The sequence below is a fragment of the Polyergus mexicanus genome, unplaced genomic scaffold (genome assembly GCF_030449975.1).
Source record: "Polyergus mexicanus isolate NDT 795.1 unplaced genomic scaffold, iyPolMexi1.0 SCAF_22, whole genome shotgun sequence".
Lineage (NCBI taxonomy): Eukaryota > Metazoa > Arthropoda > Insecta > Hymenoptera > Formicidae > Polyergus > Polyergus mexicanus.
In genome coordinates, this window is record NW_027223342.1 from 2,756,338 (window position 1) to 2,900,516 (window position 144,179).

The 144,179-nt window shown below is 39.4% G+C and overlaps 8 protein-coding genes and 3 non-coding genes across 30 annotated transcripts in view; 4 read left to right on the top strand and 7 right to left on the bottom strand.

The window, feature by feature from the left end:
- Positions 1 to 1,292, bottom strand: part of LOC138942338 (alkaline phosphatase) — a 4,921-nt gene extending 3,629 nt beyond the window's left edge. Inside the window, exons 1-3 of one of the 2 annotated variants that reach the window (XM_070312500.1) lie at positions 931 to 1,292; positions 307 to 536; positions 28 to 220 (exon numbers count right to left, since the gene is read on the bottom strand). In XM_070312500.1, the coding sequence (XP_070168601.1) occupies positions 28 to 220; positions 307 to 536; positions 931 to 1,003 (496 nt within the window). In that variant the 5' untranslated portion in view covers positions 1,004 to 1,292. The remainder of the gene's footprint in view (positions 1 to 27; positions 221 to 306; positions 537 to 930) is intronic. The other variant, XM_070312501.1, reaches the window with a different exon arrangement.
- Positions 1,293 to 7,651: 6,359 nt separating this feature from the next.
- LOC138942343 (microtubule-associated protein 1B) lies at positions 7,652 to 32,193 on the bottom strand. 2 transcript variants are annotated; one of them, XM_070312512.1, is made up of 9 exons: positions 31,871 to 32,193; positions 27,665 to 27,917; positions 11,689 to 11,751; positions 9,785 to 9,852; positions 9,427 to 9,541; positions 8,643 to 8,811; positions 8,397 to 8,539; positions 8,137 to 8,255; positions 7,652 to 8,064 (listed from the first exon to the last, which is right to left on the bottom strand). In XM_070312512.1, the coding sequence occupies exons 2-9, from the start codon at positions 27,911 to 27,913 to the stop codon at positions 7,701 to 7,703; spliced, it is 1,290 nt and encodes a 429-aa protein (XP_070168613.1). In that variant the 5' UTR covers positions 27,914 to 27,917; positions 31,871 to 32,193; the 3' UTR covers positions 7,652 to 7,700. The 2 variants fall into 2 exon arrangements, with proteins under 2 accessions (XP_070168613.1, XP_070168612.1); XM_070312511.1 differs by lacking the exon at positions 31,871 to 32,193 and adding an exon at positions 31,363 to 31,543.
- On the top strand, positions 12,219 to 19,610 carry LOC138942344 (pancreatic lipase-related protein 2-like). Its single transcript, XM_070312513.1, has 6 exons — positions 12,219 to 12,273; positions 17,332 to 17,431; positions 17,738 to 17,886; positions 18,598 to 18,833; positions 19,027 to 19,270; positions 19,372 to 19,610. Exons 1-6 carry the CDS (start codon positions 12,219 to 12,221, stop codon positions 19,608 to 19,610), a joined length of 1,023 nt encoding a protein of 340 aa, XP_070168614.1.
- An 8,312-nt stretch (positions 32,194 to 40,505) lies between the features above and the next one.
- Positions 40,506 to 77,327, top strand: LOC138942341 (uncharacterized). The gene is made up of 3 exons (XM_070312503.1): positions 40,506 to 41,842; positions 70,499 to 70,701; positions 72,912 to 77,327. Exons 1-3 carry the CDS (start codon positions 41,737 to 41,739, stop codon positions 74,478 to 74,480), a joined length of 1,878 nt encoding a protein of 625 aa, XP_070168604.1. The 5' UTR covers positions 40,506 to 41,736; the 3' UTR covers positions 74,481 to 77,327.
- Positions 77,328 to 81,731: 4,404 nt separating this feature from the next.
- On the top strand, positions 81,732 to 104,374 carry LOC138942435 (NAD kinase). 11 transcript variants are annotated; one of them, XM_070312670.1, is made up of 9 exons: positions 81,732 to 81,965; positions 82,843 to 82,902; positions 98,006 to 98,089; positions 100,925 to 101,054; positions 101,552 to 101,677; positions 101,795 to 101,966; positions 102,038 to 102,390; positions 103,126 to 103,208; positions 104,036 to 104,374. In XM_070312670.1, the coding sequence occupies exons 1-9, from the start codon at positions 81,853 to 81,855 to the stop codon at positions 104,226 to 104,228; spliced, it is 1,314 nt and encodes a 437-aa protein (XP_070168771.1). In that variant the 5' UTR covers positions 81,732 to 81,852; the 3' UTR covers positions 104,229 to 104,374. The 11 variants fall into 11 exon arrangements, 10 of the variants coding, with proteins under 10 accessions (XP_070168771.1, XP_070168774.1, XP_070168775.1 ...); XM_070312673.1 differs by lacking the exon at positions 82,843 to 82,902; XM_070312674.1 differs by lacking the exons at positions 81,732 to 81,965; positions 82,843 to 82,902 and adding an exon at positions 84,176 to 84,701 and having other exon boundaries at positions 103,126 to 103,219; positions 104,036 to 104,124.
- On the bottom strand, positions 85,396 to 85,466 carry Trnag-ccc (transfer RNA glycine (anticodon CCC)). Its single transcript has one exon. It is a non-coding gene; the product is annotated as a tRNA-Gly (tRNA).
- Trnag-ucc (transfer RNA glycine (anticodon UCC)) lies at positions 85,816 to 85,887 on the bottom strand. The gene has a single exon. It is a non-coding gene; the product is annotated as a tRNA-Gly (tRNA).
- Trnag-ucc (transfer RNA glycine (anticodon UCC)) lies at positions 86,136 to 86,207 on the bottom strand. The gene has a single exon. It is a non-coding gene; the product is annotated as a tRNA-Gly (tRNA).
- A 765-nt stretch (positions 104,375 to 105,139) lies between the features above and the next one.
- Positions 105,140 to 115,250, bottom strand: LOC138942434 (uncharacterized). Of its 3 annotated transcripts, none has more exons than XM_070312665.1 (6): positions 112,701 to 115,250; positions 112,417 to 112,443; positions 107,748 to 107,872; positions 107,434 to 107,673; positions 107,111 to 107,346; positions 105,140 to 106,266 (listed from the first exon to the last, which is right to left on the bottom strand). In XM_070312665.1, exons 1-6 carry the CDS (start codon positions 114,221 to 114,223, stop codon positions 106,210 to 106,212), a joined length of 2,208 nt encoding a protein of 735 aa, XP_070168766.1. In that variant the 5' UTR covers positions 114,224 to 115,250; the 3' UTR covers positions 105,140 to 106,209. The 3 variants fall into 3 exon arrangements, with proteins under 3 accessions (XP_070168766.1, XP_070168764.1, XP_070168765.1); XM_070312663.1 differs by having other exon boundaries at positions 107,107 to 107,346; XM_070312664.1 differs by lacking the exon at positions 112,417 to 112,443 and having other exon boundaries at positions 107,107 to 107,346.
- Positions 115,251 to 124,143: 8,893 nt separating this feature from the next.
- On the top strand, positions 124,144 to 132,666 carry Cnt2 (Concentrative nucleoside transporter 2). 4 transcript variants are annotated; one of them, XM_070312494.1, is made up of 14 exons: positions 124,144 to 124,666; positions 126,495 to 126,595; positions 126,921 to 126,980; positions 127,989 to 128,157; positions 128,289 to 128,466; positions 128,545 to 128,710; positions 129,266 to 129,460; positions 129,861 to 130,022; positions 130,122 to 130,215; positions 130,298 to 130,457; positions 130,543 to 130,711; positions 130,796 to 131,135; positions 131,441 to 131,673; positions 131,767 to 132,666. In XM_070312494.1, the coding sequence occupies exons 2-13, from the start codon at positions 126,566 to 126,568 to the stop codon at positions 131,536 to 131,538; spliced, it is 1,821 nt and encodes a 606-aa protein (XP_070168595.1). In that variant the 5' UTR covers positions 124,144 to 124,666; positions 126,495 to 126,565; the 3' UTR covers positions 131,539 to 131,673; positions 131,767 to 132,666. The 4 variants fall into 4 exon arrangements, with proteins under 4 accessions (XP_070168595.1, XP_070168596.1, XP_070168597.1 ...); XM_070312495.1 differs by lacking the exon at positions 124,144 to 124,666 and adding an exon at positions 125,068 to 125,254; XM_070312492.1 differs by lacking the exon at positions 124,144 to 124,666 and adding an exon at positions 125,713 to 126,252 and having other exon boundaries at positions 126,360 to 126,595.
- Positions 131,718 to 133,776, bottom strand: LOC138942337 (ceramide-1-phosphate transfer protein). 3 transcript variants are annotated; one of them, XM_070312499.1, is made up of 5 exons: positions 133,698 to 133,776; positions 133,346 to 133,575; positions 132,646 to 132,854; positions 132,405 to 132,580; positions 131,718 to 132,320 (listed from the first exon to the last, which is right to left on the bottom strand). In XM_070312499.1, exons 2-5 carry the CDS (start codon positions 133,471 to 133,473, stop codon positions 132,198 to 132,200), a joined length of 636 nt encoding a protein of 211 aa, XP_070168600.1. In that variant the 5' UTR covers positions 133,474 to 133,575; positions 133,698 to 133,776; the 3' UTR covers positions 131,718 to 132,197. The 3 variants fall into 3 exon arrangements, with proteins under 3 accessions (XP_070168600.1, XP_070168599.1, XP_070168598.1); XM_070312498.1 differs by having other exon boundaries at positions 133,641 to 133,735; XM_070312497.1 differs by having other exon boundaries at positions 133,346 to 133,743.
- Positions 133,777 to 144,179: the final 10,403 nt, after the last annotated feature.

A 144,179-nucleotide genomic window follows, 5' to 3' on the forward strand; every position in this document is an offset into this window, starting at 1 on the left:
AGCACTAGAATTGCAATTGGATCCGACCTGTCGCTTTACCGGCAGCCTGAGCCCACGCTATGAACGAATCCACGTGATAATTTGTGTTCAAACTCGCCCGGCAATCCCCCAACTGCACGTTGGCGTCCACTCCAACCACCTCGTAATTCGTCTTGACTCCTCCAAAGAGAGCGGTGGCGGTAGATGCCGAGTCTGGGACTTGTCTGTTTGCGTTATAAGTCTGCATTACCAGCAAAAGATATATTTAAACACGAGGAGAAAGAAATCATTCGTATAAAACATGAGATTAATTTAGATACGAATCACGTCTAATGAAAACCTCATCGGGACGACCTTCAGTATCCCAATATGGGGAAAATGTTCCCACGCGAGTCGACTAGTCTCGCCACCACGATAAATTCTGCTAGCTGTTATGGTGTCCGGACTCATCCCATCACCAACGAAGAGAATCACATTTTTCGCTTTTTTCGTGTTCCAATGATACGAAAGGGATTCTTCTAGTTCTTTGTTAGCCAACCGTCGCCAATATCGATTGTCTGCATCAGAAACGGGACGTTTAGTCGTCTTCCTTATTTGAAATCGTTATCGTTCGTGCAAATACGATAACCAATTAAAAATATACGTTAACCCATCCGGAAATAAATTTCGTATTTCTACAAGTGTGAAGAAAAAAAGATTGGTTTATTAAAAACCTCTGTCTTCAACAAGGAAGAGAAGTATTCGTTTTTATTATTGATTTATCGCTTTAAAAATTTCCCATATATCATAGTTTGGAAGCGAGGTTCATCATATATGCTTAAAAATAGGCATTGCGATTGCATATCGTGAAGTTTTATGAACTATGTGGCTCTTGTAGTTTCTATGTAGTCTCGTGATGATTATGATAACACTTGATGTACAAGTTTCTATATATAATGATGATTAGAGTACCTTCTATTGCAGCGACATTCAGGATTTTCACAATATATATATACACGACAAAATAGATGATAAAGTACTTCATCTTTTCTATTATTCATAGACTTTTACACTCTTGCTGAGAAATATAGTAAAACTTAGAAAATGCACACACTTTGAGATGAAGAGATACGCGAATACGTCCTCTGCTGGGACATGATACGAATCCTGATGACAAAAATCATCTCGAATGGTAACGAAAGATCTCTCATATATAAATTGATCAATTATGTGAAACAACGGAGAAGCCAAGATCGAGGAGGAACGTCATCTCACGCGATTTAGATTGACGTATGGTAATTCAGCATTCACGAAACGAATGCGTTGTGTGTACTACAGAATCAGTTACGTTGCACTTTGAAAGAGGCAAAGGGATGAAAATGAGAAAAATAATTCTAATTCAGCTAACATTGATCGTAACGTTTTATTTGATTTGTTGTTTATATCTATTATCTTCTTTTTACAGATCGCAACATATCGCGTAATATAATCTCTTACAAGTTTCGTTTCTTTTCCCTTTGTCTGTTTAGTCTTTGAACAAAACTACTAAAAATAGACTCGATAAAATCCAACCGCTCGAGCCATTTTTTTCTTTTAAATATCTCTCGTCTTATTCGTCAAGCGCGAGTCGATGAGATCCGAGATGCAGTCGAAGATTATATTGTGTACATTCCAGAAAAGGAAAGAGGACACGTCGTCCTGTGACAATTTCTAAGAAGCTCGCAATAGATGAACCGAAAACGCTACTCGTCCTCTAGCCGTTGGCGCTTATATCCGCTACGATATATAAACATACCGTTACTAATATCAAGTATTCGCGTATTTCGACGCGCTTGGAATGTAACGAGTTGTCAATCGAACAACCGAGGAGCCGCGAGATCGCCATGAATTTATCTCTACGTTACTTCCGCGTTCAATGGTACGTTTGGCCGATAAACAAATTTTGATTTTCTACAACTACTGCTTCTTGTGATTTCGCTCGTGACAGTCTCTCAGATCGTACGATCTTGATCTCGAGAAAGAAAAAAAAAAGCATTGTTGCAAAGAGATTTAGGAAAGAGAAATGAAACGATACAGCTGGCCTTTCGAACAGAAGGCAAACATTTAGCTTCATCTATAGTTTTCTTCCGGCTAATACAAAGGATCTCGATGATTTCTGTAAAAGATAGAAATATGCACGGGACTTCATTCCACGTTGTTACGCGAGCATTGCGCTAAAATTCGAACGCGAAAATTGTGTCTTATCCTTTGTACAGGATAAGGATCGCCGCGTCGATATCGGTCTAATATAAACTTGTCTACAAATTCTGTCTTATATATAATAAAGTCGTTCTCGTTACGTCTAATCGTGATATACGCGTTTCGTATTATCGCACAGACGAGACGCAATCGTCCCTCTTTGTCCGCACTCTTTTGTCCTCTTTTTAGCTCGAATATTATGCCAACGATTACGCTATCTTCTTTGCCTCGCAATTTCTTTTTCGCCTCTCCATTGTTAATCCTCAACTATCATAATGATCCTTAACTATCGTGAAAAAAAGCGCGATTTTTCTTTCATAAATATTCGTTCCTAAATAAATGATCAGACTCTTGACATTTTGCTTTTGATTATATTGTATTAATATTCGCGACATGCATTGTAACGTTATTTATTTTTGCAGATTAAAAGCTAATCTCTCTCACACGATAGTTTTCCAGATTATGCTACAATAGTTAAAGATTGCAATTGCAAGGATTAAGAAACGCAAGTTTAAGAGATTCGTGCCATGCGCGAGGTCCGTCTGACAAAATCAACCCTCGCTTCCCGCGCTTTTGTCCGGATGCGATCTTGTCGCGAACGTAGGCATTTCCCGTTGGCTTTGAGAAATTGAATTTATTATCATTGCCACGAAGGTCATTATCGCCAGTATCGCGAGCTTAACGTCGTATGCACGATGTGCTCGATAAAATTGACTTGACGGTTGCAGGGGATGGCCTCGCGCTTTTTCGCTGCACTCCCGCTCGCTTAATTTACTCTCTCTCTCTTCGTTTTTGTCGGGATTCGAGAAAGTCTCTCGCACTCGCATATATATATATATATATATATATATATATATATATATGAGCCCGCAAGGAAAATTTCCTAAATCCTAGATGCTCAATGTGACGATGTGCTCATGGTGATTCTCGATTATATCCCGAAAGTTGCCGAAAATTTGTTCACAATCTTGAGAATTTTAATCAAAGGATGGCGATAATGCTCCAAATCGATCTCGAAATATCGATTTTTCTTAAATCCACGGAATTGATTTTCTTTCATATTTTAGTAAATATAAAAGATATGAAGTCTTAGGAAACAAAAATATTTTTAATACCATCTATTAAGAAATACACTCTGAACTTAGGTTTGACCGTCAAAAATCGTATTAAAATCATATTTTAAAAAAGCATATAGCACACAAAGATTTTTACACATAGTGTATGATTGCATAAGACAGAACATATGTAAAATTGATAATAGTACTGTGTAATTTCCGAATAGTAAAAAATAAATTTAAACAAAACTTATTTCGCACTCACAGCACTCAAGATACGATCTGTTTATTATTTATTTGTCATTATTTATTTGTTTTATTGATGTATCAACAATATTCCAATGCAGTCTTGTTTAAATATAGTTATTGAAGGACTAGAAAATGCCTAAATCATGTTTTTGTTGCTGTAAATAAAATAAATATTTCAATGCAACTTATACATTTATTAATGTTACAGATAATATTATCAATTTAGAACAAAAACAATTGGGGCCCTTATCGTCATCCATCTTTTATTTAAATATCATCTTTCTTTTTCAATCTTTGTATATGTATTTTCATATATATCTTGTTTTGTGCCTTCAAGATGCTTACAAACCAATCGAGAATCCACATCCATCGTATGTTTTCTTTTCTTTTTTTTTCTTTTTTTTGATTACTGAGTATACCGGGCTCGTCACAGTTGGGATCGATGCAACGGGTATATAATTGACGATTAACGTTACACGCTAATTAGTAGCATTGTCGAATTAACCTCATTGTGATTGTATCGTTTAATCACTTTATTATTCCGCTACTCACTGATGTAGAGAGAAAGAGAGAGTCGGAAATGTGACTCGTCTTAAAATGGAACAATGAAGTCCAAACGAGAACGCCGATTAAAATTTACTAATTACTACTGATATGTGCACGATCGCTTTTATACATATGGAGCCCAATTCTTTTCGAATGCTTCCGCATTCATTTGTTTTTCTTTTTTTTTCTTTTTTTTCTCAGCAACGCTGATTCCTACTTTCATTGTCTCTATTTGATTTCTAAATTATCGAACCATACCATGAGTTTCTAAGAATGGAATATCTTTTTTTAAATTTTTATCTTTGCCTCGTATATATTGTATATATGTACAGGGTGGCCCCGAACGTTCCAGAGATCTTATACTTGACTTTGAGATCTTATAGGAAATTTAATTCTGAACAAAAGATTTCCTATAAACATTGGTCGAAAAATGCTTCCTTAAGAAGTTATCGCTCAAAAACATCCGATGCAAGGGAAGAGGAAAAAATAAAAAGAAAATGAAACTTAATAAATTTCTTGAAAAAACGATAAAAATTAAAAATTAAAATCTTTTTCTTTTATGAAAACGAAATAAATTTTTTTTAACTTAAATAGGACGTAATAATAGAAAATGAATAAAGACGTGAAAAAACTAACTGTTCTCTAAGTGTCCTCTCCCTTGCTCCAATACACTTTCGGCATCGAGTAATGATCGATCTAGTAGCTTCACGGATTCCCTCTTGATTCAACTTTAATCGATCTAACAATAAGTAACGGAAGCACTTTTTGTACGTTTGAAACTGGTTGTATCAAAATCTATGAAACGTACAACAATCATTTTTCATCTCATTTAAAAGATAATTTAATTTTCTCCAACTTTTGTTTCGATACTTTTTGTTAAAAGACGTACATTTTCCATGATATTTAGAAAAATGTGTAAAATAATCACGATTTCAGAGGTTTTTGAGCGATAACTTCTTAAGAAAGCATTTTTCGATCCATGTTTATAGGAAATTTTTGGTTCAGAATTAATAAATTTCCAATAAGATCTCAAAGTCTGGCTGGAACGTTCGGGGTCATCCTGTACATGACAGAAGAGATTACGGGAATTCTTAAATAAACGTTACTTTCTCCTTCACTATTACATAATTTTAATTACACTTAATATCACAATATTAGGAACTGAAATTTGTACATTGGTATGGCTCGCGGCTTCTACGAGATTCTACATCGTATATTTTTATATCGTAGCTTCTCAAAACACACCGTCCGATATTTGATTATCTTTCATTTGTATTAAAACTGTGCATCGAGCACGATCCCACAGAGCGATTGAACAAAAGGACAAGAAATGGTATTTGAGACTTTCTCACCCGTCCCGCTATCATAACGCGAACAGCTCGTAACAGCTTATATGGCTGCCGAAAGATTTCACGCTCGCTTGCGCTTTCTTCCGGTTACAAAAGAAGTATTGTCATTATTATCAAACCGTCATCGCACGCTATTAAATGACATCGCTGAAAATAACATTGAATTTCCCATCGGCGAAATTGTCATCGTGTCATCTAGCTGATAGATTTTCGCCTCAAACTACTTTTCTATTCACTCATCTTTTTGATATCGAGACTCGCGCAAGTTAATCTTGACGCGTAGACTTTGTAAAAAAATTGCTTTTGATTTTTGGCTGCTTACGGTAGACTCGCGAGGCAATAGACAATCAAGATTAGGGACAATCAAAATTTAAGGTCAAAAGCTTTTGCGTGTCGTGTGTATGTATGTGTGTGTGTTTCCATTTATCTGTATACGTGTCGATGACACAGGGGTTTTCGTCGTTAAAGCTTTTCAGCGTATAAGTGTTATGTAACTTGTCTTCTTAAAATTCTGCACGAGGGATCTATTGAACGTCGTAGATCATAGCAATTTCATAATTAATTGCTTAATTCGTTCAGGTAATAGTTGCTCGCGAATTGTCGAGCGAGGAAAAAGGGTCGAACCGAGGCTGATCGTTAACAAGAATTCCTATGAGCCTACGAATTCACGAACAGTAACGAGACACGCGCTGCGTTTCAAAAATTTTTTCTGCTCTCTGTGTGTGTCTATTTTTATATATAATTATATATATATATATCTATATATATATATATATGTATAATATATATTTATAAATGTGTATATATTGTACTATATAAGACTATCCCGTTATTAGGTATATACCTTCTCGCACATTTTAACAAATCGATCTTATTTAGGCTAACCCTCGTACGATTTTGCTCGCGGCACGAAAGTTCTTCGCGTCTCTTCGCTTGTGAATGTCTGCAGGTGTATTTACAATATACGATAGATGATGGGGGAATATTTGATTGTGGGGTGCGAAGTGGAAAGCGAAGAAAAATGCTTGCGATTCCTTTCTCTTTTCATCCTTGTGGCGAATTTTCGGAAAGAAGACTGTAAATTTTCACGTTGCGTCTTCTTCTTTGGGAATTTCAAAAATCAAATTACTGCGCTTTTTAACGTATTATTTCAAAAGTATATCAGTTCACACGTAAATCCTTCTCATAGAGTTACTATTAAAAGAGAGAGAAAAATTTAATTTATAATATTTTGCAAACACCTTCGCCTTCCGCGCGATTCTCCAAACTGTTAAGATGAGATGTTGGAACATGCTGTAAATAAAAAAATCTAATGTTTTTTTTTTTCTTCTAATTTCGTAGTCGACGACTGGTCTAAATTGACTGGAGGAACGGGATTATCGATTATCTCGAATTGGCGGTAGGCGATTAAATGTCGCGGCGAAGATGCTCGTCGCGCAAGCGAATCAACTGGGAATTGAATGTACTTTGTAGGATGATTTTTATAATCGTAGAGATCGCGTCTGCGCGACGTCTTTATTAGCTCTAACAATAAGATTTTGTCGGGTATTGAGGGAACCGAATGAAAATCTCATGGCAGATTTTTGGCAGAATGTGATTCGAGTAAGTTTCAAAAAAGATGAGATACGATTTTGGAATAATTTGAAAAAACCGATTAGGAGTAATAAGACTGAAAACAATTCGTTTGGATTCTAAATTGTGACGCTATGTTCGAGTTTTTCCTATCGATAATATTATTAGTCCGCGATAACTCGATATGACAGATTACTAAGTTTGGCCGCTTCTAGATTTTTTTTTTTTTGGGGGGGGGGAGTATACTTCCTCTCACCGTCTTCTCGCGAATCTACGAGATGGCGAGTAATTGGGGACAAGTTACGGACTATTCGAGACAATTCCTTGCCGGCAGTTGTCGAGATCTCGCATTCAAACAACGTATAAGAATGAATATACCGGATGACCTACCTCGAATTTATTAACACCGACACGACTTATATTATCGTGCCGAGTACTCGAAGAATCGCTTTCGCGCTAGGTCATATTCATTATTTGATAGCTGGCTGCTGGAATTTTCAAGAGGTGACATCCTTTACGAAGAGCGCCGTTTAACATTTGCAATTGCATCGCGAACATCCGCGACCCATCCCGTATACGATATCGATCCTCCGCGGCAAATAGGGTACCCGGAAATATACCCGACCGTTTATTTCGTCGAGGACTCTTCAGGTATGCCCGTACGGCCCTACGGCAACGATCGACCTTTCATCTCGAGATTTCTGTGCGATCGCAATCGGAGAGGGTGATCGCTCTACTTTTCGTCCCTCAGGAGAGCCTCCTCGGCTTCCTTCCGTCGTGCCTTCGCTTCCTTCTTCGCCCTCTTCTTCTCCTCCTTCGCCAGCTTCTTCGCTTCCTTCTGCCTGGTCTTTTCCGCCTTCTCCTCCTCCTTTTGTCGCGCCTTCTCCGCTTTCTCTCGCTCCTTCTCCCGTTCCTTCTCCTTCTTCGATTTCTGCACCTCCTGGACCACCGACATCTTCGGCGTCGACGCCGGCCGCTTCGATGCGGCGCGGCCGCACGACGATGCCGACGAAGACGATGTCGACGTAGTGACACCGGACGTCGTGACCCTCGGGCTCGGTGACGTTTCCAGCTGCGTCACGATCTTTTGAGCACACCTGCAAACGCGGATCGAGTGCATTGCAAACCATGAGTCTTTCCCGGCCGATTGTGCTCGAATTGAGAATTACCTGATCCTAGTGGAGGCCTTGCCAGCGCGATAGTCCCTCTGGAACTCTTTGATTGGCGGCAATCGGCGCTCCCGGATCTCCTCCTCCTCGCTGATTTGTTGAATCGGATCCTGGTACTCCTATTAATTTTCATAGATTAATCGTGCATGTATTGCAAATATTCTTCTTTGATACTAAGGGAAAACCATCGGAAAAGAGTATGTTCTTAAATTGTACGTGAAATGTGTTTTATATCGGATATTACGCGAAGCATTGCTAACCTGAATTCGCATTTTCATCGATTGCGTCTGGGAACGTCTGAGAGTGGCGCCTATGGGTTGCCGTACCCTCGTAGGTTTGCCAAGAGCGGAACTTCCGGTGCTATGCGCGGATGAGGAAGTTGCCGATGAGACGGAAGACACTCCTACGCGAGTGAATTCAGAGGCGTCAGACTTATCTTTGTAATCGCTTCAACTATGACAATGTGAACTACGCATGCAATTTTCCCTGAACTTCGATCTACGAACCGGAAATGGAGGACGAACCGCTGGCCATCGAGTATAAAGAGGCAGAGGCTGGTACGCTTCCGGTTCCCCATCTGCCACCGGGACCGGATACACCGGCGGTTACACCTGTGCCCATGTTGTACTCCGATGCGCTTTGTGGCAGTACCCAGGATTTTCCCGACATCGAGTACTATAAGCGAAAACAATCTCAATGTATGATCGATACGCATTCCTCTCAACGAGATATATCCGTAGCGGTTACCATGATTAGCGTGTGAAATCACGATTATTGCGTCAAAAAAAAAATAAATAAATAAATAAACAACTGAAAATAGTGATATAAATTCAATTGATTTTTATATTTAACGAATAGTCAGCAAACGTGCGAATTTGATGAATTAATTGCTGCAATATATTTGGACCGAATTACGGCGTGACGTTTAAGGGAAAAATATTTTGAACAATTTCAGTCTCAGTCAGCAAAAGTTGTCTTTAAATATCATAGGGTACATCGCGTTACACGGTAACCAAATTGGCTGCAAAGGCACCAATGCTTTGTCCAATGCTTTGAGAATCCGCTCCAATTAGCAGGAATTTCGTTGCGATCACGTCAACGAACACATGAAATTTCTTGACGCGTCTGTCACGCCGAAACATGGATGTAAAAAAGGAACACGTTAAAACGAATTTCACACAGGAAGCTTCCTAAAGCGAGCGTAAAATGTTTAAACGAGTGGGCGGATATAATCGTTGTATATTCGCGAGAAGATCCCCGTTTAAGATCAAACGCGCAATCTGCACTTACGTCACGCGGAATGAGAGTCTGCTTCAGCCGTAGGATCTTGGTTCTGCATATAACACATCTTAGCGGCAGGAGCCTCTGAGACACCGCCGTTTGTATCGTCTTGACGAAGCAGCGTCTGCAGACGAAATGTTAAGTTAAAACGAGAACGCCCAGAGAAAGAGAGAAATCTTCTTAATTAGAGATACAGCTTGAAAAAGAACAGCTTCTCTTTAAGTATAAATGTTACTGAAATGATGGATGCGTGAAAAGTAATTAACTGCTGAAATTTTAACATAAGTCAAAGAAACGAAAAGAGCACACGGTACAATACAGATGGAGAAAGAGAGAGATATGCAAAACTGTAAACTTTTTCCTTCACCTGCACACCACTCGATGCCCACATGGCGCTGTTTGCATCGTCGCCCTCGCGTTCACGCATATGACGCACTGAAAAAGGAAAAATGACGAAAACATTCGTCAATATTACACTGAAAAAAAAAAAAAAAAAATGTATTCGATACAGAAAATTTTTATTTTTATTAAAAAAAAATTATTTGAACTTTTACTTAGACATTTGCAAAGAAATTAGTTATTTCAATCAAACGACAAATATATTTGAATTAGTGAAATATAAGATAAAAGCAAAGTATGCCTTTATTTGCAAATAAGAAGAAAGAATTTGTATTTTTATCTTTATTATATCAAAAATTACTTCCTTTCCAGCGAAACATTTTTAAAACTTTTGGCTGCTTGTTTCAAAAACACACAGATTTTCTTGATTTTAACACAAATAATTTTTTATCTTCAAATAAATATTTTTCGATATATCAAAATTTTTGATAATAATTTTAAATAATGTATTTTTAAAATTATAATTTTTATTACACGCAGCTAATAATATAACAAAACAAAGTATACATATCTGTTAACTAACAAAAATCAAAATTAACAAAATGTATTTATTTATTTGATTTAAAAAAAATTTTATTTATAGTGTATGAACTTAGACTTTGATTGACAACTGCATGGATATAAAATACTTGGAAAAGGAGAAAAAAATTGGCGAGAAATAAAGAGATGAGATTATGTTTAACCGCTTTTATTCGATCCTCGCCATGGAACGTGACTCTTGCTTTATTTGCATAGTTCTTATGCGCTTGCACGTGTAACGTTATTAAATCTCGGGATACAACGCGGATCGTTGTTTAGCGATCAGGACGGCCGCGATATTGGCTGCCGTAATCGACGTAACGTCATTAGACATCGCTTTAATCGAAATATTAATAGCTCGAGTCCGGAGAGAGTGGGCGAACACGTCAGGAGTCGAAGGGTTGCGACCGCCGCTTTGTCGTCGTCGTCGTCGTCGTCGTCGTCGTTAATCGACTTTTGCGACCGATTGGGCGGCCAATTCGTTCGGAAATTGCGACTCTTCCAAACGGCCCGGTCATATTTTGCGCGATACAGGTTGCTCTGTTATCGTCATTCTCTTTATCGTAGCAGCCTAACCGTTTCAATCCGGTGCAACGAAGCGAAAAGATACGCGGCGTCTCTAACAGAAAATTTACGTATTATGTATTTCACGCCAACGTTAAGGTATATACACTCTATCAGATTTAAAAGAGAAGAAAAAATTGGAGAAGAAAGAAATGTTCATTTTTTATTTTTTATGTAATTATACTTTTTTTTTTTTTATATATTGGCTATTTACAGATTGCAGGAAAATAATTATCATGAATGGAATCAATGAATAAAATCAGACCAGAGCACACATAGTTCGACGTACATACGCAAAAGTAATTTCCATTAAGCTTCTTTTATTGACTAATTCTTCGATTTGTATTTACGTTAAGAGCGGAGATTCTCCTGCTCGCAATTCGACGTAATCAGCAGAGAAATATGTGTTTTTTTTTTTTTACCTCAATTGCTTTTTTCGATTACGTCTATAGAAAAAAATTTTATTCACCAGTAATCGAGTTCGTTTGTCGACAAAATTATCCTCAATTATCCGTTGCCCGGGCAAAATAGATAAGAGGGCAAACAGTGAAGCGAACTTTAGGGAGTCTTAATAAAGAAAGCGTAGATCGTATAGAACGATGGCGATCCAAGCGAAAATACAATAGTTTCCTTTAACGATTAGATCCGCGACAGGCTCGAGTGATCATGGAGAAAGAAAATTTCGCTGCTTGATTTTATTCCATTTAGTCGATTTACACTTGTAAGTATCGTTCTGGGGAAAAAAAAAAAAAAAACGTCACTTCTCTTGCTGTCACTTTCGATTCTTACCTCATCTTCCTGGGAAGATGCCAGTTCCGGCTCGTTCTCCTCCAGTTTCGTCAGCAGCTTGTCCTGAAAACGAAAAATCACAGGCTCTTTTATCAAGCGTTTACCCTAGAGATACATTGAGTTTAATTTCTGTCTAACGGAACGGAACAGTTATCAAGATATATACTTGATAAGAGATTACTCGTCGCGTAATGAGCATAGTGTTCCTAGTAACGTCAAAAATAAAAGAAATAAAAGATACGGCGCGTAAAGTTGCTCCGCGAGCTCCGATTAGAATAATTTGGTATCGTATCCATTCTTGCCTGGCATGATTCTGTTGAACCCGTGCCCGATATTATAAAAAGAAAAAGACTGGAAAGTAGATCGTGACGCTTGCGTTATGCTCGCGCGAGATGAGAGTTCTACAAAATGATCAGCAAGCGCCGTTTCCCGCCAGTTTCCTCTCGAATCCTATGTAAGACAACACCGTAAGAGGGTCACTCCACGGTAGCGGAGAGGTAGCGTCATTCGAGATTTTCGGACACTCGACAATGGTCCCGTCCTTCCTCGTACCTATTCTCTGTCAGTTGTATATCTTCCGAAGAGGTAAATTCGCGCGACAGTGAGTGATGCACAATCGCTCGATAATTCCTCCGACTTTAACGCCAGTGACAATCATCGTTTTCACAAAGTGGATCATAAAACGCGAAACGTGCACGTATAAATTAACTTGGTGCGGCTTTAATATATTCGCGCTAATGCCTATTAGTTCGATGCATATAGGAGTCTAATTCTATCAGAGTAAAATATTAGTGATGTTGAATTTTGTATCGATGTCTTTTTTTTTTTTTTTTATTTCTAATGTTGTGGAGGAATAATACTAAGAGGGGAAATTGGCAAATAAGAGACAAAATGGAATTATTGGTGCGCAAACTTTTGTTGGTAAATTTCAATGACAAGTATGTATTAAAAATGTCATTTTTAATTTAACAAGAAAAAGTTTGCCTAACCAATAACCGCATCTTGGCTCTTGTTTGCCAGTTTCCTCATTCACAAACCTGTTAATCATGAATCAACGAACCAAAACTGGATCATGCAGTCACTCGAGCGAAATCTGCGACGAAGTCGACGCACGTGTTAAGTGTAATTCCGTTTCACTAACAGTAATCGCGTAAGTCGGCGGCCGTGATTCACGATGTCAACGTGAATAATATAAATAGGACGAATAATAAGAGTGTTGGAAAAGTTACTGCCAGTTGACGATGTGACGAAAAATGATTCATTAAACAAGAAACGAAACTTTGGTGCAACGCGTAACGAGGGCGCTTTATTTTCGCGACGATTAATTTCGGAAGCGAACAAAATGGATCGTATCGAACTTCTTTTACAAATTTCTTCCAACTTATTTTAATGCTGATCGCGTCATCATTTGATTTCTTGCATATTTTCGTACGTTTTATATATTGTGGATAGTTTTATGTATTTTATATCATAAAAAATTAGCGTTTTCTTTTTATTTTCTAGTTCATTTTCTGCAAGATAATTTTTATGTCGGACAAACGTCGCAAATTTACAATCCCCAGTCTTGAGAAAATATTATTGTTTATTGTAATTTAAATTATAATTCTCTTAAATCACATTTTATATTAAAAATTATAATTTATTTTGTAATATTTTTCCCATAAATTGTTTTACAATAATATATAAATTTTCAAAGTAATCGTGTTAATTGTATTAATTATATCAATATACGTAAAATAATAAGAAACATTTAAAAAATGTGTTTACTTACGTTTCAGAGAATGAATAACATTCGCATAGTAACGTAAATAAATATTATTAATATATAAAAGATAATTTTTAATAAAAAATATATTTTGATATTATATATGCAGAATATATAATATAATATGCACGTTACATATATTTTGCATAGAAAATGCATATGGTGTATGTTGCAGTGTAAATATGTTTGATGTTATAAATAACTTAAATCTCTTGGTTATTAAATGTTTTTTTTTTTTTTTAATACCAAATTTCTTCATAAAAAATCCGATGTCTAATTATCACAGATAGAATGCAAATGTGCATCATTTAAATTTCAAATAACGACATGCTTAACACATTCATTTCTCATTTAACGAATCATTCATTATCTTTAATTGCTATCGAAATCCGATTTCTCTAAAACTTCTCGATGTAGGCTCTCTTATCATTCAAAGAGAATGTAAACCGATCGAGACGAGCACCGATTCATAAAAAAAAAAAAAAAAAATAAGGTAATCAGAACGCGTAACGTATCCTGCGCAAAAGGCGCATTCACGTGTTTATATGGTACGATAAATTCCTAAAATGGCGTCGCACGTTACACGCCGTGATTTCTCGACGAGCCTTTTACGGCCCGTCTCGGAAATTCACAAGTGCGAGCCCTTTTTACATAATACGATCGACCATCCGTCCGGTGTAACCGGTACTGGAATGAGCGATTGTCCGGCAATCCGGATTAAATCTGGTAACAACAATCCGATGCAACGCATCGCGGAACTTCGATCGTGGAAAGGTTTATCGAACCTCAAACGCGGGAAAAAAAGGAATAAACGGCATCTGCCGTACCTTTCTCTCCGCAATCGTGTCACATTGTAAGAGATATATCCGTACACCGTTGGAAAATTTGACTTCAATTTAACATATATCTGCATGACCCAAACGATCCGTGCAGATTTTTGTGTTAAGTCGACATAATCATGAATGTGTTAAATTGTGACACTAATACTTTGTTAATATTTTAACGCAAAATGAGAATATGAAGTTCATAATAATTTGAAATAAATTTCGTATAAAATCAATATATTTTTAATGATAAAGCTAAAACTTGAAAAAATATTATTAATGATCTGTAGTCATTCTTACTCCTATGCGGAAGAATAAAATCAACATCTTTTTCTTGTAAATTTTAACAAATAAATCCTGTCGCTAATAATGTCGAAACATATCTATTGTGTGAAATAAAAAATATGTGTATATTGCGTTATTTTTACTTTTTTTTTTCAATTGTTTTAATAATTTAACATACGAGTTTAATTAACCCAACAGCAATGTGTTGAATATTTAAATTTTAATAGACATATTTTTTAAGAAAAAAAAAAACACAAATTTTTCAACTGTGTATATCTGTGTATTCTTTATTTTTAATACATAACACGGAACAGCTGTGGCCTCGATCGTGGTGGCAAAAAATCCCGTCCAACGATGCAGTGTCATCGAACCGACGCGAATCATGACATGAAAATTGCAATCATGTTGCTGCCTGCTAATGCCTGATTACGCTTAATAATGAAAAAAACGGACGATTTGCCATAACGGTTGCGCGTGATAATCATTCTTCGTACGACATCCCGTTCATGTTCGATAATCCTCTCACTTGCTAACGGTCTATGGATAAAGATAACATTTTCTAGATGCGTTGGACAAGCAGTTGGGGCAGAAAGAGAGAGAGAGAGAGATTCGATTGTATTGTTAATCCGTGTTATGTGACATAATCGTATAATTCTTCGCGGTGAAACGCTTCGAGCGAAAAAGCATCGCGATTATCGCGGTGAAAGTGTGATAAAGCGTGACCTATTTTTTGCTACTTGAAAAAGTAGTATAACTGTCCAATCCGGAAGCAAGTATCTGCTGGATTTATTTCGGTAACTCTCGTGCAAAGAATGGTAAAAATTTATTTCATCATTAATTTAAGTAATTTTCCGCTTAAACGCTCGACGTTTACCGATGCCGTAATAGCGTTTAAAGCTTCTCCCGTTTTCTAATATTTTCCTCGAAAATACTAGTAATAATTCAGAAACGTTTTGGACGCGAAACAATTAAAATTCACGCACGATACATTTATTTCTAATACAAAGGCCGTTCATTTTCGACGCGTCGCTGCTCTATAAGGTTTAAGGGGACGAGCTCGACAGCCACTTAACAACATGTCGTACGTATTCCGTGCGAGCTTAATTGCTACCGGGCACGGCATCGGGCGATTCGTTGTCGAAACGGCGGATTATTCCCGCAGATATTTTTTCTCTTCGATCGTACGATCGCGGATAAGCGTTTCTGGAAATTATCGTTTGTCGTTGCGTCTATCGTTGGACGATTAATTGATCGGGACGCGATTGTCCGACTTGTCAGAATCAGCGTTCTAGAAAGCGTTGAAACGCTAATCGTTTCAAGGAGACCATCGCGGAGAAAGAAAAGATAGCTCGTACAATGGGGAACGAAAATTAACGTAATTCGTTGAGGAATATTCTATACAAGCGCTCTCGCGTGTTTTGTGAAAAATCGAGCGGCGTTCCAAGGCAAGTAAAGGGGCATTCTTAGGTAGGATATCGCGCAACGTCGAGCTCTCCATCGGCGCTACAACACGCGACATAACGTGACCATCGTCAGGTTCAATGACGACGACCGCGGCGATTGGTCGAGGCCGGCCGTTATCGTTGCTGGTATTATGCACCACGTTTAATACAGCAGAGGGAACGCGAAAAGTGAGCCATTTTTGCCATTTGAAATATTGTACGTCACTCGCCGAGCATGGCATCTTTGAAATGAATTCTCTACCCGGTTCGATGGAAGGAAGAAATATATTAATTTTATCGCACTAAAAATAAATTTTTTTTTAATCAAATACATCTTGATAATTTTTATTTTATTTTATTTTATTTTATTTTATTTTTATTTTTATTTTTTTTTTATTTACATAAATATATACTTTGTTTAAAAAAAGATTTTGTAATAATAAATTATTACTTGCATGTGTAATAAAAATTATAATTTTTATAATGCGTTATTTAAAATTTTAATATAAAAAAATATTTATATATATATATATATATATATATATATATTTGAAAATAAAAAATTATTTATTAAAATAACGAAAACCAAGACCTGTTTAAAAAAAAAAGCAGCCGACAATTAAAAAATGATTTTCTTAAAGGAAATAATTTAGTATAATAAAGATAAAAACATTCCTTGCTTCCTTATAGAGGAAGCTCTCTGTTTTCATAACAAAATTTTTTTTCGAGTTTTTCACGCCAATACGTTCAAAATGTTCTAAAACGTCGAAAAATCATTTTCTTAAAAAATTTCTGTGCAACCGTTAACTTTCGCAATTTTTAAGATGTCTAGTTAAATTTTCTTTTACATAAATAGAGTATCATTTTAAAGGATGGTTGGTATTGAATTTAGTGACAATCGGTGATTGCTTCTTTATCTTTTTATTTCGCTCACAAAGCTTCCTCTAGGAAGTAAAAATTGAAAAATCCGCATGCTTAAAGCTTAAACTTTGCGAGATAGAATGACGAGGGAACAATGCGCAAGTTTCTAATTTGCACGATTCAGCTTGTTTTATTTTTGCAAATAAAAGCGCATACTTTGCTTTTATTTTATATTTTACTAATTTAAATATATTTGCTGCTTGATTGAAATAATTAATTCCTTTACAAGTATTTAAATAAATAATTCTTTAAATAATATTTTTTTTTTTTGTATTTGATACATTTTTTCAGTGTGAACTCAATATTTGTTTGTTATTCGCGTTTGTTCGTTTGTAAAAATTCGCAAGATTAAAACCGATGGAGATTTTGTCAAAATTATAATCAGTTTCTTTTTGTTTGTTATCAGAGGATTCCGTGCTGCATCTGACTCTACTTCCCACCGGTATATGTTTCTATTGCTGCCCGATCGACTTAAATCGGGACGTCCAGTTGCAACTGTATACCAGGTACACAGATTGTTCGTGTGTAGAGATCACCATCACACGCCGTACTTGAATCATATTTTTAACGTAATTTAATTTTCCCGCTTTAATATTATCTTATATATGATAAACTTAAGAGATTTAATTTAGCTCGTCAACGCGTGACTAATTAGATAAAGTTCTAGTTGATTGGAATCTCTGATTGATGGGAATCTGAAAATTAGCCTTTCAGCATCCCATAAGTCAACGAGTCCATCATCGACCGTATTAAATTCCACAAACTTTGCTCATAGCGACATTTTTCTTGCGTTTCGCATTAACCCACGGCAGGCGAAATCCAACGTATCCGTCCATACTGGATCCCACCGATGTCGCAACATTATGGAGGAGTAACTTCAACATTAAACATCCGACTATCGTTTACATTCACGGGTACAGCGACAGCAGTTCAGGGAAAGGGCCCATCACTGTACGAAACGGTATATATGTCTTTATAAGTAGCCGGTTAAAATTGACAAGCGTATCATGTCGCTGCAGAGCGATCGTAGGAGACAAGAAGTTCAACGATTTCCGGCAAGTTTTTTTTTTTTTTTCTATCGAAACAATCCATCTTTTTACCTTATCTCGCTCAAATTTCATGATAATAAATACGTCATAGATATTTTTAATGTTTCTAGTAGACGTATGCGTGATATTGCACGGTATATATCCGCTCTGAATATCGAAATAGCTTGTTACAGGTAACCGCGATACTTCGCGTTTTCCTTTCCGCTTGTAGATTTCGGTGAGCAAGTAGGCTGGATCCATTACTAACCGCGTGATCTATGAATACCCTGTCGAAGCCTCAAGAAATTCTACCGGGATGATGAAATGCGAATTTTTCCGCTCTTCACAATTCGACCAACGGGTTGGTCCAATTCAATTTTCCGCGGCCCCGAAGAAGGCGCCTTTGTTGTTTACTTGCTCGTTGTGAAATAAAAGTCTTGCTCTCCGCCTGATCTCTTTCAAATTCCCACGCATGCCATTCTGACATTACTTGACATTGTCGAGTGCAACAAACGGTTGAATGTTCATTACGTTTATATCGTGGAAACAAAAAATTTTAGAATATTTTCTACATTTTTAAAGTTAAATAATTTTGACTCGAAAACAATTGTACAGTTTTATATTCATCCTTATTTTTGTTTTAGCGTATCTTCATCGTGGACATTATAACGTGATATTGGTGAACTGGGCCAAATTGGCGGTGTTACCGTGGTACATAACGGCAGTGAAAAACTCCAGAATCACCGGCCGTTACTTGGCACACGTGATGAGGTGGCTCGAAGCGCAGAAAGCCGTTCCCTTATCCAAAATTCACGTGATAGGCTTCAGTCTGGGAGCGGAGGCTGCCGGTTTCATGGGGAAGGCTCTGGCGCCGCGGAAGGTAAGGTGCTGTTACATCGTAAGGTCCGCTAATAACTATCGTCAGAGCCACAACGCGTCGCACATTCCCCTGGCTAATCGAAGGCCGCATTATCGGAACCGCATTAGCGCCGGGAGGCGCGATATCGACGCGACCGATAGACCGTATATGTATATATCGGGGTAGCTGTACGTTGAGGGAAACGCGCTTTTAGATAGGCAGAATCACCGGATTGGACCCGGCTTATCCGTTGTACATGAACACCGGGGAGGAGGGTCACTTAACATGGGCCGACGCCGCATTCGTCGACGTCATTCATACTGACGGTGGCAATTTCGGATTCCCTCAGCCGCTCGGCCACGTCGATTTTTACCCAAACGGCGGCAGAAGACGACAACCCGGTTGCGATTTAAGGAGCATCTTTCGCATGAGCTTCCGGAGAGTCATAAATCAATACAGTGAGTTTCGACGACGTCAACATGTTCTCTCTATCTCTCTCTTTATCTCTTAAAACATCTCTCCTTTATTTTCATTAGTTTCACTTCCATTTTTTTATCAGTTACCTGCGGACACAATCGAGCCTGGCGTTACTACGCGGAATCGGTGAGCGATCCCTATGGGTTCCCTGCGAGTCGATGCCCAAGGTGGCGACCGGGGATTTGGGCGAACTGCGTGTGGAAGCCCGAAACTCACATGGGCTTCTTGGCCAATCCCAAGTGTGAAGGAAAGTTTTACTTGAGCACGAATGCGCAAGCACCGTACGCCAGGAATTCGACGGGCCATAAATTTCGCAAGTGACGATCGATGTGCGATAATCCTGGATTTGGATGAACCAAATTACTAACTTTGGAAGCAAAAAGCGATTCTTCGTAACGCTTCCGCCAAGATCATTCATTTTGGGAAAAGTTCGATAGGAGGAGGATAATAAAAGATCTTCTCGCGCGACAGCGTTTTATAGATAAGGTGTTTTGCGATAAAGATGTTTGTATTTCTACCGTTTTCATTGTAAACAATGAATGCACGGTTCTCGATTAATTTTGCTGCCTTCTTCGAGGGCTCGCTAAAATGGCGATAAAATGGTTTCTGTCCTCTCTCCAGAAAATAAACAAAGTTCGTGACAAAACGCGACGATGATATGGAAGAGCTCGAATCGAATTGTGACAAGTCAAGGAGGAAACAAGTCGTGCCGGTCGCTTTTAATGCCAGCCACTGCGATCTCATGCGAGATACAGGAGCGCATTGTTTACGACGTTTACCCTTCTACCGTTACCTTTAATAATTGTCAACGACTACGACACGACTATAAGTTATATGACACGTAACAGGAAAAATACGTGACTAATACCCGTATTCATAGTCCGTCCTTGAGGAATAAGGATTCCTTGTTCCTCGTTCCACGTTTCATAAACTTTCCTTGACCGAACAAGGAATCTTATTGGCTCGCTTATCTCAAGGAAGGTCACGAGCTTCCTTGAGGAGTGATGCGACCTTTTTAGCAGACGATACGCAGAATATAACCAAATATAATCTCCAAAAGTTAGTTTCGTTACATTTGGTGGTTTTGTGGTTATTTGTTGTCGCGCTCTCAAACTGAAAGTGTATAAAGGAAAAAGGGATAATGGACAATGAATTTTTAAATGATTCTGACGATGAATTTGAAGACGAAAATCCAGAGAATCGGATTCTGTGGCGGATTCCGAAAAGATACATTCGCGATTGGGAAAATCCCGTGGAATTTTTTGAAGATACGAAAAAGTTTTCATATGTATTATATGAAATTAGTTGCAGGCAGCATAAAACGGTGCTGCCTCCAGTCGGTCACTAAAAATCCCTAAAATATTCCTTCCTTCTGAAAGGGAGACTCGAGGTCCATCTATGAAACAAGGTGGCCTTGCAGATTCAAGGAATCCTTCATGGAGGCTTCCTCCGTCCTTAAAATAAGGAAGGACTATGAATACGGGTATAAAACTCTGTAATAATTAGATAGGTAACTTTGCATGAGTTTGAGAATACTTTTGCATGAAAAATGGTATGTTGATAACGAGCCCAGATTATAAAAACATGCAATATTTAAATGATACCATTAATCTTTTTTCACACGGTTTTAAGAAGAACATGGTTTGCGCGTGTAAAATTAAATGCGATCTCTAGTACATAGTGTCAATCGATTAAATAGATTAAATAGATTATCAAATGACTTGATATGAATGATAAACATTTCATGTTTCTTTTTCGTATTTTTAAAGAACGACGTGGATTTTTCATGATAGAAAAGAAATATATAAATACATAAAATAGAATGTAACATAGAATAAGAATGCTAATGATTGGGGAACCCGCAAGTCTCGTGCTGTTTCCGATGCCCCCCTCCTTCGGAATATAATAAATTTCAAGGCCGAGATACTTTATTGTTTTCCATTTTGGAGAATTAATGGATCTCAATCTCTGGAAGCTACGTGCTCATATTAAGAATTACAAGTGACAGCTTGGGGAAATACAAAGAGGAACTGCGTGTTGGAATTATTCGAGAAGGCCCGTCCTCGGATCATCTTCATCTTTTCGCGCTGCTCTTATTCCACGTCATTCTACAAAATGCGAATCGTGAAACGAGGCGTTCGAGTTTATCGTGAAATTGTCTCGAAAATTCCTCCCGTCTCTTAAAGACGAACGTAAGCCCCCCCGGTCGTTCTCTTCAGAAAGTTCGGCCTCGCGAAACTCGTTCGACACTTTGTGAAACTTGTCGGCCGAACTTGAGTATCGAGACCGCCAAATTGCACGGCCCCGAAGAAATTTCGCTCGCCGTTTTCAACGCTCGTTAAACTAAAACAACTTCTCCCGCTCCTTTCCCGGAGTAACTTCTGTCTCGAATGTCTCGCGGAGAACTTTTCGAACGAGCCAACAGGAATGATCCTTCTAACTATCGCGCGTTATTAAATTCGAAGGGCCCTTCGAAAGTTTACTCCCTTTGAAAAAGGGGATAGTGAGCGATAACGATTTTTCGAAAGCTTGCCATGTAAACGGCGGAAGGTGCCACGGTATTTGTGAACAAGCACAACAACAGCAAGTAAAAAAAACTGTAGACAGAACATATTCAGCGGTCGGAATGCAATTTCAGGATCGATGGAATGATTTATGCAGGCAGAAATATTCTCTGACTCATCTTGAAGATAGCACCGTGACCTTTCACGATCACTCACCGTTAAGCAGGTTCTTCGATTTCGGAATATACATTTCGCGTAGGAGAAGAGATGGGCGAAAATAAAATCAGGCGCGTGTGAAGCGAAGAAACTTTTCGTATTCTTCTTTAAACGAGCGACGACAATCCTTTCTCTCTTTCGGAAGAGATGCTTCAAGAAGGATTGACAGGATCGAAATTCGCGATACATCTCGGAATGACGAACGAGACATGTAGAAACTCCGTGGGATATCTTGCTAACGGTCAATCAACCTGGCGTGTATACTGAAAAATTCAGTACAACTGGCGAGTCGATAAGAATCCAATGGCCAGGGTTATAGATGACCCTAGTCTTGAAAGACCACGTTACACGCGAAAGGCCTAAGACGGCCCCCGCAGTCTACGCTTCAGCAAGTAATACCGTATTCGGTGTTGGCTCCTTCTCTCTCTCTCTCTCTCTCTCTCTCTCTCTCTCTCTCTCTCACTCTGTTCGTCGAGAAGAGAGACTCCCTCGAGTATCGTTACTAGCTATATTTCTCTCGCGGTTATAACATGTACATCGTGTCCCAGGTTTCCGCAGTATTTCCTTTCATCCGCTCCATCATCGTCCAAAATTCTCTCCCATTCACGAAGACGATCTTTTTGCAGGAAAATAAAAAAAAAAGTTCCGCTTTAAAAATTTATTTAATTTTGTATACATTTTTTACAAGTTTTTTTTTTTTAAATCTTTCAATTTAAATTTTCCCTTCGACACTCTTGCGAGTCACGTGAGAATTCGTAAGCTTTCACAAGATCGCGAATCTCGAAATTTATGCGGAATTCTCTCGGTTAAGGGTCGACGTTGCAGCTACGGTTATCGCTGTGAATCGATGAAACGAACCGACGTCGGTAGTTTCCGCGCTCTCTGCTAAAATCGCTGCCGCGATATCGACTATTTGATCCTTGCATCGTCGGGTGCATTGTCCTCCGCGGAAATGAGAAACGAAACACGAAACGTACCACCACCATCATCGCCGCCGTCGCGTCGTCAGCCCGTGGCGTCGTGGATATCGATCTCCCTTTGTTCTCGTTGCCGAGGGGGTTACAAACATGTTAGACTAGGGCCATTCGCGTGTTGCATCCCCATGACAGTTACGCGCATTTACGTGGGACTTTTCCGGAGAGAGCTTGTACGAAGGGATACGCTTACCCCTTGTAGGGGACTTGGAGACTTCACCGCTACTTTCTCTCTATTCCCTGAACTATCCATCTTCTCGAGCTGAAGTTTATCCATATACGGGGTGTCCCGGGGCGCGATAACTCTTATTTTTCTTCACCTATCTTCTAATAGCAACTGGCGAGATGATGGCTTCGACGGACCATCGACCAATGGATCCCTTATAGATTTACATTACAGTATCTCGAAGGGATTTCCAGTCAACAATAATATAAAAAAAATCTGTCTAGATGTCATGCAATTAGCGTATGCGCTTTCATCTGAGAGTGACGCTCGTGACATTAGCACCTCGTTAATCCTTCTTGGCGAAGGACACGGTGTCAACGCACTTGTTCTCTCAATTGCCGGCCATCGTGTCACTCTCGTGTCATATTGTCGCATACAAAGACCTTCGAAATTACACCCGATAAAAACTGAACGAAGTTGGGTGTCTTCATTCTTCCACCGGTCTTCCGTTTGATTTATCTCGTTCTGTTCTAATTTCGGGCTGTCCTATAATGGAGAACCTCGAGAGTAATCAAATTAAATCCCCTTTCCCAGAAACGGCGTCGCAGATAAATGCGAAGTCGCGCAGAAGGGGTGCTATTTGTGCAACCCCATCGAAATATTCGGGTAGAATCGTCGTGATAAATTGGACCTTGAATTTTCGAGAATATCAAATTTGCGAGGAAATGAATTTAGACCTCGTTCCATCTTTTGGACTAACTAAGGTACATCCCAGCACAATCCAAATTATTATCGCTGCCAAATGATCTCTCCGCGTATATTGATTTTTTTCACACATGTCCAAATTCAATTAAAGGAATCCTTCCTCGTTATTTAATTTAATATTGTTTGCGAAAATGTCATTATCATATTGAAACTATAATTTTCCTTAAATAGTAAATTTCTATCAATTATTTTTTTCCCACTCTAATTTATATTAATTCTGATGTTTATTAATAATCTATTATTAGTCTATAGGAGGTATATAGAGGGTCTCCTTCCCGTTAAAAATAGATTAAATAAAGAAATAATTTATAGAATCGAGAAAATACTCTTTTTAAAAAAATTCAACGTCTTTTTAACGATAGATTAATAAACCATCCCTGCCAATCTACTGTTGCCCTTAACTTTTAAAGTAGTACCTTACCACTCGTTGCTGTCTAATAAATCTGCTCTCGTAATCTTGAATCATTAACGCTGCATTAATCTATGCTCGTGTTAACAAATGTAGCGGGAGAAAAAACTCTTTACACGAGGTGCAACGGCAAAACAGAGAAAAGGTGATTGGAGAAACCTTTTCGAGAAATTGAATAACCCTCACGCAACCCTTCCGACGGAAGCGGAAGATTGCATCGGGTCGCGTTACTAGCGTGTATTATGGTGGTTCTCGATGACATTATCAACCCCTAACCCCGAACGCTCCAGGGGTCGACGACCAAGCACTTACGAGTTCACTATTTAACTTCGTGCAACGAGAACTTTTGATTTAAAAACTGATATATGCATATACCCTCTGAAATTACAAGCAATAATTCATATGTTGAGGATCAACTCGCGAAAAGTTCTTTTTGTAAAAGAATTCTATTATTGCAAATTTCTTTCGAATTTGCAAAAATAATAGCTTAATAAAATAATATTGATATATTTGAAGGTAGATTTTTATAATAAATAAAATACGCTCCAACACAATAAAATGAACATGTTTTACTCGAAAAGTATTAGAAACAACAGCTTGAATCGTTACATCTGGCACATAACCGTGGATCGAAAAGTTTTTTTTAGTTCGTCGAGTGACCGGGGACGCCAACGACTAATACATAGTTGAAGGGTGGCTGTGTAACGACGACTCGTCTGCTGGAATCGCGTGGACGTGCACTTACGTGACCCGCAAGGGCAAATAGATAGGAGCGTAAAACTTTAGTCCGCCGATGGCTCGGGCCGGCCGCCACGAGGTACAAGCCCGCCAGCTTGTTATTTTCTGCGAATCCAATTATGTTGCATCGAGGGAGAAAATTCGCTTCGTTTTTACGACTGCTGTGCGACTCGGCCGTTTCCAAATTGGTATAAGGAAAAATATCGTAATGAAACGACGGGCACGACGTAAAATCAAAGACGTATGACGTAAAAATTATTTTTATATAAAACATTTATATTTTTTTTTTTACAGGAAAATTATAAAAATCATGAAAACTTTGTTGCGGCATTTTAATGTCCCGTTCACGCGAGTGGAAATTCGAAACAGTGTCAAGAAAAGAAAAAGATATTGGAAGTAAAGAAGGGAGCGCGATATCTGACGCCGATAATCTCGAGTGACGAACAGTAAGCGTCGATTTTTCTTTTCCTTGCCTGTCGCCTCTATCGTTCCCCGTTCGTCAAGACGGCGTTAAACGAATATACGGCGGATAAAGTCCACGTGCCGTTGGGTTACGATCTTAACGTCGGGTTGGCGTGAGCCTTATCTGGCAGCACGCCACCGCCACATCGTCAAGTTCCATCGGTTTGTAAGAAACGCTCGATTTTTAAACGACGCCGACTTCTGCAGGTACTTCCTATGTTTCATACCGTCAAGGTTGAGGTTGATCGCTCCCGTTGCAGAGCCTCTTCAAGGCCCATCTTGCTCTAACACACGTTACGCGAACGCGCTAAACGATAAGTCGGCTTGAAATTCTTTCAATTTCTCTCATTCAGATTGTCCGGCAGCCTACTAATTTCAGTTTCCAATAACGAGACGATAAATTAGCTGGCTAGACGTGAACTGGCTTCGCGAAATTCCGGTTTCCTGCACGATACGGAGGCTGTACGAGGTATTCACGGTATCTCAGTAACGATCCGTGTACGCAGCTTCTTGGCAGGTCTCCCTAGAGCGGGGACACTTTTTTCTATCTCCATCGTGCTTGCCAAGCCCGGCACTGACCTAAGAAATTATCCTGGAACCGGGACGACCTTGAGAGAATAGACCCATCGTGTCATAAGTTTCGAACAATTTGTACACGTCGTATACCGGACAAGATTTAAACTCATTCGAGTGGAATAACGGAGGGAAAAAGAGACGAGCTTTCGCATAATCTCGATCCAATCGGAATCTCAAACAAAGATCATGCCCTGCGATATCTTTCACGACCGAGTCATTTGTTATCGCGAATCATTCTCGATACGCTGTTGTTTATATGACGAGTAAATCGTCGTGAGTCGCCTTTCCATCAGCGGATCAGCACCCGCCAAGTCGACCCGAATCACGATAGCCCGGGACGGACAGAAATCAATAGGCGTTCTCACAGTTTACAGAGTTTCCATGAAATGTGAATTCTGCGGCGTCAGCTATCTCCCAAGTGAATATCGACAAGGTCCAGTGGGCCGTTCAATGCAGCGATCGGTCGGCTTTCCACATCTTTGCGTGCACATCTAACGATATATAACGAGATAACGTGTCCCCCAAATCATGCAAACATAAACTCCGCAAAGTGAAAAGTTGAGGTGCCTCCCTTTATTAGCGAAAGAATCGATTGTGTACTCGATCAAAGAAAGCTAACGCTGATTCGGCGAATAAATTTTCAGAAATACGGGGCATCGTTACGCGGATACGGTCGCATTTTCTTTCATGAGACGATGCGAGCTACTGAGAGGATCCGGGGTAATAACGAAGACAAAACGCCGCTAAGGCGGCCACTTAATAAGGATCGCGACGTATAAAAGCAAGTGGTTATAGCCTTCGGAAGAAGATACAGCTTTCTCTCAAGCAACGAGGGATGATCACGTTTCTCCCTTCCCTCTAGATAATCGAACCCTTTCACCGCTTCATCACGCTCTCTCTCTCTCTCTCACGTGTCTCCCATCCCTTCCTTATTCTCTCGTTATCACCGTCCTAAGACGGTATAGAAACAAGCTATGCAACGTCATCATTTCGTTGACAAATCTCCGATAAACGACGCACGTCGCGAACCCTCTGATTAAAAAGGGTAAAATGATTTTTTTTCCTCAACCCATTGTCGTCGCTCACGTCAGAGATCAATATCGGCGGAAATGATATACTCTTTCGTCGCTTCAGCATTTCAGTCCTGTCGTTTGTTTTCGGAATATCAAAATATAACAAGGACAAAATCACGTGAGTACGTGAATATATGTGTATAATAAATCGCTCTCGGATGGCCGATAGTAATAAATCATATTTATTCTCAACCCACATTCCTTCTCTTTTACTTCGATCCGCGATTTCAACTTTCGTATTTTCGTCACCTCGACCTAAAAATAATACGACCGAATAGCGAAGTCAGCGTAAATAAATTGTTGGACAATTCGAGTTATTATCTCGGTCTGCGCTTCGCGGCTAAAGATAGACTCTCGGACCGATGACGTAACACAACAGGTTGGATGTTACGATCGCGAGAGACCCATCTCGTGCGCAAGTTCCTTGACCTACCGATAGGCAAATACTCGGGGCAGGTGTACACATGTACAGCTAGAGAAATTCGCGCTCACGATTTTATGATGAAGATGCTGTAGCTCCCTCTCGGTGACTCTTCTGCGAGAGAGCTCGCGCTGCTCCCGCCTGTACTGGCTGTACTTATAAAAGAGGTACATCCCGGGTAGAGCCAACACCACCAGGGGTTTCATCAGGCCGGTCCGTCCGCCGCCGCCGCGAGCACGTGGCTCCGGTGGCTCGTCCAGGTCCTCCAGCTGACCGGCTCCCTCGGCGACAGCCGGTACGGCCGCACCGGCCGCTGGCATCCTTCTGAAAGATAGTCAAGAAATCTTATTTCTATAAATGTGTCTTGTTTAAAATTGTACAAATTATGAATAAGAATTTTCGCGCGAGTGAAAGAGAAACATTCCGGAGAACCTCTTTCGAGAGATTTGACAATTTCTCACATTATCTCTCTTTAAATTACTAAACGAGGAATGACTTATACAACACACTCTACTGCGCCGAACAATACACTCGTTCCGGTGCATTGAGGAGGTGATTGAGGATATCGAACCGCTACGCCAGCTGTTCCGCTCGTTCGAGGAACATCCGGCAAATTGAAAGTGTCTGGTTTAATCGCTGTCAACTTTCTTCATCTCCTGCTTAATGTGCACGCGCGTTTCTTTTTTTGTTCATACCCTTTCCAGATAAAATTTCAAGTATCAATTCGTGCGACGATGAGTGGCGACGGATTTTAGTTTCAATTCGCCGCCTCCGAAGAAATGGAGAATTTTAGGTCGACGAAAAAATCAGCTATTGATTATTGGTTTTCCATCAAATCCGTTTTTTACCGTTTCGTTGCGCCGGGACAGAAGTCGCGCATCGGCTTTTAGTCATCTCGTATTCCAGACACGAACTCGCCTCTTGTCTCTTCTCCTCCTCATCATTTTTAGATATTTATAATCCTCCCTAATATCGGGTTTTACGATATCTGAGAAAGAATGGCTTCCAGGTCTACATTTATCCTCTAATCTGCCGACTTTAATCTCGCAACCGTCGAGATTGTGATTATTTCCGCGAGTTTTTTTATATTTGTATGATGTAGGTGCAACACACGAAAAGAATAGAAAGGACTGGACATTTTGCGGATATTTTTGACGTTTCCTTTGGTTTTTTGCAAAAGTCATTGGGAGATAAAACGCTCCCCTCTAAATCTAATTTCTAAGATTTCGATTAATAATCGCGGATGCAAATCTGTTCAAAGTTTCAAGATTACGAATGCGCATCGATCATACTGAACTGACTTGATGCGATTAGAACTGCAATTACCCTCGCGCAAAGCACCTAAAGTATCCTGTCAAGAATCAAAATCATGTCGACTTTCTCGCTGACGGATAAAGAACCCACGATTTACTCCATGTCACGAGGACATCCGCTTAACGATCTTAGGCATCGGTGATACCGAGATATCGCGTCTAAGGATCTTCGTGACTTCAATGAAATTTCATAATCTACTTGCCGGTCGTTCACCGTCTATATTTAGCCCAGTCGTCTACTTGTCGTTCTATTCTTAAACCGGCTACTCTAGAAATACACGCGCAGCTCGCTCTATATCACCGTCATGTCGCCCTGAGTCAGGTCGTACACCCTGCTTCGTTGCACTTTGTAGGGAGACATACGATGACTCGATGATACACGCGGCTCTCGACATTGCTTCTTCGCCGGTGATCTCTTCGCGTATCACGATGATAAGAGCGATGATAAGAGCGGCAAGCGAACCTCGCGAATGTTTGCGAATACGCATTATTTATACCGCGACAGATTAATCAATGATCCGCGAGACTGGACGCGAAAACATGCAGAATAAATAACGCATCGATCACATTCATTTATCCGCCTTTATCTTTCATCAACGTATGCAAATATTTCATCGCGACAGTTTTCAGTGATTGATCGGCGTCGAAGTTTAAGCGTTCGGATTCTGTTTATATTGTGGAATATTTACAATCTCGATAAACTACAAGTGCATCTACTCGGTCCTTATCTCCAGTCGAATGAACAAACAATGAGATACATTCGTACTTTCGGGGAAAAAAATTGCCTTTTCTTGGGAATCACAATAATAATTCAGATCATCACTTTTTCTCTTTCACATTCTTGCTCTCTCCTCATCTTTTCTGTCGAAAAGAATAGATTTACTGAAACTTTCTACACTCGTTGGAAATTCATCGAGAGCCTAGTAGAGCTCACGTTAAAATTGCGTTTCTGTTAAAAGTGATTGCAGTTATTTCTGGCGACAGGCGCGTGCAACGATCGATACGTCATCGTTGCCGAACGCGCGAGGACGTATTTCTTTTTTTCGCGTGTTCTCCAACACGCCATAACAATTCGCGCTAAGCTCGATATCCTCGCGATCAAGGGGATCAACGAGATATAAGTACGTATAACGCGCGTATATATGTGTTATCCTCATGGGAGGTATAATACATTATCGGAAATGAATCGATATATCGACTCATCGTTGTTTTACACTTCGCACTCGGCGCCGCGAAAACATACACGACCCGAGGGATTTCACGACGGTGTACAACATGAGTAATATCGCAAAGGACAAGGTCGATGCAGCAAGCTTTTTACACAGATTTCCTTTCACAGATAATCAACGAGCGAAATGTTTTCCCATCGGAAGAAAAAGAGAGAGAGAGAGAAAAAAAACGAGGGAAAAAGAGAGTTCCAAATGGCACGTGCAACTGATACTAAACTAATTTACAATAGTCGATGTAATTAAAGCTGTCGCACAAAAAGGTATTATAGTCGCTTACAGGATCAACATTATACGACTGTTAAAATATCATTAACGTGCTGTTACTTTTTTCAGGGAAATTAGCGAGCTCTCGGTTGAATTAGAGATATCGGAAGTCTATCTTTAATATCCGGAAATTCGATTGAATTATGTATCAGCCGCACCCCCATGAAACCGAGGGGAGTATTTATGAGGAGCGGTCAGATGATGTTCGAACAACCTATGTTGTTAGAGCGCGAATATTATCCGATCTGATGTCGCACGTATGTATGCAGTTTGCCTTGACACCAGCGGTCGCACGAGCAAGGACAACCCAATCAACATTGCGGGATAACATCGTTCACGATATTTCTACGGCCAAGTACACACGTCCTGCGTTCGCTATTTTTATGTTCTGTCAAGTCTCGGTTCGATTGTCTCGCCACGCTATTAGAATCGATCTGGGCGCTCTTTTGTTGTCTTCGTGCTGCTCGATGAAAAAGTATAACAACGCGGTAAACGTCAGCTTTAACTGCAGCAGCGGTACATCATCAGTTAACGTTTGATGAACGAGCGCGACACAAGTTCTAGTTGATCACCTGCGTAAAGTGAAGGCAATGCGGGGGTGAAATATAATATATCTATCTCGACGTATCTCGAATTAAAAAGTCAAATAAGTATCGATCGCTTTAAAGGAACTTACGCCAATGTTTTCTCACAACTAGCATGAATTGTAAAAACCATGTTTCATGAGAGCACACAAAAGCTCTTTTTGGACCGTATAGTACATGAGATTTGCTCGACGTATAATAATGATCGTCGAGTTTGCAGGAAAACGAGAAAGACTAAGTTCCGAGCGTTTAAGTGCAAAGTTGTCATACGTCGTACCGTCAGACGAGAAACATCAATCACAAACGCAACGGGGTACCCTCGTCGCGGATTATGCGATCAGTTTTTCCGCCAACTATGGCGAATCATCATTCTTCGTACCTTGCTACAAGTCTTGCATCGAGCTTCCGTTCATAAATTTCAATCGCGGATCTGTCTTTCATTGTCTCATTATCACGATATCGTTAGAAATACGCAGGTGACCCGTCGTTTGCGAGTCTCATTCATCCTCGCGGCACCTGGTACTATCGCCAATGTATTCGTATAACGCCGCGACAAGGCGCGAAGGAGAACTATATCTCTCTCGTCACCTGTCATCGTTCCCGCCAAGACGATGTCCAGTAACACGTCCCCGCGAATCGACCATCGCGCGTTGTCCGTGCGCCTTCATCGACCCCCAGCGTGGCGAGTACATCGGGAATGAAACGTCTTTCCCGCACGAGGAAAGAGCTTACCCCTCGCGGAGAGTAAATCCCGCCCCGTGCGATACGCGTGTCGTCTCCTCCGTGAATACGACAATCCGAGTATCTCGCACACTCTGGTGTCACGTGCGATTATCCGCCGCGTACTCGACGCTCCCGAAAAGCTTTAAACCACGTTCATCACTTACATCTTCCTGTCCTCCTCACCCTTCCGAGGCAAGTCGCCAACAGGATGAGCGTAGAAGAAGGAGCCCTCTCCTCCTCTCGCACGCGCTCACCACAGCTCAGCTCAGCACAACCAAACGCATCGCCGTACTATCCTCGCCTGGTGCTATACCGGCGGCTGCACTAGCGGCGTGCCTGGCAAGCCGAGGCAACCCTTGCGAGCACACTGCTCGCTCCGTGCAACCCCCGGCTCGCTTGCGCGCCCCCGTACGCCGCGATTCGTGCGCGCCCGGCCGGCGCGTCGGCCGCTTCCGGAGAAACGTATATTCTCCGCAAAGCAGCACCGAGAAAGAGAGACAGAGATAGAGAGAGAGAGAGAGAGAGAGAGAGGGACGAGTGTGCGATGCCAGGTTGCGTGACGCAATGCGTGGTGGAGGCGCCGCACGAGACCCGACCCGATCGAAACAGTTATGCCGGCGTGGTGGCCGGGCAGCCACTGAAAGGGATGATGGGCGATGCTGATTGATGCTACTGCTATCGTTGCTGGTGCTGCTGTTGCTGCTGGCGCTGCTACCGCTGCTACTCCTGCTTCTGTAACAGAAGCTCTGTTAGTTGGAGGAGGATCGATAAAAGGAGGAGAGAAAAGCTAGATGTGGATGGAAGAAAGGTCTGGGGAAGAAACGAGAGATGTGCGAGTATCTCTGTGAGAGATCTTCTCTCTTGCTGCTCCTGCTGCTTCTTCCGATCCGCCAAAGCAGCCGCTTTTTTTAATGTCGAGGTGGTCTTATACCTCTTCTCTTCTTTTTGTCTCTTTATCTCGTCTCATCCCCTATGGTCTTAACAATCTCACGTCGGTACGGTACTAGAGTTTAGTGAACTTTCAATGGAAGTTTCACGATAAATGTTCTGCTTTCTATTGGACGGGCCTGTTATTGAATTAGAATTATGATAATTGATTCCTATAATGGCGTAACATTTATCAAATCGTTACACTTTTATAATCGTTGCAGATTTACAATTAATAGATCAAAGAGATAATGTTATAGAGATAATTATCTTGATTAGAGTTTCATAATGCTATCTAAGAAAAAAAAATGTAATGTCTTTCTTTCTCAGATTGTTGTTAGCCGAAAATCAATTTGTCTCCGTCATTATTTGTATCGTACATTTGCATTTTTCGAACCATCATTCTTGGAATATCTACAAATCGGTTTAAATTGATCGCTCACTTCGCCGCATAATACTGTCATGCATAGGAAAAAGGAAGAGCCCGCCATTCTCTTGAATCACAGCCAGGAACTTCGAGCGAGACCATTTTTCGTGACGTTTGACCTGTTTCTATCGAACGGCGGTGACGTCATCGCGGAGAATGTCAGATCAATGGTCCCCGGGGAGTTGGTGACGGATGCTTTCCTACTCTCATGCATCTCCCTAACCTGGGCCACTTTCAGCCATGTGGTAGCGCGCGCGATTACGCTCTACCAACCTACACACCGGTTTTCGGTCTGATGGAAGTTGAGGAAGATTAAGAATAACGCAATATTACGGCAATCGGACGAGCTAGGATTCATGAGAATAAACTCGAAAAGAGAAGAATGAAAAGAAAACCGAGCTGCCACCAAAGAGATATTCTCGCAGACGACTCTTCTACTACTCTTCGTCCATTCGCATTTATCACGACCGATAATTTGTAATCCTAATTTGGATTTTAATCGGTCGCGGATGAGGGCTCTCATTAATATTGCGTTATCAGATACATATTGCCCGGATGACTCCTCGCGTATCGCCACTAGATCGCCCACGGTTTCCTCGGATGAGAGCCGCTGGTACGACGTCATACAGAGTTCAATGACGTCACAGGGCGTTCGATACGAGAGCGGGAAGCCCACGTAGTGGGGACGCTACGCCGATGAGATGAGAATAAAGAGGAGCACGAGTCCCGACTCGGCGGGAACGAGAGAACGAGACGAGCGCCGCGAACAGACGGCTAGAAACCGGCGTGGAAAGAGGAACTTTTCACTTTTCGTTCTCGTTTATCCGACTGTTATCACGCATTGCATCGCTACATTCGTCATGCGGATATCGAGGCGCATCGCTCGTATACCCGTGCAATCTTGCGTGACATTTAATCGGAGGCGTCGCTATCGCGCGAGATTCGATAACGCGCGTTAATTAACGATCTCTTTTAATCGCGCGACGTTTCATTAACTGCGGATAAGCTGCGGAGAATCGATCATATATACACAAATTCGTGGAACCCATGTACGCTGCTTCCCAAGATTTCTCTCGACCCGATGGTCTTTCCGCCCGCGTGCAGATGCGGCGCCGCATTGCGCCACCCCCACTATCAGCCGCCCCTTCCCTCCCCCCCCCGCTCATAAAGGCACCCCTTGTAATTCTCTTACTGTGGCAAGAAATGGCTTTTTCATGCACTTTGTGTTTCAAAGCCCTCGCTCCTATTTCATCGCGGAAGTTCACGGATGCCTGCGAGTTGAAAGTAACCTAACCTGACATCCTGACTTGCTTAATCGTCTTGGACTGGTTTAAAATATTATTTTCTCAATTACTTCAATCCGCGAGAGTGCCGCGTGAAATGTTCACGTTCATTCGATCGTTAATATAATCCATCCAGTTTAATCATCCATAAATCTCTCCGCGCTTTCTCCTCTTCACGATCGTGTCGTATGATCAAATTTAGACGCTTTGCGTTATATGTAAAAATTGTTATAAATGAAAATATCGTTCTCCTTATGCCCCCGTCGAGCAAAAGCTATAACAATGTTTCATTATCTTTGTCAGATAGAATGTATCCTATCGTGCTCGCTAGGTGTCGACTTCCCCTTTGAAGAAATTACAAGTGAGAGTAGCGCCATTCACGGATTAAGTGAAGCGGACAATAGAAGAATTCTCAGAATACGTCGGTGTTAATCAATCGGGGTATATTATCCTGTCGGCGAAACGCGTAATCGATGTAATTTATCCGGCTTCGACAAGGAACGAAATTGAAGTAAATTGAAATGGCCGGCGGAACGTAAAACGAGTTCTACGAAGAGAAAAACATGATGAGATTAAGCCCGCTATGTTCTCGTTAATTCTGACAGACGAGATTTAAAAAAAAAAAAATTTCCATTTCAAGTGGAAGAGAGAAAAATATTCGGTTAACATTAGGATGAAGAAAGCGAATGTCATTGTCTCTCATATCTGTTCATTTTCGGCTGTTTTGACTTTCTGTTTGGGCGTTTTTTTTTAGCTGTTCATCATTAATTAAATATAGAGTATCTGATAATGTTCCCTCCTCTTGAATATTTCTTTTATATAAAATGTATGTAAATTTTTATAAGACGTTTTACATTGGTGTCTTCTATCTAAATAATTAAACGACGAACGTTTGTAAAAATATATTTGCGCGATGCTATAATAGAGATTAAAAAAAAAAAAAAAAAAAAAAAATTCAAGGTCAAAATAAATGAAGCTTGAAATCCGAGACATATACCCGTATTCATAGTCCTTCCTTATTTTAAGGACGGAGGAAGCCTTCATGAAGGATTCCTTGAATCTGCAAGGCCACCTTGTTTCATAGATGGACCTCGAGTCTCCCTTTCAGAAGGAAGGAATATTTTAGGGATTTTTAGTGACCGACTGGAGGCAGCACCGTTTTATGCTGCCTGCAACTAATTTCATATAATACATATGAAAACTTTTTCATATTTCTTCAAAAAATTCCACGGGATTTTCCCAATCGCGAATGTATCTTTTCGGAATCCGCCACAGAATCCGATTCTCTGGATTTTCGTCTTCAAATCCATCGTCGGAATCATTTAAAAATTCATTGTCCATTATCCCTTTTTCCTTTATACACTTTCAGTTTGAGAGCGCGACAACAAATAACCACAAAACCACAAATGTAACGAAACTAACTTTTGGAGGTTATATTTGGTTATATTCTGCGTATCGTCTGCTAAAAAGATCGCATCCATTCCTCGAGGAAGCTCGTGACCTTCCTTGAGATAAGCGAGCCAATAAGATTCCTTGTTCGGTCAAGGAAAGTTTATGAAACGTGGAACGAGGAACAAGGAATCCTTATTCCTCAAGGACGGACTATGAATACGGGTAATAGTATATTTCCTCGTGACTGTATTTTCCTTTGAACAGAACAGTATCGCCATCGCTCCGGAGAAAGTCGACTTTGTTAAAGCCCCGTTGTTCTCTTACCGAGAAAATCCCAGCCGTTCGACTTGCCGGGTAATACCGTTCCTGGCTCCAGTGATAAAACCAGAGCGGCCATGACTGAACCATCGGTACACGACAAACTATTAGTCTCGTTAAATAGTGTGATAGACCCGTTTATAACCCGTGTCGTTACGATCGCGACCTGTTTTTACATTAATCTCGACTTTCTATCGTTATTACATGAAAGTCAATTTCTTATCGATTGAAGCCGCGTAGTCTTGTACGACCGGATAACCAACATGAATGATTGCGTCTTAAGCTATCGCGATAGAAAATGTTACTTTCAGGGTGGCAAAGGCGTAGCTTAATAGCCGCACGACTCGATGAATAATGGCACCAATTGCGCGCGCAAATTATGCGAATGATCCTCAAGGAAACTAGTACAGACGGAGATGGTGAATCGCGATAAACGAGCAGCCTAAACCATTTATCTCGTTGAGATGAATTCGGATTTCAAATCGGAAATGACCTCTCTCCTCGCGTTATCTCACCAGACCACGTCGACGCGTATCTTAAAAGTAATTCACGCGTGGCAATTTTGGCATCGACAAAAGCCATTCGCGCGTGGGTTCATCATCCGATCAAGAGAGATATATCGCGCCTTCAGCATCGGTCCCATCGAATCTCTTTCACATGAATTAAATGAAGATTTGTGGCCCGCTGATTAACGCTTCGTTAGTCACGCAGTTACGGGGTGTTCAGAGTTCAGCGACGCTATTGGGTTTATATCAGCAACCTCTGTCTAACGACAAATGTCACGAGATCTTCCTCTGACAGCTGATATATGATCTCGCGTGCGCAACTCGGACGATCTATTATTTCGTAGCGCGTCGAAACGAGCTTTCAAAACGCGTTTATGTACTTTCTAGTCAGTCTCTGGTGGCAAATTAATTACGCGCTAATATTTCCGAGGCATCGCAAACTGCTTCTATTCAGCTGATTTTATTTTAATAAAATTTAATTTTAATATTGTTTTAGATAAAATTTATTAATTTAAAAATAAAATTTATATGGGGAGGGAGAGAGAATAATTATTTGGTGTATATAATTTTGAAAGATGGGGTTCACGGGGAGTGTGGAATTAATAAATTTATTATTTTAATAAAATTCAATTTTAATATTGTTTTAGATAAAATTTATTAATTTAAAAATAAAATTTATATGGGGAGGGAGAGAGAATAATTATTTGGTGTATATAATTTTGAAAGATGGGGTTCACGGGGAGTGTGGAATTAATAAATTTATTATTTTAATAAAATTCAATTTTAATATTGTTTTAAATAAAATTTATTAATTTAAAAATAAAATTTATATGCGGAGGGAGAGAGAATAATTATTTGGTGTATATAATTTTGAAAGATGGGGTCCACGGGGAGTGGACCTAAAACTGATTCTATTCTCTTTCGACGCGCACATTATACATTGTTAGAAATGTCTTGTTAACTAACAATTGAGTAATTGATTCGTTTGAAATATTCACGAGTCTGATAAAACTTTGAGTGGGTTAGTCGAGTAAGTCGAGATCTTTATCGTTCGCCATCAGCGCTCTTTTCGGAATAACGTTAATCATCGATTAGTTTAAAATGTTATAAAATATGAATATAAATTCTATCAATAATCTCTTTTTCTTTTTTCTATAAAAATAATTTTTTTTAAAATAATCTCTCTTTGAACAAAATGATACGAGACAGGATGTGTACTTATTGTTAGCGTATATCAAAGTTTCTATAAATTGTATTTATCGTGTGTTTAATAATTTACGATATATTTCATGCTTCAAGATTTCAACACGAGTCAATATAAATAAAAATATATCTACCGACAGAAGCCGCCCTTGTCGGCGTCTCTTATCGATAGAATTTCCTCACTGTGTTTTTAGCGTTCGCCGATACGTTATCCCACAGGATGTTACAAAGTCCTGCGATAAAATCCTCGTGTACGATCCCTAAAATTTATCAACCCTATTTACCCGTTTGTATAATACAACAGAAGCGAATCATCGCTAATGTTTGACAATGGACTTGAGAGTATACTCGTGATTTGTTTTCCACGACTTTATTCATATAATTCGTTGAACACAATTTTCCGATGACAGTGTGTGTCTTGTACAAGCGTGACGCTATTCGTAGCATTTCATTTATCGTTTTTCGTGGGAAAAAAGCATTTTTTATTCACATCATTTTTTTTTTCCAGGCTCTATTCATATTCTGAATCGTGAAAAAGTACAAAATATTCATTCGCAACAACGTAGAAAAGTCGCAACAGCGGCTGAACGAGTGCGCAGACGAGGCGTCTAAATTTGGATCGTTTGGAACGGCTAGACGAGAGAGAACAAATGTAAATTCCACTTTTCACGATGAAAATTCTCTGTAAAACGCGTAAATTGGCCGCGTTTTCCCCCTCGTTGCTTTGTCTGTCGTGGAAAATTGATGAAAATGTGAATTAGAGAGAAGAGATAGATGGAAATAATTTTTCGTAATTTTTTCAAGTCAATACGATTCACGTCTCGCTCTGCGTCCGAGGTGATTTCGAAATAATTTTTACCAACGTGTTATAATTGACTTGTAAAATTGGCGTGCCGTAACGAATATACGGTTTCCTTAAAAGTGAAAGTAAGAGTTGCGCACATGATACAAAACATATATCGCATACCCGTTGTGCTAGTCTGAATCTATCCCTATCGTTATCTGTATCGGTCATCCGGAATACAATGTACAACTTTAAACGAAGGTATAAAAAATGAGAAAAAAATTATGAGAATAAAGGAAATATTATATTTTATATTCCATATCTATGGAGACCTAATTTTGCGTAACGAAGAACGTAATTTAATTACTAGACTGTAGAAGCGGCTCCATAAAAGGCCATAAAACGCGAGAATTAATTTACTTTCTTTACGTCTCGTCGTGTACGTGGCATGAATTTTCGATTCGCGCTGGCTGACGTTCAACGAGCAATTTTAATTAAGCGACTAACGTCGCGCGCGCGAGCGCATGCTCGTTAAACGATCCCGTGACTCAGAGATTCGATCCCTGTGAGTTTAAGACTAGCGTGGAGGAATTTACAAAATGGCACAGTGGGGAAAATTAATTATCTTTTACATCCGAAAAACAATTTCTCTCTCTCTCTCTCTCTCCCTCTTTCTTCAACTCCTTTCCTTTCTGTCGGACAAACACCGAAATAACTGGCAATTTACTTAGAGCCATCGTTGCTTAATCACGTCGCGATTCTGTAGATTCGACGTGGCTCGTAACTTCCTCGATCCCGCGGGATTGTAAAATCCCGCGTTTAAAGAGAAAGCCCGGGGACGTTAATCGCGTCTGTTCGGCTAAACTTCTCGACTTTACGATACGAAACGTATCGCTGTCGTGATATTTCGAAGCGGCCCGGGGACCGCTGCATCCGCGATGCAGCCGCGAGCGAATTTTATTTCAGGATGAAAAGAACGTCGTCTTATTGCCTTTGGGGAATCGGATATTTTTGGCCCTCCTCGTTTAGCTCCGCCGTCTCTTTCCTTCGATAGCTGGGTACCCTCAGAACGACCGCATTTTTCTGCGCATGACGAAGGCAAAAAAAATATTTTCGTAAAGCTTGCAAGTAAACGCGTTTTTAATTTATATTTTATCGTCATAGATCGGCGATCTTGGGACCTTCGCGCGTCATAGACCAAGATCGAGTTCCTGCATTCTGCGCCCAAGTAGCAAAAAGTTGAAAAAATCGATTTCCGTATCCTTTCCTCGTCGGTGGAAAGGCCACCTGGCAACGTATTACCTGGCGTAGATAATAATCGGAACGGAAAAAAGATTTTCGATATTAATAATGATATATTGTAAACTTTAATTATTACTACAACACAGCTGCTTTCTCCTTCAGACAGTGGTTATCAACGGCATACATAATTATTACGTCTCGAAGTGTAAAAAAGACTTTGTTTACGATTTTCATGGACAAATGTCATATTATCAAATATAATATTATATAAACAAAAAATATATTAAATACAAGATTGATTCAATTATAATTAGTATCAGCATAAAAGTAGATAAAATATTATTGTCCTACAACAATGTTTCAGAATGATAGGAAGTCTTTAGGAAGTTCGTCACGCGTTTATTCAACATTTCAGTATCTAAAATTCTACGATTTTAATATAGAATATTCATTGCAGCGATTCTATAAAAAACAATATTCATCGTCGTAGCGAGTTATAAAGAAACAGTATAAACATATTGCTTTATTATGCCGCTGAGAGATGGTTGCACGACGTAAACACGATTAAAGATCCGCGAGGGTTGCGCGTCTGCCTCTCCCACTCTCGTACGTTCGGAGAGAGAAAAAGAAAACAAACTCGCAGATGGCGAGTAGTGGGGCTGGTCTCGGGCAAGCGGGGTAGGGTATGCTGTACATTCTCTCGTTGGCCGCGTTCGCTTCAGTCGTTCGTTGCGCGCGCGCCAAGCTGTCACATTGCCGGCGCATTGTCGCCCGTTTCTTCAATTGCTGCCGACGCACGTGCAAGATTCCACCATCGGATTATAACGAGGAATCGCTCGTATCTCTTCGTGATAACGCTTCGGAAACGGGGACGGGGGTGGGGGGGGTGGGGAAATAAACTCGTTTCGATCGGGAAGAAACATGGCTATCGTCGATGTGCTGGATCTCGTAAAGGTTTGTTTGTTGTTGTCGTAAACAATGTGGGGCAAAGTTTGACGAAAGGAATTACAGTCGGGGCGCGGAGTGGAAGTGACGTTTCTTCGAGTGGCAGTGACATTTGGTCGGATGGTGACACGTCGTTGATTTCCGGAGTAATCGGTCGCGGCCGATTGCTATTACACGCCGGAAATTTGGGGAGTGATACCGGAAAGTTGATGACGTTCATCGCGATCGCATTCTTGCCAGGCTTGCGATATGGAAAGAGAACCGAGAATACGTCGTACGTAAAACAAGTAGTGCGACGTTCGTCTCGTTGAAGAGTCGCGTATAGGTCGGGTATAGGTGTCGTTGCTCCGATACGACTTATCTACGCGTGGCGATAAGCCCGCGGATTACGACGCCGCGTGCGTTGCGATCAATCCCGATCGACGGGCGCGTTTTTCTCCTCGCGTTGTTCCTCCATTTCGTTTCGTGCGGGGGCGAAGAAAACGATCTCTCGCGAAACAATGATAAGTCGAAGCAGCGATCGAATCGTCGATCCCATCGGATGTCCAGGAATCGTGGTCTCGATCGTCGACGAGATTGAACCTTGAACGGGACATCCCATCGGGTATTCGTCGGCGTGGGATTGCGCGTCGATTGAATTAAAAAATAAGAAAAAAATTGCGACGATCGACAAGAAGAACGAGTGACGGAGCGAACGATACGACACGCTGAAAGAACGTCGTCGGTGAAAAGGAGATCCCAGCCGGCACCTTCATCTTCGTCTCGACGAGCGAATAAATCGACGACGACCATCTCGGCAGCTGTTATTTAAACGAGATTCCGCGTGCGAGTTTCGATTTTCCGATTTCGGAGCCGAAACCGAGACAAACTAGGTTCCAACAAAATCCAGTTTCTCGATTCGTAAATACAATTGTGGAAGACAATGGGATACGCGCGCGCGAGAGAGATATGACGAATAACGCAAATTGATAGTGGGAAGAAGTAACTCGGAAAAGAAGCTAAGATGATGATGCCGCCGCCGCAGGTAGTGGGTGTCCTGTTGAAGAAACCGGGACAGCAAACGCATCCGCGATTACCTCCCTTGGATCCACAGGAGACCAAAATCAAAGGTAAGGATGCGATTTTTTTTTTTTATGCTCCCAAGTATTATGTACTTTTACACCAGACGACCAAAGAGCCTAGAAACATACAAAACCAGGATAAAACAATCATTAAAAAAGTATTAGATTAATGAGCACGCGTATAATCTTGAATTAATGTTTAAAGAAACGTATATAATTATACATATATGAAAAAGAAAAAAAAAATATATATATAAACACGAAAATCTCTTCAGAGACGTGACGAGCGTCAAATTAAAGAATCATCATGACACAGCAACAGCAGCGAACCATTATACGACGCCGATAGCGTATCAAATAGGTTAATTATTATAATAATTGAGCTCTCTACATAGGCCCCCCCCTGTAATCACAAATTTTCCCATTAATTTGGGATGTCGTCTTTAACGATTACAATAAATAGATACATAGATGTGTATGTGTGAGTTCATTTTGCAAAAATATATCTTTTCACTAAAGTTAACGCGGTGAAATTTTCTTCGGTCAACCAATTTCCTTTGTATATGTGTGACAATAGTTGATGATAATTAATTTCAAAAAAAGACATCGTCGATGAACTTTCTCCACTAGAGATTATACAGTTTTATTATTCCCTTCGAGAATGTAAGCAAATGATTGGAATCCCTTCAAAGCGTTCTCTCGCGAGATAAGCAGAAGGAGAGAGAAAGAGAGAGAGAGAGAGAGAGAGAGAGAGAGAGAGAATGCCGGATCGAAAAGAGAAATAATTTTCATTGTAAGTAGTTGGAAAATTTATGTTTTCTTGTTATAAAATATGCCGGTTAAAACTTTTGTGTTAAATATTTGACACATTTATGTTGTTATTTAATATATTGCTGCTGTATTAAGTTAAATTCAAATGTTAAATTATTAAAAGAACTTAAAAAAAAAAAAATTTAACACAATGTGCACATATTTTTAATTTGATACAATATGATATGTTCCGTATTATTAATGACAGGATTTATCTGTTAAAATTCACAGAAAAAAAAAATATTGATTTTATTCCATTTTAAGAGTGACAGCGATAATATTTTCCAAGTTATTTTTATCATTGAAAATATATGAATTTTACACATAATTTTTTTTCAAATTACTACGAAGTGCTTGCATTCGTTTCGTGTTAAAATATTAATATTATTTAATAGTATTAACAGTGGCTCGCGGCTTACGTCCTGTAAACCGGGAGAGACGTAAGCTCGCCGCCATTCACCTCTGTAGGGTCTCCGCGCCGGCGTTATGCTACATTATCGATATTATGATTCATTGGAGTATGTTGTTACAACACATCGTGCCGCCTTATCGAGGTCTACGAGCGAAAACTTTCAATTTCCCTGAAATCCGGGCTCCTGTTCTCTCTAATCAAACTCTACAATCGATCTTACCGGATATCATTACCGTCCAGGAATGCGCTCGCTCTTCTCATCGATTAATTGGTTTGTCGGGACTCGAAATTGATTCACCGGATGAGAAAAGCGCCTAATACCCGTATTCATAGTCCGTCCTTGAGGAATAAGGATTCCTTGTTCCTCGTTCCACGTTTCATAAACTTTCCTTGACCGAACAAGGAATCTTATTGGCTCCCTTATCTCAAGGAAGGTCACGAGCTTCCTTGAGGAGTGACGCGACCTTTTTAGCAGACGATACGCAGAATATAACCAAATATAACCTCCAAAAGTTAGTTTCGTTACATTTGTGGTTTTGTGGTTATTTGTTGTCGCGCTCTCAAACTGAAAGTGTATAAAGGAAAAAGTGATAATGGACAATGAATTTTTAAATGATTCCGACGATGGATTTGAAGACGAAAATCCAGAGAATCGGATTCTGTGGCGGATTCCGAAAAGATACATTCGCGATTGGGAAAATCCCGTGGAATTTTTTGAAGATACGAAAAAGTTTTCATATGTATTATATGAAATTAGTTGCAGGCAGCATAAAACGGTGCTGCCTCCAGTCGGTCACTAAAAATCCCTAAAATATTCCTTCCTTCTGAAAGGGAGACTCGAGGTCCATCTATGAAACAAGGTGGCCTTGCAGATTCAAGGAATCCTTCATGGAGGCTTCCTCCGTCCTTAAAATAAGGAAGGACTATGAATACGGGTATAAAGAATATCCAGTCGATTCTCCATTGTCGCGGCCGGACCGGCGTCAGTGAAAATCCTCTTAAAATGGAATGTAACCCGCGCAAATACGACAATTGAAGATATTAAATGGCTCCGCCGGCCTGTTTACTCTATTACGCCGATCAGCCGAGCCGACGCCTTTTATGGCTCCGTTAACAATTATGTTAATAGAACGGCGACGCGCTGCGATAACAGCGTGTGTTGATTTGATACGAGTAAGTGAGCATCTTGATGTAGAAGAAATCCGTAAAAATGTCTTTTCCGTTAAATATATCTTCAATCAGAGCTTTGTATAGCTTATTTGCATAAAATTATGGAGCTTTTATATTTTGATACGTAAAACTTTCATAATTTTGCTTCCTTATAGAGGAAGCTTTGTTTTCGTGACAAAACATTTTTTTTTCCATTTCTCTGTGCCAGTGTGTTTAGAATGTTCTGAAGCGTCGAAAAATCATATTCCTAAAAAATGTCTGCATGTATGTATGTATATATATATATGTGTATATGTATGTGTGCACGCAATATATTGTACTTACACTCCTCTAACTTCTGCAATTTTTGAAATATCGGGCAAAATTTTTTTTACATGGATAGAGTATCGTTAAAGGATGGTTGGTATTGAATTCGGCGAGAATCTATGTGAAGGTTTATTTTTTATAAAATTTTTAATTTTTTGAGAAATGTTTGTACGCGTTGTAACTTTCGCAAATTTTGAGATATCAGGTTAAATCTTTTTACACGGATAGAGCATTATTCAAGGATGATTGATACTGAATTTGGTTAGTGTCGATGGAAGGATTTATTTTTTATAAAATTTTGAATTTTTTTGAGAAATGTCAAATTTCAAGATATCGAGGTGAATCTTTTTATATGAATAGAGTATCATTAAAGAATAGTTGGTGTTGAATTTGCTTCCTCCATGAGGAAGGCAAAATGGAAAAACTCGTTTGCTTTCGAGGAACTTAAGCTTCGTGAGCGAAATAAAATTCCTCTATGAGGAAGCAATGCGTAAATTTCTAATTTGCACAATTTTCAGCTTATTTGAAATCGTAAAATAACATAAGAACGATTAAGTACGTGAAAATTGCGCTCCCCTTGAAAAACTCGATTCGCGACAGGCTACTAATATTTCTAGCAAATATCAAACGGTAAAGGCCTCTCATCGCTTTGAAAGGCCTTTTAAAAATCTCTCGTCTCGTTCGCACGCGATTGACAATTCGTGCCCCGTAATCCGGTATCTGGGCTACCGTGCTAACGGGATACTTTTACGTGGCCATCCATCCAATACGCGGGGAACCTGAAAATGGACTCTCGCAGAAAACGTGTTTCTAGGCAGAAATATATAAGATATATATATATACATACCGTGAAATACACGTGTCAAAGCTTGGAAAACCGAGAATGACAGATCTTTTGGAACGTAATTATCGGGATTAGTCGCGTCACGTGTTAAATGTCAAATGATTCCGATCGTATCTCGCACTATGTAAGGCTCTTACGGGGTGACGGCGTATTTAAGAGCGCATTAAAGTGACGCAGCGCCGAAAATGACGATGACGTTCCGTGCAAAAATAGATCATTGTCGAACGTCGAAAGTCGAATGTTCGCCGAGTACAGGCATACGAGTATCGATTAAGCTCGCGTCTCCAATCACGCGGATCCGTCTAAAATAAACGCATGGGCACGCTCCGTCCATCTGTTTCGTAAAAATAAACAAAATAATGGTGATTTGCGACGATCATCCGACACATACGGCCCGTTAATCTCTGCTTAACGTGAAAAGTGGTAAGACCTACCTAAATTCCTACGTTTACGGCGGGTCAAGAAACAGTAAAGCGTAGAAAGCGGGCGAACCTACTTGCGTTGCGGCGGTTTTAGCGCCGATTTTCTGTATATCGAACTGTACATCAAATCCATCTAGGTTTTCTTTTTTCTTCCTTCCCCCACAGTAAGAGAGCAACCCTTTCTCTCTTGTAACGGGAACACTTTATTAATCACCGTATTTTCCGTTTCATTGCGCATTCTATATAAACGGTTACGACATCGACGATCCCGATATTGCGAAACCCCGTCGAGATTTTAATGAAGCATACCTGCCGCTCGATAGCGGCTTTATATTATAATTTTGACCGCAACGCGTTCGCTCTTTAATTAACTCCCGCCCGTCAAGCGGCCTGCGAAATATCGTATACTTGCACGAAACGTAAAGCGCAATCTCTTATACAAATTTTAATTACTTCAAAAACTGATAATTCCTTCGTAACTCTTAAAAATATAATATCTGTATTGTATAAAAAGAGGAGATATATACTATAAAAAATTGTCTAAAAATTCAGACATTTTTGTCTGAATTTTCAGATCTAGAAAACATTTCAGAAAATCTGTTTTAAACAACCCGTCCGTAAATTTAGACAACGCTCTATCTGAAATTTCAATCATTTTTCTTTACAATTAACAAAAAAGTTTCACCGTCTCTCAATTAAAGCGCGGTTCTCGTTCATTTCCTTTTCTCCTCCTTTCGGCTCGCAATTTTCGCAAAAATAAGAATCGAGCTTCCCCGGTACGTAAAGGAGCTCTTTGTGACACGAAGGGACGCGCTGCGACTGTGTAAATAGCCAATAGAACCCGTGGAAAAAAAAAAAGAAAAAAAAAACCCCCGCAAGAGACAGCACGCACGAGGCTGTTGAGCCGCCGAAGCTGGCGACACGCGTTTCACATTTCTCGTTCTTCCAGCGTGTTCTGGACAGCGGGAAACTGGATTTCAAGGTGTTACGTGGTAGACGCTCCTCATTTCCGTTGGCGGGACTCATCGTTTTCGATTTGGCGGTTTCGGTAACATTCGCGAAAGAAACGAATCTGTATATGGTATACATACGTTTGATCCGCGCACGATTTCTTTTGCGCAATGAACATGTCTCTCATTTTCTCTCTCTCTCTCTCTCTCTCTTTCTTTCTCTCTACAGTCCGGGCGACTTAAATTAGGGTCACAGTGACGAATTAAGCACGGTCCACAAGTGCCATTCATGAGCAACTCGACGCGACCGGGGATTAAGATATACACATGTAGATAAAGTCGGACCCCATTCGAGTTTCTGCGATTCTCTAGGAATCCTTTTTATACTTGAGAATCCTCCTGAGAAATCCCTGTCCTGGCATTATACGTTTCGCGAAGTAATCCCCTAAGTATCACTATTCAGGGGACGAAATTGAGCTTGCGCTTCTCAACGTAAAGGCGCGGGTCTTTGCGGTTAAGAAGGTTCAATTGAGCCAAGGGAGGCGAAAGAGGATCATTTCTATCGTCATGCAAGAGAGATCGAATGAAAAGAGAGCGAGAAAGCGAGAGAGAGAGAGGAAAGTCTGCGAGTCGCGAGTCTAAACAAATTACATCGGCGGCGGCTGGCTTCTCGCACGAGCGCGAATAATAAATCGCGAATAATCGCTCGCGCATATACCGGGTGTGTCCCATTCGAACGGATCGACGCAACACCCGACTCGGATTAAGCGCTCATCATCATCATCGATCGGGAGACTCGAATCTCGGCCACGTGTAACGCGCGTTTACCTTTCACTAAACATCTCGGCTCCTCGGCTTTTCTGCACGCGTGTATTCCACGATCGACTCTCGTGCCGTTTACGGCTAAAATCACCGGACGCATGAACGAGAGACCAAATTCGATCGTTCCGGATGAGATCGATGACGGTTCTATTTTCACAAGAGGCGATATCGTTTCTCGAAATCGACACGTATCAGACGCTATTCCGTATCGGATGTTTCTGCGCGTCATTGTTTGCGACGCGCGTTCACACCCGGTATCTCGTTGCACCATACGCGTTATCACACCCAGCAGACGATAACACATCCGGAGTTGGACGACGTTCCTTAAGGCGAGCCCCGATCGTCGAGGAGAGTTATTTTTGCAATATATGTAGTCGCGAAAGAGAGAAAGAATAGTTTCACTATGATTTATTATAGCGTGAAAAAAATATCTGGTATGATATACGTTTTCTCGTTTGCTTCAATTATTTTTCATAATATTAACGCGAGTTATATCTCTATAAATGTCTCTCTCGCGTCACTTGGACGAGTCGTATTTGACATCGGCGTTTCTAATTATCGCCAATCTCGACTTTCTTCTGCGTCATCCTCGACCTCGGACGCTTCAACGAAATCGCGTCTCGAGCTGGATCTCCTCCTCGATGCCGCATCGTCTCTAATCGAGTTTCGAAGCAACCAGTTCTGTCGGAAAAAAGTGGTTGCGAAAATATTTTGCGGAGTCTGTCGTCGCGCGTTTCCTCACGATTCGTATCGGTTTTCATCTTCCATTAATACAACAATTCGTATTCCTTCAAAGAATAGCGAAATTCACAGTAGACGAAATGGATGATTCATCGTGTATCTAATACCCGTATTCATAGTCCGTCCTTGAGGAATAAGGATTCCTTGTTCCTCGTTCCACGTTTCATAAACTTTCCTTGACCGAACAAGGAATATTATTGGCTCCCTTATCTCAAGGAAGGTCACGAGCTTCCTTGAGGAGTGATGCGACCTTTTTAGCAGACGATACGCAGAATATAACCAAATATAACCTCCAAAAGTTAGTTTCGTTACATTTGTGGTTTTGTGGTTATTTGTTGTCGCGCTCTCAAACTGAAAGTGTATAAAGGAAAAAGGGATAATGGACAATGAATTTTTAAATGATTCCGACGATGGATTTGAAGACGAAAATCCAGAGAATCGGATTCTGTGGCGGATTCCGAAAAGATACATTCGCGATTGGGAAAATCCCGTGGAATTTTTTGAAGATACGAAAAAGTTTTCATATGTATTATATGAAATTAATTGCAGGCAGCATAAAACGGTGCTACCTCCAGTCGGTCGCTAAAAATCCCTAAAATATTCCTTTCTTCTGAAAGGGAGACTCGAGGTCCATCTATGAAACAAGGTAGCCTTGCAGATTCAAGGAATCCTTCATAGAGGCTTCCTCCGTCCTTAAAATAAGAAAGGACTATGAATACGGGTATAAGACCATAGCTTTGCGGCTCTTCGACGTCATCTTGACGATCTCTCTCGAGCCAACCGCGACGACAGAACCGAGAACGCTTTTTCTGGGCGCACGTGTCCCCTCGTCGGTTTCTCGCGCACACAAATTAATTAGCGCGACTTGACGAGGGGAATGTCCGTCTCTCAAGTGGGCGTAATTAGATGCCCTCGGCCTGTGTCGCATCGCGAAGAACGTGATGGAAGAAAGCGTCGTCTCGTCGACAGCGAGGCGGGGAAAAAAATTGTCTCGACAACGAGAAAAATCAGACTCGAAGCAAGGAATCTTATTCGACTTTGTAAAAAATGTAAATACGTCAGATCGTCTACGTGGATGAAACGCGATCTGACGTATCGGAGCGTCAGCTCGATAATGACTAAATAATAGAGGATGAAACGGAGAAATCATTTAACGGGATATGTGTCCGAATTTGTTTGGCGCGAATGATGAGAGAGAAGGGCCGAGATAGATAATCTTTCCATCTTCGTCTCGAACAGCTGACGGGAATAATGTCCGCGTCGGACAGGAAATGGCCCTTCCCTGCCCCTCTGTGTCAGATACGGGAACGACTTGTGTTCTTTCATTTTACTTGGTCGAGCGACAGTGACGAACGAAACACGCGCGAGAACAAGAGAGAAGGAAAAGACTCGATCGTATTGGCGGAATAGAGAAGGCTCCAGTTTATATAAGACAGAGAGAAAGAGAGAGAGAGAGAAATATCTAAGAAACGAGCCAGCATCTGGTTTTGGAGGGTATGTAATTAAAAAAAACAATAAAAGAAATCCACCAGACCTCGAGGGAGAACTCGCAGACATTCTGTATACAACGATAACAGTTGAACGAGCCTGGTCGATGAACATCTCGAATTATAATTCCCTCGTTATTTTCACTTAATTAATCAAAGTAGGTAAGGGAAACGATCGCGCGATTTATATTAATCGCAATACTTTTAATAGATGAGAAGCAAGGGACATATTTTGACACGTAAACTTTCACTTTGAAAATTATACATCGCTGTCTCTTCTACAAGAGATATAATATATTATCGATGAGAGAGAGAGAAGTTGCGAGAAAAGGAGATAGCAGCTGACCCGAACGTTCGGAAAACGACTACCTGGGAAAGAGAGAAAACGGCATCTTCTGCAGATGCGAGAGAGAGAGAGAGAGAGAAAAAGAGAGAAACGCGACACTACAGAGTTCACCGATGAAAGAGACAGCAACAGCGACAGTAGCTGGGACGGAAGTCGACATTGCTTTACACATTGCGAGATACAGCCGTTACTGGCGACGAGTGAGACGGACTTACGGTATTCCCGCGGTCGTAAGAACGACGGGGAGTGGTGAATCGATGATATATGAGAGAGAGAGAGAGAGAGAGAGAGAGAAGAGGCGCATAAGGAGGATCGAACAAAGATGGAGACAGGTCAGGGCGTTGCACCGTTTGCTGTGACCTAGTGTTCCCTGCGGGCACCGCTTCGTTTTGCGTCTCTCGGTAATTGTCACTTATATCTTCTTTCTCCCGCAGGACTCTCATCTGATCGACAAGGGACATGCATTTTTAGAATTTCGCCAAGACGCGCATAATCGTTATCAGTTGTTTGATCAATACTGCCTAAGTCCAGCAGAGAACACGAGAAAGGTAGCACTAGAGAATAGTCTAACAAATCATTCGGAAAATTTTTATTAATAATAAAATAATATACTAAGCGTAATAATATATTTTTATACATTCATAAATTAATAATATAAATTTTATATAAATTAATAATTTGTAAATAGATTATAAATAGTTTATAGATAATAATTTATAAATTAATAATTTTTATAAATCAATAATAAAACAACACACAGTATATAATATATTTTTATAAATTTAATTCACAATAATTCGAAGAAGAATGATTCCTCGAAATTGCTACGAGATAAAAATAATCGATTTATCTAAATAATATTCTCAATCGCATACACTCATTGCAAATTAGGGAAAAATTATTTTCCTTCTTTATTTTTAGTAAAATAAATACGAGCTTCTTTTAAATCATGCGATAATCATGTAACGTACAAGAACTTTAATAAACACGTTAGATTTCTTTGCTTTATCAATATCAATCGAGCTTCTTACAATTAACATTATTTCTCTCGCATATAATACACGCACGACAATCGATTTCGTTTAATTATTATATAATTTTATAATTTAATATTTTATATAATTCTCTTTAATTTAATATTCTATAATTTCAGAATATATATCTTTGTTTTTTCTTTTTTTTATTTCTTAATATAAATTCGTTGAAAATAGAATATTTAAATGTCTTTTCTTTGTTTGCAGAATAAAATAAAATTCTTTAGATCTATTTAATATAATATTTAAAATATAATATATTTTTCGTATTTATATTTTGGGCTATAAAAGAATTCTTTTACGTCGAAGAAGAAGAAACGGTAAAAGAGATCGTATATGACGTTTCTGCTTAGATGGACACGCAGGAAGGGGACCCCCATTGGATCTATGGGAACGGTAGCGAGACGTAATTACGGGGGCTAGGCGCGTTACATCTAATCGTAATGGCACGATTGCATCGACATTTCCTTCTGCTTCTTACGCCTCTTGGCCTTAAGCGACGCGCGCGACGGGAGGCGTTTCCGTTGGGCGATTTTATAAGAGCTTCTTAAATATTGTATCGGATTTCTAAATGGACGGCTACAATCTCACCTCGATCATCAATGTAGCGGCTTTATTTCTTCATCCCTTTCCCCTCCCCTCTCTCTCTCTCTATCTCTTTCTCTCTCTCTTTCTTTAGCACGCACGTGTGATTTTCGAGAAAATCGACTTTCAATCTAGAATCAAATGCTTGCTTCGTCGATCGTTAAATCCCGAGTGCGTTAACGTTATCTCGATTATTACATAGCTTTGTTGATTTCTTATTACATGCCTCACGCTGACCCAGAACTATCTGATTGCGTTTGAATCCATTAATTCGCGTTACTAGGATCGAGATATAACGTGTTGTTTAATAACGATATCGCTCGAGATTTTATTAGGTGTACAACTTTGCTTCCGCCGCTTTTTTTTCTAAATTCTTTAGGCTTTATTGTAAAGAACTGGTTATACATTTATAATTCGTTTTGAAATTGCTTGTTGAGTCACTCCCAATGATCGTGCCAATTCTTTTTGACTTTGACTCGAGTCTTCATTAAGTAATGCCTCCAATTCTACATCTTCGAAAAGCTTCTCTCTTCCACCGCTATTCCGGTCTTCGACGTGAAGATCACCGTTCTTGAAGCGTCGAAACCACTCGCGACACGTTCTTTCGCTAATAGCGGCTTCACCATAAGTATTTGAGACCATTCGATGAGCCTCAGCCGCAGATTTCTTCATATCGAAGCAGAAAATTAAAACCTCCCGCAAATGACGAGAATTTGGCTCGTAAACTGACATTTTCAATCGAGGAATAACTTTATGACGCGGACACAAATCGACTAATGTTTCTATGGGGTTATGTTGACAGATGCCCAAGTTTATTGCATGACGTCTATGATGTATTGTATTTATTTCGACCACTACTAAAGCCATCTATAGGAAAACGGCGGAAGCAAAGTTGTACACCTAATATATACGGTACGTTTTGCGAAGCAACGATGCAGTAAATTGGAAAAAGAATTGATTGAGACAAAGTGTCTGCAGCTTTTTTACAGATGTATTGACCGAAGTTACAGACATAATTTTTTGAATTTTCAGAAAAACAACTCTGATGATTATATAGGGGAAAGTAGGGTAAAAACGGGCACTATTTTGAATTTGTCTTCCTACAAAAAAAATCTGAGAGTAAAAAAAATTTTGCCGACCGTTAATAGTCTTTACTATGAACGTTGAACTATGAGAAAATAAGGCTAGTAGCTAAAAAAAAAATTAGTTACCAAGAATAACAAGATTTTGCGGAGAAGTTAAAGTATCCGGTTTTATCCTACCGGTAGGATCAAACCGGGTACCCATTTGAAAATATGCAAAACACCGTGTAATTACAAAATCCAGATTTATTTTAATCAAAATTATAATATAAAGATATATTCTATTGACACAAATCACAAATGAAGCTTTTTACTTTTGGTGATTTCTTTTTCTGAGTGTTAATTTTCGTTTCCAACTGTTTCTTCTAGGGAGACAAAGTCCAGGATGACAATTCTTCCTCTTTTCATTACATGAGATGTGTAAATACCCGGTTTTGCCCCAACACGAAAAAAAGTAACGAAAACGGCGGTTAGGTATATTCCGGCGTACAATTCTTATCTCGATATCGATCTTCTTTGGGCTGAAAACTTTGAACTTTTATTTAAAAAAAAGAAAAAAAAATATCGTTTCCACACGGTTTGTTTTAAAATAATGATGGCGCCAATCTACAACTAATAACACAATTCAGCCATAAATAGCAGCATTTATTGCGAAAACACAGAGATACCCGGTTTGACCCGCCTATCCGGTTTTACCCAACTTTCCCTTATATAAGACAGGTGATCTGATTTTTTTTTTTTTTTTTTTCTCTTCCAGATCTGAAAATTCGGTTAAAAATGTATTTAAATTCTAGAAAATTTTTTACAATGTACTCCAACATCTCCCTGAGTGTTTCTCGTCAACCGCGTAAGAATGTTTATCAAAACGTTTCGATAAAATCAGAGATCGCAATGAAAAAGGTGATGGCATCGTCGTATTTATTCCTTCATCTTTTTCCTTTACATCCCTCAATGTTTCTATCGCCTATGTACTCTCATTCATCGCGGTTATTTACGCTACGGACGCGTCAACGAGCTAGATCACGCGCTTGTTCCCTATCCTCACTGTCAAAATAAATGGTCGCCGTCGTCGGAAGTTGCATCCACCCTGGCCCTTCCTCTCGAGATAACCAGAATCGTCGGCAGAAACTGGTCTTGCCGGCCTGCGTGTCCTGTAAAAATGTCCTTGCACGGGTGCACGTGTGTGTCGGCACTTATGCTCGTGTCGCGCGTGCTGCTTTCTCAGTCTATAGGCAACATGCCCATTGGTATTTATCGTCGAGATAGGAGTAGTAGAGTTTTACGAGAAAAAAATATTCTTTCTCGTAAACGCGATCAACGTACACGCGTGCGTAAGGTCACCGAACCCCCTTTCGTTTCGTAATCGTAAATAACGTACGCGACGCCGCCCCTACGATGGATGATAGTCACGCGACGTTACATCGCCAGCTGTTCGACCCCGTGCGCGAGAGAAGAAAAATGCTTAGAGACGATTCGACAAGGCTGTGTGTCAACCCTTTGCGTCATAACGCAACGAGAGACGCGGGATTTGAATAAAAATCTATCGTGGAGTTGGAGAGGAAAATCTTGCATGCCCACGACGTGCCGTTGATCTCCCTTTGTCTCTCGACTCCGCGATATTTTTACACCCTTCGATATGAACTATCTTGTAAAGCTATGGATCGTCATTGTTTGACAACTGGAACGTGACATTTAAAATAATTGTAAAGAGGAGGCGTCATAAAAATACGCGTGCACGTATCACTTATTGTTGGTTTGAATCATATTTGAATTTTTCGCTTGAATAAATTTAATTATTTCTGCGAAATATAAAAAGTGGCGAAGCGAGTAACATGTAAAATCGTCTTATATACGGTGCGTCTATTGCATCAAAGTAGCTCATTGTAAAAAGGAAACGGATGAATGAAGTCGTTCGGGAATTGGTCGACTAACGGTCACAACATGTACAACATCCGGTACCTCCGGGATTCAATTAGGTGCCGTCGAGGCGCGACATAATCCCCATATCGTATTACACCCTACGTCGTACCCCCTGGCAAAAAAATGGAAGGAGAGAGAGAGAGAGAAAGAGAGATAGATAGAGAGAAGCGCGAAAGACGGTGGCGCGCGCGAGGACTCGCACGTGGAAAATTCGTCTCGCAGAAATACGATCGATCTCGTTCGGCATGAAAATTTCGTCCCCCCCCCCTCTCTCTCTCTCTCTCTCTCTTTTTCTCTCTCTTTTTCTGGCGTTTCAAGATCGCTTGGAGAACTTGTGAGTCCAACACAGAGGCGTATGGCGGGAAGGGGGGCAACAATTAATTTCCAAATGGAAAGAGTTACGAAGCCGTCTGTATATCTTTCCTTGGAAGGGTCGACCCATCTGGAATCAAGGGACAAAATCGTCGTAATGGTGGTGCAACCCTTTCGGCCAGCTGTGCGTCACAATGGTTGTCACGAAAAATCGTGCGACAATGTTATCTCGATCTGCTCTCTACTTTGTGGGGTCGTGCCGGGATTGAGTCGTCAAGCAATCGGGTTAAGGGACACGCTTAGTCGAAAATGTCATGTAGAATCCTCTATCATCCTCTATTGCGAGAGGAAGAAATTGTTTTTAGCCTCTTCTCTTGCTTCTTCTTCTCTCGTGATTGCGATCAGATGAGCAAAGGCAAACTCTCTCTCTTTTTCTTTTTTGCGTCGATATCGCGCGATCGATTATATCTCGACACAAAGTTATCTAACGCGATTACAAGACCGCTGCGGTAAACCGAAATTGCTCACAATGGCGCCAACAATTTGTCCTTGTTTACTGTTCGCGATGAAAGGAATTCGGCACAAAGCGGAGGTTTGGCTTTCACGTGAAAGCAAACAAGCACGCACCCCTTTCCGGTCCGCGAGCTTTTTAATGTCGCGTCGTGAAGCCAATAAGAGGTTGGCAGAAAAAAAGGAAAGAAAAAGAGAGAGAGAGAGAGAGAGAGAGATCAGCGGAGAGCATTTTGGTCGAGTAATTCTTAAAAGAAAAGAAAGGGGTTCACAGGCTAAACGTGGAACCGGTCTTGCACGATGGCGCCGCTTAGTTCGCTCACGCTGCGAAAGCTTGCGTTGCGTCTCGATTCGATTTCCATTAGAGCCCGACGATGATGTTTACTTAGCTCCGGGTCGTTGTCACGCGGCCGAGAGAGGAGAGACAGAAAAACGGCGACATCGACGGAGTCGGGAAACGGATACACGAGTGCACGTATAAGAAAGAGAGAGAGAGAGAGAGAACGGGAGGACGAAGAATCCGGAAAGAGAGAGAAAGAGAGAAGAGGGGATGGAAAAACGGAATCAGGTTTCTACCTTCGTAGGTTTGCAGTCCTGCCGCGCGCCTCTTTTCCTTCCTCTCTCCTTGTACGGATGCAGAGAAGGAGCAGGCGACAGAAAACCATAATCATTAACAAAAGGGCCTCGAAGGCACCATAGCGTGCAGCGGCGACAGCAGCTACAGAGACAAGACGAGCTTTCGCGACCCCTTTCTCACGCCGCGACACCTCGACACCACGAGGAGGCTCCGTCTTTTTACGAGGGCACCGTCGTCCTTGGATCCGGAGTCCTCGGATGAAATGTCTCGGGGATCGACAAAGAGAGGGATGGTCTCGAGAAGATCGGACCAGTTGGCGCCTTTTCGTAACGCGGAAAATTGATTTCTACGGATACGCAGGCATCTCTCACCCGGCTTTTCTCATCCCCTTCACGGGAACGCAAACGCTGTCCCCTGCGGATACGAAGGGAGATATTTCGAATCACGGAGGAAAGTTATCGTGAAACTTTGCTCGCGATATATCGGAGAGCGACGTATCTCTGTGATTTTTGAAGGAAACGGTATTGCGAAAGTTTTTTTTTTTTCACGCTGCATTGTCGAGGGAATTATTCGCGAGACTAAACGTCTAATTTATGCGACGAAAGGGCCACGATACGGGTAGAGCGTATGAAAGTCAGTTGATTTTGCGACCCTTGCTAGATAGTAATGGCTCTCGCTCGCGCAGTTTATATGGAAATTTACCGGTCGGAAAATGAGCGTGTCGAAAGGCTCGGCAAACGGGGCTTCTTCTTCATTGGCGTAACGTATGCGTCGCCACGTCGCTCCTCGCTTCTCTTCCCAGCGACGATGTGCTCGACAAATCATCAGCGATCGTGCGGAAATATGTACGGAGAAAATATTGTTGGTCCAACCGTCGGACGTGTAGATCGTCGGAAATATGTTTCCACCGCCGTAATCTCGCCTGCGATACGTGCTCTCGAGCCATATTTTTTGAATGGCAGATAGCAGAATCTAGAGATAAGAAATGTGTTCGGGTCTTTAAAAAAAATTGAGGCCTCAATAATTTACAATAATATTGGAAGAATTAAAATATCGAGAGTGTCTACGAAAACGAAATATAATTTTTGGGGAAAATTTGTTTTCTTGTTAAAAAATATGCCGGTTAAAATTTTTATGTTAAATATTTTACATAAAAATTTATTTATGATACACTATATGTATAATATAATATATATATATATGTTAATATTAATGACAGAATCTATTTGTTAAAATTTACAGAAAAAAAAAATGTTTATTTTATTTTGTAATGGGAAGGAAAACTACAGATCATCTTATTATTTATTTTTCAAGTTAATTTTATCATTAAAAATATATTGATTTTATACAAAATTTATTTCATATTACTATGAAATTTGCATTCATTTTATGTTGAAATATTAACATAGTTATTAATTTCACGATTTAACATATCCATTGTATGTTAAATTAAGACAAAAATTTGTACAGACTGCAATATATATTAAATCTAAACCAAATTTTTCAATTGTGTAGTCAAGTTTGATGACTTTTAATCACCACTGGATGGAGGTAATATCGATGAGAGAAGAATTGAAAAGAATGATCTCTCCCCCTCCCCCGCCCCCCTCCCCCTCGGATTTATTCTCACCTACATACACTTTGGCATGCGGGTAAACGATGCGAGCAAAGAAACAATAAGGCGCTACCTTCCTTGATTAACGGGGTAAACGTGTCTAGTTACGTAAGCGATCCCGCGCAATTTTGTGTAACACGCTTTGCGTACGTTTATACGTACAAGTTCGCGTCGACCTTGCCGAATCGAAACGCCATTAGAAATCGAGACGTAATTATGCATGAATAACATTTTCGCGATAAAAATAAATTGAAGGCCGAAAGACAAACCAGCCGCGAAGACAGAGAGTATCGTTCAACTTTCGATGAGCCAAAAGTACGTGTACGTGCGACGATTAAAAGGAAAATTTCACGAAAACCTCACGAAAGAGGTTCTTCAAAAGGATATCAGATTTCGCCCGCGTATACACAATAGCCTTTATAATACATTTAATAACCCGTAGGTTCCGCTGAAAGTTCCCATCAAAGAGGTCGTCTCTCGCGGTTAAAATTATTCTGTCGTTAATATAATATTATATTAATTTTGATAAGTCTTTTATAATTTTCCACGACATTTTCTCAAAACAAACGACACGTTTTCAAGCCATTGAACTTGCGTGTGAACGTGTGTGTGTGTATGTGTGAGCACTCGGCGTCTCCGATACGCGCCCGTATTGATCGCTCTGGGAACAATCGGCTGCCGATCGCAGGCACTTGTCACCGCAGAAGGAGCTCTCTCAGGCTCCTAGCCAGCTGTCCCTTCCGATGTCCTGCCGCACGTGAGAGCTACGCGGCAGGCATTGTTTCGTCAAGCATAATGCACTCGTTTTGTGTGCGCGCGAAGAAAAAGTGCGGCGCGTATCGACTCTGGTCGCACGATCGATCGGCCGACGAAAGAAAAGCCCTACCGGTTCAAACTCGATGCATAAATGCCCAACGAAATGCGCCAACGTGAGCTGCGAGGAGTCTCCTTCCTGAATAACGATTGTTCCTCGAGGAGAAGGAAAAGAGGAAGGAGGCGATTCTTTATCGAGTAATACTCGCGAAAAAGAGGCAGAAAAAGCGAGGAGGGAACGCCCATTGTGTGCGTATGAGGATTATTGAATCTTCCTCATGCGTGCTGTAATTTTTATAATTTTGAAATCGATATAAATGATTTGAATAGCTTGATCAAATAATTCCGGAGATCTTCGCGCTTGAGCGTTTCGTACACAAAGTTTCGCAAAATCATTTTGGGATCCATTGGATCGCGATAATTTATTGGATAAACAGAACCATTGTCCTCGATACCGCGTCTTTTGTCGCGCCGTTTAGGGGAAGATCCTAAAAGTTCGTCCTTTGTATATCGCTCGTCGATCATCGTCGCATAAAGATAAATGACATCTCCCGACCGTTGTAAATTTTTTTTTCTCCATCCATTTTAATCTCCCATCCGATCTTTATCTATTTTTTCTTCCCTCTTCGAAATCTCGCAGATTCTTCCATTCTGATCCGCCAAGTTACTCGCCTAATTCTATTTTTTCGTGTCGTGTCCATTATCGATCGATCGGATTTCGTTAACGAAAATAATAAAACCGTAATGTTCTGTAAATACACGCGCTTTTTTCACCTACTAACTGCGATTTACACAATGGATTCGCTAGCTAAGCGAAAAGGATGTCCTCTTTTCGTTGTCGGTCTTTACCATCCTACACCTCTTCCTGTTCGTCTTTCGTCGCGTCATCATCTCACTTCGAATCCCCGACACGTCCGACGTAGCGAAAAGCTAATTCCGAGGCTCTTCGCGATTCATTATCATACCGTTTTTATCGTAACAATTGGACAATTTGGTTTAAATCGAACATATTGTATAAAAACGGTCCACACAAATATTTGTATTAATTTAACATATATGGATATATTAAATGATGACACTAATACCCGTATTCATAGTCTCGTTCCTTATTTTAAGGACGGAGGAAGCCTCCATGAAGGATTCCTTGAATCTGCAAGGCCACCTTGTTTCATAGATGGACCTCGAATCTCCCTTTCAGAAGGAAGGAATATTTTAGGGATTTTTAGTGACCGACTGGAGGCAGCACCGTTTTATGCTGCCTGCAACTAATTTCATATAATACATATGAAAACTTTTTCGTATCTTCAAAAAATTCCACGGGATTTTCCCAATCGCGAATGTATCTTTTCGGAATCCGCCACAGTATCCGATTCTCTGGATTTTCGTCTTCAAATCCATCGTCGGAATCATTTAAAAATTCATTGTCCATTATCACTTTTTCCTTTATACACTTTCAGTTTGAGAGCGCGACAACAAATAACCACAAAACCACAAATGTAACGAAACTAACTTTTGGAGGTTATATTTGGTTATATTCTGCGTATCGTCTGCTAAAAAGGTCGCATCACTCCTCAAGGAAGCTCGTGACCTTCCTTGAGATAAGGGAGCCAATAAGATTCCTTGTTCGGTCAAGGAAAGTTTATGAAACGTGGAACGAGGAACAAGGAATCCTTATTCCTCAAGGACGGACTATGAATACGGGTATAATACTCTATTAATATTTTAATACAAAATAAATGCAAATTTTATAATAATTTGAAATAAATGTTGCGTAAAAAATCAATATATTTTTAATGATAAAATTAAACTTGGAAAAATGTTATTGACTATAGTCACTCTAACTCCTTTTGTAGAGTAAAATCAATATATTTTTTCTGTAACTTTTAACAGATAAATGTCACTAATAATATTGAACATATCTATTGTGTAAAATTGAAAATAAATGCATATTATTTTATTTTAATATCCTTTTTCGATTGTTTAAATAATTTAACATTCGAATTTAATTAATCGCAACAGCGATATGTTAAATTATCACATAAATGTTAAATATTTAACATAAAAATTTTTAACGACATATTTTTAATAAGAAAACATAAATTTTCCATACGCGTGTTGAAGAAAGATGGTATCTTGAGGAATAACGAGATAAGCGCTTATTCAATATTTACGTGACAGCATTATTACGACAGCAATTTCTCAGAAAATTTAATCATTTTTTTCACGAATGACTTGTCTCTATTTCTCATAGCCCTCGTTGTCGTTTGGTAGAAATTTCTTTTTTATAAGCCATGTTTATTTAGCAACAAACAAGACGATATCGGCGAAACTCTCGAAGCGGCTTTCGCCGACGACGATGCATCCTCGATGCCGCGCAGCTTTTCTACAGTAGAAATTTTCTCATCACGACTTCCCGGTTCGTTTGCGGAGAAATTTTACGTTCAATTAAGCCGCTTCGCGCCACCTCGAGGATTAACGTCCGTTCTCGAGAGAAGCGACGCGAATGAAGCCACCGAGGAAACACGTGTCGCACTCGTATGAATGCTTCCTCTGTCCTCATGTCCGTTACTCCTCCGCTTCTCCCTCCCCCCCCTGCCCACTTCATCATCTCGCGCGGACCCTCGCATCCCTTTCTTCCTTGACGTTTTTGCCTTATCAATGTAAACGGAGGAACAAGGGACGATTTAGAAAGGAAGAGGAAGAGACGATGTCGCGCGAGAATAGCGAGAGAAATTTCCGACCACATCTGACGAGATTAATGCGAGGAACTTATCTATGATAAAATGACATAAGATCGAAATGACGGAGTTATAAATTGGAAACGAGATAAGATAAACGCTCCCTTGTCGGCAAAACGAGATGTGTCTCCCCTACGGCTCTTTCGATATATTACATATATATTTCCGTGTTTACGCGTAACGACTTTGTTTGATGTAACGTCTCCTTTCGTTTACCAGTCATTGACATCGTACGACTATTTTTGCCGATCGCTATTGTGCTTGCGGAGATTGACAATAGCCATTGTCGTCGGACAAGCCAAGTTTTGTATACCGTTTGAGAAATTTCCATCGCTCGTGTATATGTATTCCGCTAATCGAAGCCGCGAAAGGAGGATTGTCGTTATCGAAGGACTAGCAGGGAATTATTCGAAATTAAATTCCATCGGGGTGATGGAAAAATTGCGTAAAAAAAAGATCTTGCGCGCGTCCGCGCGTATGTTTATTTGCGTTGAAGCGGATTTGTAAGATCACGCGACCGGATCCGACGACGACGACGGGACGGCGGAGCCGCCCGTAAAAGATCCTCGGCGGCTAAAAACGGGATGGCTTCGTCGGTCGGAGGGAACGGATCTTTTCTGGCGCAAGGTGTCTCACGAAGAAAGGCCGCAAAGTCATGCCTGCGCGCGCGCGCGTTCGAAATGCGCACAAAAAGCTTATGGGCGCGGTGCCGCATTGTCCGGCGCATCGTGACGGGGATGCAAAGACAGGGGTGAAAGAGAAGGAAAGAGAGAAAGAGAGGAATGGGGGGAGAACGAGGAGCGATGTATAAAGAGCGCGAGATAATAATAAATGGATTCGCGCACGAAAGACGAATACTTGATTTACATGAGAAGATCGATGGTAACGAGAAAGGGGATGCGTGTTCTCCCTTGGCCAGTTTCCGACAGGGTATCCCCCGCCCCGCCCCGCCCCCCCCCCCGCCCTCCTCGCTCCTCGTATATTTATTTTCGCGAACCGAAATTTGTCGCTTGGCATTGGTCATCGTCGATGACATTTCCTGGCGAAAATTTTGTCTCTAAGGCGGGATGGGGGGGTGGGTGGGTGGAGAAGGAGGAGGAAGGGATAGGGGAAGATAGTTTGCTGAAACAACGAGCTGAGATAACGCGGTTACGAGTTCAGCGAAATCACGAGCTGCGACTAATTGAATACGACTTCGACGAAACTGTCGCGAGAGACGACAAAATTGCATCGTATCGCGAAATAAGCATAGACTCGACCCGCCGCAGTAATTTCAGCGTAATATTCGTGCGTGCGCGATTGATAGGTACGCTCCTGAAGGCGGGGTGGGGGGGGGGAAACGTTCCCTCCTACGCGCCTACGTTAACGGGTTTACCTTGTAATTACTACTAACGAACCGTTTGTTTCGCTGGACGAGACAACTTTGCGAGTCACTTCTGCATGTTTGCGGCGCTCGTCCCGTGGTTTATGATACTCCGCTGTTGAGAGAGAGAGAGAGAGAGAGAATTATAAGTTTAATTTCAAACAGGAGGGAGAAGAGACACGAGAGAGGAAATCAAATATATCGTGGAATAAAATTGATTACGAGCAATGTTTCATCTAAATTCATCTCTGTAACGGCGTTTCTCTCTCGAATTCGAATTCATCGCGAAAACGAACACATTTTTAACGAGCGGATTCGCGCTTGGTTTGAAATTTACCAAAAAAAAAAAAAAAAAAAAAAAAAACTGACTTGATTCTGTTGGAATTAAATATTCGAGAGATTCTTTCCGCGAGACGTAAACATGAAGGCTCGTATCACTATCGATCGTACAGTCCGTGAATTTTGAAATCGCGGTTATATTTACACAGAGGCGCCATGAATCAATTGTGACGGGATAAAAATATTCCCCCTCTCGTCCCCCCTACCACCCTCCCCCCTCCCCCTCCTCCTCGCCCCATGTGACGGGCGTTCGTCTGGAAAGCGCTCACGGGCAGGTGCATTCTCGCCAAGGCAAGCAAAGCGAGGCCGTTCTACGCTACTGGCCGCTCGCCGACTGACAACGCACACACGCGCACGTAGGCACGCACGCATCGGCACACATTGTGCCGAATGGCAACAGTTACACGAGACCGTACGCGAATTCCGGTAGCGCATCTCGGTAACGGTGAACGCTTTTCCGCAACGCGGTCACCGTCGCGAGTCCGTGGATCCTCTGCCGCGGTTTGCTGGTCGCACGGCGAAACCGGAAGCCACGTGACAGGTCGTCCACGTGACGGTGCCGATCCCGCGGCCGATACCGCGAGCGGACTTGTCACTTTCACATCGCTTCGTTTACAGCGTGTGCACACCGCGAACACGCGTTTCCTTCCTTCCGCGTCGCAGACGCTTAACGTGCACGTTCGCCATCTCGAAAGCGTTTCAATACTAAATTACGGTGAAACTATACTGTGAAAAAGGTTGACCGAAACTTCAGACAAAGTGTTTGCAGCCTTTTTGCAGACACACTGTCTGAACTTTCATACAGAATGCTGTCTGAACTTTTAAACACACTTTAATTTTCAGAAATTTTCGTACTTTTATGAACTTTCAGAAAAACGACTCTGATAATTGACAGATCGTCTGAAATCTTTTTCAAGCACTCAGAACTGAAAATTTACACAAAAGTGTGTCTGAATTTTTAGGAAATTTTTTACAGTGTAAGCGAACTTAAAATTGTTACATGACATATTGAAAGAAAAGGAAAGAACACCATTGTCTGAATGTGACCAAAGATTGATCTACCTTTTTATTTCGATCTTACAAAAAATTCTCGAGGAACGACATACACACAGGAATATTGCCACGGAAAAAAAAAATTTTGCCACCATAGCTAATCATGGTTTGCAAAATAAATTTCTTAAACTGCAGCAAAACGATTTGCTGTTGCATCTAATAAATAGGTATCACAGCTAAGACGTTCGCTGTCCATATATTACGACTGAAATCTAGTTGCCACACGCAGTTTTTAGCTACGGCAGCTAATTTTTTTTTTTCCGTACGTATCTAATTTAAATGCAGTGGAAGACACGCGATCGCTCCCATCAAATACATAATCTTATTTCGCAATATCTCTTCTTTTACGCGATCATAAATCTAATTATGCGGGATTTATGGAGAAAGCGCGTTGCCGGTTTCCTCCGGTTTTTTTTTTTCTTTCCCGAGACTCATCGCGCCAACAGCCGTGAAATCCTAATCTTACGTCATCGCAACGCGCGCGGGAAAGGATAAAAGGGCGAAGGGAAGTCGGACTGCGTAGAAAATCGGAAGACATTCATCGGAATTCGAGGGTGTTCCTCCTCCCAATGGATGTTCGCGAATAAATAATTCATGGCGCTTCCGAGGACGCGGCGCGACCAGCCGCGCGGGGAAAAAAAACGACGGGGTCCTGTTTGCCCGTGATGACGTGCCAGGACTGACAGGAGGCAGAAGAGCGTGAAGGAATGAAGTGAAGAAAAATGAATGACTGTTAAAACAGGATCCTCTATGTTGACAGAGCGCAACGGAAAAAGAAGTGCCTAGCATAAAAGGGAAGAAGGACTTAGTCCATGCATTTCCTTCGGAACCTTTTCCACCGGCCTCAAGGATCTTCCTACCTCGAAGTAGCCTCGAATAATTGTGCAGTTTTTATCGAGTCTAGTTTTTATCTCTTTCCTTCTCCCTTTATTAAAAAAATTAAACTGTAGTCGATGATTAATCGGTTGATTGAAAAAAGTTAATAATTCAAAAGAATCACCCTACAGGTATGTGAGACATACACATTCCGCGTGTCTTATCTTAAAATCCAAGTAACAAACAAGCTTCCTGAGTTTTATGCGGCCATGGGCCAACCGCAAGGAGAACAGAATGAAACGTGCAGCGATGTGCATTAAGCTGCTACCGCGCACAATCGTTCGTGACGTTCTCCGTCCTTTGAAACTCGTACATATTCATAGACTTCCATAACGAAAATTCGATACAATGATTGTCGATGTTATTCTATATTAAGAAAAAAATATTAAAAGAAGCTACACACGCATATACGCACGCTCAGTGAATATATCCATTTAGGAAATAAACGAATTTAAATTGCTTATGAACGGAATTTAATTAAATTTTTTATAATTAATTTTTTAAGAGAATCTTTTATCTTCTTTTATAATAATTTTTGTCAACAATTATATTTTTTTGCCACTATTAATAAGTGGCTCATTTTTCCCCCGTTGGGTGATAATCCTAAAGCTAATTTTTACGAAAGGAGTTACAGGCAATCGCATATTTCTTCGAGCATTTGCCTAAGCACGTTGCCTCTCCGCGGAAAGAGAGAGCGATACAATACGACGCGTCATTGTGTTCTTCTGCGTGCAATTCCAGAATGTGTCGTACAACTTTCCTTTTTTCTGCTCGAAGTGCCTAGATCACTGATGCCAGAATTGAGACGCGAGCAACATGACTCCGTAGTGGAGGGGATACACGCACAAGCGTAAACGGTGTGCGTGTAATGCGCAGAGCGCTCCGCGCATTACATGCACGCCGTTTACGCTTGTGCGTGTATCCCCTCCACTACGGAGTCATGTTGCTCGCGTCTCAATTCTTGCATCACTGGCCTAGATAAGAACTTTGCACGCACGAGAAACGCGACTCTAGTCTAGTTTTATTTAATAATATGTTTTTCCATAAGACATCCCTGTACGTAGGTTTTGATGGATATATTTGTACAGCATTCCCGGTCGTCAATTATTTTCGCCGCGTGTATTGGAGGTATGAGAATAAATAGAAGAAATTATCAAGGCGATATCTCTCGTTTCGCGCCAGTAAAGATATCAAGACGACGGTTTTAAAAGCACGAACTTTCGAGTAATAGCCCGATACGTTTGTTCAACCGAGAAGCTTTCAGAGCGACAGGATGCGGGCCTAGAAACGGATCACTTTATTTATGGATCATTCACACGTGTATGCTCGCTTTCTGGAGCTTAATGGGCCGTGAGAGCGGTCTTCTTTCTCGAAGAGGCTTGAACTTCCAAGGGCATTCGAGGACTCGGCGAGAAACAGCACGTTCGTGAGTGTACGCTTTCCACTTCCCGCTCGAGAGCTTCCCGAGAATGTGCCGTTTCGACCAGAAAACTCGGATCTGTACGAGGAGAATTCCTTAAACAGACGTGTCAACGCATAAGTAGGTACCCAAGTGTGCCTTACAAAATTCGCACATCGTAAATCTTTTCAACAATCGCCGAAGTAACAATGTACCTCTCACGAAGCCTCGGTTTATCATCGAGCGCGAAGTTTCGATAGAAAGAAACTTCGCGACTTCACTTCCAATTTGGGACAACCGACGTTTTCGAATAACGTAATTGTTGACGCAATCGATGCGCTTGGTTGATTAAAGGAAAAAGAAAAAAATTGATGCACCCACTTGACGAGGTTGGCCGATGAGTCAGATACATACTTCGTAACGCGTTCGTGGAAAAGATCTCACAGAGTAAAGAGCTTTGTTCGCGTAGACAAATGGAATGACCATGAATTTATAGTGATTCATTGGTGTGAAAATCATCATAGAGATGGTACACGATCGGTAACATCCGCAGGATCCGCAAATCACGCATAATTTGTCTTTATCTAGCTTTATGGTCTGTTAATCACTTGGATTAAAGGAACATCGGTTACTAGAACTGAAAATTCTGATGAACGAGAGCCGCGAGGAAAAATGAAAAATGTTCTTCAACAATATCAAATAACAATTATACAGGGTGTAACAGAGCGCCCGTATCAGCAGTTTTTTGAGGAAACGACATTACTTATCTTGAGAGCTTTCCAAAACACTATAATAAAGTATTTTTTCATTAAGTACTTTTTGAGTTATTTTATATTTTCATCTGACATATTTTGATATAAAAAATTAAATATCTCATAAAATATTTAGTTTTCGATAATCTTACCGTAATACTTTTATGTACAGAATAATGAGACAAATCAATTAGTATAAAAAAATAATTGTTTCTAAGAAAATTATTTACAATGTATTTTTTAAAACAATTACTTGTTTTTCTTTTTGCGCCACTTAGAGTTCTACAACTTTTGCATGAAACATTTTTCACGAAAATGCGTTGTTTCCTCCAAAAACTGCTGATACGGGCGCTCTGTTACATCCTGTTTAGAAAGGGCATAAGGGACAATTAACGGATCTATAAAATAAAGTCAATTTTAAAAAACAAAAACCACTCGACAAAATTTAATAAATTAAAGAACAAATGACATTATTAATTAATAGATCTTGAGTTATACAAATAAAAAATAAATTATAATTAAAATTAAATTGTATATATTTTTTTTAAATTTTAAATAGCCTTCGAGAACAATCGTGACACTACCAAACGTCAAATGACAACGAGATATGATCGCATCTCCGTCCCGTGAAAATGGCGACGCTTTCACTCCGATAATGCATCGTGAGATATTTTTTCCCAGTATCCGAGAGAGACATAAATGTAACGCTGCTGTTTCTAGCGCTTTCCAAACACGCGGCGCGACACGAAAAAAAAAGTCCGCTATACAAGTCTGTAAAGTTCCTCGAGACTTGTCATGTACGTCACGACTGACATGTTAGGCTCGCATGACGCATCTCGACACGCATTTCGCAAGATAATTTTAAATATAAATCAATATATTACATATATGTATATATATAATATCACGACAAATTAACCATTAAACGTCCTTAGTTTGTCAACATTTATTGCGTGTACTAATAATTTTTCATTTTCCAACATTATTTGACGTCATTATGATGATCTCCCTCTTGCACCTACGACAATTCACAGAGACGTAATTTTCTACGGGATTAGACTCTCTATTGTTGTCCGTTGTAAGAATGGCGACGGCGTAAGAAAGTGAAACGAGCGGAGAGTTACCTAACACTCGATGGTGAACAAAGGGTTAATCGGCGGGATTCTTTGGACGAGACAAATTTTCGTCCTGGCGAAAGGGATTATTTCCGGACAAAAGCAGCGTGTCGTAGGTTAGGTTGTGACATAAAACGTTCATCGACATCCGCCTACACAAAGGAAGGATGCAAGTGAAAGACCTTAAGGCAAAACGTTCATTTTCCGTTACTATTGTACCGAAAGAATTCCAAGCATCCCGTCAATCGTGTCCTTCCGATAACTCGGAGCTCGTAAACGTCCTTCACTGTGATAAATTTCGGAAAACGCCTAATGCAAGAAACGCTTAATGGATCCCCTCTTTTTCGGGACGATTGGAAGCGGCAAATGTTCGGAATTCATCGAATTCCAAGACGCGGACTCGAGCAATGAATAATATCGGATATCATCAAATTAATTAAGAGCCCAATCCACTTTAGAGAGTCGAAAGAAATCAATTTTTTTATATTTTCTAAAAGTACAATGTCTGTAAGATGCCTTTCAAATTATATTGAAAAATTCGCAAAATTGACGGAGTTGCAAGACTTTGAATAGGATGGCCTTGAAATAAACTTGCAAAACACATCTTGGAATAAATTTAAATGGGTTTTTCTCAAAATACTGTCTTTAAAGCTGGTGTATCGGATATCTGGGAAACTAATGGATCCAATAATTTCAATTTTTTTTTTTAAATAAAAAAAGAGAACACTTTTTGGGAGATACTGAATCTAATAAAAATTAAAAAAATTTGGATTCAATGTTTTTCTAACCTTCGAGAAATGAAAAAAATTTAGCAAAATTGTGAAATATCTAATTTAAAAGTGACATTACTTTGTAATTTTTAAATCTCTGTTTAATGAAATTAAGTTCAGTATTCCAAAAATATCCTATAAAATACAACTAGATCGTTCTTTTTTATTTCGGAAAATTACACGAAGAGTAGCGTGTCACTGTCAAACCATTTTTAAACATGCTACGTTCTAAAGACTCGTATTAAATAAAAAAAGAGCTAAATATCCAAGATTTAAAAATACTTTTTAAACATCAATAAAAACATATGCAAAAAAAAAAATCAATTTTTAATATTAAAAAAAATTCTTAAAAATTAACAATTTTTCATACTGTTAGAGTAGACTGGACTCTTAATTGACGATGCTCTTATTCTGGACATTAATGTAGATATTTTTATAATGCGCGACTTGAGAAATTTGGCAAAATACTACTACCAAAACAAATTGTCGAAAAATGTTTTATTTTTCACGTAATTTAACGTCGCCGAAATAAAAGACGAGGACGAGATTCTTATTTGCCCGCGAGTTGCCGTCGTCTCAACGACAGACTCAGATTATCTGGCAGGCGCCGTAAGATAGAACGAAGACGACGCACAAGCATTCTTTCGTCGTGTCGGAATCTATTTCTATCCCGGAGTCGAGCAAAAATAATCGCGATGAGTGCCGCGATGAGAAACGTAGGCGCGTTTGACGCCGTTTTCGGTCGATAGTCGTTCAAGCTGAATCGCGAACGAGCGAGGAGCAACCACGGGGTGCCAATGATACCACCACGCACGTCGCCCACGCCTCTCGATCGGATGACGTCAAGACTCTCGATTCGTTGCCCTCTTATGTCCACCCCCGCATTTTTTTCCTTCTTCTCGAAGATGGAATTACAATCTTACGTCGTAAACTAAGGCGTAATGAGCGCGCTCGTGACGTAAACCTTTTAAGGTACATCCTTTCGAACGCGAGTCGAAAACGGTGTCCGGCCTGAAATCGACGTTGATGGCTTCGATCGCTATACTTCGCGTGCTATCGGCTAATTCGGGATAGAGCCGAGGAATTGTGGAGGTCGAGTCGCTTTGTAACCACCTCCGACAATGCGCACTCGCGCGATGAAATATTCATCAGGCTAATAAACGCGATCGCTAGCCGTTGCGTCGAGTCGACGAGATATGGCTCTTACTTTCGATATGCCCGATCGTAACGCAGATACAATCAATTGCTCGTAATATATGCGAGATTTCTTCCGCCGCTCGTTTACCAAGCGTTCGCGATAAACTCGTGAATCATCGATTCTCCTCCGACTTAATCTCGAAACCGCGGCGCGAATATTAATAGCGCTACCATTTACGATTGGCGCTATCGAACGCGACGAGAACAAAAGTTCACATTGACGGAGAGAGGATATCTATAAGCAGTAGATTAAGATTAAAATACGTCGCAAATAAAAACTGATTCAGTCGTGATAAAATGAATCAGTTCTCTCATATTTCTTTTTTTTTTAATCTGGATTTCAGGCGAGCTGTACGTAGAAGATCTGAACGAAAGGAGGACGGTTTCCATCAGGATGGGTTGGCTGTGGGTTGAAGGTACCCCGATGAGGTTACCCTTGAGAGCGTTGAATCTTCGTCAAGCATCGCCCAGCATCTGTCAACCGCACACGTTTGCTCTAGGTTTTACCCTGAGCGATTCAGAAGGTCGTTCTCTCGCTACATTTTGGGTAATTATTATCGCTGATCAAGTCTCTCGTTTTTAATTCCGTCTTATTTTTGATTAAGTGGACAGATATAAAAATTCGCCGATTTTGTTAAGCATCACAAACTTTGTGAGAAATCGATTTTCCATCCTACTGAAGAGAAATTCCTCTCCCGCTATACCTGACCAGCGCAACAACAATGTTAGAGGGCCAGGAACTCTCTTCATGAGAACAGAAGGTATTCGCTATTTGGCACGGTTCCACGGAGGAGAGGGGAATCTCCGCTGATCGAAGCGGCGGTGACTCTAAGAGAACGAAGAGAATGAAGATAAGACGAGAAGGCGAAGATAGGAATAGCCGAGAAAGAGAGAGAGAGGAATAATATGCACCGCGCAATGCAATTGCATGTAAATAGCCTTTATCTTCGGCACGATCCGTTTCCTCGGCCATAAGCACTTTCGCCGGGCGGGCCTCCCGGTTTCGCCGCAACTTCTAATTACGGTCCCGCCGGCCGGCATCGCCATTCGATTTCTAACGCGTTATACAATCCTTGCGAGCGAGCAGAACGCGCCCAAGTTATCTATCTACCGTGAGGAGACGAGCGCCGATCTCTAGAAAATCGTCCAAAATTCAAATCGCTCGCGAATTTCTCCTCGCTTTGCATAGAGAAGACTCTCGTCGCTCTCGAATCGGTCGCTTTCAAATTCACGAGATGAGGAGAAGAACTCGTTTTACGGGTTTCACCCTGTCGGCGCGTAGCCGACACATTTTCACCTTCCCCTTTCCTTTTCTCTCCACTCGCGGAATAATCCAATTAAAGCTCTCTTCTCTAGGACGACGAGAATCGTCCCTCGTCGACCTTAATGAAAATCGCTTCGATTGCGGGATAAGGCACTCGAAGAACGTAGGATACGCGAAAGGCATCCTCGCCGCAAGGTCGCGGATCCCCAGGCGATGGAGCGACATTGGCACGTGACGCAACACACACGCCCGGTTCCCGGTTCCGCTCGGCCCCCGTCGAATCACGAGATCTTAAATAAGGCCAGTAGGCAAGGTCAACACACCCGCTTGACCGATTTGCACTGCGTGATAAATGCGTGGGAGATTGTTACACCGTTCTCCCATGACCCGCCATTGTCAAGGAATCCCACCACGCTCGCTCTCGTAGCTTCTCGAGGAGGGCTTCATCATCTCTTTGTATGAGACTTCAAGGACGCTGCTTTGCTCGCCGGCGCGTAGTCTGTCAATCGGACAAGTCCTTCGACATTTACGCGTTTTTATGCTGAGTCGGCTTACTGATACTAATTGAAGCAATTATGATAACAACGCGAACCTCATTGATGATTAACAATCGTGAATAATCATGAACGTGGCACTTTACGTGGAAATATACGTAGACGAGCTCGCACACGATTTTGCCGTCAGTTTTCGATCGAAAGCGGGTTTTCCACGCTGTTCGTCGAGATAGACAACGAACGATAGCGGGAAACCTGTTGGCGAGTTTTTTTCCAGACACGATATCGGCCAGTGTCGTCGAACCGACAGCGTGAAGGTCACGTTAGCAAGCAAGACGACAGGGAGATTTGTTTCCCGTCGAAGATGGTAATGATCGACGCGCCGTCGGTGGTTAACGAGTAAATTCTACGGTGTTCGGAGTCGGTCGTTCGCGTGAGTTTCGAACAAACCGGCGGCTTTCGAATCGCCAACCCAGTCAGCGAAATCATATGTCACGGTCGATCCTGCGGGTAGACACAGACCCGTTCGACTACTCCATGCAACATCCTGATATCTATCTACTTACCGTACGAGAATATGAAATCCGAATACGCATAACCGTCAGCGATGTTGCCAATAGTGGTCCTACATACCCTTTATCCTATATATCAGACCATCCATCTACCCATCTATCTGTCTGAAAATTTTCATATCGCAAAGACACAAAAATATTTTAAAAATATTTAGAGTTTAGAGAAAAAGAGATGATTATTAATACAATTAGAAAGAAGAGAAAAAAAGAGAGAGAAAATCATCTGAAATGCTAAGATATTGAAATAAGATAAGAACCATTTATACATACATATAAATATAAAATATTATATTTTACTAAAATATTTATTGCATAAATAACTATGTCTTTTATAAAATATTTTTAAAAACCCAAAAATATATTTTGCCTATAATAATTATTGCTGAAGATATTAAAACGCAACACGTCAATGTTTTTATATGTTTAGGCGGACACGGAACCGACCTATTGGTCCTGGGTCAGAGCGATCGCGGCTGAACTGGTTCGACAAACGCCGTTTCGTGCACAACGATGTTTGAACTTTTTGGAGATACTGACTATCTGCCCGAGAGGACCTATCCCGTTGCCGGACAGCCCAACGGAAACTAGGAGACGATCCCGCAGCGAATTACGTTGCTGGCCGAGTGACTCGCCGATGGAGAAGACGACGATGAGCGCGACGACAATAGTTCTCGACGAGTCTAGGAGAAGGGCGAGAAGCGAGTTGCGCGGTTGGTCCAGCAGCAACTCGAGCGACGAGGACCTCCTGGGAGAATTTCGTAGCATACCCGCTGTGATGAGCGCCAAGGACCAACCGGTCAGTAGAGCGTGGGGTTGCAGCGAGAGCAGCGAGGGTAGCGACGACAGTCTCCCTTGGGGTGGCGTATGCCGGTCCAGTGTAGACTCAGTCGACTCTAGCAGCGTTCCCCTGCCGGAACCGGAAACGAGGGAACAGAGGATACAGAGGTACAAGGAGGCGCGCAGACGCGAGAACGAGGCGAGGAGCCGGCGAGTTCTCGAAGAGGACGCGAGGCGACGTAGAGCGAGGGCTGAGGAGAACAACAACAATCTGCCCAAAATCTATGGTAGATCGAGGAGTAGGATTGTCGTCGACTCCGCCAACGACAACGGCGACTTACGTCCGACACGCTCGCCTAAGAAAGAGATTCTCGCGTCTATCGACACGGCACCAACGCGAAACGAAAATTCGATCGTCGACCGATTGCCTCCGATCAAATCGAACGAATCGTCCACGGTGAGATTTTCTACCGAGGAAACTCATCGGGACGAGGCGGATAAGCGAAACAACAACAGCCCGAAGAACGGAAGCGGTAGTCTCGGCATACTCAGGTCGGACTTGAACGAGAGGAGAAGTCGCGCGCGAGAGAGAAGAATCTTCCGCGAAAAGACGCAACAACAATCGATGATCAGCGTCACCGTCGCGAGCGTGGAAACTCTTCGGGAACGCAAAGAGCGCCTGGCTCTTCTGTCTTCCAAGATCCCCGTATCTCATCAATCGTCGCAATTTTGCTCGAGGTCCGCCGATTGCCCGGCGATCCCGGCTTCCCCGAAATCACCGGACTCCCCATTGGCTCTGAAGCCACCCTGCGAAGAGGACGTCGCCAAGCTCCTGGAACGATGTCAAAGGGTGGACCACTACGTGCCGGTGCGGGAGAAGCTCACCTTGTTCGAGTCCCTCTCGCGATTAGGCGGTCGCCTGGCCAGAAGCACGGAGGATCTTGGCCGAACTTCTTCTAAACCCAGTCCCAGGGGCAAGCAACGTGCAAGATCGCTTCACGATCTCAATCGGGGCACCAGGGCCCTGCCCGTGCGAGAGATGTGCCGATTCTTCGAGGGCGATCTTTTAGAGCAGGACAGCTGTCAGAAGACGATGACTCTTGCTAAAACGAGATTCAGCGATCCACCCGCGAAGAGCACCGCGTGGAAGGATACGAGTTTGAAGCACGAGGTGCCCCGCATCAGCGCCTTCGCGAAGAAGAAGCATTACTTAAAGTGATCGCGACTGATAAATAGTTCTTCCAGATACTCGATTAGACACTCGGGAATGAAAAGTTACGACAATCTCTCACCGACTATCATCTTTTCCCCCGCGTAAACTCTCATGAAACACACAAATCTCTCGCAACTGGGGTGAAACGAGAAAATATTTGCCGACCGAGCGATTTATCGGTAATATTTCTAAACGCCGTTTCCTCAAAACACAGGCGTCTTAAGATCTTCCTGACTGGCTAAAAAATTTCTTTTCTACCGCGTCACAAAGTAAGAAGAATTTCTCGACTAACTCTCGAGAATTTCACACGGTCACACGGCATGACAATCGGTTTCTCGCGACGGCGCTCGCAGGATTCCCGGTACGCGAAACTAACTCGATTGAATCGCGGCCTTATCAAGTCCTCGGAGGTTAGAATCGGCTTCGTCGAATCGTGTCGCGACGATTGTCACACTTGCGCCGAGAGAAAGTCGCGGCGCGCGCGCGTGCCTTTTTTCCACGCTCGAGGCCCCTGGACTGTGCTCAATTCTCTCGATTACTGGTTGTCGCGATTTCAGCGAAGGAAGGGAAAGAGGTATCGGTTATAGCTGCACTTTCTTACGAAAGTGAAAATGAAGGAGATCGATCGAGAATCCGTGGAGGGGGAGGGGGGCGCGCCGCAAAAATATTTTCCCACCTTGAAACTAGGCTTCGCTGCTTCTATCCATCACCGAGCGAATAAACGTTTTGGCTCTCGTAGACAATCCCGTTTGTCCGTATTTCGAAATACAAAGTATGGCATGTTACATCTATCGCACGATCGTGCGTATCAGTGAGATTGAGCGTGGCCGATCGTGACATGAAGGAAATGAGGGGAAAGAGAGAGAGAGAAAGAGAGAGAGAGAGGATGGGAGAGAGAAGGGGAATCGGAGAAACCGGTAATTTACGTTCACCGAGTGATTGCAGCAACGTTGAACACCTGTATGTATACAAACTGTATGCGAGCTGATGGTCGAGCTCATTTTTCGATTAGCCTGAATTCGATCGTCCGGATTTTAATCAGGTAACACACAGCTCGATCGTTAAGTATCTAAAGAGATAAACGATAAGCATCGCGTGAATGCTTGCAACGTTTTCCCGATTACGATAATTACAAGTGAAATTGTATATAATCGATTAATCTCATTTTGTACCTGAAAAATTGTTCTACGACCTTTTTCTCTTAGGCTATATTATAGTTTAATTTTTGTTACATGTTTCTCGTTGCGATTGTAAATAAGTGTCTAATTATTGATTTATATACTATATATAAAAATGTATATATATATATATATATATATATATATATATATATATATATATATATATTTATCTATGAAAAACATATAGTCTTTGTTGAGTGTGTTGATGTATGTATATTTGCCACCCATTAAGGTAGCAATCGCCCTTCATTGGATATCTCGAATTTCCGTTTGGAGGGCCAGAGTACAGACTAGAAACGACTTCCGCTTATTTCGAATCAGAATGATAATTTCCGCTCGTACAATATTCCCCTCGCTCTCTCGTTCCTCCTCGTAATTGATAACAGAGAGACAACGTGTATAAAAATTTAAGTACATTCTAATTCTACTCTAGTGGGGAAACGAATAAATATCCAATTGTTTTGACAGGGAAGTCAATACAAGACGTAAAATAAAAAAAGATATGTTCGATATAAAAAAAGATTTGTTAAGAAAAAAAGTTTGTGTCAGGTCCAATTTATTTAAATATTGAAAAATACTGAAAAATGTATTGAAATATGAATACTCTCTCTTATTACAAGTTTATCATTATATATTTTGATAATTACATTACACAGGTTTGCTGAAAATCGCGGAAAAACTTGGTGCAGCCGTGAGAGAGAGAGAGAGAGAGAGAGAGAGAGAGAGAGACTTGGAAAATAATTTTGTACAGTTAATTACATCTCCATCTCTCGAGTGACGTTTCATGCTCGAAGAGAATCGTCACTTATTTTTGTATCTCGTTTGTTGTATAATATATGATCTGCGATTTTCTTGCATTATGTGTATATAATTGTAAGCGCAATGAAGCAAAGTAAAGAGGATTATATTGTAAAAAAGTGTCGTGGAAGATAATCAATTCAGACGGAGCGATCGAGGATTAACAATAATCTTTTCGTTTATTCTCATTACAAATTGTTCTCACTAAAGGCCGTATTACACTACGGGTTGCGGGTTCGATTGCGGTTGAGGTTACGGTTAATAATTGCGGATTGACCAATCAACCGGCGAGCTGCTTTGCTCTGATTGGTCAATCCGTAATCGTCAACCGTAACCTCAACCGCAATCGAGCTCACAACCCGTAGTGTAATATGGCCTTAAAGGCAGTTCTGAAGTCCTATGAGGGCGCAAACTTAATTTTGTCTACTATCGTTATATAATTCCTTAACATACCAATAACCGGATAAAATATTGATTTGTAATAAAACGGGTTATATCTCGTTCCGTTATATGAAAATTAATTTTATTAAGGAAGCATATCCGTTTGAACCTTTGAAAAATGAATACATTTTCTAGATTTCTTTGCAACGTAAAGATTTGATAAAAACTTTTTTTCTTTTACAATATTAATAAAATATTATTAAGTATTTAAATAAACATTTCCAGCTTAAAAAAATTTTTTTTGTAAAAGTTATGCAAATATTTGCGGATTTATATTTTCATGCACAGTATGCACGAAAACATTCGTTTATCATATCGGAAATCAAAAATACAAGTTTTTTTCATTAAACATTAATAGCTATCTGCTACCCATTTTTTCAAAATTTTAAAAAATAAGAAAATGGCGGCATGTTGAAAAAAGTTTCGGTTTTAAAAGAAAGATCCCTTTTTTTTGTTTACAGATAAAAATTATGCAATTGCATTTTATGCACACCGTGCATGAAAATATAAATCTGCAAATATCCGCATAATTAAAAAAAAAAAAAAAAAAAAAATTGGAGCTGAAAGTTTTTATTTAAGCGCTTAATAATATTGAATTAATATCGTAAAAAAATTAGAAGTTTTTATCAAGTCGTTGCGCTGCCAAAAATCTAGAAAATGTACTCATTTTTCGAGAGTTCAAATATGTATGCCTCCTTATATATATAAATTTGTTACGCGATAACAAATGCTGCAAAAACATACCGATGTATTAAATTTAGCCAGTTAAAATTTAAACTTTTCTTTCATCATGTCTTTCCAAAAGAATTCCAGAATATTGTCAGTACTCGATCGCAAAGTCGCCTGCAGTCGACGACCGTCTACAGGGTGATTCAAATGACACCGTCCTCGTATATTTCTGGATAGATTCGAACGTACAGTGTCATTTATAACGATGACACCCGGTACGAAGGGTTGATCGCCAAAGAGGTCTTCTAGTCCCTCGTCGGATAATTCCGAAAAGTTATCCCCGCTGCGTATCTATCCCTCTGACGTACTACGATTTCTATCGCCCCCGCCCACCTACTGAATAATTGTCAAACGGCACGTATATCGCGTGTCGTTCGCGGCGAAAGTCGTGCGTCTTTGTATCTACCTTTGTTGTAATAAAAAGGGACGAATAATGACCGTTATATAAAAGCGACTGTCGTTAGAAAGCCGGCGAGGCCTTGGCGCGCGTCAGAATTCTCAGCCTGTTTATATTTTCCTATATTTATTTACGCACACATACCTTTTTCATTTCGAGTTTCCTTTTCGTGCGCGGATCTCGCTCTCGTTCGTGAAAAAACTCGTTAATTATCCCGAGTTTTCGCAAGATCAAACAGACAGAGATTGCGCATATTCTCACATACATATGTGAGCGATATCATGCCAGTCTTTTCTTTCCAGATGAAATATACCAGAAATTCATGAGCCGCGATTGTTACGCGATCTCCCCGGGAAAGTCGCCAGGCACTGAAGCTCGTTTGGTGAGAAAACGAGAAACTTGTCCGATAAAATGTCGAACAAGAAAATACGAAAGGAGAGAAAAAAAGAGAACATTTTTTTTTTTTTTTTAATAAAAATACGCACGTTCCTCTCTCTAATTGTTACTTAAATCTTTTTTCTTTTTCTCGAACCGGAAGTAACGCTATCTCAGATTTACGTGTCTATAAAAGTAATGTTTCTTTCGTACTTTTGAGATCCACGTTTATACAATATATGACGGCCATCGCGGTGCACTCTGCTCCAATGTTTATTACGTATGAACTCGTGCGTTTACATTACCGCCCACTTATACTACATTCGTTTGCGTAAAATTGTTAGCTATCAGTTTTGCGTAAAGAATCGACGACGAATCGTCAATAATTCATTATTTGCAACCGCGAAATGAAAAGTAAACATTTCCGTTCTCCTTTTCTTTCCGCGAAATGGGTTTTCGATCTGCGAATATACATATGTAAAAGATATATCGCTTATATATCTTTTTATTTCGATTCCATTACATCGGAGAAGGGAGTCGTCGGGATGCAAACTTTCACTCGTTATAGCCGTTTTAGCAATTTATTTTTAAATTAGGATATAGTATATACGCGATAAGAAGAACGTTCGGCATAAATGATTCTCGTGAAAATTTATTAAAACTCTTTTTTCGATTATGCTAGGTAAACCTATTCCGGGAAGATAAATAAATTTCAAATTTTCTTTTACATCTTACCCCGTGCAATGGCGAAAGAGAAACATCACAGCATCCGTGACCGAGAAAACGCCCGCAATTTTAGAATCAATCCGTATATTATTGAAACCAACACACACACCAGCAGTCCAAGAAGACAGAACGTATTATCGTCGACAAAAAACAGTGACTTATCCGAGGCCAAATTCGTCAGCTGTTATTCGCTTTAACGTATTCATTATAATCTGCATATGCGCTGCGTAGTTACGCAGTGTGGACTGGGATATAATATAATAGGTAGATACACGCACGGAAAACGCACGCGTGAGTCGCATCATCGTCGCTTATTCGGAGCGCTTTGATGCATTGCTGACGACATGAAGCTCGTTAAATTTTAGCATGTGTTTGAACACCCGGACAATTATGCGTAAGAATCAGTTCACGAAGAAAAAGAAAGAGAGAGAGAGAGAGATGAAGAATGTCCTCGTGCCTCGTCGCACATTCGACAAGGCGGATTTAATTTACGTTAAAACGACGGCTAGAAACGAAAGGCAGATCACTATCGACGAACAGAAACGAAAGGTTTCGACAGAATACACGACGCTGGTCGCGTATAATGAAAGGTTAACGCGTGTCGTGCGGTTTCGAGTTCGTTTGGCGCGAATACGATATCGAAGTGCGATTATGCCAGCTGAACATTTAAATGTCGACGATACGGAGAGCAACCTGTGCATTTCGATTCTCTTTTTCTCCTTTTGAGTACAGATCGAACATTCTTGTCGAATGAAAGAGTAGAATGGAATTAGCAGGGATTAAATTCGGCGAAGAAAGTTTCGTTTTTCGTATTAAAAAAAAAAAAAAAAAAGCGATACTACACGTAAATAATATTTAATTGCGTTAAATTACATAATATCTGTTTCAATGAACGCATATCTTCTTTAGGTTTGCGATCTACATCGAATAAAGAGAAGGTTAGGTTAGGTGCCGTTTCCAAAATTTTGTAATAGAGCACTCTTCTCACGTATGATGATCAGCAGAGGACACCGCAACGTTTGGAAGCGGTTTCATACGTAACGACCAGAACGATCTCGGTATTATTATCACCGATAAGGAACCGTTTCGGATGCGAATCGAAGAGGTGCGACGCGTGTTGAATTTGTAAGAGAAAAAAAAGAAAACATTCAACGGTATTGAAGTAACGTTTTGTTCGTAGTGGATCCAAGAAACAGAGAGAGAGAGAAAGAGAACGAATTCTTATAAATCAAAACCTCGTCAAAACATTTATTACGCGGCTTATTTTTCATACGCCTTTAACATTCGATTTGCAAGAATCGAGCGAGTGGCCTTGATAACCACCGCCAGTACCGGCCACGTGGTTCGAGGAGAAACAGGCACGTGATTAATATTGCGGTGCTCAGTCGGCCGAGATCGATCGACGGATCCATTCTAGTCGTAAACTAGATCACCCGGATTTCCATCATCGCTCTTCTAACGCGCATTCGATCGAAGGATCGAATTTATAATTAGATCTCTCTTCCTCTCTGTCATTTTTGTTTCTCCTTATTCTAAATCCTGTGAAAAACATTAAGAAAGTTGATGATTTATCTTACAACGGACAGTGGAGAGGAAAAGGGGTGATGAGGAGGGGATGTGGGGGGGGGGAGAGAGAATGTGGCTCAAGATCGAAGAAAAAATTGATGTTTTTTTTTTTTTTTCAATTAAATTACGCAGAAGAGTTTGACGTAATCGCGATGCTAATATCAATAACTGTCAAGATAAATCATCAAATTCAAGATTTTGAATTATACGACGGAATTTTATACCTTTTTTTACTCGACACATGACGTAAAAACAAAATCGATATATATGTAAGTGAATTTCGTGGCTAACGTCAATGGAAACAATTTAAAAAGCACGCCTTGCCATCTATAACTACTCGTTTGATATATTTCGCTTTGACTACTTATTCGTTCGGGATCCTCCTTATCTTTCGAAGATATTGCAATTTATTGCAAATAAATTTCTCTTATTTCTCTCTCACGTATGAATAAAAAAATATATACTTGCATAATATACAACTGAAAAAAAAAAATATATATATATATATAATATAAAGGACAGATGTATATTAAACAAGAGAAGGGATTGAAAAAAATCATTAGGTATTTCACCGACGAAGCACGCGTTAAAAATTGGCGGAAACATTAAAGCGCCAAGACCGACAATGTCATCAGCCTTTCATGAGATATATATATATATATATATAAATATACGTATGTAAAGGAACGTGTGTGCCACCATCCGTTGTTGAATTGGTGGTTTGTGACGTCACGCTTCCATTGATCTTACTCACGCGCACACGTCAATGCGAGAGTTCATTGGGCGCGTAGCGGGAATCACAGAGACCATTCAAAATATCTTCACAAATAATACGCTAGATTACAATAGACCAGTTTCTATTTATGAAATGGGAGGAGGGGGAGGAGTTATTTGCACGACAATATTCGTGAGGCTGAGAAAAATAGCGATAAGGTGAGGCCGAAAAGGCCAAAGACGTACGAGCAACGAGAGCAAAGTTATACCCGCGACATATGTTCAGGTCGCTACATGGAAGTGCTCAGGGTTAAACCTGTCGGCGACAGAGAGCTCTTTCAGTATGCGACGAGACATCTCTCGGTACGGTTCGTGAGCGTCGTTGAGCGTCCGTCGTAAAACACGTCGTGCTTTATATCGCGACGATCGTCAGTGAAAGAAGGAAACAGAGATGAACGAGAAGGATCTTCAACTGGCCAAGGCGATGATCGACGCGAAATTTGGCGAGAACGCGCCCAAGAAAAACGCCGTGTCTCGTATGCATGACAAGCAGCAAACCTTCCGGTAAGAATTATCCTCGAATCATCCCTCCCGAAGTATTAATCGTGATTTTTTTTCCTTTTACGTAAATTTTACTTATTTTGGAATAATCTTCATACTTGGGAGGTTATTTTTATAATTCAAAAAATTGACGACGTGAAATTCGTATACGATGGCATGTATTTCGATTCGCGTCCGCGAGAGCGACGTTTGTGCGATACTTGCGGAAGTTTGTGGCGTAATTTCGTATCTCGAAAATTTTTCCGGGAAAGTTTGAGTCACGCCCAGAGTCGAAAATTTCCGCGTTAATCAATTGGAATGTACAAAATGGAATAATTTTATAGATACACGCATAAAAAAAGGAAGAACAAAACACAGCTTTCTCTAATCAACCTTAAGGCTGTATTCATTACAAATTCGTCTAATTAGATATCAACAAGAGTACGATGATCAGCGTATCAGCTGTTTTATCATTAATCCAAGTTCAATATTAGATATGTGTCTATTATTATGGCATTTGGCTCAAATATTAAAATATCCAGAATTTTTTTTGAAGCGAGATTTTTGGTTGTTGGAAATCGGAATTGAACGTTTCAAGACGATTGCGCAAACAATCATGTATACTCGATACTATAAAAAAAAAAAAAAAAAAAAAATGGATATCTGTGTCAGGGCCATGAACGGATCTTGATATAGTCGCGTCTAATAATACGTTCCCTTTTGAAACTATACGCTGATCACCGGACCCGAACGAGTGGGAGGCATCTAATCGAAGATGGAATTCGATAATTTATAGTCATACGAGATTGTTATTAACGCATGATCTTGACAAACGTTAATGCAATTATTTAGAAATTGTTATCAATGAAAATTTTATAACAATTTTATTTTTCTCTTGAAGCAACGTGCGGTCCGAGTTAACGGTCGATCAAGCCGAGACGGTGGAATGTAATACGCGAAGGTAATACAGTTCTTTAAAGCTCTGTTGAGCGATGATTGTAGCTAGCGCCAACTGGTAAAACCTGCTTGAGAACGTTTTCCTTTACCTGAACGTAGTCGTGTTTCGTTGGTATAGTCACTATAGTCGTGTCCTTGTAGAATATACTGTGTCGTGATTGCTTCCTGTAATGTTATCTAATCGTTTAAATATTCTATAACGCAATACAGATTTTTTTTTTTTACATTTTGAACGCTTATAAAAATAATTCAGAATTGTTTGCTATCATTTGTAAATAATTTGTAAAACTTATTGAGATTGATAGTGATTTTTTGGAATCTTTAAAATTATTAATTTCTCGGATCTTATTTTTCATTCGACGCTATATATGATTTTGAATGACGAAAGGCTCTTTTGGAAATTGAAATAGATAGAGAGATCTAGTTTCATAAATTTGTATATATCATAGATACATTCCCGTTGTCATTTCCCTTGTTTATATGCACTTCGATATTTTTATGACTACGTTTACATGTCACTCTTAATCGGATTTAATAACATCCACAGTTCTAAGGGCTGGCCAATCACAGTCATTCCATTCTTCAGAGGAATAGTTGTGATTGACCAATTTTAAAACTACGGATGTTTTTAAACCCGATTAAGAGTGACGTGTAAACGTTGTCTATGTGAAACTATTGAACGTAGACATACTTTGAGACCTTACGCTTTCTGAATAATTTGCATAATAATGCACAATTTATTCACACTAAAGCTACATATTTGTTTTGTCTTGATGTGGCATAAGAATGTTTCATACTACACTTGGCACTTCATATATTATTTCTAATCACAAAAAATTCTTGTGCTCGTCCGATCATCCGTATGTGTCATGATAACAAAAACATATTTATTATAATAACAGAAATCATTTTTTTCTTTCTAGAAGCAAGAAAATTTAAAATAATTTTGCTGATAATCTATTTTTTGGGATTGAGTGATTATGATTTAGGATTTATTAGTTGATGCAAACCAATTAATTTTCCCGCGAAATTTTATCACGCATGCACTATTGTTCTATACTTTGTCTTGGAATGACAGATATAATTAATCACTTTAATTGATAATTTAAAAAAGAAAACTGCTCTTCCATTATACTGTCTTAGATTACAATTAGATTTGAAAACGACAAATATTCTCTTGTTTGCAAGACAGTAGCAGCATGTCAATATTGCACAATGACGTATACCAATGTGCATAGTGAGACAAAATTAAAACTATATCACATATTTGTTTCGCGAATGTATGACATCCAATATTTAGGTGTGTGTTCATCTCGGCGATAATAGTCACGTTGTTTTGCAAGTGCAATACGCATTAATCGCATACAATCGACCGCACATTCGTGTGTCTCCGTTCCATTAGAGATTTCTTTACATCTTTCATTCCCAAGCTCGTCCAACATATATTATTGAGGAATAAAAATGTATGACACATGCGTATGGGCAGCCAAACATTACCTATATAGTCGGCTGTACTTTAAATTAGTATCAATATCACTGGCCAATCACGCGACACTTGACACAAACAGCGGCACGCGATCTGTTCTCGTCGATGAGACTGGGTTATCGCGGAGGTTCCTCTTATCGTGAGAAATTTTTATCTTCTTTCCTTCTCCTTCAATTCGATACAACGTGTTCGTCAAAGAATGAAATTGTTGGCTCTCAGTATAGTAGCGCCAAGTATATAGTGATGCTACGTGGTAGAAGTATTCTTTTCCAAGTGGCGACGCGCATGAGAAACTCCCTTATCCATCCTGCTGTCAGGTACAGTATTTATGATAAACGTGACCCACGACTTATAATATACTCTTTTGATATATATATAGTCGCGCGTCTTACATTATATATCATACGTTTGTTTTCAATACCCAGAAATTATGTTTGCGACGTATGAAACAAGGAAACTGCGATCAAACGACTCGTTTGATAAATATCAACTGGAATGGAATTTTACGTATATTTGTTTTATGTTAATTATCTGTAGATAATTTCAGCGTAGTAGTCAATTTTAAAATGATTCCGCAGTTTGTTTTACTTCGCTGTAGAAACTTAAACTAACATAATAGATGACGCTTTCATTTTCTCTTATATCGTGGAAACCTTATAAACTCGTTAGTTACAACCTCTTTGGCAAAGAGATACGAAATCAGATCATCGATTCATTGCTAATAAATAGTAACTTCAATGAATAAGTCGCTATATAATTGATGTGATAAAATTATCGTCAACATACGAGAGACGAATCAGATCTCGTCAATTTCATCGAAAAAATTCCACGCTAAAGCTGATAACGATTTAATGTGCCATGTCATTAGCCGAATAGTAATTACGAGAACAAAAACAACGAACGAATAAAACATGAAAATGAAAAGATTAATGAAAAAATATTTTATCTTTTATCTCTATCGATTTTTCTCTAATTCCTCATATATAAAACCTGACGGAAACAAAAAGAAATTGCACTGCCCGGGAATCGAACCCGGGTCGCAAGAATGGGAATCTTGCATGATGCCACTACACCAGCAGTGCTCTTGTTACTTTGGCGTTTCCTTTAGAGTATATGAGACGGTCGTACTCTAGGAATATAATATTCAACAGATTAGATTGTATTTTATCAAATTTATTAAATAATTGAATTTATTAATGTTATGCAAACAGGCTTATGAGATTAAAACGATGTAATTTGTAAATTCTTATTTCTTCTTTTTGTATCTTGGTTAAAAAAAAAAAATTCTGATTAAAATAATGACATTATAATAAAACGACACAAAAGAGTTTGCCAAATTTAGGCTGTTACATGTTTATATTCATTGATGAGAATATTTTAATTTAAACAATGTATCAAAAATTGTAACAAAAAATTCAAAAAATAACACTGTGCGATGGCCGGGAATCGAACCCGGATCAACTGCTTGGAAGGCAACTATGCTGACCATTACACCACCATCGCACCTGATATACTACAAGTTAATAGCAAAGGAGAAGATTCATTTTAAAATAATTAATAATTACGATATTTATCGACAATTATGTTCCATTTTTAGAAAAAAAAAAAAAAAAATTATTTTTAAAAATATAACTGTAAATAAAAGAGTCTACCAATTTTTAGACTGTTAAATGTATATATTCATTGATGAGAGTATTTTAATTTAAATAATATATCAAAAATTGTAACAAAAAATTTAAAAAATAATAGCGTGCGATGGCCGGGAATCGAACCCGGATCAACTGCTTGGAAGGCAACTATGCTGACCATTACACCACCATCGCACATGGTGTACAACACGTTAATAGCGAAGGAGAATGTTTACTTTGACACAATTTAAAATTACAATATTTGTCGAAAGTTTTCTTTCTATTTTTAGAAGAAAACTATTTTATTTTTTAAAATACAATTGGAAATAATTAATTTGCAACGTGATTTACTCAAGTTGATTTATTAAAGTTTGCAACAAATTGATAACTTCATTTCGTACTTATCTGCTAAAGAGAGTTTATTGTAAGAGAGAGAGAGAGAGTGTGTGTGTGTGTGTGTGTTTATGTGTGTATATATATAAGAAAATTTTTTTAATGTAATAAAATAATTTTTCTAAATATATATTTTCTAAATATATATCTTATCTAAATATATATATGTTAAAATATTTTTTCTAAATATATACTAATGCTTAAAATTATTGTAAAAGAAAAATAAAAAAATTGTTAGAACAAAGAAATATACTATATGAATTTTACCTAGAAAAAATTTAGTATTTGGTTTTCGTTCTGGAAAGTCGAGCAATATGTATATATCGGACTTCTCCTAAATTACAAATAAGATGTATAGGATACTACACAGATAGCAAATTCTTTAATGATTATTATTATTGACATTGGAGAAGATGAGCTTACGCATCTGCTATAAATTGGCGGCTTAATTGGAATAGCTTATTGAATTTTAATACTCGAGATACTTAAAGAGAGAGACATTAAAATAAATGACCATTCTTGAGAATTTTATTCTAGAAAGAGTTTTGCTTGAATTATAAAAGGATTGAATTAGTACGAGCGAAAGTAAGAACAGTTGTGGATTGTTCAATGTTTCTCACATGTGACGTAAAAACTCACTTTGGTTACTAGCATGTGTAACATTATAAATTATTCAATATTGTCATGCGCGCCTCAACAGAGACTGAACATATGGCATAGACTCGATAACTGAGAAAGTACACTTGTCAGTAAAAAAAAATAAAACGGAGAAAGAAAGAAAGTGTTCTCCATTTCGCATATCTAGTATTACAATAAATATTTTATTTATCTCTCTTTTCTGATATAAATAAAAAAATCTTGTTAATTTAATAATAAAAGTATCTTCTTTTATTGACCCAGAATGGAAATTTCATTCACCCAATTTATAATGCATTTACCTTTAAAACCTTATTGTTTTTATTGATCGAAAATGTAAGTATTGTGGGTAGAGACTTTCGGCTACTATGACCGTCTCGAGCAGTAATCTTTACTTTGTCGAGGATGGGTAGCTTCATCATAATTCATTAAAGATAATAGCAGAAAGAAGAAAAAAAGTATGTTTTGTTACACTAATTTTACAGGATCCTTGTCGATAATATAATAAATTTAATTTATAGATAATTAATAGAAATAATATATAATTTATAGATAATATGTAGTTGTAGGTAATTTATAGAAAATGAGAATTAAGAGAGATAAGAAAATAATAAAAAACGTATAATTTCTAAAATAAAAAACGGAATAGATTCAAAATATCTCTCTTTCTTTCCCTCTCTCTCTTTGGATTTAACATTCTTAAATTTTTATTACTATTAACTAATTTTTATTTTGAGTATATATATATATATAAGGGAAAGTTGGGTAAAACCGGGTAGGCGAGTCAAACCCCTGTTTTTTCGTAATAAATGCTGCTATCTATGGCTAACTTATGTTATTAGTTGTAGATTGGCGCTATCATCATTTTTCAAAACAAACTGTACCCCTGTGCACATGATATTTCTTTTTTAATAAAAGTTCAAAGTTTTTAGCCCCAAAAAGATCGATATCGAGGCAAGAATCAAGTCATCGTGCATTTTCTTATATAGAACATTTCTTTCGGCAAATACAGCATTGCATTCTGTACATATTAGAGAGTATATCATAATAGTTTTCATTGGCACATCGTATGTTGGAATATATAACTGCCATATTTGTTACTTTCCTTGTGTTGGGGCAAAACCGGATACTTACACATCTCATATAAATAATCTCATGAAAAGAGAAAGAACTGTTATCCCTCTCCTGACCTTTGTCTCCTCTCTTTACAAAAAGCAGTTAGAACGAAAATTAAACTCAGAAAAATAACACTAAGAAAAATAAAACATTAAAAAAAAAAGCTTTTTGAAATCCCTAAAGTTAAAAAGTTAAATAAGGAAGTCCTGCAACAATGTTGTGTGAACAAGAGGATATTTTTATTTGTGATTTTTGTCAATAGAATATATCTTCATATTGTATTGTGATTAAAATAAATCTAAATGTTCTAATTACACAATGTTTTGCATATTTTCAGATGGGTACCTGGTTTTACCCTACCAGTAGGACAAAACCGGATACTTTGACTTCTCCACAAAATCTTATTATTCTTGGTAACCAAACATTTTTTTTCGACAACTAGCCTTATTTTCTCATAGTTTAAGTTTAAGGTTCACTAAAGACTACTAACGGTCGGCAAAACTTTTTTTACTCTCAGATTTTTCGTAGGAAGACAAATCCAAAAAGGTACCCGGTTTTATCCTACTTTCCCCTATATATATATATATATTTATATACATGCATATATTATTCCACGTTATATTATTATTTTTGATTGTGATATGTGTGCAGTCAAGTTGAACTTGCAATATATCGCGAATCGTTCGAACTCTCGACCCTTCCACGGACTTTTCAGTATCATGGCGTGACGATAATGGGGGCACGAGGTGGTGGGGAAAAAGGCGCGCGTTAGAAAGCCCTAACTGCCTGGCTACAGCTGGTAAAATCGTTCCTCAGTGAACCTTCAGCGGTCGTCGATCGCGGTTATTGTGCGTTGTCTGTGCCAACTTGAAGACCTTATTTCATTGTTCCCCTTAATGAATAATACATTAGATTCTTTTCCTCTTCAACGTGAAATTCATTGTCAAAGAGAGATCGATCTTAAGATTCGTGTAAACATATAGTACGTTTCAAAGTCCAGAGAAAATAACGAAACTTCAAATCGTAATCTTCAGGAACATAATCTTGTCGTCGAAAATGCGGTGCTGTCAATTATTATTAAAAAAATATTTTATTATTAAAAAAAATTAAGTATAAATTTTGCAAATGATGTATATTATATATGTTGATGTGTGTGCTCTAAAACATCATAGAAGATTATCTTCGTAAATACATGCAGTTGCACACTTTATATTAAATACAACTCTGCAAAATAACTACAAATAGATATTACAAACTGAAAACAATTTAACTTGCATTGAGCTGCCAAGTTGCAAAAGTTGCCAGCATACCCAATACTAAACAGATAAGATAAGAAGAAATCAAACGTGACGATTACGAGCAGTGGTATCCATTATCGGTCGTCTCGTTCATCGGCAAGTGAAATTCTCCTCTTGTGCAAGTAGGTCGCGAACACATGTTAATACGAAACAAGTACATATACGACGAAGCCCGTGAAACATTCTTTCGAAAGTCGTTTTGATACGCAATTTTATTGATGGAGGACAAAAGTCCAAGGCGATCATTACCAATTATATCATTATTTCTATTAAATCTAAAACCACTATTATATTAAAATTCACTTACGTGTGTAATATGTGCATAAAGTATGCACATAGAATCGCAAGTAGTTGTATATCCTTGAATATCATTTGCATCTTGTACATAGAATGAAGTAAACACGCGACACCACCGCCAATGTTACCAAGAATTACGCTTAGACATATAGATTTATCGCACGTACAAATCGCGTGTTCAATCATCAAGAAAGGAATCGGATCCTCGGATGTCAAGAGCAATTGCTATTGCGAAAGAAAGAAAGCGCACAGTTCGAAAGTAGCGCGCGGGAATCGCAATAGAGAATTGGCATCAGCAACCTTATTCGTTATTGCCCTATTCATATTTATGCGAAAGCGTCGAGGAGCTGTAACTTTGAACAAACGATTATCTTACGGAGGTAGAATCGAAAGTAGATTCGAACCAATCGGAGAAGCGAACTGAGAGAATCGGAAAAATTAAAGGACATGTTTTTCGGATAATGGAAATGGTGAAGGAGAAGCCACGCAGACGAAGCGTGAGCGAGCTGCTCGATTGGAGATGTCTGGCTGGATGCAAGGACACCATCGCCAGGAACGAGAACGGTGGCGGAGAAGAACTCTTCCTGGTGGATCGTGATAGGGAACCGGAAACACGCAGGCGAAAACGATCCGGTACTTGGCCGTGAGTAAAAGTTCATCAGAAATTATGGGAGAAAAAAACCACGAAGAACGTCAGTAAACAAACCCGATTTAATCATCTATTTTAGTCTATTTTAGACATTTTTCCACAAGGAATTTTAGCGGTATTTTTTTTTTTTTTACCCAGACATTCTAAATATAGATAGAATGCAACTTATTACTTTTATCATTAGATTTTTTTATTTTGTATTACAGTGCAATTTTGATTACTCTTCGAGTATGCAGGCTTATGGGACGACTTTTAATTAATTAATTCTAGGATAAACACAAGATAAATTCTAAAGTTTCCTTAGTGCTGATATACATAGAAAAAAAGGTTTCTTTAAATTTAATATTGTATATCTATTTGTTTGACTTATATTTGTTTCATTACAAAAACATGATTTTATACGAAACATTATTTTGTCGAATAAAAAATTTAATGGTTTCGTTGCATTAAATTATGTTGTTTGATAGAAAAATAACTATTATTTGGAATAATATAATTTATTCGCTTACCGCTATGCGGCGCGCTACACTTGACTATACTCGTATTTAAGTTTCTGTTATAACAGCATATGAATAAGACCTGCAAAATGCGGTTAATAACATTTAACAACTATTTCTATCAGTTTTATTTCTGATACAATCTCTATAGAAGAAAATTCAAACAATGAAACTGATTTTTGGAAAATCGGGGACAGATTAATGTCTGATATTCATTTATTCGAATAGAAATTTCGAATAAGTAAAATTAAGTTTTTCTATATGCTACGGTTCTAAGATGCTTCAAAGATTTGATTAGAAGGATGCAGTAACGTGTCATTTAACTTTATCTAACTTGTTTTGAGATTTATTTAAATTGTTAAAAGCAATATAATGAATCTTTTATATAAAAGAAGAATATTGTTTGAAAGAATAATATAATTGTTTAAGTTGAAGAAAAAATGAAATTCATTCAAAAAATATTTTATTTAAAATAAATAAATATATTATTTGAAAATCAAACAATTATATTTGTTACTTCAAACATATTAGTATGGTTGGATCATTTCAAGCATTATATTTCTTTGGTTACAACAAAATTTATTAAATCCAAAGAAACTCTTCTCTCTGTGTACATATAATCGTGTGAAATAATATAAGCGATTTCAACCCCGATATCGTCCAACGAATCTGGCTCCCATTCAAGAGGCTCGGATTCGATTCCCGATATAGAAATACAATAGCTTTTTAGATTGTAAACATCATCGCTTTGAATCGCGCCGTCTGTTTGTGGACGCATATACTCTTTCAAAACTTCTCGCAAATCTTTTCGCTCGTTGAAACAAAATTTAAGTAGAATTACCGTTAAAGAGCTTACGAGATCAGATAAAACTTTGAATTAGTTTGGTAATTTAGAGTTCAACTGTGCGCGCTTTCAATCGGCTTAAAAATTCTAATTATATCTGGGAGATAATTATTGTACATATATTTTTATTTTCTAGAATTTGATTTACTCTTGACTCTTCAATTAGATTCGCTAAAGTTTAAAATGCGAAGATATCTTCTTATCTGGCTCTCACCCAAGAGGCTCGGATTCGATCCCTAAGAGATCTCTTATTGTTGGTTATAAAATCTAATTTTTTTATTTCAACATATAATATATTCAATCTTTTGCAAAAAGCGTACGTAATCGATTGACCTAAGCGATCAACAAATGACAGCAGTGATGCTTCCAATGTAACGTTATTTAGAAATATAATCGCATTATTTGATCGCGATATTATTTCATCGATTATTGCAAAATCGTTACTACTAAGTACGAAGCATCGAACGAACACACCTTCGCTAACATGAAATCACTGACCGTTTAATTTCGCAATTATATTGAAATCAAGTAATTGGATTTCAACTCGTAATGTAATACGAAATACGAGACACAACACATAGCTTGCTCAATACTTTTGCCATGCTACGACATTATTATGATCTTGGATACTGGATTCTGAGAAACATTAAGAGAATCGCTTATAAAATTTATTTATTAATTAAAAATAAATTTAGTTTAATAAATTTTATTATTTATTAAAAATAAATTTATTTATTTATTCTAATTTATTTATTTAAAATATAATGATAATTTAAACGGCCCCGAAAAAAATTGTTAATTGTTTTTTAATTTTTAGGTAATAAAACATCATTATAAGATGCAGAAAAAAAATCATCAAAAATATAGAAAGTTAGAAAATTAAATATTAAACGCGATGAAAAGCTAATGATACAACTTTTCTTTCAAAATTCTTCGATATTTTCCGCAAATGAAATTTATTCGATCGGATTTCTCTCGATCGTATTTGTCGATTTACTAAGATGCCGAGACGAAAGTTGCTGCATATGAGGGAGTTGAATGGATCTCTCGAATCAAAACAAATAGGTTGCGTGCTTGGAATTGATTAGAGTGCCCGCGCCTGCGTGCGTCGTGCTGGGCGTCACGACGCTGGCGTTCCACGACCTCACGAGATCAACGTCGTCCATATCCGACACGTTCTTCCTCGTGGCGCGTCAGTGCCCAAGCGTGCCTTAATCGTGTCGGTCCCGCATCGCTTTAATTATTGCGCGAGTATCGCCTTCTCTTCCACTCTTGCTTCTCGATTTATCGTGTATCAGTCGCTGAATGGACGAGGACGAATTAAGGTATCGAACAATTTCCTTCATTACTATAATTCGTATCCTGTTTCAAGAACGTATCCCATTATTCTCTACAACATATTGGAAAATATTTGCATTCTTTTCTTATTTATTTTTTCACTTTTTCGAGAAGGGGAACACTACGTCATTGCGGGAGAGAGAGAGAGATTACGTTAATTGACATTTAACTGCATCCGAATACGACTGAAGCGCTGCAAAAGGAGCACTTTTTGTTGCTTCTTTCTTCGAGAGAACGCGTTCGAGAACCTTTCGCCGCACACACATTCCATCCCGATCCGGCTTTTGAGCTCGACGGGCTTGCGCGCGCGCGCGCGCGTGAAGCCTCCTTCGCGCTGTCCATCGGAATTTCAGGAATTCGCGCTCGATGCAATCGATTACAGAAACGAGTACGTGCGTTCTCACCGTTCTCTCGGCTGGTGGTTGGAACCAAACGCGTCATCTTGCCAGATTACTTTCCGTCATGATCTTTGTCTCGCTCGGCGGTGGATCCCCTCGTTATATATACCTCGAGTTCCGCATCCAATCGACGTAACAATTACAACAGCGTCATATTTAACATTTTACCCGACATGTGTTTATTATGTTTATTCTATTCATTATGTTCATGATACGATTTTTTTTTTTTTTTTTTTTACATAAAAACATTTTTATCGCTTATGAGAAGGGCTTGTGACATTACTGATATTACTCAAAACGGTTATGAATCCATGAATATATTAGGGGGACCGGAAAGTACTTTGAAGTACACAATGAGCTGATAAATGACAAACGAATATCGACATGCGCAGAAACGACATTACTTTCCGGTCCCCCTAATAATAAATGTAATGAACGTACGTCAATATATACGTCAAAATATAACGAACATACATACCGAATAAAATATTATATTAAAAATTTTTATTATGCTGACAACTACATCAATTACGTTTGATTCAAAAAGTTTCTTCTTCTTTTATTTATCAAATAGAATTGGAGAGAAGGTACCCAGGGAGAAATGCGAGATCGGATAGACGTCTATTGTGACGTATGTGTATAAATCTGAGCCGTCTGGTCTAAAACAACGTCTAGAAATATCTGAATTAGATGCCATGTAATTTTATATAGATATATCTATAATTTATATATATATATATATACATCATCGACAACAATAATTACATCAATCGAGTCTTATGATGTGACATTTATCCTTATATCGTAATTACTCGACTCTACTTTCAAGGATGCCGTTGCACTAGCTCTTGTAACTGTGCAAATCGCTTTCTTCACACGAAGAAAGCGTTTTGTTGCGTCAGCATATGCGCCTCAAGCGAAAAGACAGCCACGTCGAGGAGGTATACGCGGACGACAAAAATATACCGACTTAATCACCTCGTGGCATTAGCGACTAGAATTATCTCGGCACGTTGCCCCTTGGGAAGATTACTAACTGCAGCATCGACACGAATCGCAATTATTACCGACCGCCAGAGACAGGGAATCTCATGATTGTGGGCGACTCGGGCGAGAGAGATTCATTCCGCGCGTGGTCATCTCGCCACTCGGTCGCTATCTCACGTGTGTGTCCGTGTGACGTTAAGAATTTAGAAAAAGAAAGAAATTCATATTGACGAATTGACCTTTTAAGATTTTCTTATCGTGCGTTCAATATTTCAATATCAGTGCGCGAGATGTCCGGTGATCCTATGGTATTCGTTTCACGCTAGTACAGTGAATCAAGAAATGACGCTCGTGAGAGTAACTTGTTTGGACATTAAGTCGGAAAATTAAGTCGAAAAGATAGATCACCGTCCGGCGTACGTCACAGCGGCTTCGATAGACAAAGTTTCAAGATTGTGAATATCGTGTGACAGAGTCGGAAAAATTTTTTTACGCAAATGCTTCTCTGTCCTTGACGCGAGCTTCGCTGCATTCATCTATGCGTGATGTCAGATGTTTTATTTTAATTAACAGCGTTATATGAGCGTCGCAAAAATCTTCTTCTTTTGCTCGAGATACGATATAATGATAGACGGTGATAGAGCGAGAATCGTAAAATCTCTACGATTGATACCTTCGAGAAAAGGAAAGCTTGTCCTCGAGCGTACTTTCGATGGTTTCTCGAAGAGCGAAGGACGCCTCTGTGCCATCACCTCGAAGAACGAGATCAGGATCCTTAGAATTTAGGCATTCACTCCGAAATGATTAAGAACGAGTTTAGAAATCCAATCGCACAATCGCGCTCGTGAAAGTCCGCGGTTACTTTGTAACTGTGAAATTACAGTATGTTCCAAGAGAGTCATCTGCTTAGCAATTTTCAACGGGTCGAATAAACGAAAGAAAGTTTTAAATAAGAGAAATGTATTAAACGATTATCCTGATCCCTTAATTAAGCATAGCGGAACAAATTATATCGAAAACGTAGTGACTCGTCTTTTATATATATATATATATATATATATATATATATATATATATATATATTGGATGATTGCATAAGTTCGTGCCCGATTTTCATAGATGGCATTAAGTTACTGCATGGCGGAGTTCTATTGTTTTCGTGTGGTAATTGTTGCTAACACCGAATAGATGACGTTGTCTTATGTCAATTTAGCGTCAGACATTGTTCAGATAAGTCCATTTGTGCATAAGAGAAATCATTAAAAATGGAGAACGAAAGGTGCATTTGCGGCATGTAATGCTATATGAATTTCGGAAAGGCGTGAGTGTTGGGATTGCGCAAAAAAATATTCAAAGCGTTTATTTGGACCGCGCTCCTGCTCTGCAAACAGTCAAAAAGTGGTTTGGCAGATTTCGAAATGGTGATTTCAACATGGAGGATCAACCCCGCTCTGGACGGCTTTCTGGCATTGATGATGACATTGTGCATGCCTTAGTGGAAAGAAACCCAAGGATTACAACTGAGGATATTGCTGAGAGGCTGAACATCGATAATTCAACCGCTTTTCGTCATTTAAAAAAGCTTGGATACATTTCCAAGCTTGATACGTGGGTGCCGTATCTCCTGACTGAAAGGAATAAGCTGCAGGAAAACTGTAGGAGTTGCAATGGGAAATACTGCAGCACCCGCCATATTGTCCAGATATTGCGCCTTCAGAATTTTATCTGTTCCGGTCTTTGCAGAATAGTTTAAATGGCAAGAATCTCAATTCCGAGGAAGCTGTCGAAAACCACCTTACAAACTTTTTTCAAGAAAAACCAAGTTCTTTCTTCAAAAATGGAATCGACAAGCTTATAGATCGTTGGAAAACCATTGTAGAAAAGAATGGAGACTATATAATTGATTAATAAAAGTGTTATCTCTAAAATATAATCTATTGAAGTTTATATTTAAATCGGGCACGAACTTATGCAATCACCCAATATATATATATATATATATATATATATATATATATATATATATATATATATATATACATTGCATTCTTTTAAATGCGTTGCATCGTAAATTTTGATGAGTAGCAAGACGAATTTATCCCGCTATTTAAAAAACGCTAAATTGGATTGGTATTAATTTTAGCATCCGTGATTTCTTCTTGTGTGATGGCGCGCGCGAATCTCAAAATAAACGATTTTGGCAACATTCGCGTCGAAAGCATGCGCAATCTGACGCGATTGTAGCGCGATACTCACGTGTGTCTTACATTTTAATAACGCTCGAAGATATTAGAATTTAGCTACTCATGATGATTCTTGACGTCTTATCAAATTTTCTTTTGCATTTTTCATCGGTAGCGATGAAACAATGAAATCAAAATAAGTTCCTGACAATCTCAACATAAATATTTTAAAATATTACGTGCACACTGTTGCTTTTTGCTCTTGTAAAGAAGTTTTTTTATCATCTAATGATAAGATGACGGATCAGATCTCGCTCTTGCATGACAGTGACGTCACAGCGCAATATGACTTCGTTCGCGATGTCGTCGAGCCGCAAGATGATGGATCGAACGATTCGTCGATGGAGAGTAATCTACGAAATCGCGTGCTCAGGTATTAGATCATTTCCGATAATTCTTTTCTCCCACGAGCGATAAGAAAATAATTTCGACGTGTAGCGATTACTAACACACAATTCATTGCCGCGCGATAAGAAATTTTAAAACCCGACGTATTGTGTTTGCACAAATTATATCTAAGATAATATTCAATATGCGTGTGTATATATATATATATACAGTCTCAAGTTATAACTTTCGCGCGCCCACGTCGACTACACTCGATTACAACGCGAAGATTGTGGAATGAAGTTGCGACTGAAAAACTATTTTTATACCAAAATGTATTTTCCTCATCAAGTGCTCGTCCATAATTTCCGTTAAGTCATAAAATTAATGCGGTTTAGGTTGCAACACGATAAAGAGTCGGCAAAAAGAATTATCTAGTGTACTAAAATGCATTGTAATTGCAGCTTATTCATATATTGATAAGTAACAATAATTACTATGAAGTAATAATTATCTTGAGTCAACGTTATCGTGAGCAATACGCAGTATGCGTGATCGCGTATAAATATTAATTCTTACGGTCACTAATATGCACATATTTGATAATATATCATTTTAAAGTACAATTTAAAGGTAGAACGCGAGGGGTAATCGTTAAAAAACTTTTTTTTTTTTTGTTACTTTTATTTCTCTCTATATAACTTTTTCCAAAATATATTAATGAAAAGAAGGTTGTTTTCCGATATGAGGAAACAATCGTTTCGGTATTTTTCTTATTCACTAGAGAAATGAATATATATATATATATATATATATAAGAAGAAATCATACGAAGGTCTTGAGTTGAATAAACTTGCGTTTTTTTCCGGTACCTTCACTCGATGAAACTAGTAGGGATTACACAGCGAATCTGATGATATTTCTCTGATGACGTGTCTAATACACTTGTTTGTCTTTTTTGTTTTTACAGAAGAACGAGAAGCCTAAACGCACCCAGTCCCGTTCAAACATTCGGGCCATGTGGACGTATCATGAAGAATTCCGCAATGGTTATGTAAGTAATTATATTTTTTACTTGAGACAGATTTAAAAACGCGATTAATTATTATCTTATCGAAAATTTTTCCACAATTTCATTTTCGATCGAATAGATTTTATTATTATGCATTTTTTTATTTGCATTGAAAATCGTTCTTAATGATCGCACGTACTACTCTCATTCTCTTCGTCAATATCGCTAATTAAATTACGGAAGAATATTTGATGATTGCGTCGTATCATTGATTAGACTTATAATATTTATAATAATCATAGATCGATTGAAAATAGTTATTAATTAATTTTTAGTGATAAAGAAGGTTGCTTAGTGCGCTTAAGTAAACTACTCGTCGAACGATATTTGCTTACTTTGATGGGAAAAGTTTTAAACTATCTTCATTACCAAACAATCAAATTAAAATGCTAATCGCGTTTAGTAAATGCCGAATATACTAGAAACGGTCGTAAATTCATTTGCATTTTTTTCTGCAAAGAATGATGACTAAGCACGACCAGGCTGCATTTTAAATGCATTATAATCGTTAAGATACTATTTTTTGCAATCTCTAAAAAAATTTTATGTACCTTTAGATTTTTTTGTCATGTAATTTTTTTAATCATTTATTTCTGTCAAGTATTTTGTTATTACATCACTTCGTTCTTTACATTAGCTTAATATTTCAAATATTTATTTAAAATATCTATTTTGGATGATTCTAATTTTATTAGAGCGCGAATTTTATATACATGCATATGTGCAAAAAATTGTATCCACATTTATCAATTGACTTGTAATCTGCATGCTAAGAAGAATTTTCGAATCAAATGTTATAACAGTGGATGCACCACTATAAACGGCATAAATGTATAATCTTTTTGATTCGATGGAATTTATATTCGTATATAGAAAATGTTGGAGTTATGCGTATTCTGTCCTATAACTTGCTTAATTTCATATGAGAAAGTTCTCGCGTCCAGCATACTTGCATTAGAATGTGCATCAATGCCTTTACACTTTCGGGATCCGGAATTATAAGATATTTTCGACTCGACATTTTCGTATCTCGTTTAGATATTTGTGCATCCCGTCGCGAAATCCTAACATCTTGATATTTTGTAAGCGTTTCGTATTCGTCAAAGATCATAAACACAATATTCAATGACAAAGTTATAGCTCATATAATTTTAAAGCGATAGAAAAGATATAATTTTATTTAACCAATACTTACAATTTAAGAATATCTAGACACGGTGCGTCAAATTTTTCCTTAGAAGCTAATGATCAAAATTTTCATTTGTCATGTTTCTCTTTCCCCGAAGGAAAAATTACAAGATCACCATTCTGGAAATGTTGAACCCTATTGTATATATAATAGAATAACGAATTGCAGATATTGGCGATGCGATTTCCCGCGGGTGCACGTGATGTACACGCGCGCGTGCGCGATGTTTTACGCTTAAATGTCCGTCTTACTTAAGTTGCGTGGTCAGTAAGCTCGCGTCGCTCAGCCGGTGCTATCATGGTTGGAATCGAGATGTGAGTTGGTTAATCAATGTGCACGATACTTTTTAATTTTCTCGCTACATTACCCACTTAACATTGCATTTTCGTCGGGGTTACAGAGAGAGTTATTTTTCGTTACTTAAATTTAGCGGGCGCGACTAAAGCTTCCGATCGAAAGAAAAAGTCTTACGTACATACAGATTATAAGTGTTTAACATGAATTATTCCGAGCAAAATCTGAGATATTATTCCCCGTGAATTCATCATACATTTCTCAAATTAAATTTATCCTTTTCCCTTTTTTAGAGAGGATATTTAAAAGTCATATAAAATATTATTAATATCATCAAAGCACGCTACTTGCATTTGTTTTGATGATCCTCGTGGAAGTTCATCGGTAGTCCGACACAATTATCAATTATGACACATAAGTATTCTAAGATTATCTGGTGAATATTTTTAGAGTTGTAACGGCTCATTAATATAGATATCTCCGATTCGTAATCATAATTTTTATCGACTAAATATTCGAGATATTCGAAATGGGGAATAACAAGTTAGCCGCGACTCTTGGATCAGTGCACGAGCAAACGCACGCGTGCTCGTTCGATTGTGTCTAGCGGTAAAAAAGATTCGCCGCGTTTAATCAACGCGTGTCGATTCTCGCAACAATGTCATATCTGATAATTGGCACCATCAAATAAGTTGTCGCGGGTTTATTTTTCCTTTTTATTGATAATTGGTCAACTATTAACCGGTTTTAAGGTACAAAAAATTATAATATCCGTGTTTTTAGAATATTTTAAATGTCACTTTTCAAGATAAATAGGTGGAGAAAAAAATATTAATTACACAATTTAGTCTCGTCAATTTTTGTCTTTGGTCATTTTTCCTATACGGAAAAGACTCTCCGATGTTATACAATAACGTAATGTTAATCATAAGCGGAAATCGTAGCGTCATTGCCGGGTCATACCTCTTTACATTTCATAAGCCGTTACCTTTGTCCCTATGCTTCGATTGTTTCTTGACGACTATAAAAGATGTAACAGTGGCCAACGAATAATTAGACGAAGGCCACAGAATCGACGATAGAGACATGGCAATTGATCGAGAACACGAATCTAAAATTCATTTCTCCTAGTTTCGTATAAGGTACCGCATTCTTATTTGAACTCGCAATAAATATCTTCTTACACGATACTCTACATAAAACATAAATTTTGGTATACGAGACGCACGTGTAACAACTGAATTAACGCGATCGATGATTATAGAGAGAAATATTTTTTTTTTTTTTTGCATTGGAGAGAAATATACAAACATCGTAACGATTTGGTTGCACAGGACCATTCAGGATCCAGCCTCCCAGAGGTTGACATGGTACAAACCACCGCTCACCGTTTTGGTCATCAAGAAAGTTCGCGACTCGTCAGTCCTGCCACCGTTTGTTCAAATGGTCACATGGTTAATACAGGTAAATGTTAATAAAATTCTTTCAATAACTTTATCTCGCGAGAAATTGATTAGCTTTTGTTCGCAGTTGATTGATGTAACAGCCTATTTTCCGTAATGGAACATTGCAAATATTAATTTGCATAAAATGAAAGAAAAAAACTGTCCTCGTTACCAATCCGTATTTTCTCCACATATTCTTACATAATTTCATATTAGTTTTCATCTAGTTTTATATTTAATTTACATTACAAATATATCGTCTTTTTTTTTTATCCACGACAATTGCACTTTGTAATATATTAATTATATAAGCACATTGTTAACCTGTCAGGCATATAAGCGTTAGGTATGTGAGTGTTAGTAAAAGAGAAATCGTCCTTAACCCATGTGAACTATTATTATTTTTATATTCTCTCTAGCATTAAAAATACAGTACCGAAAGTATGTTATTTATCTCTACCTTTACTCGCTCGTATTAAATGATTAGAGCCTTAAAGTTTCGTTTCCGTAATGCAGGAAAAGCGGATGGTGGTATTTGTAGAAGCATCTGTTTTGGAAGATCCAGCCTTGGCCAGAGATCCCAGATTTCAAGGTGTTCGCGACAAATTACAGACCTTTAGAGACGGCACGGATGAATTACAGGTAATAATTTTCTCCGTTTAACATTTACATATTATTATCAATAAACAATGAAATTTACACTAATTTATCAGTATCTTTGCTCTTATATTAATGAGATATCTTATTTTTTATTTTTAGGATCGAATTGACTTTATCGTCTGCTTAGGAGGTGATGGCACACTCCTTTATGCTAGTCTGCTGTTCCAGCAATCGGTGCCACCTGTAATGGCATTTCACCTTGGTTCCTTAGGATTTCTCACCCCTTTCGAGTTCGACAATTTTCAGGAGCAAGTGACCAACGTTCTCGAAGGTTAGCTGTCAATTTATTTGATTATTCGTCATTTTTCGTTTATAATCAAGCTTATAACTTCTCGGCACCAGGTCATGCAGCTTTAACCTTGAGAAGTCGCCTAAGATGCATCATCATGCGCAAGAACGAAGAAGGTCAACCGACTGAACCACCCACTAATCTCCTGGTACTGAATGAAGTTGTGGTAGATAGAGGACCCTCGCCTTACCTATCGAACATTGATTTATTCATCGATGGCAAACACGTGACGAGCGTCCAGGGTGACGGCTTGATCGTGAGCACGCCAACCGGATCAACTGCCTACGCGGTCGCCGCTGGAGCCAGCATGATTCATCCTTCAGTTCCTGCCATCATGATTACTCCGATTTGCCCTCACTCTTTGTCCTTCAGGCCGATCGTTGTACCTGCCGGCGTCGAGCTCAAGGTAGTTTTTTTAAACTTTTCGACGCCAATTACACGTTAATTTAGTTTATACCAAATATTGTGATGGCTGAATTAAAATTTCTGAATAACTCAGAAATTAACATCCCTTTCAGCTCGCGTCTATAAAGTTAGACGCAATCTCTGTTTGTTCCTTTTAAGATTTATAACAGGCATTATTTAATTAATTAACTCGATGCAGCAATTTCGCGTAAATCGATAAGAGTTCTTTTACCGCGTCCCGAGATGTATGGACCATGTCAATATCCCATAAAAGGAAACCTGGTTCAGATGAATGTCGCCCGCATTCCCAGACCGTGTGCTGCCCCAAAGTTTTCACTCAAAAGTTTTCAAAATATCAGAATTTATCGGAAATTACTCGTTTTTTTACTCGTATGAAACTGTGATTAAAAAAAAAAAAAAAAAAAAATTGTTTCCATGATAATAAGAAAGGTAAATAAATTCCTAAATAATTAAATATATTAATTTATATTATCAAGATTTTAAATTTTTACATTTGCAAGTATTTTTCAAAAAATGCTAAAATACATTTCTCCTTATGCATCAGTGATTTTAGAATGATAATGTGACGGAATCCATAGAAAAAAATTCACTAAGCAACGTGGCAAATATTTTAACAAAGTTGGTTAAAGATGAAACAAAAATTGATGCGTTATTTCGAGCCTAACGAGCCACGACGGTACCGCTGTTAACATGACGATCTTACTTTTCACCGCAGATCTCAGTTTCACCCGACAGTAGGAATACCTCGTGGGTGTCCTTCGACGGTAGAAATAGGCAGGAACTGTTCCATGGTGACAGGTAAAACCGAGGTGCTCTGCAACCCCGTCTAATCGCTTGCATTTTCCACAATTATTTCAGATAAAGGCGAACAGCAATGCCCGCAGTACAGCCTACGTCTCCTTCGACGGTCGCAACCAGCAAGAGCTGCGTGTCGGTGACAGGTTTGTCCTGCTTTTGTAAAGAGCGTCGTTTCGCCTTTCTCTTTATCTATGCCTCGTCGCATTACACGATATATTCATGTGGTTTATTCTTTTTCAAAAGCTCGATAAGTATCGCAAGATGCTGCATAAAGTGACGATATCTCTTTCCGCTGTAGGTGTATTTTCATTAATATACCTTTTCCATTTTCTTGCATATTTATATGTAATTCATATTTATACGCAATTTTCATTTCCATTTTTGTAAACAATTATATATTCAAATTCTCTCTATCTTTTCTATCTATTCTATGCTTATTCGTTCTCCTCGGGATTTTAATATATCCCTTTTGCTCCTTGGCCATCTCTTAAGACAATAGAACATCTTTCTGGAACGAGACGTTGGCTGTCCTGCAGGGTGATGGTACTTTATGTTTCATTATTTATGCATAAATACTAAACTGAAAGTTCGCTTTTCACAAGATCATTGCAAGTAAATACTTTCTCTTATATAAGAATATATACATCTTTTTATTAAAATAAATATATAAACTTGTCCCATAAAAACTTTAAATCGATTTTGCTTGTACAAATGAATTTATTAAAAAGTAAAGAATTTTAACGATCATAAGAAGCTTTCGCTTACAATCAATTTAATCAATTTAATCAATTGGATAGTTGTTTGATGAAAATTGCATAATTTTTCAGCTTGAGGGTAACTACTTCCATATACCCAGTGCCTAGTATTTGCGCGGCCGACCAAATTACCGATTGGTTCGATTCTTTAGCCGAATGTCTACATTGGAACGTCAGGAAACGACAGAAGCATTTGGACGAATTAAGTGATCTCGCGCATTCATCCAGCAACGACACTTTAGATTCCTTCGATCGAGATAGCTAGGTCAACGAAGATGCTTGTTATAAACTGTAACATAATCGACAATATATTTGGTCGAGCCCGTAATATGTTTAAGTTAAGAAATTTTGAGGGGCGACAAATTAACGTCGTTTTCGTTGAAGTTTTATAATGAAATTTCGTCAAATATATAACGAAAGAAAACCGATAAAACTGACTGATCATCGATAAAGTTGTGCTCTGTAAGATGATGCTTTGAGAGAAAACGTTTGTGTGCGCGCGAATAAGCACTGTAAAGCCTTCACACAAATGGAAAGAATGATAAATATTATTTAATCCAAATTATAGAAGCGATGCTTAGGTCACGATTGTATAAAAATTTTAATTCCTAATAATAAAATGCATTTGTCTTCGCGAAGATTTATATTAACAGCGAAATATCGTGAATAATTTGATAAATTATTGTCTTGGAAAAGTACCAGATTGATATTTCGGACGTTTAGACGTTTTGCAGCATCTTTTTTTTCAATAATGTTGTCTTGAAATGAATCAGCGATTTATTCAATTTTATAAAGGTTTTTATACTTAATCGATATATACTTCTATTTTTTATTGATATTTTATCTGTACAGATATTTTTTTTATTTTCTAGTGTTCTTGATTAACATGATTGAAATATATATATATATATATAAGAGATCACCATATACTCGGTTCTTTACTGATTATAACGACATTTTGATGTAAATCGATTTATTGTAAGTGTTGAATCACATAATTTCCTATATCTCTAGATCTTTTCAATAAAATATGTTTTATACAACGTTTGCTATATATATATATATATCCCCTAATAATTCTATACAATGATGACAATTATGCACAAAGGAGGGAAGAGATTTTTATTTATCAAACTTTCGATGTGTTCTTACTGCAAATGAATTTATTTGCTTGCAACATGACATGGAAATATACATTATATACATCGCAGGAGACATTATGCCTCTTTTGTCACGTACATTGTAAGTATCGTAAGAAATCGGGTCGAACGCGATGCGATTTCTAGATGTATCCGAGTATGTTTTTCGGAAATCTATTTTTTTTTTTTTTTTATGCGCAACTTTTCGCCGAGAAATACTCTACAAATTCATCTAACCAGATGACAGACTCGGAACAAAATCCAGATATCCTAACAAAATCCTTAATTTATTTATTTATACTTAGCATAAATATATATATATGTATGTGTGTGTGTGTGCGCGTATGTGTATGCGCGCGCGCGATCCTAACTTTTACATTTGGCTATATCAGTCATGGATATGTTGACACGTTAGCGAAGGCATAAAAGTCATTTACACTTAATTATATGTACATTATAATAGGATATTTAAAAAGAAGACAATTCACTTAAACGTACAAGAATTATTATACGAGAGCTTAAATTACAATATTTAAATAGTTCTTCCTTAAGTTAAAAACAGTCTATATAAAAAAACTCCTATAGAATCATATCTATTTTTTACAACTATTGTTATTTACCTAAAGCCGGGCTTATGCATCTTTCTCGAATGAATTGTCAGTAAAAGAAATAAGCAGTTGGTAAACAATTTTAATGGCATTTCTTTTTTGAAGGCGAGAGAGCTTAAAAGAAAATCTTTTGCTTTAATTCGCTCCGACTCTCTGTTTATCTGTTTACTAATCTATCTAATTCAATTATATAAAATTTCCTTCACCATTAATATGAATTTTCTTAAATTCTAAAGTTTAAAATTCAATACTTAGAGGATGCATTTTTACATAATATTTCTGGATAGACATTTTTTTTCATACGCGCGCGATTTTGAATTCATACAAAAAAAAAAAAATTGCACCTGTCTTTGTCTTGTCTGCGCAGATATTTCGAGACGACGACAACGTAATTTAAGTTGGCTCGCTTCGAAACGAATCCCCTTGTTGCCGATGATCCGATTGAATATTGTCATTTCTGTTTAATGCTTACAATTGACGTATGTGACTTTCTCGCCGTCTACGATGTGACTGTAACGAGCACAAGCTCGGATGAAAAGTGCAGGTTTGAGCTGGACTGTAGGGAAAAGAGAAGAAACATTTTTTTTAAGATGAGAATCCAAGAAGCTGTCGAGATGCAAAAATGGATTAATCAAAAGACACACGTGTAAAAATGTTATAGATTTCAGGCTTTATATATACAGGATGTCCTAAAACTACCGTACTTCCTCTTAATGACAGATTCCTTAGAACATTTCAAAAATGAAAATCCTAATACGAAAATGTCGAGGCTATAAGCGATTATATTTTATATTTTATGACAGGGCTGAGATTTCGCGCGCTCAGGCACGGCAAAATAGTAGACATCTTCGTGATAAAATTGATCGATCACAGATGATTTGACAGATGAAGTTGAAACATGTCGCCAATTTTTACTTGAATCATATTTAAGATTAGTTGCTGCATTATTCGTAAGAAGAATCTGCTAATGCAATACGTAGAGAAGCGGAAAAACATATAACAATATTATTGTAAATTTATACGATAATCATAATATTATAAAAAAGACGCTCCGTTCATAGAAAAACGTTTTTCACTCGTCATTTATCCGTGCCTGAGAAAATGTCAGCCCTGTGTCGTTCGTAAAATATAATCCCTTCCCGTTCAAAAATTATTATAATCTCAATATTTTTGTATTAAGTTTTTTGTCTTGAAATGTTCTAAAGGATCTGCCCTTAAGAGGAGATGCGGTAGTTTTACAACACCCTGTATATCTGTGTGTAGAGCATCAACATACTACTTCTTCACCGTTTCATGCGTCACCACACGCATTGTTTAGTTTCACTCGATGAGATATGCCAAGGCGCATCAATCCAAGACTCAAATGTGAGTTAGTATTGTTAGAGCACACACTCACATGCCTTCTGATTCGAATCGTGATCCGCGCAGGACGGCTGCTGGATATACAGAGCCGGTTTCAGCGCCCGGCCGTCTTGATCCTCTATCTGAATCACCAAACCGTGATTGTTACCGTTGCCGTGTGAAGAACTTCGCGGGATCAGTCGCCAGAATCTCACGCCTTGCCTGACGTCCAGTACCAGTTGTTTGCCGTAGCTCGTCAGGGGCGTCACGATGGAGTCCATCAATCGTTTCTTCGCTATATATATATACGGGGGAGAAACTGTAGCTCTCTATATTCCTCAAGTAGTCGCACGTAAACTCAATAATCTGATTGAACACTCACATCGATGCCTTTTCAGCGACTTCGTGTAATAGTAAACGGATATCCTAATCTTCTTCTCGTCATCCTCGTCGTCGTCGAAACTCCCGCTCGCGTAAGTCGTGAGATTCTCCTGCGGTAATTTATAAATTCGCAATTTCGCCGCGACAACATGGTCACCGGAAGTCAGATTCAATTGGAAATGTATGTTCATCGAGAACGGATCTGTCCAAACTTCGGCGTCCGTGTTCCGAGGTATCTGGCCTGTATAATAAAAGGGATCGCACATTCCGCTTAATAAACTAGTAATATCCTAAACGAATTATTAAGCTACTAACAAGTAGGCGAGAACATGGTGAGCCTCTCGCGCTGAATCTGATTGGTGCTGGTGCTATTGTTGTTGCGTCTCCCAGTTATCCCGAGGACTATCGTCTTGATATTTTCCAATGCTTTCTGACCCTGACTGCACAAAAGGAGAATCTAAGCTTATTAGACTACACGGAGCGTCTTAGATGAAACGATGAGTGATAACGCGCAAAGGCACAACATCAATTTCATAGCGAAGTAGTAAGTTACGTTAGTGAAGTTACCTTAAAGGTAATACAGTAAAATTATATTTTAGTATCTTCGAGCACAACGTTATGTAAAATATCGTTCCCGAAATAATGCGACGAATGGAGTTCGAAAATTTCTGTCAAGACGTTACAAAGTTCGCGAGACAATAAAGTAGAAATTTAGCTCGCAACTATTTCGAGAGATCCGATCTAGAAAATAGCTCGTTCAACCTTAAACACCTCAAGATCGTCTCAAAGACGATATTGCGAAAGCATGTAAACTGTCCTAAATATCTGAAGCGAGTTTCTCCGAGGCCGCGGAAAAGACACTATTGGCAGAGGATTATTATAGAAAAGACGATAAATATCATCAGTTTCATAAATCTAGCGCGGCTGCGCGGACTCGAGAATTTTCACTTCATCCAGGTTCCGAGGCGAGCTCTCTTCCGGGTGCCGACGCGGGCCAACGGACGATGGTCAGTGACCTACAGAGGCACACGGTACGGCTCGCGGAGGCATTTATTACCACGTTGCAGACAGTGGCTAGACAGTCGGCGGATACACCGGTACCCCAATCACCTCGAAGTGTGCCGTGTCTGGTCCCGGAGGGACCTCGACTTTTTCAGGCCGCGTCTCGAATGTTAAAATTCGCTCTCCCGCAACCTCTCTCTCTCTCTCTCTCTCTCTCTCTTTCTTTCAGGCCTCATTTGCATCGTCCTATCTTTGCATCCCGCTTTGGGAAATTTTTTCTGGACACTGGCCGTGGGGTTGGCGTGACTCGAATTTCACGCCTTTCCCGAACACGACGTGTCAATTCTCGCGTACGGCGAGAAGTACAATCCTCCAGACCTCGTATATGTTTACGACGCGAAATCGACGATTTCATGCCTCCACGTCCGGATACTGGGATAAGAAGTTGTTTATTCGCACGCGCGCGCGCGCGCACGCTTCAGGCGACTCACGTGGCTTTCATCAACAAGCGCGACCTTATCGAAAAACGAACAACGGCGATCGTGCGGGATCGCATAATAAATTTTCGTCAAGTCATTAATCGATCATCCGGCGCGGAAGATAGAAAATGAATAGATAGAAAGAAGAAAAGGAGCGACGGGGAAAAGAAGGATGAGCGTCATTTCTCGACGTCATCGACAAGGATCGCCGTGTTTCAGAGACGCCCACTCGGGAGATTTCAGGGCAGTCCCCGCGTCAACGACCTCGTTGACTTGCCCCGAGAGTCAAGCAGAAGAATGTACATTTTCCTGAATGATAGAAAAGAGAAGAGGATAAGAGAAGATATAGGAAGGCAGAGGAGGGAAGGAAAAAGAATGGTGAAAGAGGAGGGGGAGGGGGACGGGGGCGACAAATGCAAAAAAAAAAAAAAAATAACAAAATCTTTCTTCCTACTACCTGAAATCCATAGAAATATGCCCCGACTTTTTCCCGCCGTCTGGAAAGGGGCCTAAATAAAATGCGAAGGTCCCGGCAACGGAGTATGCTCGAGGTAGACCCGTAAATGACAAGCGGAACGGACGAAACTCGTTCTTCATCTTAATCTTAGATCATAATCGCTCGTTCCTTTTAAAACCGTAGGTGGTTGCCGCGACGTAACATTTTATCCGTGGATCCGAGAGTTAATCCGGACATAGGCCCGGCTTCTCTCGAGAAAGGCCGGCCCGGCCGTGGAGAAGTTTACGACTCTCTTCTGCGAAATCACGGATCTATACGGTATATATACCGAACCCACAGCGATATCTTCGATTCTAGGCATGCGCTCGTTAATCTAGCCGCGGCCAAGTCACGCATTTCGCGCCGCTTCGTTGCGTACGTGCCACGTCTGTCCGTCGTCTGGGAAAGGGAAGGACCTGGACGAGTCTGGAGGCCGTTGCATCATGCGAACCGGCACGGCGCGGATCCTCCTCGCCTCTCCCGTTGGCCGGGTGTCGCGATAATGAAATTCACTGGAGCATAGCCGGCCGTGTAGACCATTAGCGTTGGAAATTAGATAAGGAAACGGGAAGAGAGAGAGAGAGAGAGAGAGAGAGAGAGAGCTCTATCGGCGCGTCTAAAAAATTTTAATGCCTCATCCCTGGACCTGGAATTTTATTTAGGGTTAAAAAAGAAGAAAGAAAGAAAGAAAAAGCCAGAAAGCCAGAATCGAAAAAGAGGGAAAGAACGGTTCCTCGCGACGCGATAGGCCGACGACGCGTAACCGGCGCGGCGCGGCGGGCCTGATTGGGCCGTCCGTAAAAATGCACATTGCACCGTCTGGCGGTGCGGCAACGGACGACCGCGACAACGACAACGACGGCAGCGGGATGCGGAGGACGGTAGGCGGGGGTGGAAGAGGGACGAATGGGGGAGGGGGAGAGGGAGAGAACGGCGGAGGAACCGCGCGCGCCCGGCGAAAACTTCCTCCTCTCGCTCCGTCGCGCTCGCCTCTCCCGTCCACCGTCTCCGTCGACATAGGAAGAGAGACGCGCATAGACAAGGTCAACGCATTAAATTGAAATGTGTTACGTAACCTCGTAAGAGAGTTCTAACTGCAGCCCGACTAGACACCCGGCGATTACGAGGGTGCTCAACTCGCCGCGCGTCCCGGATCACATTAATTCGCGCGAGCCTCTCGATCATTATCGTCGCGAAAGTAACGCCCGGATGGGCAGACGGATCGATCCAGACGGAACGATAAGCCTCTCCTCTCGTTTCATTATCGGCGAAGAAGACGCGTGTAAATTTCAATGGAGAACGAGGATCAATTTTGACGCGCGTCCCCAAGTTCGTATAGACGAATGATTAATCGGTGAAACGTCACTTTCTATAGGGAGATAAATTTGCGAGAGGCGAACTCGAGGGAAGAAGACGTTTGAGGGATTTCGTTGCGTAAAAGATTCGAGAATAATAAATGTCCGGGCCTCGGATTCGGGCTCGCGACGAACGGCATGCGCACGTCGCGCCGATGCACGATCGTGCATCGGGCGTTGCGCGAATGTGCATCGGCAACAGGCACGAGGAGGAGGACGAGACTCTCGAGACTCTCGGGCTACGCCAGTGCCGGCACGAATGCATTTACGCGTCTAGACTTAATAAAATAAAAGAAACGCCCGCGCGCCCGCACGAGCACCCGCACGAGTGGGGCTGCGAGCGCGGTCGTCCGAGGGTAGGGAGGTGGACGTGGGTAGGGGCGGCGGGGGAGTGGGCGATTTTAAAACACAGCTAGAGACCGCAGCGGAATTTCCACCGCGCGTTATCCTTCCTAGGCTGAGAACACTGTCCCTAAACCTGTCCCTCGCGCAAACTTTATCACGCACCCGCGCTCCGCTCCTTCTCGCGAAACCTTGTGTTCCGTTTTATTTTTACATATTGGGGGGGGAAAAAAAAAAAAAAAGATCGTACGAATAATATATTCAATTTTGAAAAATATTTTCGCGACTCGAAGCTTCGATACGTGTATAATCGCGATTATATTTTCAGATGTAAGAAATTTTCCGTCGACAAGCGTCTCTCTTGCCATGACTGAACGGAATAAAATATAAATGAAATGTGAAAATTGTGAAACATTTTTCTCGACGAAAGAAAATTATTTACTCGAGAATCGAAAAAAGCACTGCATTTCCCTGACGCTACGCCAAGTTTCTCTCTCTCTCTCTCTTTCCTCGCGATACTTTTTTATCGGTCCATTGAGATATTTTTACGTGACGAGGGCAACGTTTCGCTGAGAACGCCGATGTCGACCGACGTCGGCGAATTTTTGCCGCGCGAAAGAAAATTATAATTGACCTTCTTGCGACAATTTTCACTTAAAATTCTGGAGAAACCATTATCGGATACGTCAAATCGTAATTTGTCTCGTTCTCGATTGCGCGAGGAAGGGCCTTATAGTATCTTTGTTACGATATAAAAATGCATGCATGAGGAGGAGAGAAAGAGGAGGGGGGGGGGGGGGGGTGAGGAGGTGGAGAGGGACGTATCCTACGTATAATTCGAAAAGCGAAAGATTGAGAAGTGAAGAGTGTTTTTTTTTTTTTTTTTTTTTTTTTTTTTTTTTTTTTTTTTTGAGTTCACACAGATGCTGCGTATAATGTAAAACTTTCGCAATCTTTTCTCGGCACATCATCGACACTCTCGTGGTTAAAATATTCGTTTAATTATCGTATTCATCAAAATTAGCGAAATGCAATAAAAATCATGCAATTGTAACACCGCAGTTTCATACTCGCAGTAACGCGCATGCAGATACATTTCTTTCGAGCGAAAAAGAAGAAAGAAGAAAAGAACAATCTCGAGATACGATGGTATTCGCGATTTATAAACGCGTTTCATGCGAATAGAATAGAAAGAATGCGCCGGAGTTAAGCGATTATCAATGATAATTTGTAAAAATAAGATAACTGAGAAAAAATGCACGGCACAACGAATGCCTTACCGGATGATAAAGGCCTCCATTGAGGCTTACCTGCCGAAGCTTGAGGTTACGTTTTCTCTAAAAGACACAGAAGGCACATATTGTAGATACTAGAAATGCGTTTGCCAAGCATAGAGCATGTGATGAACGACATTTAATAGAATTATGATTCAGTCACGATTCATGTACGAGAGAGGAAAAGCGTGATTTTAAACAGAATCAAATCAGGGAAATACAATATACAAAATATAATAAAATTCTCTAATACACGATGAGCTACTTTCCCGTGTGTGATTCACTTTTCCCTCAATATCGTTTCTTTCGTTTCAACTTACTCTCGGCGATGAGCGAGCGCCAGTTGTTGATAGGCAGAGAGATTCGTCAACGATGCGTCCTCGTCGGACGACGACGCGTTGACGTTGGCCACGGAATGCTTTGTCTGATCCAGGGCGTCGTTCTGATACTCCAGAGTATCATTCTCGTTTCTCTCCGGTAAGGTATTCATCATCTGCTCCTCGTAATCCGACGTCTCGTTCTCGTCGACGTAGCCCATCGAGTCCGCGAAAGCCGGTATCACTCTGTAAACGTCCTCTCCGACCCATTCCAGCCCCTCGTACTCACTGATTTTCCTATCGACCGTATCGTTATCCGCGTTCTTGCCGAACGAATTATTGAGATCCGTCATCAGAGTGTCAATCGAGGTCACGTTAGATGTAACGTTTGCAACGATATCGCTCGTGATGGTAGGTTCCGGAGATTCCGTCGTGCCGAAGGTAGGTTGATTCCTGGTATAATTTGGCCTGACGTCTTTAAAGTTCCTCAGCTGGTATACTATGGGAAGCGGAGTATGCTCAGTAACCGCGGAAGAAGTAGACGAAGAAGAAGTAGTAGATAATGACGGAGCGTGAAAAGAATTGGCGACGTTCCTGGCAGTCGTGTGCCTCAAGGTCGAAGGATGCTTCGGATCCTTGGACGAAGCGAAGGTGCCTTCCCTGTCTACGAACCTCGATCTCTCGTCGGAACCAGAGCTGGAATCGAACTCGGAATCGTCGTAGGAAATCTTGAAGATTACGTGGGGCTCCATGGCACGGTCGAAGCTTCGATGAAGATTCTGCGACGTGTCCTGCTCTTCGGTGTTCCTCGACTGGTCCTCGTAATCGAGATTCGCGGCCTCGGACCACGATTGCTGCTGCAGCTCGAGCTTGGAGGCCAAGTTCTCGTAATCAATCACCGCTTGGCGATTGTAAGCATCAAAATCGAAGTTTTTGTCGTCTCTCTCCTCGTATCGGTCTCTCTTCTTATCGTTCCTATCGGACACATCGATGTTAGGCTCGTAACGAGAAGACGACTCAAACTCCATGGAATTGTAGTTCCAATGCTTTGCTCTATTTCCATAGATATTTTCGTCGTAGAATCTTCCCTCGCTGGATGACTCTGTCGTTTTCTTCAATTCTTCATCCTTTCGTTTGTCGAGTTCACGCTCGCGAATCGCCAGCACTTCTTCGGGAGTGTAATTGAGACTCTTCAGCAGCAGCATATTGGCCGTGCTGAGATCACCTGTGATTATTTGAAGGATTGCCTTTTTCAGCATTTTTTCTACTCTCCGTGCACTAATAGGAATCGAGCCTTCTCTGTCTAAGGCCTCTATGTGTCTTACACTTTTCTTCAATGAGTCTGATAGCAAAGTGTCCGTAGTTTCCTCACTCTTAAAATTGGATTTTTCTTCGACAAAATCTACGTGACTGTTTTCTTTTCTATGCATCGGATAAAATTCATGATGATGATGATGGTGATGATGATGGGACCATGTATTGGTCGCGATGGACACCAATAAAATAAGCACCAAGATTTTAACCATTGTTGCAAATAATGAAAAATTGTTCGAAAAGCTTAACGCAGTCGCGTTGCACTCGAATTTCGTTTTCAATTACAATGACGGATGATCTGTATTTCCAAAAATTAACGCAAATAATATTGCAAAAGATAAAACGAAGCTTGGAATTTTCTCGATTTCGTTTCCAGGAATAATTTTCAATCTGGGAGAAAATAATCCACAAAAAAAATTATCAAATTTCGAAAATTTTGCTCGAAGATGCTCGATAAGCAGAGTCTATGAGTAATCTTCAAATTTTGAAGAAGAAAAAAAAAATAGTTTCTCGAGCGAAGATTAGTTGAAATCCTTGAAGCTCGTTGACAGATGATACGGTATCGCGCGCGTTATTAGTCTCTCGCTTCCGATCTCAATTTCGCTCACCTCGCGGAATCACGGATGCGTGACAACGAGGATCGCCGTAGTTCTTAAGGGTGTCTCTTCTCTGGTTCTTCAAACTTTCTTCGAAATATCTTCGGGATGTCCCGGGACGACACAGTCGCGTGCAGATTCTGTGACCAGCTCTGTCACCTAGACGCGGCGCTTCTCCGCAGTACGTCCCAAGCAGCACGTGAAGAAGAAGAAGAAGAAGAAGAAGAAGAAAAAGAAGAAGAAGAAGAAGAAGAAGAAGAAGAAGAAGAAAAAGAAGAAGAAGAAGAAGAAGAAGAAAGGTAGAAGAGGAAACCGTTTTGTACGGAGGCGCGTTAGCGAACTGGACCGTGATTGGTCTGCCGGCGATCGCGAACCAAGTTCTAATCGCACGAGGAAGGCGCGAGGTGCGTAAGCAGGAAGAATTCGTATAGTGTGCGTGTGCACGCTCTGAGCAGTAAGTCTCAACTGAGCCGTGGTACTGGCCAGCTCACAGGCATAATTCTGTCTACTCACTAATTCCGAGACAACCACGAAGCCGCGAGAGGAGACGCGCCGGTGTTACTACGATGACTCCTTTTTTTTTCTTCCCTCTCCTCCCCCTCTAGTCTTCTCTCTGTCTGTCTGTCTGTCTCTCTCTCTCTCTCTCTCTCTTTCTGTCTGTCTTTCTCCCTCTCTCTCTCGTTCTCTTTTTCTCTCTCCACCACCGTCGTCTCTCACGTCGGCTCACTCTTTCTCCTCCGCTGGGGTAACCCCTTTTCCCTCGTGCACCGAAATCCCGCGAAAGACAGCCTTTTCTCTCCTCGCGATGTTTTATCTTCTTCCCCTCCTCCTTCTTCTGTTCCCTTCTTCGTCACAGTTTCCTCTTCTTTTTCGTTCTTTCCCTTGTATTCGTTTCTTCTTGACGCGAATCTGCCTTCCGATGATGATTACCGAAGATTGTGTTGAATTGATCCGTCGACCCAAACTCTCCGGATGATCTTCCTTTTTCCCACTTATCTTCGCGATATCAGCTTGTTTGAAATTTTGCAAATCTTGCTACAGATCCTCGGTTTCATACCTCGTTCGTGCAAATACTTATGTGATAACCGACGAATGTTATCAAATTTTTTTCCTTCTTTCACGGTCGTAAATGACGATCTACGCGTGCGCGGGACTTTCGCTACCAAAAAAAATCGATCCCGATCTTCTACCGTGCGATAACTCGATGGAATCGTGGCCTCTTTCCTCCTCCCCCACGGGCCACCGTCGCCTTCGTATAATTTTGATTACCTCGCGAAAAGAAACGAAAAGAATGAATTTCCTCTCCTCCTTCGTCCTCTGACTTCTACGAAGGTCTCGGTCATTCGGCGAGATAGAGCTCCTCTGAACGACTTGAGAGAATGTTGCGACGAAATGCGAGAGAAATGGAGGAAGGAGAAAAAGAGGAACAGGTACAGGGATATATGACGGGAACGCACGAAGCTTGCACGAGAGAAATGTACAAGGAGGCTCGTCGTATTCGGATGGTCGTTTCAGGGGCAGCCGTATACGATTTTATAGGGTGTCTCTCTCTCTTCGCTGTCTAGACGAATCGAAAGATATGATCTTTGAATCATAATGTATCGCTTTTAATAAATGTAGCCTCCGCGTGCGTGCGTGAAAATACGATACAACGCACGCAGACGGCAAGAGTTCGAAAAGGGAGGGGGGGAAAAAAAAATAGTAAAAAAATGAGATGGCCGTGACAGATTCAATTTACTTCCACGTGTGTGGAAATCTCTCTGGGAATCCGTAAATATCAATCTCGCTTAGTTATTATAATGATTCGAATGTAATTAGATATTTATTTTGGACGATTGCTTTTAAAAATTACATGTCTCTCTCATAAGTTGATCGCAATGTTGATTAAAAAGCTCAGTTTTCTTTATAAACGAGGATACGATCGTCCCCTCCCTCTCTCACGCTCTCTCTCTCTCTCTCTCTCTCTTTCTAATTTTATTATAAATTTTTCTTAAATTATTTCTAGATGAAAAAGGAAGATGTGATTTATAATATGTTTCCGCGAAGGAGATGTAAATCCTCGACCGCGTTAAGAATAGACATGTGCCTGAACAAACTCGTAAATCTAATGCTTTCGAATCAAGCTCTTCACAGATTACCAATATGACGTAATCAAATTTAACGTCTGATATCTGGATTAATATTTCGATGCGTCTGAAGAGAGGCCCCTCCCCCCCCCCCCACCCCCCCGGCAAAATGTATCAAGCTTTTGCGCTTTTCGCGAGAAATAAAATAATTCTTTCTTAAAGAAATATTTAACAAGATGACTATTGGATTGATGCCACGACACATTTTGACACAAATTATTTCATACATTTCTCTATCTACGTTTATAAAGTATAAAAGCTCTCGCTAGTATGTTTCGAGTTATTGCGAAATGTATATAACGCAATACGTCTCTTCCAAATCGATTCGTGGGATCGTCATTGACGGGTATGCAAGAGGGAGAGGAAAAAAAAAAAGAAAAAAAAAAGAGGCAAAACGTTCACCGGTAAACAAATCGATGAATCGAGATCAACGACGTAACCACTTATTCACCCTGCTCAAACTGGGTTGGCCGACGTGTCTGGTGGGGGGCCACGTGTGTCGAAGGAAGTGCATTGCCGGTGTCCCGGATACACACGCACACATCTCTCTCCTATACCTTATACTTGATTTCGCATGTACATAGCGCGCGCTTAAATTACACACATGTGTGACTTTTACATGTGTGATTGAATGTGCTCTTTCTAAATACGTCTGCGAGCTTCAAATTACTCCTTTCCATTCGCTTAAGCTTCAATCGACGAAAGATGCGAGAGGTCGCTCTCTCTCTCTCTCTCTCTCTTTCATATATAATAATTATATCTAAATAAAGGATAATCTTAATGGAAGATAACTCTTTGTCCGATTCTCCTGGTCTGTTTTGAAAATTGAAACTGAAGTTAGATATCGAGAGTGTCCGTGTTGTCACGGTTAAACCGTGCGAAATCCAAGTACTTCTAGCTCTAGTCTCGAGCATAAACGGAATGAATCGTGTTTAGGCTACAGTTATTTATCGCTCGAATCCATCTCGCTACCCTGGAAAGAGACAAAGGACGGAGTTAAAGTTACGCGACGGCGAACGGTGAGAAACCGGCCTTCGGAGACTCTCGGAAGACATACGCCGGGTACATAAAGTACCCACGTGCGATCACGCGCGGGCCTGCAGACACGCGGGCCTAACTGCGCGTCAGTTCGGAGGGTTATAGGGTGCGTGAGAGAGCGAAAAGGGGGAGAGAGATCACGGACGCGATGCAATTTGATCCCGCGTACGAGAGAACGAGCGGCCACGACGACGGTTCGGTGCAACGCTTGTCTGACGTCAGCCACCGAATTCTCCGTCGCGAATCGGACATGCGGACAGACAATCTGGCGTCTAGACATATCAAAATAAATAATGCGCGGAGCATCTATCTCTCTCTCTCTCTCTCTCTCTCTTTCTCTATCTACATATCTCTCTCGCTTCGCCAAGTGAAATTGTTGGCTCGCACACTCGTTACATACTCGTACATCGTCCTTGTCAGCGACGACGGCGGCGTCCTATTTAGCTTACGGGGGATGTTACGGTGGCCGTAATGAGAAACACCCGAATGAGAATTTCTTCGCCGCGCGATATCGTCAACGCCGATGCGTTTCTCCGCGAAGACTCGGTAAAGAAATCCCCGAAGCTAGATCTTTCGAGAAAAATAGAAAGAAAGAAGAAAAAAAGGAAGAAATAACTCGATTAATTCGCGAACAATCGTAGATTTTGACGTTTCCCTCCCACTCTTGTTCTTACGAGAAGAGAGAGAGAGAGCTGCTGAAGATCTTTTGTCGCAATCGCGATGGGACTCGATCATAACAACTGTCGCTGCCGCCGTATTGTTTCTCGGAATTGTTTTCATAGCCGAGGAGGGGGGGGGGGAGGGGAAGGATAACATGCGATGCGTAGTTCCGTTTGTGCGCGATGCGAACTAATATCGGAGCAAGACGCGGATGGTAAAACGCAGACGCGGCAGAAAAATTGACGGATAAACATGGGGGCTCCCGGGAAACAGAATCGCGTCGTCTCACCTGGCGTCGAGTCGCATCCGAGATACGCCTTTTCTAATGACAAAGCCTTATATATCTCTCACTCTCTCTCTCTCTCTCTCTCTCTTTCTCTCTCTATGTCTTACCTCGGGGACGGGGCACGTCCGAGCGAGAATTTAAGACGTTCTGCCCACGCGCGCCAAATTATTCCGCCTTATGCCCGTTTCCTCCGATCGGAATTGTAAAAAAGGGAAGAGAAGAAGAAACGGATTCCACCGACGCCGTACGGACCCGCGAAACGAGGAAGGCGCAGAAACAGAACGAAAAAGAAATGGAAATCGTGCAATTTGCATGGTCCCTCTCCTCACCGGGACCAACACGGAGGCAGACAACAATCAAGATAAGATCTCTCTCTCTCTCTCTCTCTCTCTCTCGCTTCCCTTCTTGGGATCCATCAGGGGATACTATGGCATATCCACGGATACTCCGCCTTCCCGATTCTCCGGATCGCTTCGTGGAATCGGGGATTTGAATTTCGGAGTGGATTGCGCAATCCGCACCCACGCGTAGGCGCGCAAACGCAATCGTCTCCTCGACCAGACGATCATTTTAAAACCAATACCCGCCTATCGCGAACACGCAAATCTTCGGAGAGGTGATCTCCCCTGTCTCACCCCCTCTTTATCCCCCCTCCCCCCACCCCACCCCCCCTCTCTCTTCCCTCCATCGCGTCCCGCGCTCGTTCCACGACGCACACGGAGACAACACGCTTTCGGATCCGGAATGCGAGAGAGACGGACTTTTAGAAAATTTTCTTACGCGTAGCGGCTAAGGTGAGCCTCTCCTCCCACCCGAGCGCGACTATTTAGATCGAAGAGCCTAAAAAAGTCACACAGACACTCCCGATGATTCTTGAATATATGATAAAGAATTTAAAATAATATAGCGTTTCCGGTACGCAAATATGAAGTACAGAGAGTACGAAATGATAAAGTCACAAATTTAACCGATATGATCGATTATAAATATTGTATATTGAAAGATCTCTCAGATGTCTAGACGGGAGAGATTGATTGACTTCGAGTGGAGAGAGAAGAATTGCTGGATGGAAAAACCGCGCGATGGTTATCCTCTTCTGATTCTCATTCCCATTAGAAAATACTTCGAGATTGAAAGGAGGAGACGCGAATATCGGAAATGACGCGAAAAGAAGTTGCAAGATGGAAAGCGATACGCGCAGCCGCCGAAGGCCTGTCGCGTGCTGCGACAGACGAAATGAATCGGACGCACGACATTCCAAACGAAACGAGAGTAAAGAGGAAACACGAGAAGAGACGGGGAAGGAAGCGTACGCGCAGTCACGTACGGCGGTTCCGTCTGGTTAAATCGCGCAATGACGAGGTTGCCTAATCACAAATTATGCCGCGTACGCAACAACCGATTCCGTCGTCGCGCATCGGGATTATGTAACGTCAACTCGAACGTCTCGACCAATAATATTAGTTTTTTTTTCGGCGTAAATACTTGTTGTCTACTTATATATATATATATATACAGGCTGTCTATTTAAATCTTATAAAAGGATTCCTTCAAAACTCCCCGATTCTTTTAGGTATTTTTCTTCAAAATTCCAAGTAAAGAGAATACTTCGAAGATATTTTTTGCAACTTTTTAAAATAAAATTTTTTCATTCCATGCGTTTTCTAATGCTTTTCACTCGTACGAAGGAAGAGACACTCAAATTTCAAGTGCTGGATTTGCAAAAAAAAAAAAAAAAAAAAAAACAACTAAATTGCTCTCGTAAGATAAGCATTTTTCACTTGTATAACATTTTAATTCTTTTATTATTAAAAATTATAATAAAAATGTACGCACTGCATATTCAATTTTGTTAAGCCGTTAAATACATAAACAAAGAGACAGATATATATTTCTAATAAAGTTTAAACACATAATTCACTTGTCTTGCCGAATGCTTGCAATATAAGAGCAAAATTATCAAAAAGAGAGAATCTTTTTAAAAAATTCTCGACTTCCAATAAAATTCTATGAGAATTACCTGATTTTTGCAGATATAAAAATCCTATAATAATCTGCTCATACGACAGAGAAAGAGAGAGAGAGAGAGAGAGATAGTTACGTGACTATTAATTACTCTAATAAGTAAAAAACAGAAAAATAATCGTGGCAATTTATATTAAAAGAGAGTAAAATGAAATATAAAGCAAGATTAATCGCTTCCTGGAGCTATAGAATGTAAGAGAGAGAGAAAGATTTATCCTCATTTAAAATATTCATATTCTCAGCTCGAATTTTAGAGGGGTCCGAATAGGCTGGATAGAGTTGTGTACGCATTTCTGTTCTAACGAAGGAGTTAATTCGACGCTCCTGTTTTCGTGGCAAGGGAGGCGATAAGAAATGGCGCGAGTCGGATGTTGACGACGTGAACGAGTCGTTTGAGACGACGCGATGTTTCATGGCGGCGGTATAGGGCAGCGAAGGGGGAAGGGCATGATGAAATTCTGCGGAATATTGAATTTTTCCCGTGCTCTCGTGTGTCCGGTATCAGGAGGCACGATCAGCAGGTACTATTTCCGCGCGCGAGGCAACGAGTCCGCGTTTCCGCTCGTCAGATTCGTCCGGGAGACATCATTCATCGCGATAGAATTATTTGACGTTCATACGCAGACGCTTACGGGAGCCGCGATAATTGCGATAATTAACGGCGAGATGCACGGGCGATTCGTCTCCCGAATATGCCCGACTCGCGTTCATCTCTCGCAAATTTCACTATCCGTGTTGCTTTTGGTACCGTGCCAGAAATCTAAAGCTGGCCCGCTCTGCTGTGCCACGTGCACGTAGAAAATAGAATAATATTCGTATAGAGTTGTCAAGGCCGTGCGGTAGGGCGTTAGACGTAAATAAATAAAAAAAAAAAAAAATTATATTGCCTCCTCTCTCGCGAGCAAAATACTCGATAAACAGCCTGATGATTGGATAGAACAATGCGAATACGCTATGCCCGAAAATGAAATTTCTTAGCATTTCATATGATCACGGGGTGTCCACTTGAATCTTGTAAATTTTCTGATTTGTCAGATATTTTTGTTTAAAATTTTACGTAAAAGGAAGATTTTTTTTCAAGAATTTTTAACGCAACTTTCTAAAAGAAATTTTTTTATTACAATATGTTTGCTAATGCTTTTCGCTTTAATACAAAGGAAAAACACACAGCCTTTTAAATTTCTAGTGCAGGATTTGTAAAATGTATTGAAAAAGATTAAATAATTTTTGTAGGGTAAATATTTTTTATTTGCGTAACATTTTTAATTTTTTATTCATTAAAAATTACAATAAAAGTATGCACTATATATTGAATATTTTCTTAAGATATTAAATATATAAACAGAAACGTATATACATATATATTATAATATTATTTTCAACATATAATTCACGTGGCTTATCTCGACTGCTTGCAATATAAGAGCAACATTATTAAAGAAAGAATTTTTTTTTTTAAATCCCAATAAAATTCGATGAAATATTTTTTTATTTTTTTTTCTTCAGATACAGAAGAAACCCTGAGAATTCCAGGTTTTTCCAGGGGGTAGATACCCTGGGTTAGTTCGGATAAACGAATAAAATTTTATGACAAATTTTAATAGAAAATATTGTTAATATCTCCGATCGTTTTCCGTACGCAAGGTATTATGTAACCGTCACGTCGAAGGCTAATTCTCTTTCCCCTCGAAGATCCTTTCCTCTTATCCTCGAATAGCAAAGCAGACCACACCGTTTGTAAATACCACGAAGTCTAAAACATTCGGCAGACTAAACACATTATTACGTCATGTGACAGTGTCGGAAAGGGAGTCCAAGCAGAATATAATCCACTAATGAAAGCAAATCTTACGTCGGCGTTTCCATTTATATCCGTGGAAATTACGCTGATCTAATCACAACATTCACTCGTCAACTCCTAAAATTTCGCGATCTACGATATATACGGAGTGTCCGAAATGAAAATGGAGCGAAGAGAACATGGTCTCATTCTATAAATAATTTTTACAGCGAGAGGAGATCTTTCTCTGACAATTTACAATTGTCTCGCACCGAAAGATGGATTCGAGTAACTCGAGTACCTACGCCAAACGGATGATAGAGGAGGAAGAACGCTTACAGAGCGAGAAAGGAACTCGAGACGTCCACGCAAAGCTTCGAACAAAAATTTGAACATGATTCTCGGTAAAATAGCGTTCTCTCGCGCGTCGCGTCTCGACGAGATAAGCTAAGCATCGTCTTCCCGATGTTTTGTCTTGTGTTTTTTTTTTTTTTTTTTTTTTGTTCCTCGCCAGCAGCCGGACAATTTAGCCTTGGATGCCTCGGATTACTCGAACTTCCTGCTTCGTAATTTACCGAGCAATTCGACTTTGCGTAAATTTACCAAGATACGTACAAAACTCAGACGGGAAACATTTCAGCGATAAATTTCTAAGCTAATTTAAAATTGATTTAATTCGATTGTCTCGTCGTATGTTATCGGGGTATATTTAAAGTCCGGATAAAAACTGCGGAAAAAAAGCAAGCTGTGTAAATTTTTTTTTTTTTTTTTTTTTACATTTCCAACGATCGACATTTATATAAAATTAACGATCTTACGGATAAAAAGAATTGAAATTAGATAATTTTTATTGCCAAACCTGATTTCATCAAACTCTTATATCTGATTATATCGAAGTCTGTTGAGCCGAATAGATATCGTCGTATTAAGTACATCTTAAATTCGACTTTATCGCGTCGCGTTATCAAATTATTTTTCCGTTCGTCTAAAAAACCGCGCTGATTAAATAAACGTTGAGATACTATCACGAAACAATTTCTATGACGTGATCATACAATAAATTATATCGAAATTCTGTATACAATACAACCTTGTGCAAATAATAATTTTCCTCGTATGTACATCTACGCTGGATGATTTTACAGCTGTTTGCACGAATATGTCATAATGTGACAAACAGGTATAATACAATCTACTTTAATGCTCGAACAAGATTTTATCCTTTCCGTAATAAAATATAGTTTATCATACTTTGTCAGCCGTGATTAAAAGGATCCCGTATATTTGGAGAAGATATATTCGTGTATATACTTAACTTAAGATTATTTTCCAGAGATATACGATTTACACATACACTGTAAATAATATATTTATATAATTTCTAAACAACAAAATAAATAAATAAAAATTGCCACAAATTACCACCGTTATCAATTGAACGCATTTAATTCACCTGGCGATAATGTTAATACGTATAGATAATTTTTAATCGGTCGGAGTAATGTTTTTTTCTTTTCAGGAAACGTATCTTATAATCACATCGCGATCGTTACGTAAAGTGCTTATTCGTGCTTATTTATTACGATCGTGCTTCGCGGCTTCATCTTCCGGTTTAGTTCTCCAGTTTCCGTGTCTCGTCGGTAGCGCGATTAGCTGCAGAATTTTTCATGCACCTGTTTTGAATTGCGTGTCACGTGCATCGGCTGCCCGATGCGATCCGTCAAGACGACGCGGCGCGTGTTCGTCGCACGCGTATGCGTGCGAGAATGACGCGAAGCGAGACGCGCTTCAGGACTTCGCTGATTCTTTGGTGCCCGTCCAACAAATCGCTCGCTATCGTTCGTTTCTTGTCAACGACGAGATAAATAATGAAGAAGTTTGATGCGAAGGAAGTTGGAAAGAGCATCAACCCGCCAATAAATCACATATATAGTAGACACGGGAAACTTGTTAACCAGGAAGTTACATTTCCGTGAAAATGAGTGAAATGTGTGTGTGTGTGTGTGTACGCTTTGTATACGATTATAATGATTTAAAAAATGAATGATGACATTCACAATATTATATATATATATATATAAAAGAGAAAGTTATACCACGCTTCAAAGTCGCTGAAAGTTATAACGATGTTACATTATGATGATGTAAGAAATTATTAGGTGTACAACTTTGCTTCCGCCGTTTTTTCCGAAATTCGAGGCTTTATTGTAAAAAACTGGTTATACATTTTGAAATTGCTTGTTGAGTCATTCCCAATGATCGTGCCAATCCTTTTTGACTTTGACTCGAGTCTTCATTAAGTAATGCCTCCAATTCTGCATCTTCGAAGAGCTTCTCTCTTCCACCGCTATGTCGGTCTTCGACGTGAAAATCACCGTTCTTGAAGCGTTAAAACCACTCGCGACACGTTCTTTCACTAATAGCGGCTTCACCATAAGTATTTGAGAGCATTCGATGAGCCTCAGCCGCAGATTTCTTCATATCGAAGCAGAAAATTAAAACCTCCCGCAAATGACGAGAATTTGGCTCGTAAACTGACATTTTCAATCGAGAATAACTTTATGATGCGGACACAAATCGACTAATGTTTCTATGGGGTTATGTTGACAGATGCCCAAGTTTATCGCATGACGTCTATGATCTATTTATTTCGACCACTACTTACCGCTAAAGCCATCTATAGGAAAACGGCGGAAGCAAAGTTGTACACCTAATATTATACATATAGTGACGTGAGTATGACGTGTGTGTTTGTGTGTAGCAATAGATAATTCAAATGTATGTAAATATTTGCGTTTTTCCAAAAAAAAAAGATTTCCTATACATATAATATAAATTGGAGCTGTAAATAATATTTTTTACATTTTCGTTATTTAAAGTAAGAAAGTTTTTTAGACAAAATATGAAAATGTAATTATTTGTGACAAATTTTCAGAATAATCTATATTTATTTTGCGTAAATTTATTTTTGAAAAATATAAATCAAAAAATTGCTATATTAAATGATCTTTCTTTACCTTTTATTATTCATGTTAATTCAAAATGTACAAAAATAATGTATACGTATATTGAAAATATAATTGCGGACGTGATTTATATCTACATATATATATATATATCTGGATTATATCTTGCTTAAAAGTGAGATATTGAGTTTAATTAAATTTGAAAATAACTTTTGCAAAATTATTTAAAATTGGAGACAACGAAAAAATTTACTTGCGAATTAAATATATTTTGCAGAGTTCATATATGTGATGAAAGGAAATATTGCAAATCTGAGACATTCTATATCTCAGCAAAAACCATCATAGTTCAGCACGATTGCAAAAGAGGATGTTAGCAATATCTTTTTTCACTCAAATTGTCACAGTAAAAGAAGGGAGTGTCCCCCCACTCTTATACCTCGAGGTTGCACAACGATTTTATCACCGATTTTCAGTAGTTCCTTGAGCGGCTTATCTTCTTCTACATATAGATAGAGAACAATGTCAGTGTGTCTCTACAGTGTACAGTTTCGCCTATCATTGAGTTTTTTTTTTCTTCGCTAAACTATGCAATTTGTGCAAGTGTTTATCGCGAAATGATAATGTAGATATGTAGTTATTAAACTTGATTAATTGATAAGTCATTGATGAAATCAATGACGAAAATCAATAAAATTTTATCAGTACCTTGAATTACGAAAGAGCGATCTCTACGAAACTGCATTTCAAACGCAGCCAACCCCGTAAATATGAATATAATTCGTTCGAATATCGCTATAAATACACATGAATATGAATAATATTCGCGTGTAACATGGCATATATCAGATTACCGATATCCAAATTGCAGTTGAAGTTTTACAAAACGTCCGGTTATCAACGTTATCTGTTGCTTTGATTTCAATGAGATTACGAAGCGTTTATGTGTAAGAATTGCTATTCCTTCTACATACCGGGAGAAATACATTCTTCCGTTTTGCTTCAGTGCTGTGAAAAGAACGAACGACAGAAGGAGGACACATTTTAACCGTGAAGTGAAGTGAAGGGCAGTGAAATATGTCCGGATTGGCGAATCAGGCATTTGAAGTAACTTTATTTTTCATTTCTTGTATCGATAAGCTCGTTTGAATGATTCATAAATCGTTTCATATCAGTGTAAGAGTTTCTTTAAATATTCAAAGAATATAGAAGAGTTCCTTCGAATATTTAAGAATGGATTTTTTATCTTCGATTATATGCAAAATTGAAAAATACATTAAATAGAACTTGTTTTTTTTTTTTCTTATTTTATATTATATTTCCAGTAAATATTTTGCAATATTATTTGAATATTTTATTCCCTAACGCTTATTCGAGAGAAGCAAAATGTAAAGATTATTGAAAAACAGTTTGATACTTTTATGGTTGATAGGATAATGAATTAGACGTGTTGGAAAATGGTCATCGGAAAAGTGAACCTGCAGCGAACCAAGTAAGCATCACCTTTGTTTAACATTCTTGTTACTATCGTGAAGGAATGCCTTTGTTCGAAACAATCGATCTAATTATAGTTTCAAAAGCATTTGTGTGCACGAATAATTGACGTATATATTTTGCCGTTATTGGACAATATCGTTGCAATATATATTTTACACACACACACACACACACACTCGTCTTAAAATAAAAACTTGAATAATAATAAAAGAGAACAATTTTTTCAATGTTTTGCTGTTATAAAATAAAAGGGTCATACCCATTTGAAATGTCAAAAAATGAATACATTTACTAGATTTCTTGCAGCGCCAATGACTTCATAAAAATTCTTAATTTTTTTTCGATATTAATACAATATTATTAACTACTTAAATAAAAATTCTCAGCTTTTTTTTTTTTTTTTTTTAAGTTATGAGAACGTTTGCAGAATTCCTCTAAATTTCACCGTGGCTGCAGGTTGTGCATGAAAATGTTCGTATCGAAAATAAAAAATACAAGTTTCTTTTGTTAAATATATTAATAGCTATCCGCTATCCAAGTGTTTTTTCAAAATTTTAAAAAATAAAAAATGACGGCATGTCGAAAAGAAGTTGCGTTCTTTTTTTAAAGTCCATCTTTTTTTGTTTATAACAAAAAAAAAGTGGGGAATCGGATTTGAAGAAGGCTTCGTTAGCAGATGCGGAATTCTATTAGAAATTCGCATGTAAAATTTGAAGTTAATCCGTCTACCTTAGTCCAAGTTTTCATGCACACCGTGCATGAAAATATGAATCTGCGAATATAATTTCGAAAGAAAATCTTTTTTAACTGAAAATTTTTATTTAAGTACTTAAAATAATACTGTATTAATATTATAAAAAAAAGTAAAAAGTTTTTATCAAGTTGTTGCGCTGCAGAAAGGAAAAAAAATCTAGAAAATGTATTCATTTTTCGAGAGTTCAAACGGATATATCCCTTTAATAACAATCGAAAGTAATATTAATATGTAGCATTATTATCGCAGGATGCTAATTCTCATCGCAAGTCACAAAGACGTTGGAAAATCAGAAGCAACGCGACCGACGCCTATCTTTCGAAACACCGGAGAGTTTTCAAGATTTTTGGCTTAATAATTTTAAATCTCTTTATTGTAGCCTATACAATCTGGGCGGGTGTATATTGGAAAAGTAAACGTAAGTATGTGTGATTATTCGATAGAATTTATAATCTCCGTTATATAATTGATATCTCGAATTGATAAAGTACTGACGCGCGTTAAATTTGACAACGTAACGTGTGATATAACGATATATCCATTTCTCAGTTTCAGAAAATTATTGCGATCTTGAATGGTGCGATGGCTACGGTTTCCTGCTTATACTCGTAGGACTTATTTATCTCTGTCTATTTTATTTCTTGATCGTAAAACGATATTTTGGGAAGTACATCGTACAATGTTTCCTACCAATAACGAATTCCCTGGAACGCTTACAAAGTACCAAGTGAGAAATTAACGTCATCCGATTCGATCAAAATTATATATAAACGATTCATATCGATGATATCGTGAACATTTTCAGATACGGAACGTGCATTGGTGCAACAATCTTTTACTTGATTACACTAACAGCCATCATTATTTTCCTCATTCTCGATACCGCAGAATCCAGATACAGATTAATTAGTATCCTCGGTATTATCGTCATACTTGGATTAGGCTGGTTATTTTCTAAACATCCGAAACAGGCAAGTGAATCATGATATCTCGAGATTGCTCAAATTTTGCAGCATCTTCATATAAATTTATGACTTTGATCGTACGATCTTTTTCTACGTTGAGAGAATGAGAGATATCATTTTATCCATTATATTGCTTGAAGCGTTTACAAGAGATAAGTTAATTCATTAACTTCACACGTTACGTAAGAAATTATCTTCATCTGCCGCATCGCTTCCCGAACGCCCTCCAATCAATTACCGTAACATAATATACATAAGCGGAGCCGAGGAAAATTGCTAAAGGCACGTGGGTAGACGCGTCATTAATTTCGCTGGAATTTTTAACCCACGTCGTTAAACCGTCCAATGTATGTGTATGCACGCAGATCTCTTTGTTTACAAACTCTTTTGATGCGTCATATAACTTTTTTTTTTTTTTTTAGTAAGAAAATGAGAATATTAAATATACAAATGTGAAATGACAATCTTTCAATATAGAATTTATACAATATATGCAATTTTCTTCATTTATTGTCACTTTCGATCATTTTAACGATCATGTCCTATATTAAATGTACGCAGGTCAAATGGAGACCTGTTATTTGTGGCCTGATTTTACAATTTCTACTTGGACTCATTACACTTCGATGGCCCGTCGGTCGCGGTATTTTCCAATGTATCTCAAAGAAAGTTGCCACTTTCTTGGATTACACTAAAGCCGGCGCAAGCTTCGTATTCTCGGAAGATATAGTCAACAAGGGAATCTTTGCGTTCACCGTTAGTTTTATGATTTAGTATATTATAACATATTTAGAAATATAGAATTAAATATAAAATAATAAACGTCACATATAATATTTAACAATTATCTTATAAAGGAATGATACAAGGAAATAAGAATGATAAATTATTATTAAATTAAATTAAATTAAATTACGAAATAATTAAATATTTAAATTAAATTATAAATTAAATATTTAATTTTAAATTGTAAATTAAATATTCAATGAAATTATAAATAAAATTTATTATTTGTTAAGAAATTAATGATTTGACGATTGGAAAATTTTTACTTTACTTTATTTATCCGAAAATTTCTTTCAACTTACAATTTCGTCGTAAACTGCTAATGAGAAAAGATTTTAATTTATATTAATGGTATATTCGGCTTTGTTAGGTACCGCCCGTGATCTTTTTCTTCAGTTTCGCGGTGCACATCATGTCCTATCTCGGTGCATTACAATGGATAATCATGAAACTAGGATGGATTTTGCAAAGCATAATGAACACAACGTTGTGCGAGTCGATAAGCGCCACCGCTAATCCTTTCATCGGAATGGTAATATCACCGCAACTGAGAATCAGTAATTTTATATTCTCATAAAATTAGAATTTTCGGATCATAAAAATTCGAAACTATGAATTTGCTGTTCCCCAGTCGGAATCTCCCCTATTATTCCGACCGTATATCAATGAATTGACCTCCTCGGAGTTGCACGCGATACTCAGCTCAGGATTTTCCACAATCTCTGGTCTGTCATATGTGTTGTACGTACGAGATTTATTGGTGTCAATAAACTATAATTTATAATCGTCTTTACTTGCCCGTTACAGGTTCAACATTGGCCGCGTACATAGCATTCGGTGCAGAACCGGCTCATTTAATAACCGCCTCCGTAATGTCTGCGCCGACTGCTTTAAGCTACTCCAAGCTCTTTTATCCGGAAACCAAGCAAAGTCTCACGAAATTCGAAAATATCAAGCTTGCAAAATCGTAAGCGCAAAACCTTTACAAAGCATCCGTCTCAATAATGGCTGTCGTGAAAAAATTCATACATGTATATTATATTTATATATAGATCGGACAACAGTATTCTAAACGCCGCTACAAATGGTGCGTTAGCTGCGCTGCCAATAGTTTCGGGTATAATCGCGAATATCGTGGCTTTCGTATCCTTCATTGCGTTTTTGAACGGGATGCTCTCTTGGTTCGGTGGTCAGGTCGGATACGAAGAACTGAGTCTCGAGGTAATGAATCTTTTGGCGCTCGTGAACTTCCCAGCCGCTAGAAATGTATCTACTTGAGCGAATTTTAGATTTCCAGTTTTACAGATTATTTTGGCGAAAGTCTTTATGCCACTGAGCTGGATCATGGGCGTTCCTTGGGAGCATTGCGAGGACGTGGGTACATTGATAGGTCTGAAGACGGTGGTCAATGAATTAATCGCATATCAGAAAATGGGCGAGTTTAAGAAGCAGGGTAGAATATATGGGAGATCGGAAGCGATCGCCACATACGCAATCTGCGGTTTCGCCAATCCAGGCGCGATCGGCATCCAGATTGGCGTCTTTGCTTCTTTAGCACCGGAGAGCAAGGAGCGAGTAACGAATGTCATTTTACGAGCCTTCATTACTGGCAGTGCCGTCTGTTTCCTCACGGCCAGCGTCGCCGGTAAGATTGAAATCTAACGTGACTCTGTTATTGGAGAGAAACTGCCTTTTAATAAAATATCTTCATAAATATTCATTTTACACAAAAATAAAGTAATTTTAAAAGGGCTACATTTTAGTCGTCTTAGTTTTTTTTTTTTTTTTTTTTTTCCTTTGAGTGGAAGCAGCAAAAAGTTTTGAATGTCATCTCAAATTTTTTAAAAGGGAAATCTTATTTTTAATCTGCTATAATTGTAGAAGATCAAAAGACGAATCCAATGACCTAAAATATTTAAAATTTTCCAATAAAGTTTCACTTTGTTTTAGGTATGCTAATCGACGATGTTGCATCATCGTTCTCTGCAAACGTTACAACAATTTCAAATCTTACATCAGCGACGACACTAAATACTCTGTTAATTTAAATTGAGAGATTGCATTACAGCAATCTTATTACAGAGGCATTTAATCACAAAATCATTCAATTATTCCGAATTGATTATATCATACTTGTTTGAAAAAAAATGCCAGTCACGAAGAACATCACTTGTTAAATAATTGTAAATATGTAGCGATGTTGAGAGAGAAAGACACATTTAAATTCTATTACGGACTTTTTATCAGTAATAAATTTTTATACAATATTGTTGTAGAAACATCGGAATAACTTATAAACGATATACATACGAGATCATCGGTTTTGACCGAAAACATGCCTAGCAAATTCTTTCATCCAGCAAAATCACCTTCGCGCTTAGTAATGCATACAAAGCTAAAATGATAGAAAATCGTGTGTATGAGAGCGATACATTTTACTATCTTATTTAATCTGTGCAACTATTTGTACGTTTTGTCAAGTATATATAATCATGTAAGTATCAACCGCGCATAATGGAATATGTATTTCCCCAAAAAGTGAATATGCTTATTTATTATATGTCGATAGTAATATAATTGTATTACAATATATCTTATACCACAATAATATCACAATATCTTAAGAATATAGAATGTCGCGTGCGGTGCTTTGAGAAGCTAAAAATATCGGATGAAAGTATCATTTTTATATATTTTCTATGATCATTTATGGTAGAGCGTGCAGCTGGTAAGTCTCATAGATGATGTCAGTGCGGTTAAACACGTCGGCAGTGACCTCCAACATTTTTGGCAAAACATCTATGTTTCGTTGAATATTTTCACCACAAACCTGAGGAGCAGATGCAAGCGAAGAGAAAATTATTCGACCACCTTTGGCATTCTCTTTAAAAAAAATTCAATTAATCTGTTTTACCTTTCTTAATAGGGCCTCCCTATTAGGCATAGCGTACATGGCAACTATCGCGGCCTTCCTGATCACCCATGGATGATGTTTTGCCAACGTTTTGTTATACGCATCTTGACAACAACTGGACGTTTTGTCACCATCCGAGAGATCACCCAATTGTCGCAGAAATTCTCTAATAAAATCTAGAAGATTAAAATGTGCGTCAGTAGACTTGGATTTTTAAGCAGCAATGATAACGACATAGTACCTAAGCCTCTATGTAGTCGCAATAAAGTACGTGTGCCATTAGAAAGATCAGGTTTTTCTAGCAGTTCGTTTCCCTTCTCATATTCAATCATAGATTTGACGGTAATATACTGCTGATCGTTTTTCTTTAATAAATTAGTCAGGATATCTATCTTTTGCTTCAGGTCAGAAGAAACAAAACTAAAGACACTGCCCATTAACTGGAAAAATCTGTACACACAGCATGTTACGAAAGCATAAATGCTACATAGATACAATCTCATATCGCTGATATCACAGTTTAATAAGAGATATCATGATTAATTTGTTGACTTGAGCAAAAGAAGTAGATAAGGAGCAAAAAAGTAAGAAAGGAGTTTAATATCACCGAATTATTATTTTATACATATTTTCAACATATAACGTTCGTGCTAAACTTTATTAAATTTTAGACAAGAACATTATATATAAATTTTGTGTTAAATAATAAACAATACAATAAAAGTTCTCTTAATTCAAAATCAAAATTAAAATTATTTTAAGTTGTCATTTGTTTAATTCTTTATTCGACTTTCGTATGTTACTAAAATACCACAGGTGGCTAAATAAATCTGTCTAAACTATAAACGGTATAAATTGATGAAGAAAGAACAACTTGAAATCGATGCACATAATGAAAAGGTTATGTTAGATGATGAAAACAGATGAGCCACACAACTTACTTGTAGAGTTCGTTGTAAGCGTCTAGATAAGCTTCCAAAATGATATCGTCGTTTTCCGTGAGAGATTGATCGAAATAATCATGCACCATATGCAAGTCGAAAAAACTTAACTCCGGTCCCTCCGCCATTGTCGTGTTACTGCATTCAACCAAATGACTATCGAAACTGCTTCTGCGCCAACGTTATGATAATTCGCGCTATCTTCTTTGATTATCCATATAACCCTCGAACTGAAACCATACAATTATATAATCGCCAACAATCATAACTGCCTATTGCAATCTACGACAGATACATAACGTGGTCAACAATGACAGCGTCATTTCCAAGATCGATGACTGTTTTCTTTTACCGTTCGAGCTATCACATTTATTCAGGTTCAGGTTTACTCGGAATAAGAAAACGAAGAACGAAGAAGGAAAATATAACAGCGCACTCTGCTAAAGATATCATATCTAATCTTCGCACGATAACTTGAATAACATATGTTTAAATCATTGATTTAGAAATTCAGAGAAAAATGAATGCTGAAGAAATGTGATGATAATGATAAAGATATTTTAAATGATGACATAAACCTACATATGCATATACATATTCATATCTTGATTACACAAATGCATCAAGTTCCTACCATGTATTTTTTTTTATCCAATTTTTATTTAATTCAAAATAATATATATTATATCAAATATAAATTATTCTAAAAAACCTAAGTTTTGCTCTCCGTCTCTGAAAGACGTGCTATGTTTTTACAATAGAAGATATAATGTGAAAGGAATATTATCAGTGGAAGAGAAATAAAATGTTTTCTTGCGAGCAATACAAGTATTTTCGACCACATTGTACAATTCGTTGCCGCCCGCGGACGGAAACGGACGTTTTGAAGCGCGTGTGGACCTTATTTTTGGGTTATGATCTCATCTAAGGAGGATTTTACATATTTTTGCCAGTTGTTGATTTCGTGGAAGTTACATATTTTTCAAAAACCTACATATATGTTTTGATTAAGAATCCTTTATCAGTTGATGGCAACAAGGACGAACACGCGTCGATAGTTGCCAATAAGTTGTAGAAGAAGATCACATTGTATACTCGTCTACATAGTACCATCATCTTCCATAAGAGGCGCTACTCTGGAAGAGCTAATTATGGATCACAATTATTTTTTATTTTCAAAATAAACAACATTCTATCGTAAACAAGAATATGTATGTACAAGTTGTGCCAGACCACTTGTTAATGGCAGATTCTCGAGATCATATTAAAATGAGTTTTCCTCATAATTTCCGTGTTATAAAAGCGACTAGAAAAAAGAGCTTTTTGCAAACTAAATCTTATAGAGAGTTAAAACTATTCTTCAGTTAATTTCAGATAGAGTTTACTTTTTCTTCAGTTAATTTCAGATAGACTTTACTTTTTCTTCAGTTAATTTCAGATAGAGAGTTTACTTTTTCTTCAGTTAATTTCAGATAGAGTTTACTTTAATAGAGAAAGAGAGAAGTTTAATTTAAGTTAGGCTTAGTTATAGATATGTGTTGGAAAAAATTGGAAACTTGCAAAAAATAATGATCTCTCTTGACATTTTCGTTGAGGAAAAATCATCTCCAAATGATCTCAAGAATCTGCCATTAGCAGGTATGATAACTATGGGATACTCTATATATAGATCTATGTATATGTATGGTATATATACATACATTAAAAAAAAAAAATATATTTTGAAATTTAATTCGATAATTCTTAAAACTTAATCGTATAAATATATCTCATAGTTGTTCTCTGATTTTCTCATGATCAACCATGACACGTATGCACAGGCTGAAGACTGTCTTCCATCTTTCGATACACACACAGTAGGAGTTGTTATATTTGCACATTATTTACTCCCCGACCTCTATTTGTCGAACAATCGCCCTGTGCATTTACAGAGTTGGTTTCGACGAGGGGAACTGGGAAATTCTTGCGAGTATCTTCCCACCTCACCTTCCGCTTATTTGAACTATTTGGAATATTTCAACGTTTCCATGCGTACAAGTGATAAAAATGCATAGAGAAAGAATTGGACTTGACTTTTCTTTCTCTAATAAAATAAAGTTAACGCTTACATAATAAAACGGCGTTTCTCATATTTCAAATTTCAATGTACAAATTTTTGTTTCACGAAAGAGAACATATAAAATCAAATTCTCTTCTTTATACTCTCTATTCATCAAGTGATTACATAATCTGTATTTTCATTCAACTGTGTGTCTGACAAATTGAATTTATGACACTCGTACTCAATCTGTTTCGAATATTATTGCTAAAAAATTGGTGCGATACATATGATATAGCTAAGAATTGCGTGGCTATTGATATCGTGCATACATATAACGATGACGAAACATAAACAAAGAATAGCAAAATCTCGCTGACACATCGATTCACATAGGTAACCGGTCTCACTGGGAGTGCTAAATAATTCACCGCAGCTGGGACTGGAGAGAATCGGACGGAGAAGCGTGGGGTTTGCGGAGGAGCGAAGGAGAGACCGGTGGGAGGGGGGGGGTTGGTTGGTTGAAGGGCCCATTAAATATTCAGATGTCCCTCAACGCAAATAGAGTAAAGTCAAACGCGACGTCGAGCGCAGAGGCTTGTAATTTAAAAAACTACGCGAGATCGAAATAAAAACGAAAGCATCTTCGTCTCCGATAGCGATCCCTTTCTTAACGTCACGGCCGACGTATCTCGGTCATGCCAAAGCTCTCGGCTCCCGATGAGGAAGATTGTCCTGAGGAATCGTCCGCGCGAGGAATCGCGATGAATATTTTCCCGCTCGGACGTGAAACGTGCCCGTAGAGACGTGTTTTTACGACGGCGACACATTTCCGGTCAAGCGATCTCACAAGAGGGAGGAAGGGTGGGAAGGGGGGTGTGTGTGCTGCCGACTTCAACGACCAATCACACGACGACGTCGTAGCTGCGGCGCATAAAAATGTGTCACTGGGGTGCCGTAATATCTCCGCCGAGACTTATCGACGAGGAAACGCAGGCTGGATTCTTGATTCCCGGGCAGGACACGCTCAACGATCTTATCTTCCCTCGGCGGACACTTTTGCGCCTTTATCGTTCTCGCTCTTTGAATAACACGAGACGCACCGTCGACCGCGCCGAACAACCGGTCAGCTAAAAAGAATCGTTCAACGAAGCATGCATTGCTCTCCCGATACTCTCGTTCTAATTATTACGGTAACCCAATCTACCCCCGTCTCGCGTCCGTGTCTTGGCTTCCCGCTTCCCTTCTCGATTCTCTCTCGTCTCGGTCTGCTGTCGGCCTAGGCAACGACCCTCCTCGGCTCTCCCTCGCCGTCGTCTACCGTATAATCATCCCTCTTTATCTTACTTCGTTCCGTCCGCATTGAACGTCCGAGTCGCATCCTCGTCTCACCTCTCGTCTCTCTTCTTAGCGGCTCGCCCCGTCTCCTTCTTTCCATCTCGGAGTCTAACTGCGGGATCCTCGACGACCGCCCATCTAAGTTTAACAATTAACGCCCGAACGGGGAAAAATAAATTAATTGCATGCAGCCCCGGCGCGCGAGACGTGTCACGAACATTCGATCTAATCGATGCAGATTCCGTTGTCCTATGTAGAAAATGAATAAGATTTTTTTTTTTGGCACAATTGGGGGGAGAGTATGTTTATACTGGATGATATTCAAATATTCACCCCTAGTTATTTATATATTTCTTGATAAAATTAATAGAGTATACGGATTGAAAAATGCAAAAGAATATTGGGAGATAAATTAACTTTTGTGTAAATTTAATTGGTACGAGCGTTTGGGAAAAAAAAAAAAAAAATCGTGTCTCTTCTCCCCTCCTTCAACTTTCTCCCTGTCGCATTGTTCCTTTGTTCCGATTGTCAGGGTTGTCAGAAGCGACAAGACGACGAGCTAGCGAGAGACGAGAAGGGTGTTTGTCATACGTCGATAGGCGTCAGAATTGACACATTCGCCGAGTGTGAAACGGAAGTGGCGTTTGGGGCGACGTACTAGAGGGATTCGAGGGTGCAAGGCAGATAAATATTTGAGGAATTTGTTGCCGAGGATGAAGGCGATGTTAGAAGACTTATCGCTTGTTTGGCGGCTTCGTAAAAAGGATTTCGCAAGATTCTTTATAATCTCGCATGCGCGAGACACAAAAATGGGGAAAATATTCTCTCGATTATTTTCTTAACCTATAATTGTATTCCACAGTCAAAAAAAAAATGTGAATGCAGTCTGCTTTAATTTGCTACAATTGACATCTGATTACTTATTTTCATTGCTTAACAGAGAAGGTGAAGAGCGGTGAGCGGGGGCGGGGGGGGGGGGGACAGGGATTCCATCCCCTAAATCGCAGCGATCGTCGCCGTCAGAGACGTGAACGAAGGAAAGACGAAGTAAACGGGGAATGGAGGGGGGTGGGTGGGTGGGTGGGGTGGAGGGAGGAAAGAGAAGCAAAGTGACGAGAAATTTCTAACCCTTCGATGTGCAGCATTACACCCTCGCGTGCGGTTCGTAGGAAAAGTTTTAGGTGAGCTGTGTACGAGAGAGGGTTTGGGAGCAGACCTTTTCGCAAAAGGGTCTAACGACAGTTTTGTATCCCATGGAAAATCACTGTCAACCAACAAGAGTCTGCAAAGTGTCGCATTAATACAAATACATACATATATACGCGCGCTCGTAAAGTCATTGTCAAAAGTGACGATAATCGTCGCGTTAATAAAGTCTCTGGGCGTAAGAAGGGATAAAAGATTGGCAAAAGCCAATCAATTTGCGAAGCAAATCATTAGACGCATCGACGCGTTTGGAATAAAGTATCACAGGGACTTGTCACATACGTCCTGAAATTTATAAACGCGTTTCAACGCATTTCAAATAACCAAGGGGCATTATTACGTACGTAATCCCAGCTTTGTCTTTTGCCATGATATACGTATGATGAAAAGTATACAAATGCAACAGATGATGAAAGATTATACGCGAAATTGTACAATAGATCGAAGCAATTGAGCAAATGATATTTAATTTAAACTTTTGTCAGCGACCGTACGTAAAGTAAAGGCGTACTCGCATGCACGCACACGCTTAACAGCGGGATGTAACAGATACAGACGGCGCCTGCGAAAAGCCCGGATACCCAGGGTAAAACGAGCCTGGGAAGTTCATTAATGGATTAAGAGTGCTCGATCGATACGATTAGCGCAACGTGGCCAGCCGCTCCTGATACGCGCGACATGCATTCGAACGTAACCTAGAATCCATGATTTTGTTGCGCATGGAGATGATTGAATGAAAAACAGGGGTGGGAGTAGAAACGTTTTTCGTGAAAAGAATTATGTTGTCAATTTAACTCCGGATAACTATATTGATTCGAGTCGCTAGCGTTTCGATCGTATCTTTCTATACATCTGTTATTTTTTTTTTTTTCATCCTGACATTAGAGAAAAATTTATAAATATAAAACTTTGTATTCCGCTTCTCATATACAGTATAATTATGTACCGAAATAACGACCGCAATATACGCGCGTGTTTCCGGCATAATTATAATGTTAGAAACTAATATCTCTCTATCCTTCCGCTACGAACTATCAAAGCTTTATATCGATCCTCGGGATTGATATGAGCGTCGTGTAACACACGGTCCCCTAGCGCGCCGTATGGGGTTGAATTTTAAAACTGCCCTCCAGAGAGAAGTGGGAAGCTGTGCGTCTTTTGAAATCAAACTGTACGCGGTCCTGTTCTTGCGTAAGAAACTACACATCCCTCGGGATCTCACGTCGACACATATCCTTCGTTGTCATTCGAGAAAGCCGATATTCAAATTCTGTCTCTCTTCCTCTCTCTCTCTCTCTCTCTCTCTTTGAACTTTTAACAATATAGATATTTAATTCGAAATGTCAATAGAAAAAAAATGGATCCATATTCAATATTTTGATGCATCTAATAACTGTTAAAAAAAAAATCTCTATCTCGCTACTATATTTCAAAGTTCTATTTTACTATTAAACTCGTAAACTGTATCCATACTGTCCTCCGATCGCTCAGAATACTAGCGTCCTTGCCGATGGCTTTGTAGATTAAAGAGGAGCACCAAGTGTCCCAGTCCCATGTGACTCTTTATGTCGAGCCATCTTTTCCACGCTGCTCGAACTACACGGTAGTGAATCGGTTAGACGAGAAGGATGGCGACGAAAGGGGGCGATGCGGGAAACAGGTCGAAGACAGGTAGGTAAGGGAGGGTAGATGGAAGGAAGTAAGGTGGTAAGACTCTGGCAGGGTGGCGGTTGGCCGGAGGTTTCAAGGTGGAGTCGGGGTCGCTGTCGCGGCTCTAATAAGCTACCCTCTCAAACCTCGTTCCACGTTACGACCCTTACATCCCTTTACGGGCAGCCTTGCAATTTGATAAACTGTCACGGGCGTATATACGACCATGTTACCCGAGACTGGCCGGAAACTTGCGAGAATTTCTTGGCTATCGAATTTCTTCGCTTCGATTATCCATTTCGGTTTTATAACGCTGAAAATTTCGCAGAGAGAATGACGCGACTTTATATCACGTGTATGAACTTTGAACATTTATTTGCGAAGAATGCGTTGAAATTATGCGAGGCTCTTCGTACGATTGCGAAGTTTACGAAACGAATGGCACGATAAAATTTACAAAACCTTACGTTTCCATTTCTATGTAAATCACGCGATCATAAGTCGCCTATGTAAGATCTCGAGAAAGATTGCTGCCGTTAGTAGTTAGTTCCGGGTGGAAGCTTGCCTTTGATGAAGCCACCGGAGGATGAACCGGAATAAAGATTGCAGGGGAGCGCAACTATGCGACAACTTTTAAATGAACAAAATATTTAAAAAAAAAAAATAAAATTTACACTTGAGTTCTTTTTTCTCTATCGCAAAAATCACAATTAATAAAAATGATCGAGACAGTCAATTAAATAACTATTCATTTAAAAAAATTAAAATAATACTATCGCGGGATACGTTTCTTTATGAATAATAGAGCCGAGATCAATGATCGATTCTTACGACTGGGTTCGCTTCATCGATTTAATGAAAGGGGGAAGGACGATTCTAGAACTACTAGCCAGCTGTGCCACGGGAATCCGAAGGTCGGGGGAACGCACACTCTTGGGAAATGATTCCACTTTGCAAGAGGCAAATGGAAATGACCCCGGGACAGCCTCCGGACCGTAACTCTCTAGGGTTGTTCTTGGTCAGACGCGATGACGATTGCGAGGGGCTGAATAACAAAACTATCCTGATCAAGGAGGTTCTGTGTTTCTCAAACAGCTGCAACTTACCAGTTGCGTCGATACGAATGATATGTAATGATACGAGATACCTGGATATTATTACAACGTGTATTAAATCTCGCTATTTATTTTTTATATTAATCTTGAAATATTACACGAGAAATGTGTACAAGATTAATGAGCGAAAATAATTAATAAATTTTTTTATCTATTTACATATAATCCCCATAAATAAATGCTCGCGATGACGCGTGTCCGTATAATTTATATCAACGAACTTTCTTTCCCGCAGACGAAGGACCTTTGTATCATCACGAATCGTAGATTGCTCGAACTGCATCTCACAATCAGACCTAAAAGAAAATTGGAAGATGCTGCCTTGTCGAATGCAATGGAACAACCTAACCTATCGGCTCATCCTTCGGACAACGAATCATCTTGCGACGAACCCTCGTCGCTTCCTCGTACAGGACATTACTTGTCGGTTACAAGACATTTTCATCATACATCATCCAAGACAAAACGTCTTGCTTCAGACATCTGTTATTTCAAGATTTAATAGTAAATGCCGACGCGTTGTTAAATTGCGATTATATAAAAAAAAAAAAATATATATATATATATAAGTAATAATATTATATATAATATATATAAATTTTAAAGATTCAGGGTGTGTAAGTAATAAAAGTAAAATTAATAAAAGAGATATATTTATCATTTACACACACGCGATCGATGGGACCATCATATTCGGTAATCGAGAGAGATGTTAGAAGCGAGAGATAGCTTCACCCCTCGAGGGCGTCAAAAAATGTTTGGGGATCGCGTGACATTATTTTTAAATTTTTGTCTCTCGTAGGAAAGAGAAAGTGAATTAGGGTGAGAATGTAGCGAATGCGATTGGCATGCCAAGGGAACTTTAGGATAATTTAACCGTTGGCTGACAAATAACGTTAAAATCGCACATAACGCGAGATATCAAAATCAAGTTTCATATATAATTTACAAAGTCCCATACACAGAAAATAAAAGAAATTAATTCGCGCATGTAATATTCCCAGATGCTTTAAAAAAAAAAAAAAAAAAAAAAACATGTTCGTTTACCACATATATTCCTTAAAAATGAATAAAACTACTAAAAAATATATACTATATTATTTTATACCTTGTATATTTTTTATAATGAAATTTATGAGCTTTTACGCTCTCATACAAGTCTATGACATTATATTTATTTTATTTTATATATATATATATATATACGCGCTTAAATCTAATAGTCTTCCAATATCTATTGGCGAGTACTGTAATCATACAATGTGAACGGCAACAAAATAAAAACTCAATAACTTCACTACCACTCGCATCCAAAACGATTGGTTTCTGTTTGTGTTTCGACTATTTTTTTTTACAGATGTCCTTTCGACAGTAACGATATTCTATAACTCGCATCCGACACAGTTCACATAATCGGTGAATCGATGAATGCCCGACGATTATCGACGCACTTTTCCGTTCAAATTAATTGGACCAATTATCGATGCCGAACAATTATCTGCCAGGTAACCAATTAGATCAGCAGGATTTGTCGACGATATGTTGCCTGGCAAGGAATAATTGGAGCTTACGCGTTGTTAAAAAAAAAAAAAAAAAAAAAGGAAAAAGAAAAGAAATGACGTATAAAAAGCGACATTACTCGAATAGATAATCGGTTTAACCAAAATTTTCGATACGTGATTCTGACGAATGACTGGTTGGTTAAGTCGTTAAAAAAAAAAAAAAAAATGTTAATTAATATTTTTACAGCCATTGACATTCACCCTTGGCGTATCTGCCAATAATCATTTTTAATCATTATTTTTAGCTTTCTTAAAAATTTTTCCGACGTAATGTAAAAATTCATACAAATTTTTTTAAGTATCTAAAAATTCTACAATAGATCGACACTCTGTGTCGAGACGAAAAAGGGAGTATCGTTTCAAGTATCGAAAGATTTCTCTCACGTACACAAGATTTTTAATTTATATATATATATCGTCACAGTATTAAAATCTTCAACCAAGATCACACTCGCAGAAAACCGTCGGTGCGTGATACGGCCGGGGATCACTCTCCTCGTCGGTTCTCCACTCGCACCGCACAATATTAACCCGTTTATCGGCCCGTCAATTGCAATTCCTTTCCTCCGCTGTCCTGGCACTTTGATATTCGCTGACGAGAAAAAAAAAAAAATAATAAAAAAAAAAAGGAACCGATCGACAAGAGTAAAGCGAGAAAACGGCGATGAACGGAAAGGGGAACACGCAACGAAGGGGTGTTTGGCGAAGGGGGGAAGGGGGAGGGGGTTAGAGCGGATAACGCGTAGAGCGGAGGTAATCACACACGGTTAGCACATGTTACCCGGGGGGCAATTCTCGAAAAAGGCCGCGGCTCGTTCCAGACGACGTCTTGCGCGCGCGAGGGTTACTCGCGGGGCGGGGGGGAGAGGGGGAGCGGGGAGGGGTCGGCAAGGGAGAGGGGACAGGGGAATGAGAGATCATCACGGGGGCCCATCGCGCGGATCAAGGGGCTCGAGGGGTACCGAAGGGATGTCGGAGACGGTAGAGGCGGCGCCGGAGGCGGGCCGCAGTTTTTTTTTCACAGGAGTTTGCGCATGCGGATACTTTTATACCCCACCAAGAGCAAGCGACACCGCCGCCTTGGCGTTCTTAGAGGCTTCTTAGGTCTGAGTTTTGTCCCCTGCGAGACGCACTCCACCCTATCCCCAGTCACCCACACCGTCGCACGAACCGTCGTCGCGGAGGAGTCGCGGCGGATGCGTCGAGTCGTCTGGCTAGAAAGGGTTGTATCTACTAAGCCCGCGATACTCGCGTCCTTCACGACGGACGAATCCTTAAATAGCTCTGTCAGAATTTTCTCCGATGTTGAGTCGGATAGAGAGAATTGTCCATCCGTTATATCTAGTGGGAAAAAAAAAGAAAAAAAAAAGAAAAAAAAATCGCGCAGTAGAACTGTCATCGTTACGTCGTCCACCTTTCAAGTTCACGTTTTCCACGCGCGCAAACGATCCGAGGCTCCCGAGTCTGTCTAATGGAGGTAACGGGATTATCGAGAGAAACCAACGGAGTAGCGTTAAGGAGTTCTCGGTTCTGGAGGTAGCTAAAATCGGATTAGAAGCGAAACGAGTAATCGTCACTGGGGGCTTCTCGTCGGTCTCTCGCGCCACCTCGGACATCGTGTCTCCGCGATGAGATTTATTTCACAGCAATGAAACGGTCACCATCCTAAGCCATTTTTTGTCATTCTAACGAAAGACGCAACCGTATTAAGGAGAATCTTTTTTCTCACAAAATTTCCAAGAATTTCGAAACAATGATTTTTAATTATCATTTTCGTCCCACCTACTTTCACCGTACGAAGCTCTAACGTCTTATAATTGCCTAGAAGCATTGTGGAAAATATCTCGGAACAGAAATCAAAATTTTTCTTAAAGAGAATTCTTTCAAATAAAAATTCTCAATTTATTTCAAGGGAGAAACTCTTC

Coding starts and splice junctions, on each gene's coding strand:
- LOC138942337 (XM_070312499.1), bottom strand. CDS start 133,473: ATGGCGGAGGGACCGGAGTTAAGTTTTTTCGACTTGCATATGGTGCAT. Junction 132,855..133,345: donor GCTTACAACGAACTCTACAA/GTAAGTTGTGTG, acceptor CTGTGTGTACAG/ATTTTTCCAGTTAATGGGCA. Junction 132,581..132,645: donor GCGACTACATAGAGGCTTAG/GTACTATGTCGT, acceptor TTAATCTTCTAG/ATTTTATTAGAGAATTTCTG.
- LOC138942341 (XM_070312503.1), top strand. CDS start 41,737: ATGATGATGCCGCCGCCGCAGGTAGTGGGTGTCCTGTTGAAGAAACCG. Junction 41,843..70,498: donor ACAGGAGACCAAAATCAAAG/GTAAGGATGCGA, acceptor TCTGGATTTCAG/GCGAGCTGTACGTAGAAGAT. Junction 70,702..72,911: donor GTTCTCTCGCTACATTTTGG/GTAATTATTATC, acceptor TTATATGTTTAG/GCGGACACGGAACCGACCTA.
- LOC138942435 (XM_070312667.1), top strand. CDS start 84,490: ATGAGACTGGGTTATCGCGGAGGTTCCTCTTATCGTGAGAAATTTTTA. Junction 84,702..98,005: donor CTTATCCATCCTGCTGTCAG/GTACAGTATTTA, acceptor TTGTTTTTACAG/AAGAACGAGAAGCCTAAACG. Junction 98,090..100,924: donor AAGAATTCCGCAATGGTTAT/GTAAGTAATTAT, acceptor TTGGTTGCACAG/GACCATTCAGGATCCAGCCT.
- LOC138942343 (XM_070312511.1), bottom strand. CDS start 31,424: ATGAAAGACAGATCCGCGATTGAAATTTATGAACGGAAGCTCGATGCA. Junction 27,918..31,362: donor GATGCAAGACTTGTAGCAAG/GTACGAAGAATG, acceptor ACTATCTTTCAG/AAGGATGCCAGCGGCCGGTG. Junction 8,065..8,136: donor AAGGCCTCCACTAGGATCAG/GTAATTCTCAAT, acceptor CCGCGTTTGCAG/GTGTGCTCAAAAGATCGTGA.
- LOC138942344 (XM_070312513.1), top strand. CDS start 12,219: ATGGTCCCGTCCTTCCTCGTACCTATTCTCTGTCAGTTGTATATCTTC. Junction 17,887..18,597: donor GCCCATCACTGTACGAAACG/GTATATATGTCT, acceptor TTTTTGTTTTAG/CGTATCTTCATCGTGGACAT. Junction 19,271..19,371: donor GAGAGTCATAAATCAATACA/GTGAGTTTCGAC, acceptor TTTTTTTATCAG/TTACCTGCGGACACAATCGA.
- Cnt2 (XM_070312494.1), top strand. CDS start 126,566: ATGTCCGGATTGGCGAATCAGGCATTTGAA. Junction 128,158..128,288: donor TGTATATTGGAAAAGTAAAC/GTAAGTATGTGT, acceptor TCCATTTCTCAG/TTTCAGAAAATTATTGCGAT. Junction 128,467..128,544: donor GAACGCTTACAAAGTACCAA/GTGAGAAATTAA, acceptor GAACATTTTCAG/ATACGGAACGTGCATTGGTG.
- LOC138942434 (XM_070312663.1), bottom strand. CDS start 114,223: ATGGTTAAAATCTTGGTGCTTATTTTATTGGTGTCCATCGCGACCAAT. Junction 112,444..112,700: donor GCGCTCGCTCATCGCCGAGA/GTAAGTTGAAAC, acceptor TGTGTCTTTTAG/AGAAAACGTAACCTCAAGCT. Junction 107,873..112,416: donor GTAACCTCAAGCTTCGGCAG/GTAAGCCTCAAT, acceptor CCTTTTGTGCAG/TCAGGGTCAGAAAGCATTGG.